General features: G+C 41.8%; 7 protein-coding genes and 7 long non-coding RNA genes across 30 annotated transcripts; 4 read left to right on the forward strand and 10 right to left on the reverse strand.

Moving 5' to 3' along the window:
• Positions 1–1,724: 1,724 nt before the first annotated feature.
• On the reverse strand, positions 1,725–3,274 carry LOC124273464. Its single transcript, XR_006897660.1, has 3 exons — positions 3,099–3,274; positions 2,523–2,609; positions 1,725–2,267 (listed from the first exon to the last, which is right to left on the reverse strand). It is a non-coding gene; the product is annotated as an uncharacterized LOC124273464 (long non-coding RNA).
• Positions 3,275–20,707: 17,433 nt separating this feature from the next.
• On the reverse strand, positions 20,708–25,033 carry LOC124273415. The gene is made up of 2 exons (XR_006897647.1): positions 23,909–25,033; positions 20,708–20,990 (listed from the first exon to the last, which is right to left on the reverse strand). It is a non-coding gene; the product is annotated as an uncharacterized LOC124273415 (long non-coding RNA).
• Positions 25,034–32,090: 7,057 nt separating this feature from the next.
• On the reverse strand, positions 32,091–40,804 carry LOC124273354. Of its 4 annotated transcripts, none has more exons than XM_046708601.1 (4): positions 38,666–40,804; positions 36,306–36,419; positions 33,817–33,894; positions 32,091–32,341 (listed from the first exon to the last, which is right to left on the reverse strand). In XM_046708601.1, the coding sequence occupies exons 1-4, from the start codon at positions 38,703–38,705 to the stop codon at positions 32,277–32,279; spliced, it is 297 nt and encodes a 98-aa protein (XP_046564557.1). In that variant the 5' UTR covers positions 38,706–40,804; the 3' UTR covers positions 32,091–32,276. The 4 variants fall into 4 exon arrangements, 2 of the variants coding, with proteins under 2 accessions (XP_046564557.1, XP_046564549.1); XM_046708593.1 differs by having other exon boundaries at positions 38,633–38,741; XR_006897627.1 differs by lacking the exon at positions 36,306–36,419 and having other exon boundaries at positions 38,666–40,800.
• On the reverse strand, positions 34,888–36,299 carry LOC124273375. 2 transcript variants are annotated; one of them, XR_006897629.1, is made up of 5 exons: positions 36,069–36,299; positions 35,826–35,871; positions 35,587–35,757; positions 35,451–35,552; positions 34,888–35,348 (listed from the first exon to the last, which is right to left on the reverse strand). It is a non-coding gene; the product is annotated as an uncharacterized LOC124273375 (long non-coding RNA). The 2 variants fall into 2 exon arrangements; XR_006897628.1 differs by having other exon boundaries at positions 35,792–35,859; positions 36,030–36,299.
• On the forward strand, positions 36,418–38,696 carry LOC124273379. 4 transcript variants are annotated; one of them, XR_006897632.1, is made up of 6 exons: positions 36,418–36,873; positions 37,089–37,131; positions 38,035–38,077; positions 38,207–38,421; positions 38,508–38,550; positions 38,594–38,676. It is a non-coding gene; the product is annotated as an uncharacterized LOC124273379 (long non-coding RNA). The 4 variants fall into 4 exon arrangements; XR_006897633.1 differs by lacking the exon at positions 38,508–38,550 and having other exon boundaries at positions 38,637–38,676; XR_006897630.1 differs by lacking the exons at positions 36,418–36,873; positions 37,089–37,131 and having other exon boundaries at positions 37,965–38,077; positions 38,637–38,696.
• LOC124273402 lies at positions 36,976–38,342 on the reverse strand. Of its 3 annotated transcripts, none has more exons than XR_006897645.1 (3): positions 37,759–37,820; positions 37,286–37,672; positions 36,976–37,070 (listed from the first exon to the last, which is right to left on the reverse strand). It is a non-coding gene; the product is annotated as an uncharacterized LOC124273402 (long non-coding RNA). The 3 variants fall into 3 exon arrangements; XR_006897646.1 differs by lacking the exon at positions 37,759–37,820 and adding an exon at positions 38,318–38,342 and having other exon boundaries at positions 37,056–37,070; XR_006897644.1 differs by lacking the exon at positions 37,759–37,820 and adding an exon at positions 37,888–37,946 and having other exon boundaries at positions 37,056–37,070.
• A 614-nt stretch (positions 40,805–41,418) lies between the features above and the next one.
• On the reverse strand, positions 41,419–67,572 carry LOC124273273 (A disintegrin and metalloproteinase with thrombospondin motifs adt-1-like). 5 transcript variants are annotated; one of them, XM_046708505.1, is made up of 19 exons: positions 67,481–67,571; positions 65,091–65,189; positions 64,213–64,785; positions 63,631–63,892; positions 62,181–62,447; positions 61,218–61,424; positions 60,299–60,499; positions 56,837–57,034; positions 55,155–55,346; positions 54,489–54,695; positions 53,827–54,018; positions 53,377–53,571; positions 51,977–52,174; positions 46,926–47,123; positions 46,081–46,278; positions 45,565–45,762; positions 44,098–44,289; positions 43,663–43,854; positions 41,419–41,732 (listed from the first exon to the last, which is right to left on the reverse strand). In XM_046708505.1, exons 4-19 carry the CDS (start codon positions 63,782–63,784, stop codon positions 41,428–41,430), a joined length of 3,294 nt encoding a protein of 1,097 aa, XP_046564461.1. In that variant the 5' UTR covers positions 63,785–63,892; positions 64,213–64,785; positions 65,091–65,189; positions 67,481–67,571; the 3' UTR covers positions 41,419–41,427. The 5 variants fall into 5 exon arrangements, with proteins under 5 accessions (XP_046564461.1, XP_046564468.1, XP_046564477.1 ...); XM_046708512.1 differs by lacking the exon at positions 53,377–53,571; XM_046708521.1 differs by lacking the exon at positions 45,565–45,762.
• On the reverse strand, positions 64,199–68,015 carry LOC124273422 (von Willebrand factor A domain-containing protein 2-like). Its single transcript, XM_046708688.1, has 3 exons — positions 67,910–68,015; positions 67,481–67,495; positions 64,199–64,785 (listed from the first exon to the last, which is right to left on the reverse strand). The coding sequence occupies exons 1-3, from the start codon at positions 68,013–68,015 to the stop codon at positions 64,199–64,201; spliced, it is 708 nt and encodes a 235-aa protein (XP_046564644.1).
• On the forward strand, positions 65,927–87,975 carry LOC124273312 (60 kDa lysophospholipase-like). Of its 4 annotated transcripts, none has more exons than XM_046708554.1 (9): positions 65,927–66,261; positions 72,726–72,879; positions 81,562–81,687; positions 82,766–82,846; positions 83,246–83,393; positions 84,035–84,150; positions 85,293–85,466; positions 86,412–86,522; positions 87,852–87,975. In XM_046708554.1, exons 3-9 carry the CDS (start codon positions 81,598–81,600, stop codon positions 87,918–87,920), a joined length of 789 nt encoding a protein of 262 aa, XP_046564510.1. In that variant the 5' UTR covers positions 65,927–66,261; positions 72,726–72,879; positions 81,562–81,597; the 3' UTR covers positions 87,921–87,975. The 4 variants fall into 4 exon arrangements, with proteins under 4 accessions (XP_046564510.1, XP_046564522.1, XP_046564527.1 ...); XM_046708566.1 differs by having other exon boundaries at positions 72,766–72,879; XM_046708559.1 differs by lacking the exon at positions 65,927–66,261 and adding an exon at positions 68,037–68,271.
• A 9,070-nt stretch (positions 87,976–97,045) lies between these two features.
• On the forward strand, positions 97,046–103,824 carry LOC124273301 (tyrosine kinase receptor Cad96Ca-like). Its single transcript, XM_046708545.1, has 9 exons — positions 97,046–97,067; positions 98,462–98,586; positions 98,717–98,873; positions 99,533–99,643; positions 99,880–100,079; positions 100,699–100,827; positions 101,281–101,392; positions 101,835–101,931; positions 103,439–103,824. Exons 2-9 carry the CDS (start codon positions 98,539–98,541, stop codon positions 103,617–103,619), a joined length of 1,035 nt encoding a protein of 344 aa, XP_046564501.1. The 5' UTR covers positions 97,046–97,067; positions 98,462–98,538; the 3' UTR covers positions 103,620–103,824.
• Positions 103,825–109,614: 5,790 nt separating this feature from the next.
• LOC124273428 (galactoside 2-alpha-L-fucosyltransferase SEC1-like) lies at positions 109,615–113,844 on the reverse strand. The gene is made up of 3 exons (XM_046708700.1): positions 113,775–113,844; positions 110,327–110,511; positions 109,615–110,058 (listed from the first exon to the last, which is right to left on the reverse strand). The coding sequence occupies exons 1-3, from the start codon at positions 113,842–113,844 to the stop codon at positions 109,615–109,617; spliced, it is 699 nt and encodes a 232-aa protein (XP_046564656.1).
• Positions 113,845–113,937: 93 nt separating this feature from the next.
• On the forward strand, positions 113,938–116,005 carry LOC124273386. The gene is made up of 3 exons (XR_006897639.1): positions 113,938–113,984; positions 114,915–115,021; positions 115,847–116,005. It is a non-coding gene; the product is annotated as an uncharacterized LOC124273386 (long non-coding RNA).
• Positions 116,006–122,231: 6,226 nt separating this feature from the next.
• LOC124273395 lies at positions 122,232–124,539 on the reverse strand. Its single transcript, XR_006897640.1, has 3 exons — positions 124,465–124,539; positions 123,452–123,626; positions 122,232–122,247 (listed from the first exon to the last, which is right to left on the reverse strand). It is a non-coding gene; the product is annotated as an uncharacterized LOC124273395 (long non-coding RNA).
• A 1,788-nt stretch (positions 124,540–126,327) lies between these two features.
• LOC124273438 lies at positions 126,328–127,172 on the reverse strand. The gene is made up of 2 exons (XM_046708709.1): positions 126,920–127,172; positions 126,328–126,482 (listed from the first exon to the last, which is right to left on the reverse strand). Exons 1-2 carry the CDS (start codon positions 127,170–127,172, stop codon positions 126,328–126,330), a joined length of 408 nt encoding a protein of 135 aa, XP_046564665.1.
• Between the last annotated feature and the right edge of the window lie 1,746 nt (positions 127,173–128,918).

Raw genomic sequence — 128,918 nt, forward strand, 5'->3', positions numbered from 1 at the left:
GATACGGTTTGTTTAAATATCAAGGAATAATTTGAATTTACAGGAAAGCAGCCATAAGGAAAGTGTTGTCAGCGTCATGTCGAACACTGAGTGACAATCGAAAATATTTGCATGAAAATAATAAATCTGTTGAATCTGTCGTAGGTGTCTGATTAAGTGAGTGGCCGAGTTAAGGGTATTGTCTTTCCCATTTACAGGCAACACTGCTTGTACCACTGAAAGCCGGCACACGACATAAACCTAACTTTGTCACTGAAACCTTTCATCCCCGACGCACCGTCAGCTCATTTTCAGACATGGCACTTACAAAGTCCTATTGATTCCCGACTTGGTCTTTAGCTTCCACGTTAATAATATCATTTATGTCAGTCTACCCTGGTCTGGTTTGATAAGTAGTCTGTTAGACTCTGATAAATTGTAGACATCATTTGTGGCTGTGTCAACCTGATGTAGGAAGAAAGTTCTGAATGAAGCATTCCATTACAGAAGCCAATGTAAGGCAAACCAACGAAATGCAGACTTGTACAAAATGTAAACCCTCTGGCATCATATAAGACTGATGGGTATGTTATAAATACGATCCCAATGGAGAGCCGTAAAGGAAAAAGTCTCAGTCCTCTTTCCTTGTTACAAACAGCAAATATAGAGGGGGCGGGAATTTCGTTTTACATCGTTTCAAAAACATCAATAATTTCTTCAGGTAGAAACAGGTTTCGGCTTAATAGTTTCCCAACACAAACATCAGCGCTGGAATATTTATTCCACATAAAGTGAAGCCATAACCGTCAGTACAACTATTAAACGGGAGAAGATCATTATTTAAAAACGTCCAACAGTACCGAAGAACACAGAGTGACACCACTGCTTATCCCTCTCAGTGATTAAAAACCTGTCGTTAGATGTTACATCAGGGATCTAATCCAAAAGAAGTGAGACACCCGTAAATATAATACATCCAATGAAAGCATCTATAATAAACACATATAGCTAGATCTGTCGTCTGTCTAGATTTGAAAAGGTCATTTTAAGACGATGTCACGTTGGCCCTTTAAGATATGCACATGGATATTTGTTGCAATATAAGTTGTATGCTCCTCTCGAGGGTAATACAGTCTGATGTATTCCTCTTTGTAGCAGTGTTACCCAAGACGGTAGGCTAGGGATAACACTGCTACAAAGAGGCATATATCAGACCGTATTACCCGAGGGAGAGGCATACAACATACTTATCTTACCGCCATGTTAAATGTACAAAATATCATTTTATTTCATCTTGAAGATCGCTACCGACTATATGACATTTAAACAAAATGGCGTCTGCCTCTCGACTTCATTTTAAAAATCAGTGAAACATATTCTGACAACTTTTAAACTGCTATAAAAATGGTCAGTTGTGTTTAAGTTGGGTGTGCAAATGAGTTAAGGTATAAAATAGTTGAAATAAAGCTGTGAAAGTAGGTAAAATAAATGTGTACATGGTGAACTCCAAAACAGCTAATCGAACGGTTTTCGAACTCCGTGCACTGCATGCGTCATATTATGACGTCATACAATTGTTAGCTATACAGCTTCTCGGCGGAGAGTTTGGCGGTTACCGCGGAAGCGGGTAATATTTTTTCTCCAGTTGTCATCCTCCGGGGAGGGGTGACACGGAAACTTGTTAACGCGTCATTCACCAATGAAATTAAAGTATTTTACATGAAGGTGAGATAAGGTTCTGTATCCCTTATAATGAAAGAACCACAGCATGCATGAAGGATCCTTTTAAACTCAGTACACATTTACTTACTGAGGTTTAAAAATATATTGAATCAATTGATAATTTTTGCTAAGTATATATATTGTAAAAAGTAAGTAAAATGTATTAATTTAGATGACTGAATACATAATTGAGATGGTTAGTGGCTATAACAAAAGAATGTCTGTCCTGAGAAGGTACGTAGGTCCCGTTACATTCAAAGTATTTATAATTCCAACTGGTTTTAATCGTAGCAGTCCTTTTATTTTTAACTGTTAATTTTCCAACTGGACGGGTTGTATGGTCTACACATGTATTATCAATGTATAACTTGCTTTATTCACAATTAGCTAAAAAACAGCCAATGTGACACGAAATAACTATCCCACTGAATAACGAAAGGTTCAAAGTCAAGTATTAGTCGGTTCAACTATATTGCCGTAGTGTTTCCACCCAGTCGACATCCACCACTTGATTCCGGTTTAAACTGGATCACAATGAAAACGTAGGTGAGGTGGGTACCGATGATCTGTACAAACAAAGGGGCAAAAGTTATGAGTTAACCTAACCAACGACCCTGCATACTGATCATGTTCAATATGGTTTGTTGAAGTGAATTCTAACTGGTTCTTCACGAAGCAACGTAATTGTAGGACAGATACGTTCATAAGAGAAGCTTTGTATGGATATTATGTGATATATTTAGTCGAGAATATAACTGTGTTAGTTAACAACCTGGCAAATACCATTGTGGTTGAGGAATATGTATATGTATTCAACATACCGTTAGGATAGTGTCCTTCGTGATGGTCATAAGGCCAGAACTGATTCCGATCTGACGTTGAGACAACTTGTGGGTGAACAGAGTGACCTAGTTACAGATCGTAAGATAAATCTTCAGTTGACAACAATTGTGTACGCATTTCATCACTATGATGGGTAGCTTCTTCGACAGGATAAAAGCAACGGATACAAACGGTTTCATATAGAGATAGAGATCCAAATTTGAAACATATCTACTACTTTCAATTTTAACACACAATAAAATGAATTGTAAAACGAATTACAAAAAAACACCTTATGGCAATATTCTAAAGCAGTCAGTAAATGACATCAGAGTAGATTACAGCAAAGTGAGAAATTGTGTCGCAGACATATTTAGCGTGGAAACCTAATGTATGGAAGTCTGTGTAGGTGAGCGTGGTATATTTTCTACATTCCTTTAGACATAATTGCAAAAAATATGGCTTTATTCAGATATTCGGGTTATAAGAATTATGCTGAACAAACATGCACATATAATTAAAAGAACATTTCCAATTAACTCATGAAGAGATGAAGTGTTTGATTTGTTTCTTACCAGTCCAATTACTCTATCTGGCATATTTCTCCCAGCCAAATCATGCAGAACATTCAGAGGTTGATGTGCCTGTATACAAAAATTGTAGTTATTTACTTCAAAATAAATGATGAAAAGTAAGTTTATAATAATATAATAAGGGAACATCACTTCATGGCACTGTTCCTTTTTTTATTCTCAGATTTCCTCCCACAACCCAATTTTTGCGAACATCTGGCATTATCACTACTTAAAAGTGATTCGTGGACGCACGTTCACGAACTGCTTTCGGCAGCGATTTGTTGGTTTTAGATAAATATTTTGCATTTATTACATCAAGCAATAGATGAAATATTGTGAAATATTGTGGAATCGTGACAAAAGTGCGGAGTAGTGTGAAGTTTAATGAATCAGAAATGTCCAATCATAGAACCCTTCTTTGTAATCATATGGACATTAAGTGCATTCATTAATTAGAAAGTGTCATTTTCAGTATTATGAATGTCATTGTACACCTTTCACAACCGTATTCTGCTCCTTACCGCTTCATGCAGTCTGACACCAGTATAGGTGAGAGCGATGAGATGCATAATGGACGAGCACACAGCAAATGAGGTGAGTGACAGGTTCATAAAAGATGTGCTCAATATCCTCTTCTTTAACGGACCCTTCAGAAGCCCTAGACAGTCTCAGTGTGCAATTATCATACTCATAAGTAAGAAGGAGGGAAAAGGACAAGAACAGAAGCAATAACGAATGGTTTAGCAGAGTGATAAAGCCACCCGATATCGAGGACAAGACGAGTGAAGGCCAAAAGAAGTGAGTGGATGTATCACTCATTACGGGTATAAGTAATCCTGTACCGACACAAACCCAAAGCCGCGAAGAACGAAATGCATAAACATGATATCAATGCAAGTGAATATAGAATACATGCTGCTTAAAGTGACCGACGAGACATATATGTAAGGCTTCTCTGTTATTTTAAACAACATGTGCTCCCATATCTACGATATGATTGAGCATTTCAGGAATATGTTTATTTAGATTTCTAGTATAAAACAACCTTGACCAGCTATCAAGTGCTTGGTTTCATTCAAGAGAGACAACTCCGTTATTCCTTTTTCATTAGTTTGTGAAGAGTTATCTCCCTTTGTTTACTTGCTAGCAGACGACATGTTCATTGATCCTCATTATGGATGATTTAGAGAAGAGGAAGTTGATTTTAGAGTATTATAACAAGGACATCAGATCAGCTAAAGTGATTTCAAGTAGAACAGGCATCCCTTTGTCCACTGTTTATCGTGTTTTGAAAAATATTGCAAATGGATCTGGCATTGAGCACCGGGGAGGCGCAGGTAGGCCCAGATAATTGACTGTCGATGACATTCTTGTTTCTAAATACAAACGAAGGAGTTAAGAAAACTTAAGACTGGATATGATTGATAGAGGAACTGTGGCTGTCTGCAAGGAGACAATTAGAACTGAGCTGCATGCAATAGGTTGGCAGAAAAGTTGAGGAATTCCATCACCGATCATGAAACCTGAACAAAAGGAGCGAAGGTTGAACCGGTGCTTACAGCACAGAAATTTTAACTGGGACAATGTGATTTTCTCAGATGAAAGTTCCGTGTGGCTGTTTCCTTATACATTGAGATTCTGGACCTAACAAACAAACCTTTATATCAGCACCCCAAAAACAGTCCGAAACGGAACGTGTGGGGTGTCATATCTGTGTGTCAGGGGCAACGCCCCTCTGTGTATTTGAAGGGAATAAGAACAGTGAGCGGTACACATATATTCTCGAGGGACATTTACTTCCATCTGCTCACGTGTTCAATGGAAATTTTTGGATTTTCCAGCAGGACAACGACCCAAAACATCGTTCAAAGCATTCACAGGCTTGGTTTCAGACCCAAAATATGACATTATTAGATTGGCCAAGCTATAGCCCTGACCTAAATCCAATAGAAAATGTTTGGGGACTTATGAAGGAAAGCGTCAAAAAGAAAAATCTGACAAATATTGCTGACATGAAAGAAGAGGTGGTCCGATAGTGGGACAGCATGGACCACGACTTTCTAACTTCTTTGATCAGTAGCACAGCAAAAATAACTTAGTTTCCGTTTTTGCGGAAACCTAACGGATACTGGGTAATGTAGGTTTCCGCTAGGTTTCAGTATCCGGAAACAGACAATGCGAGTTTCCGCATAGTTTACAAAACTGAAACTAACAAATCTAGGTTTCCGTCAAGTTTCTACAACTGAAACTATCATTATGCGTTTCCATTTAGTTTCAGTTCGCTGAAACATTCAAAGAGAAATGACTTTGTTTCCGCTATTGAGGAAACCTATTGGATACTGGGTAATGTAGGTTTCCGCTAGGTTTCTGTTGGTTTCAGCTTAGATGAAATGGCAAACTTATAATTAGCTTTGTGCTGTTCCATTGGGGGACTATATTTACTTATTGTTACATTTGCAAGATAATTTCTGTTTACAGAATCCAGTTAGGGTCAATGCAGGAAGCAAAAGTACTGTTCGTGCCGTAGTCCCTAGTATGTTGATCAACCTTCAGGTGTTGGCAATCTATAGCTCATTTTTATACTGTACCGGTAAAGTGTTTATGGTTACATGCCAGTTTTAGTGTACATTTGTGATAGATTGGTTATTTTACTGTCCTTCGAAGACAGGTAAGTATATAAGTTTGTTTTTATTTCATGTACACATTTACAAATTTAGAGTTACGACTTTCATAGTCACGATATGGCTACCGATGTGACTATGCAACTCACTCACTACCATTCTGCATAACTTGTGAATGTACAATTTATTACATTGTACCCGAAAAACAACAAACACAGTGACACATGCACTGTTATGATTCATCTGTTTCATTATTGTGAATAGCTCACATTTCAACAGTACTCAACAATGTGTGTGTGTGTGTGTGTCTGTGGGTGTGTCTGTGTGTGTGTCTGTGTGTGTGTCTGTGTGTGTGTGTGTGTGTCTGTCTGTCTGTCTGTCTGTCTGTCTGTCTGCATGCATGCATGCATGCCCATATCAAAAGGGAATTTTCAGCATTGGAGAAAACAAATTCTGTATGAATATGCAAATACAAATATGTCAAAGCCCTACAACATTTTATGCATATGATGAAATGAGGTCTACTAGTGCAGGCATAACATATTCGCTGTGGTATTTATAAAACAGATTTCAAATCAAATTCAAATGTTTATTGTATGAAAGGTCATGGGCCCATATACATATACATGAAGTGTACATTTGAAGCTGTCTCAATGTATCTTAACATATACACACTAACAATCTCACATAGTAAAGACTTGGCAACTTGCTTACAACCATGAAGCTTCTGTTGCACTCACACTGAGCAGCCAACAATCCTCTGATGTGGTACATATGACGCAGAGCCTTGAGTTGAGCCTGAGTTTTGCCACACAGAAAGGGGAAATATAACCAAGTTGATTACAACAAGGCTTGAACCAGTCCACAACCGCAAACAGATGGTGTATGCTCTACTTAAGATCTGTGGGTGAATATGAAGAGTCCTGGTTGATGTCTGGCACAACATCGTTGCCATCCTTATCATCCCACACAGACTCTTCATCATCCTGCAAATACAATACATACAATGCTTAGTAAAACTGCAAAACAGCCAAAGTAACACATTTATACATATTCATAAACATGCAGTGGTACATCTGATCACAATGAAATTATATAATTAGAACGACTAATTTGTATATGTAACCAAATTTTTTCACAATCACAAAGGAAAGATATGTAGTATACATGTATATTGTATCTTCCATTTGACATGTCACTTATTTTATTGATTGGTACCAGAAAATAGCAGCCAACCTAGTATTCTGAAGCAAATTGTTGTAATATTTATTACTGTTACTGTACTCATATTCAAGGTAACATCTACTACCAAATCGCCAATTGAAATCGAAGCATATGTAAAACGGCACATACATATTTTAAATAGATACGAATTATGTTTAAACACTGAATGTAACACATAATTATATATGTGATCTTATTCAAATTGAAATGACCAACTCAACTGAGAAAAGCATACAAAACCTAACATTTCCCATGAATGAAAAATCGTGGGTATTTCTTAGTTTTATCAACTCTCTAAGGAAACTTTCCCAGCAATATAGTAACATAAAATATCATTTTTTTATGTGACCTTTAATTTAATTTAAAAACTGTAAAATGTGTAACACAACTTATTCACTTTCAGTTACAGTTACATATCTGGTATACAATAATTACACTCTTGCTCGACAACGGTATAAGAATCCATACCGAAACGTCGCATCATATATAATAAAGAAGTTGTTATCCATAAACTCTCTTACTTTCTTATTTGTCACCAACTTCTAAATGCCAATCAAACAAATTACAATAATTAAATATATTCATTATTGATATATGATGGATAGCAATGGATAGATCAAACTGAAGTCGTTAAATGAAACCTATGAAGTGAAGTATTTTGGACTAACCTGATGAGAAACTGCCGTCCATTCCAGACGATTCCTTGTTTCCTTGAAACAAACGACTGGCAGTGCGGACAGAAAACTGGGTCTTTTTCTTGGAACTGAAAAACATATCAACATATCTTAACTTATGAAAGTGTAATCCCATATATAACATATGTTAAACTTATGGTTACACTGGAATCCACGCACTGTTACATTTTGAGTGATTATATTTTTCACAAAGATAAAGAAATTTATTCTATGTATCTATTTAGTGTTTACTTGTTTTGACTAAATGCTGATGAATAAAAAAATATTGTTTTAAGATTTCCTTTAATGAAATTGGGAGCATGGTATGGTGTAACTATAAATGATTACCAAGCCAAGCCTCTTGTCAATCTCCAACAAGTCAGTGGATCCACAATACGTATCTGTAAATCAAATAATTGAAACAATGATTCTTTTAGAAATGTTATACGTGACTTGTGTCGATGCATTGTAAGGCTAAGAGGTTCAATAATTGATTACCTAAATTATTACACAAAGCTATGAGTGTAAAGTATATGTTATAATTGTTTTAATGGTAATAAAATGATAAAAAAGATGTACTGGTATAATTGGATAAATACCGCCATATAGCTGGAATATTGCCGAGTGCGGCGTAATACTAAACTCGCTCACGTAGATATATTGAGCTGACATCACATATAATTAGATAAGTAAAGTTATAATACAGGGAATGTACGTAGATCTACGTGTAGAACTGAAAAGAATGAACATGATATAAGCATGTCTAATACATGTGCATGTTTTGAGCTCAATAGGTAAATTACTTACCTGGTGAAGTTTTAACTCCAGCAGAACGTATATTGCCTACTCCTGACAGGGTTTTGAAAAATCACCTATTTGCCACTAACACAATCTCTCATGAGTAGGACTCATGGAGCTCGATGAGGACTTTAAAGTAACGTGAGTATGTTTTCAGATTTATTCACTTCTCTAGGCCTACATGTTGATGCTTGACACTGAGGAGGAGCAATTAGTGCCCATAATGCGATGAGAAGACCCTTAAGCCCATACAAGCCCACTGTTGGGTACTCACATTCAATCTGCTCATTTCCACCTTCACGGTCCCCTTTGATGTCGGCAATGTAAACAAATAAAACAATGGCGACCGGATCACGTCCACGCGAGACTACCTAAATCATTATAAAAACACACAGCTGACATTTTATGTGTATAGTGTATGTTTATTTTGTTGTATAACGCGGAAAGATATTGTCAAACTGTAATGTTAGATTTAGATTGAAAAACAACAACAAAGTGTTTTTCCCGTGAGCCTTTGCGAGTCGCGATTTTCAAAGCCGCCTCAGTTTTCCTCAAAGCACTGAAAGAGAGAATTCGCTACCTGGAAAAGAAAGATGGAAATGGCTGCGAAAAACTCGCAGTACCACGACCCTGTCAGGTAAGACCAATTTGTTTTGTTGTCAAATAACGTTTTATGAATTATTTACTTTACGTACAGATAATCCGGATTGGTAAACAAGCTAATCTATCGAATTACAGCCAGTGGCCATAGGTATTCGCCACTATGCATTATTCGACTTACATGTTAATTTGGTGCAGCTAGAAATATGTCTTGAATTTATTTGATATCCGTTTGATATTGTTCATATTTTGCACATGGGTTCTGAATCATCTCAGCTTCAAAGACATAATTTCCGTTTTATTTTCAATTCAATGCGTGTCATGGTTAACATGGCGGTCTATGGGGAAAGAATACGCAATGTTGTATATATGTTGCTCATGTAACTACAATGCGGAAAATTATGTATCTGTGACCAAGATTATTTCCTAACAGCCTGCATAATTTGACAACCAAATATGGAAAACTGAATTAATGAAAATTACATAGCTACACTAAAATAGCATGCAAGTCTATGAGAATTTTGCCGACTGACGTATATTTAAGTCCCCTGACTGTATAAACAGTTTTGCACGAACTATTTTCAAAGGTTGGTGAAGTAAAATAAGTGTCTATCGAAAAATATACTACAATTTTTGAAAAATATAGCAAATAGATTGTATATTAATTGATTTGTTTTATCCATTTAGGCTGTTGAGAGGAAACGTGTCACGACCACTCCTGGAAGAAAAGATCACCCTCTCTAACTGAAGGTATGTGTTTATGGTACTATGAAACATAGACGTAATTTCACTTTGAATATTTTATTATTATGCTTCCTAGATACATTTTCACAAAATGAACCATACTCAAGTTACATTTGCAAATGGATTTGAATAACCGGTAACTTAATCATGATTTCAAATTGGACCAAATAAACTTCACACCTGTGTGAAATGGCAGTAAAACTGACCCCTTGATTTTACAATACCGTAATTACTCCAAGGTTATGTCACATGAGATAACTGAACTTCATTCATCAGGATGTTTATGTCAGGCCGTTCACTTACTCATTGCATAACCTTAAAGTGATAAATCTGTAGTTTGCTTGTTGGTATAAATGTCGCTGCAATTGTTTGGGGGTTTGTTAAACCTCAAATGAATGAATGGAGAAATGCAAAGAAAAGTAACGTGTTATTGTTTATTTTTTTCAGCTGATGATGAGTCTGCAGACTGTATAACGAATGACCCAGGATGGTCAGCTGAAACATGTGTGAAGGTAATTTTGACCTATCTGTAGTGACTTTCATTATAAGTAGTAAATTATTTCCAATTCATAGTGTAGAGACAAGGTTTATGGATGTCAACTCCTTTATTATGTGAAAACATGTTTCAGAGTGAATGCTTACCCCTTCGTCAGGTGTAAGCATTCACTCCGAAACATTGTGTTTTCACATAATAAAGACCTTGACATCCGGAAACATTCGCGTCTTGTATTATTCACTTCTAAATACACCTCAAAGACGTAATGGTGTAAACATACAGTCACTACTGGGTGAATATACTTGTGCCTTCAACAATACAACTGCCTGACTGAGTTTGGTTTTACGCCGCTTTTAGCAATATTCCAGCAACATCACGGAGGTGGACACCACAACGTTGATGAAAATCTATTACTAGTACCATTATTACTACATAGAAAATGCAATAAATGTTCAGATATTATATATAACATATTACTACCTCTGGTCTGGGAAGCATGTAACTCCAGAGCAAAGTTTGTATAGATTCTGTGTCCTCTTTAGAAAATAAGATATTACATTCGGTCAATGAAGTGTGATGAATTGCATAATTTGAGTTTTGAGAAAACTAGTGCAAAGTGTGATTGTTCAATTTAGTTCTCTTTTATTCAAACTTACTTGTGGATTACTCATTTTAAATCATCCTTGGCATTGTCAGTTTCTTGTTGATTGATGTTTGTGTAATTCATCAAAATAACCTAGTAATTCGTTATAACCTGCCATTTTCAGAAACTTGCACAACGCCCAAACAGACTTGCATCTATTGATTGGCCAGATAGACGATAGAAAAAGGTAGCGACAACACTCACCATAGACATGACATCACCAGTCGTGAGTGACGAAGATGACGTCAATTAGTTGCATTCCGTCCCCTTTGTCTGTGAGTCCAGCAAGCTTATGGCATACACGACGACACTGGACTTGGAAAGAATCTACACCTCCACTGCTCTCGCCAAGGCCAACAGGAGGACGAGGATGAGGCATCCAACCAAAGTAACAGAGGGATCTCCGCCCAGGATGCCCCTTACAGGGCCCACTGACCAGCTCTTACAATTTAATTGAATTTATTTTCAATTTCATAATGTAATTTTTATTTTATTTTTGTATTGTAAGCTGTATGTTGTTATTGTATATCATAGTGGATGTTTGGCGATAGTTGTGACATAGAGTGTGTGGCTGAATGCCAAGGCGTGCAAATAAATGTCCGATGCAACTATGTTTTATCACTGTGTTAAGTTGTATGTTATTGTTATTTTTCATCATTAGCCTGATTTTAGAAATAAATTTCGTATCTAACATGCTATTTCAAGATAATAAGTGAATGAAAGTTTAACTGATGAAAAATTACAACTTTGTTATAAATGATATATGATTTCTAAAACTGGATTGAGTTATGCCAACATGTTTTGCCCTGTTCTTTAGTGCTATATTACTAGTTATATGTATGATCTTTATTTGCCTTAAATGCTAATCCATACCATGTTGAGAAAATAAAACAATGAATCTTATTATATATTCTGTTTTTCTTTAGTAAATGTCATGATAATAACAAATTGCTTATATTGTTTTGAACAAGAGTTTATGATATAAATAAAGAAGAATGTTTACATTTAGCTCTTTGAAACGCATATGAAAACCCGTGAACCTGAAATTGAAACCGGTAACTGAAACTATGCGGAAACCTTGTCGGATTGTTGGTAACTGAAACTATGCGGAAACTATGTCGGATTGCTGGGAACTGAAACTATGCGGAAACTATGTCGGATTGTTGGTAACTGAAACTATGCGGAAACCTGTTGGAGTCTTAATAACTGAAACCTTGCGGAAACCTGATGGATTCAAAGTTAACTGAAACTCAACGGAAACTTCTTGGAGTGTGGGTAACGGATACCTTGCGGAAACCTGTTGGAGTGTGGGTAACGGAAACCTTGCGGAAACCCTTGGAAAGTGGGTAATTGTAAGTTTCCGTTATTGCGGAAACTCAATGTAAAAGAACGGAAACTCACTGGATTCTAGGTGGAAACTTAAGTTTCAGTCCACTTTCTACCAGGTTTCCGCATTGCGGAAACCGAGTTATTTTTGCTGTGTAGCATTGAAGCCTGCATTGCTGCCCATGGTGTCTTGACAAAATACTAACTGTTCACCTGTCTTTGAATCTGGAGTTATGTTCTGCTAATATTCACATTTAATACCTGAGTAATGAGTGAAAAATATTTAAAAAATTACAATCTTAAATTCATAATAATTTCTGGTTGTACTGTAACACTCTAACAATGTTGTTTACAATGGTAAGACTTGCGTCGATGAAAGATTCAGCTCCGATATACGACGGAAACATCTTGATACAGTGGAGAATGTAAATATGCACAGCATAACTGAATATATACGGGAAGCTACCGTCGAGCCGTTGGAGCTTTTTTCGGACTTCGGCTGCTGATAGTCCCATGATAATCCGGACAGTGCTATCAGTCTCTGGATACATGTCAGTGTGTTCTGTGCATCATCTGCTTCACTGGATGAACCAATAGCATTGTTGACAACCTAAAACATCTTCCACAGACTGGGTAATAAATGTGTGATGAATACTCAGACTGCACCTTCAGCTCGCACTGTTCTCAACTCAATGTGACCAGTATTTGAAGATATAGTTTCAGTGAGGATGTCAATGGAAGTGCTGATTTGCATTCAGCGTGAATGAAATCATTTATTGATCTAATTGTCATAACATCCCCTTTACAGACCTAAACAGCTAAAAGCTTTTAATGGACAGTCTGCATGTTAAGAAATCTATACCGATTTATCAATCAGGCTATGTACATAAATTGAAAACTGCAGTTAGTCATCTCCCTGGAAAACGATGTTTTCAAGATGATATTAAACAGGTATGTATAAATGAAAAAAATTTCAAAGCATCAACACAACCTTGGAATTTGACGCTGTGGAACTGTATAGAGTGAATCATAGGCTCAATTGTTTCGCGGGGGTGTGAAGGATATGTCGTTTTCCTTTAATCACAACACTAGACATTGTCAGAATTCGTTGCAACGCGGCATTAAAACACAAGATATCAATGCAAGTGAATATAGAATACATGCTGCTTAAAGTGACCGACGAGACATATATGTAAGGCTTCTCTGTTATTTTAAACAACATGTGTTCCCATATCTACAAAGAAGAAGCGTTTACGAGGACGGACGGTATAGTAGAGAGGTATGTCTGAGGAACACTTCATTACCTTAAATAGATTAGCCTGGGCCCTCATCATTGCTAAGAAATGGAGAGTTCCGAGGATATGAATCTACTTGAAATAAAACCACTGAAAATAACCATAGAGTGAAGATATCGATAGACACAAAAGACCAATAATATTGATACCTTATAAATGCCACATTCAAGAAGATATTAATACATATGTGAAAAAAATACAGAGTGGTTTACACGTTCATAGCCACACAGTTGATGAACAATAAAGTCTTGCAACACCTCATTACCAAAACGCCACGAGGTGTTCACTTGCAGAGTAGACGGCGGGAATGTAAAATGTCCTCTTGTTGAGAAAAACTGCTATTCACAAAAATGCTTTCAATGAAAACAGTTATCAAGAATCAAGAGTTTTTTCTCCATCGCTCAGATGAAGAATCTAAATGCAGCAAGGCTACAACTTTCATCAAAACTATTGATAACCCAAGTCAATGCTACTACCATTGCGTCTGCAAGCTATAGTGATAGTTGAAGGTTTCGTTATGTTGATCATGCCAGAAGAAACGCCGCCCTGCAATATTAGTCCTCGTTTCCACGCCCCATTGACAGATGAAAAAAGTTGAAAGAATTGTAAAGGAAAAGAAACTATTATTTTCATACATAAATTTAGTTACATAGTGATAAATCTATAACGATTGTTGTGCTCAGTGTTACAAAAGGCATCGTCTGTGAAATAATCAGATGTTTTCACTCTTACAACAGAGGTATATGTCAGTTATTGTCAGTCACAATTATGATACCTTCAGAAATTTCAAACAAACCTTGATGGCGGGCGATCCGGATTCGATTCCTGGAAATCTCACCGTTACGTTGATCGTTAGACAAAATAATTCGTTCTATTTTACAGTTCATCCAGATGCACAAGTGGGTAATCATCCAGCGCTGCCAAAGCCCCACAATTTGACAATGTTGTCTTGATATATTTTGCAAATTAGCATTTACCAGCAAACATTTCAATTTTGATATTTCCAATTTTTGAAGGCCTGTGAATCGAAGATTCGGTTGGGAAAACGTCGAGTATTCCAACAATTGCTAACTAACGGAAATGTTCTGATCCTGGGAAGCAAGATACGTACGTCAGTAAATGTGACGTAAATATGGTTGGAGCCATCATGACTATTGATGAGCTCAACTATACCACATCCAGGTGGGTATGAGGTGAAAAGAGCATACTGATTACCCCTCTGATGCCCTACACGCATGAGTTAAAAGCCGTCACATGTATGGATGGAATAGGAAAACGATACAAGTTTCTGCTCTACGATTGTTTTGTACCAATAAAAACATCATGAAAACACCTGCGCGAGCACACTTCTTCCAAGAAAGCAAGCAGAAAAATGGAAGAAATAATGTGTAACAACTTGTTAACACTGTGTATCTGTTTACCACATTGGTCTTAAATTCGCATTTAGAGGGGCCCAAGATCTAAGACGGGGACCAACGTCACAGTGCAGGCTTGGAGTGAATTCACATGGACGCTACTTGTGTTATACGTATGATATTTCAAAAGCAAGACGGGTTGAAAAGCGTGAAGGTCGAATCCAAATCTGTTCTAGAAAACAGAACAAGTCCAGAGTGATGTGTCGTAAATCTCTGAGAAATATCTTCAGCATTGCCCCAACAATACAACTGTTCCTTCATTTTATTAGCGCCCTTTGAAAGATCCTCGGGGGAAATATGTGTCTTTTGTGAAACTAAATATCGAGAAACATAAGTTGTCAGAAACTGTGTAAAGATTCAGGACTGCAGGAATTGGGAACAAAACTCTTTGTAAGGGCGCCAACATCATCGTCTTACTGACGTTGGAATAAACGAAAAGCTGAAAACGGAAGTTACCGGTCATCGTTCCTAAGATGTTCTCAATGACAAAATAATGAGTATTGGCCAAAAGGAAAAAGCGAGTTTAATTCTACTTGGAAACTCATTCATTGTACCTCATGCAACTGCGGCCGCATCAACAGAAGAATATAGTTTGGTGACATTTAACGTTAACATTGGAACCTGTAAACAATGAACATTGGTATACAGTTATATGATATATAAACACTTGTTTTGTAGTTCACCGTTGAAGTAATAAGAACAAAGAGGTGTGTCTTCTTGTCATTATGTTGAGAAAACATATTGTGGGAATGGACAATATGGAATGGAATGTTTTATGCCACAAAGTTCATATTCAGAAAATGTAAAGTTTCATGAAGTGAAATCATTGTCATGACGTCATATTACTATGTATCATTCTTAATACAAACATTGTATTGTATTGGATAGCTTTACACATTTTAATGATTTGCAAGCTCAGTTGTATTTTACCGTCTCGTCTATTCTCTTCTGGGTGATGTTTCTGTTAGGCAGCAGTAATGAGTGAGTGTTTGCTGTTTACGAGCAGGTATTGGTTTATTGGAAACGTGAACAATGTTTGAACTATCAACTTGTTATTGTCGTTACTTGACGATTTCCAAATTGATATAATAAGTTAACCCGAAAATCTATTTGCAAGCGAATTTAGCGTTTATCAAGAAATAACGAAAAATCATTTTACAATTAACAATGTAATTAACAAGGTGTATGTATTCTTACACATTGCCTCAAAGTGGATATAATGACAGAATAGAGAGTCAGTGTAAAATTCAATGGCAGTATAAAATAAAGAAGATACTCTACAAGTCAGGGATGATCATATTTACCGAGCGCAACAGTGGTCAATCTTCAAATATAGACCCAGGGTGGATATTCAGTTTGATTTGATCATCACACAAAATAGCTTGATGATGCGAGATGATACTGACATACGCTTGCCTACTTGTATGGTCTTCAAGAATATGAAACGCTGTGCTGGGTTACTCTGCGCTGTTCAAACTGAATTTAGCTTGAGTCAATTGCAAACGATATTTTTGGGCCGGAAAACAGTTACTGTATGAACGCATTTCATAAACGCGTTTTGGTCCATGCAGCTGTCGGAAACTGGAGAACAGCTATGACACGCAACAAACATTCACGTTTGTCTCAAAAGGTATTTCTGTAATGTTTTCTTAACCAATTCCAGTTACTCTATCTGGCATATTTCTACCAGTCATGCAGGGTTTTCAGTGTGCGATGTGCCTGCATACAAACATTGTGATGTCCTATAAAATTGATCAGAAGAACGGTTTATCATAAAATATTTAAACAGACAAATATCAGATTTTATTATACAAATTCTGTAACGGTGAGATTGGTGATCTTTGGGAAGTTCAAGAGTTCTGTTGTACGCTCGTCACGAATACATTCTCAGAAGCGATATGTCATTGGAACACTGCTTTCTGTGGACATGGAACAATACTCTCCCCAGTTGTAAACCTATACGAATTATAATCCTTGCATTCCTCTGCATTGAGACATTGTATACTGTGATAAAAGTTCTTTTCGTGGGATTTATGTGAACGGATAACTCAAGAATGCTAGTGTAGACCTTCCCAGAGAAATGACTCATAGATTACTTTTTATAATCATATATTAATCAGAATGTAGGATATTCTGTGTAACTGGGTTTTCCTCTAAAAACGGCAAACACTTTATAACACTTACCGCTTCGTTTAGTCTGACTCCAGTATAGGTGAGAGTGATGAGATGTAGAATGGAGATGTACACTGAAGTTGCGGCTATACTCATGTTCAGTAAAGACTTCTCGTCGTTGATGCTGCTGTATAGGCAAAAACACACAACGAGGAAGGAGCTGACGTAGCCAGCAGCGATGTATCTGGACATGAGGGAACGCACATGTTCCACCAGATCTGTTAAGGATGCATGGTAACCTCGAATGTCCTCAATATCCTCTTCTTTGACGGACCCTTCAGAAGCCCTTGTCAGTCTCAGCGTGCAATTATCATACTCATAAGTACGAAGGAGGGAGATGGACAAGAACAGAAGCAATAACGAATGGCTTAGCAGAGTGGAATAGCCACCAACTATCGACGTCAAAACGAGTCAAGGCCAAATGAAAATACTGGTCGGTTTATTGATTGATTGATTGGTCGTATCATACATCATGTTCATGGTTAAGCCATTGGCGACAAAGACAAATGCCGCGAGAAACCCGATACATACACATGCCCTCTTCATGCTGTCAAACCTCAACCGCAACTGTCGAAGACGTTCATAGAATATGCGAAGCTTGTTGTAGATGTTGGTACTCAGACCCCAATACGTCACACATAACAAAGCTAAAATATTATCAGCTACGGCAAGACTGATGTCCATGAACTATTCAGCTCTTGTATAGAATGGTATCATCTGGATAAAATACAGAATGTAAAATATGCAAACCAAACTTGCATATATCCGGGAAGCTACCAAATAGACGTTACACCAGGTGGCGGACTTTGGCTGCTGATAGTCCCATGATAACCCGGACAATGCTATCAGTTTCTGGATACTTGTCAGTGTGTCCTGTACATTATCTGTTTCACTGGATGTACCAACGGTATTTCTAAATATCTTCAACATCTTCGACAGTTTATGAAATAAGCAATATTTGTCTTTGCTTTGTAGGCTAGGTTTCCAGTTCGGTCTGTTCTCCACTACGTCTCACCAGTATTTGAAGGAATAGTTTTAATTAAGATCAGTTTATATTTGTGTTGAGAGCGATTGCTTACCTTGGCTGTAAAAAGCTGTTAATGAGCCGATTAATCAATCAGCCAAGCTGCTTGGCATAAATTGTTTGTTGTCAAACGTTTCCTTACTTCTTCTAATTACCCTCAAATGTGTTTGCTTTAATATACCATCCCCATTGAAACTGTTCTGACAGGATGACAACAAACATGAAGATCAATAGATATTCTCAAAACGACGGTGAAAACAAACAAACCAAATTGTAAGAGATACTGTTACTGGTTATAGTTGTTTTACAATAATGAAAGAGTTGGGAAGTTGTAGTATAACGCAGTAAATGTTATGGCCGTCAACGATCTTGGAGTACGAAAGGGGTAGAGATAGGAAATTTCAGAGTTGACGTTATTGAGTATGCAGCTTCGATCTGTCAAACATTCATTCACTCGGCGAGGCATGCTGTTTACGACTATCTCTGTGTGTACGACTACCTCAGCGAATCAGCCCTGTATCTCTTGCAACCCATGGCCACGTTCAGCCGACATTGTCGTTAGACTCTATGGTTGACTGTGGTTTTGTATGGATGCTGTGCTGCTGGAGGTAAGAATTCACAATTCGTGCACGAAGAGCAAGCCCGCTGTCTTGAAGATTTCATGGAGCGGCATTTTAGAAGGTTTTTGTTGTTGTTGTTGTTGTTTTTTTCATTCAATATCAGACCTTATCTGAAAATAGTTTGTTTTGTTTTTTGTTTTTTCATGAAAAAATAAAGTCTTCCATCATAACATTCGTTACATAATGACACATACAAATAATATAATCATCCAACATATCAGGCTGTGAGGCAGTTAGACCTCCGATATATAATGGTGTATAGGGTGTTGTGTATAGCGCCACATCCAACATATCAGGCTGTGACACAGTTAAACCTCCGATATATAATGGTGTATAGGGTGTTGTGTGTAGCGCCACATCCAACATATCAGGCTGTGACACAGTTAAACCTCCGATATATAATGGTGTATAGGGTGTTGTGTGTAGCGCCACATCCAACATATCAGGCTGTGACACAGTTAAACCTCCGATATATAATGGTGTATAGAGGTTGGTGTGTGTAGCGCCACATCCAACATATCAGGCTGTGAGGCAGTTAGACTTCCAATATATAATGGTGTATAGGGTGGTGTGTGTAGTGCCACATCCAACATATCAGGCTGTGACACAGTTAAACCTCCGATATATAATGGTGTATAGGGTGGTGTGTGTAGTGCCACATCCAACATATCAGGCTGTGACACAGTTAAACCTCCGATATATAATGGTGTATAGGGTGTTGTGTGTAGTGCCACATCCAACATATCAGGCTGTGACACAGTTAAACCTCCGATATATAATGGTGTATAGGGTGTTGTGTGTAGCGCCACATCCAACATATCAGGCTGTGACACAGTTAAACCTCCGATATATAATGGTGTATAGGGTGTTGTGTGTAGCGCCACATCCAACATATCAGGCTGTGACACAGTTAAACCTCCGATATATAATGGTGTATAGGGTGGTGTGTGTAGCGCCACATCCAACATATCAGGCTGTGAGGCAGTTAGACTTCCAATATATAATGGTGTATAGGGTGGTGTGTGTAGTGCCACATCCAACATATCAGGCTGTGACACAGTTAAACCTCCGATATATAATGGTGTATAGGGTGGTGTGTGTAGTGCCACATCCAACATATCAGGCTGTGACACAGTTAAACCTCCGATATATAATGGTGTATAGGGTGGTGTGTGTAGTGCCACATCCAACATATCAGGCTGTGACACAGTTAAACCTCCGATATATAATGGTGTATAGGGTGGTGGTGTGTAGTGCCACATCCAACATATCAGGCTGTGACACAGTTAAACCTCCGATATAAATGGTGTATAGGGTGGTGTGTGTAGTGCCACATCCAACATATCAGGCTGTGACACAGTTAAACCTCCGATATATAATGGTGTATAGGGTGGTGTGTGTGTAGTGCCACATCCAACATATCAGGCTGTGACACAGTTAAACCTCCGATATATAATGGTGTATAGGGTGGTGTGTGTAGTGCCACATCCAACATATCAGGCTGTGACACAGTTAAACCTCCGATATATAATGGTGTATAGGGTGGTGTGTGTAGTGCCACATCCAACATATCAGGCTGTGACACAGTTAAACCTCCGATATATATAATGTATAGGGTGGTGTGTGTAGTGCCACATCCAACATATCAGGCTGTGACACAGTTAAACCTCCGATATATAATGGTGTATAGGGTGGTGTGTGTAGTGCCACATCCAACATATCAGGCTGTGACACAGTTAAACCTCCGATATATAATGGTGTATAGGGTGGTGTGTGTAGTGCCACATCCAACATATCAGGCTGTGAGGCAGTTAGACCTCCAATATATAATGGTGTATAGGGTGTTGTGTGTAGTGCCACATCCAACTATTGTGTCTTATATCCAACCTATAATATGTGTTCCCAAAGTTACACCAGTGCCATTAACTAACTAGTCAATATATAACTAAAACAAAGATAATTTTTCAAAAGGGGAAACAGGCATTTTAGAAGTTGGTAAGTACAATATTGACAAACGTTATGGATAACAACTCCTTTCGTAAGTTATTTCGTAAGTGCAACTTTTCGATACAGACTCTTGTACGATACATCTTCTTCGCAAACACATACTAAATGAATAGTAAGGGTGGTTATAACGTCATCACTTGCGGGGTAGATTTGCAGGTGCGCTGTTATCAGTCTCTATATCTCCATATCTGCGGATCCATATTATCGTTTCAAGATATACGTCATTTGTATCACTGGATAGAGAAACGATAATAGGAAACATCGTTAATGGGAATCATTATCGATATGAAAAGTGTATAATCGATAATATCGTAAATGAACTATTGTGATGAAGTAGTTGAAAATGTTGCTCTAAAATCACAAATGTTGGTCTTTATTCATGGGCTGTTCCTAAAGTACGATCAGGACGGCGTTTTGACGTTGATCCAAGCCTTGATATGTCAGCACTGATATGACATATGTTGATTTCATTCATATTTGCAGTCATTTTTGCTCAAAGTTACCTCTCCGATATTTATCGATAATCGATCTATATTCATGTAACAATGATCGATCTCAGTGATCTGTATTGATTGCCAGACCTACCGAATATAATACAAGCAGGACGCAGTGTATAGCATTTTCCTACACTTTGTATTGCAAATACATGTTGTACTCGAGTTTTAGCAAGAGCTTCGTCTAGTTGCAATCGTGTTCTCAAATCAGTGTCTATAGTTATAGTACTGAGACATAATTCCCATGACAATGCATCAGCAATCACAACACTCCGAACTTTCAACTGCTTAAAATGATTTCAAAAGTAAATTCATGCGACATGCAATTAAAACATTCAACGTGAAAAGACATTATCTTAAATGTACAAATAGTTTCACAATGTAACGACTGAAGTATGTTGTGATATATATCCGTGTTGAATTGTTTACATTTATCGTAAATATGTTGTTCTCATAAAAGACTATCGAGGGCAGAATAAAGGAAAATGACTGATTTAACCTTAAGCAATGATTAATACTGACTGGGGACAACAGGAATGGGTTGTGCAGATTATTCCTCGCCAGGCAAGCTGATGTAAAATACAATCATTACCTCCCTTTGATCACGAATGTTCTCACGTTGAGAAGAGATATAAATCTACATATCGCCGTTGTTTCCTAAGTAACAGATTTAATTTTGATATGAGTGAGTGAGTGAGTCCATGAGTTGGTTAGTGCGTGTGTGCGTGCGAGAGTGGGCGAGTGCGTGCGAGGGAGAGAGCAGTGGCGGAGGTACATCTGTACACACAACGTGTACAGGTCAATACAAACAATGGCTGTGTCAAGGCTGGCTAATATTACAGTTACCATGACTAGTCATCTTTGGTGTGGGGGAAAAGACGTCTCACACGTCCCTCCACGAACTCCTGTATGTTGCTGAAACATGCGACAGGCCAACCCGTGATAAGGTTCGCAGGCTAAAGGGACACAACTCAGCTCACATAAAACGTAAATGGTACTGTGACTTGAAGCAAACATCTACCAGTCTCACTGAATTTTACTGCGTAGGATAGGTGTATTTCCGTGTTAACAAGATACCCAAGTGACTGAAAGTGAAACATACACGACAAATTAGACAAGTACTACTTGTAAACATTCACCACTTGACCATTTCCTGGTATTAGTGCATCCCGTTCGTTAGAGCTCGTTTGTAACGTTGCTTGTTTGTAAAGATATTATTTTGTGATACAGTTTATCTGTGACGTTGTTAGTTTTTGACATTGTCTAGTTATTGAGGCGGTTAGATTCCGAGTCTGTTATTATATATCGTGTACATTATGTTAATTTATACTGTTAGTTTGTGATGCTGTTAGTTTGTGACGCTGTTTAATTGTGACGTGGTGCGGTGAGGTAGCCTAGTGGTTAAAGCGTTGGCTCGTCACGCCGAAGACCCGGGTTCGAATCCCCACATAGGTACAATGTGTGAAGCCCCTTTCTGGTGTTTCCCCGCCGTGATGTTGCTGGAATATTGCTAAAAGCGGCGTAAAACCAAACTCAGTCAGTCAATCAGTGATTGTGACGTTGTTACTTTGTGACACTATCAGCTTGCGATGCTGTAAGTTTGTGACGATGTTTGATTGTGACGTTTTTAGTTTGTAGCATTATCAGCTTGTGATACTGTTCGATTGTGACGCTGTTTGATTGTGACGTTGTTAATTTGTGACACTATCAGTTTGCGATGCTGTTAGTTTTTGACGATGTTTGTGACGTTGTTAGTTTGTGACACTTTCAGTTTGCGATGCTGTTAGTTTGTGACTGTTTGATTGTGACGTTGTTAATTTGTGACACTATCAGTTTGCGATGCTGTTAGTTTGTGACGATGTTTGTGACGTTGTTAGTTTGTGACACTATCAGTTTGCGATGCTGTTAGTTTGTGACGATGTTTGATTGTTGTTAATTTGTGACACTATAAGTTTGCGATGCTGTTAGTTTGTGACGATGTTTGTGACGTTGTTAGTTTGTGACACTATCAGTTTGCGATGCTGTCAGTTTGTGACGATGTTTGATTGTTGTTAATTTGTGACACTAGCAGTTTGCTATGCTGTTATTTTGTGACGCTGTTTGATTGTGACGTTGTTAGTTTGTGACGCTATAAGTTGGCGATGCTGTTTGATTGTGACGTTGTTAATTTGTGACACTATCAGTTTGCGATGCTGTTAGTTTGTGACGCTGTTTGATTGTGACTATCACTTTGCGATGCTGTTTGATTGTGACGTTGTTCATTTGTGACACTATCAGTTTGCGATGCTGTTAGTTTGTGACGATGTTTGATTGTGACGTTGTTAGTTTGTGACACTATCAGCTTGCGATGCTGTTGGTTTGTGACGATGTTTGTGACGTTGTAAGTTTGTGACACTATCACTTTGCGATGCTGTTATAAAATTAGTTTGTGACTGTTTGATTGTGACGTTGTTAATTTGTGACACTATCAGTTTGCGATGCTGTTAGTTTGTGACGATGTTTGATTGTGACGTTGTTAGTTTGTGACACTATCAGTTTCCGATGCTGTTAGTTTGTGACTGTTGATTGTGACGTTGTTAGTCGGTGACACAATATGAAGGCCAGAATTTGTGAGGCTGTTAGATTTTGAGGCTGATAGTAAAATCTGCCCATCTTACCATGTGAAGATGAGTTTGGAACACTGGTGTGTTTTGAAGCTGCAATGAAATGATGGTGGTCCCTTAATCATCGGGTCTGGACTTGAAAATCCAGTGACTTACATGTACAACGCAGTTTGGATGGGACGACATATTACGTCCAAAACAGAGATGGGATCTACAAAACCGTTGATATTGTACCATATAGGACGAATTCCCCGCATTCCCTACAAATCAAGTTCATTGTGTACAAAACAGAACCTTGCAGTGAGTCGGTGACAGTGACAATCATTCCCAACAAAATACATCGTGAAACAACACACTGTTGCATCTTCGAAACAAGACAAATTTATAAAAATAAACATTATTGAGAACTGCGGTTATTTCATGCCGCTTGTTAATAAATCAAGAGATATAGAACTCGAGTAACGGACTGCAAAAGGCCCTTAAAGTATTAGTTAACCGTGACTCACCGATAAGTAGCTTACAGTAATTCTCCGATCACGAGGTAAAACATGAGATCATGGAATGATATTACTTTGAAAGAATCAGAAGTTAATGTTGTATCGGGACATGTGACAAGGGCGGAGCAGGCTCGAACACCTTAAAAGGACACCGTCAACACTAGCAAAGTGGTGCGGGTTTCAAAGTCAGAAGAACGTTCGCATCGCGATCGTTGCAGTTCCACATTTGGTAAAGAGCCTGCCCTGTCCTGTCCAGTCCGAGTCACCGTGTGATGTAGAGAGGGGTTCAGTAAACCCATGTGGGTATGGAGCCTGGTGTACGTTAATCATTGCAGGAATGTGCTCCAGTGCATGAATGTGGTGTGGGCAACTAGCAGTCACGGTCGTCCGATCCCTCATTCATTTACTTAGCATCCCTCAACGGACTATGTGAATATAGAGTCCGAGCTTACATCCCCCAGGACACCATATGGAACGGCATATACGATTAGGCAGCTGTTGTAGGATCCACTGACGCCTGAATATATCTATTCCGGTTGAGACACTATCAGCGCATTTGCATGATTTCGTAATGACAACGTGTGAAATGATCTGTTTGATTAGCATTTTAGAAGTTGATGGATAATAGAAAAGTATAATACTTTATGCATTCATTCCCTCATATTGTCTTATTTAATCCCTGTTACATGTATATAAGTCGGTTCTGTGCTGTATTACATTACTTTTGTTTGACAACGGTATAAGAACCTATACCGAAACGTCGCATCATAACAAATGAGGTGAGGTGAAATTGGGTTTAACATCGTGCTTGAGAATATTTCGCTCATATGACGACGTGCATGCGTGTGTATGTGTATGTGCGGCTGATTGTACTAGCCCAGACTGAAGCTGGTTTTATAGTGCTAGCCCACTGAGATACCATGCCGCAGTGAAGCATGAATACCCCACTCAGACACTTTATACTGACTCCGAGCCGACCAGTCCTTGTTGTACCTATTAATGCCGAGCGCCAGACAGGGACCAACAAGTACCATATTTGAACGTCTTTTGGTATAACGCGGCCGGGGATCGAACCCGCGACCTTCCGCTCTCCGGGCGGACACTCTAACCACTACACCACGGAGGCGGTCTTCATAACAAATAAAGAAGTTGTTATCCATAAAGTATTATACTTTTGTAACGTGTGAAATATATATAATATGCTCTAGTGGAGCACGTCTTGGATTATGTATAGATGGATGCAATGTGGTTTGAAAATCTTTTAGTCCTTTAACCCATCAATAAATATTCCACTACAAACGGTAAGGGACAAGACTTAGTTCATGGTCTGTGTTAAGTATTTGAGTCTCACGAACACCTTCGATTTTTCTCTTAGGTGGAGTTGCATTAATGACATATATTGGAAATGTTTCAGTTCAATAATTATTACAGTTAGCGGCACCTCTACACTTACATCTTATACAGATATACTAGTGTTCTGATGACAGCTAGTGTGTACACACTTGTCGATATCAGATGCTAAACAGCCCACCTGTGTGGACACCCAATTTCACCAAAATGTCGCGTTGTAAAGGATTTTAAGGCATTTTTAAATGAGGCGACAAGGGGTTATATATTGACCTTGAAAATTTGTCTCGCAAATTGTTGCTGTGGCAATACCGGTTGCTATGTATTGTCTCTCATTTCACTTTTCATCTCAAGCTGCCAGCACGTGATTTCCCGAAACAAACTTAATTTTTTACTCAAGTTTTGAACTGAGTTTGACAATTTGAAACAGCTGAATTTCTCACTCAACTACATTTCTAAAATCAAAATGTCAAAACAACTAAAGAAACCAATCTACTAAACTATGTTTGAGTTGAATATCGATTTCAGTTTGTTTGGGAAATGCATTTTCCTACATAGATGTATCATCAGAGAAAAATTATTCATTATTTTTCAAATTACATTTTGTGAAGTTTCTTTTTTGACTCAGTATATAATATGCACAGGATGGGGCTGTACCCAGTCGTAGAGGAAGTAGCGAAGACACTGGAAACCGTAGACGGGTTTCGGTTGAAACAGTTATGTGACGTAAAACGCAGCATTGTACAAGAAGTAGCATAGGGCTTTCAATGCCCTGGATGGGGGTTGATACCGCCCTTATGACAACCAGCATGGGACTAGGGGCGGTAGGTGTCGGGTTGTTGGCCACCATCGTAGCCGCACCCATAGTGCTAGGCATCGAAATAACAGCTGGGGTGTCAGGGTTGGCGGGGTTGGTGTTTAGGTTTGCATCATGCAGACTGCATCGTAAAGCGTTGAAGCACGACGAGATCAGGGTTCTGGCAGAAGCAAAGCTGAACATGGTAAGCGACCACATCTCCACCGCACTCACTGACAGTAAAGTTTCCGAGGAGGAGTTTCGTTTTGTCCTCTCTGAACTCGCAAAATATCACGAAATGAAACGAGAGATTCGAAACAATTCTCGTAAAAGCACTCTCATCAGCGAAGACGAGAAAAAAAGTACATAGAACAGGGGATACAACAAGCCCAGCAAGCCTTCATTACGAAAACCAAAGAAATCACAGTAGATTCACGTTAAACTGTTTTGCTGAGATCAACATCATGTAGGGCAGCCACGGGCCGCCGTCAGATAGGAATCACGGCACAATATTGCCCCCAAGCAAAATATTTGACACTTACTGTTGAGTGATCCGAATAGTGTCCTATCACATTAAACTGTTTCCTGTCAACACGACATAGTGTCATGTGATCAGGAAAGTGTTGGTTCGCGGTCATATTGACCAGAAAGTTAACTGGGGGTTCAACCCTGGTATATACAATAGCAGGAAGAGATAAGGGCCTGACAAAAGCTTTATTTCATAATTGAAGCTTTACAGAGGGTTTTGTTGGAATTTATCTCGTACCCCCAGTGTATGTACTACTCCATAGTGTTTCCACTGACTTGTGAACTGAATTAATTTCGGAATACAACAACCATGTCTTTGTTGTGTGTGAATCTCACACCTAGTACTCTTATCGATTGATTCCAGGTTAACTATTTAGTTTCAACTTGGAATCAACATATAATAATATGAACGTAGATGCGATTTTTGCTTTTATAAGAGTATGGTTAAATGAGTCACTAAATAACATTTCCGGCAGACAGATCAACTCGTCGTGATTGCTTCCTGGTGGGGGGTATCCCCCCCCCCTCCCCTCAGCGACGCTACCTGTAATCAACATTCTTTCCTTCTTTCCTGTAATCAACGTCCTTCGTTTGAATGACTGGGTAACTAGGTTATATTATCCTGGGTGAAAATAATGCCCGGATATTCACGTGTGGTAGGAAGGAAAATGATATGCTAATCAATAACATAGCTGATTAAACATTGTAATCAATGCATCGGATGTTCCTGGTCAGAGACAGGCCAATTGTTATCTTCTTAGTTAGTTCACATAATATCCCGAATATATCTCTTCCGGTTGAGACACTATCAGCGTATTTGCATGGTTTCGGAAAGACAACGTGTAAAAAGATCGGTTTGACTGGCATTTTTGAAGTTGATGGATAACAGAAAAGTATAATACTTATGGATAACAACTTCTTTATTTGTTATGATGCGAGGTTTTGGTACAGCTTTTTATACCGTTGTCAAGCAAGAGTAAAGTAATACAGCACAGAACCGACTTATATACATGTAACAGGGATTAAGTAAGACAACACGAGGGCATGAAGTGCTGTATTACTTTACTCTTGCTTGAGAACAGTATAGAAGCAATACCGAAACGTCTCATCATATCAAATAAAGAAGTTGTTATCCATAAAGTTATATACTGTTCTAACGTGTGAAATATATATAATATGCTCTAGTGGAGCACGTCTTGGATTATGTATAGATGGATGCAATGTGGTTTGAAAATGTTTCAGTCCTTTTAATCCATCAATTAATATTCCACTACAAACGGTAAGGGAAAACGATTCAAGACTTAGTTCATGGTCTGTGTTAAGTATTTGAGTCTCACGAACGCCTTCGATTTTTCTCTTAGGTAGAGTTGCATTAATGACATATATTTGAAATGTTTCAGTTCAATAATTATTACAGTTAGCGGCACCTCTACACTTACATCTTATACAGATATACTAGTGTTCTGATGACAGCTAGTGTGTACACACTTGTCGATATCAGATGCTAAACAGCCCACCTGTGCGGACACCAAATTTCACAAAAATGTCGCGTTGTCACGCATTTTAAGTTTTTTTTAAATGGGGCGACAAGGAGTTATATTTTGACCTTGAAAATTTGTCTCGCAAATTGCTTTTGTGGAAAATACCGGTAGCTATCTATTGTCTCTCATTTCACTTTTCATCTCAAGCTGCCAGCACGTGATTTCCCGAAACAAACTCAATTTTTTACTCAAATTTAAAACTGAGTTTAACAATTTGAATCAGCTGAAATTCTCACTCAACTCCATTTCTAAAATCAAAATGTCAAAACAACTAAAAAACCAATCTACTAAACTATGTTTGAGTTGAATATCGATTTCAGTTTATTTGAGGAAATGCATTTTCCTGCGTTTTCTGAAATTTGAGTTATTTAAAACGTTAACTTTACTCAAAAACTCAGACTTTGGGTTGTTTCGAGAAATCGGGGCCAGAAGACCAATACTGTGTGTGATGATCACATACTCTGCCTGTCTATAGTTGCTAGCTTGTTTGAGTGGCATTTTAGAAGTTGAGACGTACAATATAGAACAAGTTTTATGGATAACAACTTCTTTATTTCGTGAGTGCGACGTTTCGATACAGATTCTTGTACCGTTGTCAAGCAAGAGTGATACATGAAGTGTAGGCGCTGCATATATATACTGTATATAACAATGAAACAACATAATAGACAAAGGAAACAACATAATTGCCATGATTGGCTAAGCAGTAAGCTGAAGAAGCCAGTGAGTACACAAAGGATAGTGAATGGAAGCCAGAGATGTAGTTACAATGAGATGTTTAAACAATAGATGCGATGTTTATACAATAGATTGGGCTTGGTGGAGGAGTGGATCATAAGCTGATGGAATGAAGTATCCTTGGTCACGGCTGATGGTGGGCTTGTGGCGTTTGATGTGAATGGCTTCTGTGAGCTTGCGTTTAGTGAAGTCCGTTTGGTTGTTGGCGAGAATGGTGATGTCGGACCACTCTATTTGATGATTGGGGTTAGCTTTGATGTGGTCAGAGATAGCTCACTTGGTGTCGGAATTAGCAACAGAGGTGCGATGTTCTTTGACTCGGGTGTTGATGGGTCGGGATGTTTCACCTATGTAGCATTGTCCACAATCACAGTTTATTTTGTAAATAACATCAAACGCCACAAGCCCACCATCAACCGTGACCAAGGATACTTCATTCCATCAGCTTATGATCCACTCCTCCACCAAGCCCAATCTATTGTATAAACATCGCATCTATTGTTTAAACATCTCATTGTAACTACATCTCTGGCTTCCATTCACTATCCTTTGTGTACTCACTGGCTTCTTCAGCTTACTGCTTAGCCAATCATGGCAATTATGTTGTTTCCTTTGTCTATTATGTTGTTTCATTGTTATATACAGTATATATATGCAGCGCCTACACTTCATGTATCACTCTTGCTTGACAACGGTACAAGAATCTGTATCGAAACGTCGCACTCACGAAATAAAGAAGTTGTTATCCATAAAACTTGTTCTATATTATAGTTGCTAGTTTGATTACTGTTGCTGAGAGTGAATATTACCATCAGTTTGTTTCTTAGTATAACAACTGTTGGGTTTTTTTAATTCATCTCAGAATGTGGACTGCAACGTTGTGTTGACATAGTGTTTCCACTGATTTGTGAACTGAATTAATTTCGGAATGCAATAACCATGTCTTTGTTGTGTGTGAGTCTCACACCTAGTACTCTCTTATCGATTGATTCCAGGTTAACTTTTCAGTTTCAACTTCGGAATCAACATGTAATAATATGAACGTAGATGCGATTTTCGCTTTTATAAGAGTGTGGTTAAATGAGCCACTAAATAATATTTCCGGCAGGCAGATCAACTCGTCGTGATTGCTTCCTGGTGGGGGTTATCCTGACCCGGGTATTCACGTGAGGTAGGAAGGAACATGATATGCTAATCAATAACATAGCTGATTAAACATTGTAATCAATGCATCAGATGTTCCTGGTCAGAGACAGGCTCATTGTTATCTTCTTAGTTATTTCACATAATATTGACCAATCAGAGAGCAGCTTTGGGGTCAGAAGTCAGCCATTTGTGCCCGGTTTGTTTGTCAGAGCGACTCGACGTTCCATATGCAATACAGAACTGGGAAGTTGCATGCATTCAGATTGATAGTTTATTTATTCTAGCTAACGTGGATACCATGAGGAGATGCAGGGCGAGCGGTGCTGTGGGGGTGTCTGCCTGTGTCTGGATATATCTGACACTCGTGGTATTAATGGACTAGCAATTATAGAGCTATGAAACAAGGACCTACGGGTCAGCACGTTCATATTAAAACGCTGAGCATTCGCCAGGAAATATCAGGGTTTCTCAGTTGATCATAAAGAGACGATACAGAGGATGGGTGTGTCAACATGACATGGATAGTTGTGCTTGACTCTAAAACAACAGACATTACTGTGTAGTGGGACAGCATCCCCCCCCCCCCCCATTCCCTACACCTCATGTACTTCAGACAACATAGTTTTTAAATAAACACGTGTAGGGCAGTTGTATACTTGATACAGTTCCTGCACGGTGTAAACGATTCCTCATCCACTCATCATTCACTCAGCAACTTATATTTGAAAGAGCACATGGAGAACAGGTTAGTTTGAAATAATGCTGTGACCACTGGCATCCTTATCCTGGGTAGATCCGTGAACCATACTGTGGCCACTGGCATCCTTATCCTGGGTAGCACCGTGAACCATACTGTGGCCACCGGTATCCTTATCCTGGGTAGCACCGTGAACCATACTGTGGCCACTGGTATCCTTATCTTGGATATCAACATGAACCATACTGTGGCCACTGGCATCCTTATCCTGGGTAGCAGCGTGAACCATACTGTGGCCACTGGTATCCTTATCTTGGATAGCACCGTGAACCATACTGTGGCCACTGGTAGCCTTATCTTGGATAGCACCGTGAACCAAACTGTGGCCACTGGTAGCCTTATCTTGGATAGCACCGTGAACCAAACTGTGGCCACTGGTATCCTTATCTCGGATAGCACCGTGAACCATACTGTGGCCACTGGTATCCTTATCTTGGATATCAACATGAACCATACTGTGGCCACTGGCATCCTTATCCTGGGTAGCAGCGTGAACCATACTGTGGCCACTGGTATCCTTATCTTGGATAGCACCGTGAACCATACTGTGGCCACTGGTAGCCTTATCTTGGAGAGCACCGTGAACCATACTGTGGCCACTGGTAGCCTTATCTTGGATAGCACCGTGAACCAAACTGTGGCCACTGGTATCCTTATCTTGGATAGCACCGTGAGCCATACTGTGGCCTCTGGTATCCTTGTCTTCTATAGACGCCATGAACCATACTGTGGCCACTGGTATCCTTCTCATGTTTATCTGACCTCCTACCTCACCACCGTCTCCCCCATAACATCAACGTCTCTCCCGTCTAAATCAACCTCTCCCACTTTCTCTTTCCCCAACTCATGATATAACTGAAACAAGCATAAAAACAATCAATTTTCTATAAAAGAAACGTTTAATTGTTTGAAAGAAAAACGACAACGATACTATCAGTGTTTCAGAGCAGATGGCTTTCCCACGTCATGAAAGCACCGATGCCGTCCAAGGGCTGGTACAAACATCCGGAGACGTCAGTGACCAGAGTCAGAAAGACGTCAGAGTGAGACGTCACGGTACGTCACGCAGCAGTCACTGGATGAGCAGCAACAAGGAAGTGGCGACCAGGAGGCACAGTGACACAGCCATCTCACTTCCTGAAACAGTTAAAAATAACAACCTTCGAGAACTCGGAAATATTGTATGTCTTCACCAGAAAAAAAGTATCTGATATCTGTGTAAGAGGCAAAAGAGTGAGTGACTGTTGTTTTAGGCCGCTTTTACCAATATTCCAGCAATATCATGGCGGGGGACACCAGAAATGGGCTTCACACATGGTACCCATGTGGGGAATCGAACCCGGATCTTCGGCGTGACGAGCGATCGCTTTAACCACTAACTATCCCACTCATGTCTCAGAAAGGTATACAAAATATAATGCACGTACATCTGTGTTTGCAGTGTCTTAATATAGAATTCAGCACATCATTGTTGCATTGAACATATCCTGGATGTAGATAACGTTTGTATTTTTGTCTGTATTGAAAGTGAGTGACTGAGTTCAACTTTATGCAGCTTTTAGCAATATTCGAGCAATATCAGGGCGGGGGCACCAGAAACTCGCTTCACCCGTTTTACTCATGAGGAATCGAACCTGGGTGTTCGGCGTTAACCACTAACTATCACACCTCCCCTTACTGAAGAGTAACAATACGAGGAAGTAACAGTAAGACCGCATGAAAGAATACCCGGAAGCAAATGGCTCACTGCCCCAGTCAGCATGACATCACATTATCTTGTACATTTCATTTCAAGGACAAAACAACAATGCCAACTTTATAGCTTGTACCACGCATGCTTTACAGAACCGCACTTGTAAATACAGAGGGATAAAACTGAGTTGATACCCGTAAAGCAGCTTTACCAATATACAAACCAAGGCTCTTAATATTCATGCATTGCACCCATATATTGTCACACTGTGGCTTGACGGGTGGGTCATTCTAGTGTCTTGTCTTGCGATCGTGCATTATCTTGTACATTTCATTACAACAAAGGAAAAACCAAAAAATGCCGACTTAATAACTTGTACCACGCATGCTTTATAGAACCATCCTTGTAATTACGGGGGAATATAATTCAGTTGATAGAGTAAGTGAAGTTTCACTTTCACTCTAATTCTAGTGTCTTGTCGTGCGTTCATGCAGTGAGATGGCCGTGCATTAATGACTGTGTTTATATCTTAAAACTTTAACCTGTAGCTTGCAAGAGTGCATAAAATGTGTCTCGGCACATTAGTTTAAAAAAAAAGAGGGATGGAGAAAGGATCATTGTAAAAGGTATTGATAGCTTTAAAGGTATTTTCCTTTAAATGCACGGATATAGGCGCGGTTACAAATACCCACTATTATTATTATTATTATTATTATTATTACTAAGAATATCAGCGGCATAGAATGGCACATTGCGCCCTTGTCAGTCTCGTCTGTGTTCATTTCATTTATAACATTCAATGTTTTATAAGAAGCGGGAAACTGACAAATATGTTATATTAGGCAATGAAATAATTTCCGTAAATGATATCATGTGGAGCTGTGGTATAAGAGAAGCATTTATCTTCAGCCTAACTTACCATCAGAGGGGGTAGTCGCTGATGTTGGCGTGGTGGTGTTGTTTGCTGTAGTTAGTACCATCGTCTGGCATAAAATGGCTGCAAGAACAAACCCTGACGGTTAGCATGTGCGGCTGCATGGTCCCTGTATCCAACGGCTATGAAGTAACAGTAAGTTGGGCTCAACGCTCACTGCATTTCAGTTACATTACAGCATGTGAGCTAAATGTGAGAAGGTGCTTGAAACAATTTCCCAATGAGTTTATTATAACTTACGATAATAAATACAGAAGAAAATAAATAATAGTCTGAGCCTGTAAAAATGATTTGAAACAGATTTCTGTTTACATAAACACTGCTTTGAAAAGTGTCTCAGACAAATCCTGAGAGTTGGTTTGACGTGACAGAGAAAAGACGAAAGCTGATGCAGGTTTCAGACAGATGCACCAGTGGTGAAAACAAATAATATTTGTGATACAGACAAACCCAAATACAAAAACCCGAATGTCAGACTCCTCAAACTCAGGTTTCTATCGCGTCAAACGTAATTCTACTCAAATACCTCCGTTATGATCCCCACCCTTTCCCGTCTTTCCTGATACTTGACGTGCTGTGAAATATAACCTTGACGACAAGTGAACTACAATACAAACCCAGTAGAAGGCAGGCGCAGATCATGACCTTCATGTTGATAGTAAGGGCAATAGAGGAGGAAGTGGAACATCACCCCGTCACACACACATTTATACCACTCGCCAGGTCACATGACCACAGCTGTCTCTCGGTTGCCAAGACAACAACAAGGAAAAAGCGGCAGGAAGTGTCCATTATCAGTATTCATTCCTGAATCGTGTCTGGGTGTTGATAGTAACAAAAGTAAACTAACCCTTGTGTTTATTGCATGGATCAATAGTAATTCTCTTGGGATATTTGGTTCGGTTGTTTTTTTACCGCCGCACTCCGCGATATTCCAGCATTATGGCGGCGGCCTGTAAATAATCGAGTCTGGACAAAACACTCCAGTGATCAACGGCATCAGCATCGACCTGAGCCATTGGGATACGATGACATGTGTCGACCCAGTCAGCGAGTCTGACCACGCGGTCCCGTTTGTCTCCTGTTACGACAAGCATGGGTTGCTGGAGAACAATTCTAACCCGGATCTGCACGTTCCCAGTCAAACACGTTCTCTGGTTATGGTTCAAGGCGCCCACCTTGTATGATATATTTGCCTGAACCTTAATTTCTCAAAACTACTAACAGGAAAAAGTGAGTGAATGAGGGTACAAAATGAAAGTAGTTTCAATTAGTATCATATGCAGCACTTCACCTTCTCAGTGAAACTGAAAGTTGAACACTTTTGGAGGATTGAGTCCAGTCAAGGATTTCAACCCACACTCTCTGAGTAAGATACGCAATACCTGTACGTGTCACAGTGACTGTTTGCACACCAATACATGTCCTTTCACCAGTCTGTTTGCACACCTATACATGTCTTTTTACATGTCTGTTTGCACACCTATACATGTTCTTTCACATGTCTGTTTGCACACCTATACATGTCCTTTCAGCAGTCTGTTTGCACACATATACATGTCCTTTTACATGTCTGTTTGCACACCTATACATGTGCTCTTACCTGTTTGTTTGCACACCTATACATGTCTTTTTACCTGTCTGTTTGCACATCTATACATGTCTATTTTCCTGTCTGTTTGCACACCTATACATGTGCTTATACCTGTCTGTTTGCACACCTATACATGTGCTCTTACCTTTTTGTTTGCACACCTATACATGTCTTTTTTACCTGTCTGTTTGCACACCTATACATGTGCTTTTACCTGTCTGTTTGCACACCTATACATGTCCTTTTACCTGTCTGCTTGCACACCTATACATGTCTATTTTCCTGTCTGTTTGCACACCTATACATGTGCTTATACCTGTCTGTTTGCACACCTATACATGTGCCTTTACTTGTCTGTTTGCCCACCTATACATGTGCCTTTACCTGTCTGTTTGCACACCTATACATGTCTTTTTACATGTCTGTTTGCACACCTATACATGTACCTTTACCTGTCTGTTTGCACACCTATACATGTGCCTTTACCTGTCTGTTTGCCCACCTATACTTGTACCTTTACCTGTCTGTTTGCACACCTATACATGTGCCTTTACCTGTCTGTTTGCACACCTATACATGTGCCTTTACCTGTCTGTTTGCACACCTACACATGTCAATATTCCTGTCCGTTTCACACCTATACATGTCTTTTTACATGTCTGTTTGCACACCTATACATGTCTTTTTACCTGTCTGTTTGCACACCTATACATGTCTTTTTACATGTCTGTTTGCACACCTATACATGTCTTTTTACCTGTCTGTTTGCACACCTATACAATGTACATGTCCTCTTACCTGTCTATTTTCGCACGTATATGTCCTTTTACCTGTATATTTTGGCACCTACATGTCCTTCTTTTCGGTTCTATTGAGTTACCTGCCCATTCGGCGCTTACACACGTTCGACCTCGTCTCGGAAGAGTTCTAGTGTCCGTCTGTGTGTCCTGATCACCCCGAGCACGATCCACAGACCCAGCTGCTCCCCCATTCACTGAAATATACAATCAACTCAATGTTAGATTCAACCGTCATACTCCAGACATTATCTGGTGTTGAACACAAGGCCCAGTGGACCAATAGTGGTGATGGTGTATGAATGGATCATGGTAAATCAATAATGACACCAGGTGTTCGTAGAAAGGATAAGCACATCCTGCTATCAGTATGGTCACAATTTACATATCAAGGTGCACCGTGTTGAGATATTTTAGCCAACATTCACATATCAAGGCGCACTGTGTTGTAATACTTTAGCCCACATTCACATATCAAAGTGCACTGTGCTATGATAATTTAGCGTACATTCACATATCAAGGTGCACTGTGTTGTGATACTTTAGCTTACATTCACATATCAAGGTGCACCGTATTGTGATAATTTAGCCCACATTCACATATCAAGATGCACCGTACTGTGATAATTTAGCCCACATTCACATATCAAGGTGCACTGTGCTGTGATACTTTAACCTACATTCACATATCAAGGTGCACTGTGCTGTGATAATTTAGCCTACATTCACATATCAAAGAGCACTGTGTTGTAATAATTTAGCCTACATTCACATATCAAGGTGCACTGTGTTGTGATACTTTAGCTTACATTCACATATCAAGGTGCACCGTATTGTGATAATTTAGCCTACATTCACACATCAAGTTGCACCGTATTGTGATAATTTAGCCTACATTCACATATCAAGGTGCACTGTGTTGTGATACTTTAACCTACATTCACATATCAAGGTGCACTGTGCTGTGATAATTTAGCACACATTCACATATCAAGATGTACCGTACTGTGAAAATTTAGCCCACATTCACATATCAAGGTGCACTGTGTTATGATTCTTTAACCTACATTCACATATCAAGGTGCACTGTGCTGTGATAATTTAGCCTACATTCACATATCAAAGAGCACTGTGTTGTAATAATTTAGCCTACATTCACATATCAAGGTGCACTGTGTTGTGATACTTTAGCTTACATTCACATATCAAGGTGCACTGTGTTGTGATTCTTTAGCCCACATTCACATATCAAGATGCACCGTACTGTGATAATTTAGCCCACATTCACATATCAAGGTGCACTGTGCTGTGATAATTTAACCTACATTCACATATCAAAGAGCACTGTGTTGTAATAATTTAGCCTACATTCACATATCAAGGTGCACTGTGTTGTGATACTTTAGCTTACATTCACATATCAAGGTGCACCGTATTGTGATAATTTAGCCTACATTCACACATCAAGTTGCACCGTATTGAGATAATTTAGCCTATATTCACATATCAAGGTGCACTGTGTTGTGATACTTTAACCTACATTCACATATCAAGGTGCACTGTGCTGTGATAATTTAGCACACATTCACATATCAAGATGTACCGTACTGTGATAATTTAGCCCACATTCACATATCAAGGTGCACTGTGTTGTGATTCTTTAACCTACATTCACATATCAAGGTGCACTGTGTTGTGATACTTTAGCCTACATTCACACATCAAGGTGCACCGTGTTGTGATACTTTAGCCCACATTCACATATCAAGGTGCAATGTGTTGTGATAATTCAGCCTACATTCACATATCAAGGTGCACCGTATTGTGATAATTTAGCCCACATTCACATATCAAGGTGCACTGTGCTATGATAATTTAACCTACATTCACATATCAAAGAGCACTGTGTTGTAATAATTTAGCCTACATTCACATATCAAGGTGCACTGTGTTGTGATACTTTAGCTTACATTCACATATCAAGGTGCACCGTATTGTGATAATTTAGCCTACATTCACACATCAAGTTGCACCGCATTGTGATAATTTAGCCTATATTCACATATCAAGGTGCACTGTGTTGTGATACTTTAACCTACATTCACATATCAAGGTGCACTGTGCTGTGATAATTTAGCACACATTCACATATCAAGATGTACCGTACTGTGATAATTTAGCCCACATTCACATATCAAGGTGCACTGTGTTGTGATTCTTTAACCTACATTCACATATCAAGGTGCACTGTGTTGTGATACTTTAGCCTACATTCACACATCAAGGTGCACCGTGTTGTGATAATTTAGCCCACATTCACATATCAAGGTGAAATGTGTTGTGATAATTCAGCCTACATTCACATATCAAGGTGCACCGTATTGTGATACTTTAGCCTACATTCACATATCAAGGTGCACTGTGTTATCATACTTTAGTCTACCTGAACACGTCTTGTTACACGGTGATGTTCTAAATGCCATTTAAAGACTTTGGTGATGTTTCCGTCTGTGACGTCGGCCCTAAACACAGCTGACTACCGTCCTGAGGCACAGGACTATTGCACGTGCGTATTGTGTCCATCGTCATCCTGTCCGTGCACTGACCACTCGTCCACTTGTCCAGTTGTTCTCGTAGGACAGGATATTGTTCTCACGGGACAGGAAGTTGTTCTCACAGGACAGGATATTGTTCTCACAGGACAGGATATTGTTCTCACGGGACAGGATATTGTTCTCACAGGACAGGACGTTGTTCTCACAGGATAGGAAGTTGTTCTCACAGGACATGATATTGTTCTCACAGGACAGGAAGTTGTTCTCACAGGACATGATATTGTTCTCACAGGACAGGAAGATGTTCTCACAGGACAGGATATTGTTCTCACAGGACAGGAAGTGCCACCATTGCTGGGAAGGCGGTTGTTACAGGACCTGGATCTGGTAACGCTGCGTCTGGCTGAAGGCAGGAGGGACCACTCCACACTGACCACTGTAGGTATCGCATTGTGTGACCTCACATGCTATACTTACATACCGAATCCTGAAAACCGTGTCACATCCGCATAATTCTGAAACACGCCAGTCTGTGAAATCAATTTCGATGAGCATGTTAAACGATTGATATATGAATTGCATTTAAGCCTTGGAAAACAAGCATAAAATCATACTTACTTTCTACAACAAAAGTCATTCAGAATTACAGATAATGTGAAACTTTTTTGACAGATGGTACTGCTAAACATATTTCGGTGATAAAACTTGCTATCAAATGTTCTCCGAGAATAAATTAGTTGTACAGATAATACGGTATATGTGCATTTGCTGTTCTATTCACATTTGCTATAAACAATTTTTCACTCTTTAGAGTGAGTTAGTGAGTAAGTGAGTGAGTTAATATTTAACGTCACATCGGCAATATCTCAGCCATATCGTGACGAAGACAATTTATACAATGAAAATGAAATCTTTGGAGTGAATATGGAGAGGACGAAAGTGTATACATAGCAAAACACGGAAGTGACAAAGTGATATATATAATGTACATATTGTGGTAAAGCAAAGCAGTGGGAAAGCAATATAGAGGGAAAGCGATACTTCCTTAATGCCCGAGGTATGCTGACTTTCAGTGATCAATTTCTGTAATATTCACTGCTTTTTGCTTTTTACTGAGAAATGTTCACATTTTGTAGTTAACAGATTTGTCAGATATTTATAAAGAATTCTATATCACGATCACTTAATGTGTTTGCTTTTGTCGTCGTTTATTTGATTAAGACGATCCGCATGCACCTCAACGCAGTTCGACCGTGTGCGAAATAGGCTTCCCAGAGGAATGCACACGTAAAATCTCCAAATCATCATCACTCCATGGAAACTCCGGTGATTATGAAAGAATATATCAGAGACTTAATAGCAATTTCTTTAAACTTCGAGTCTTGTGTTCCCGGGCGTTAATAAGAAACATCTCTTCACTTGTAGACATGATCTGTGAGACGGAAGATTACGTTTCCAGTTATATTCATAATACTATCCTATTGTTCTTAATAAACAATTAATTAAGCATTTATTATACAATTCAATTTTCTGTATTAGTAACCAGTGTAAGTATTCGTTGCATTGGTCATCTTGCAGATTTGGACTTGACGCCGAATATGTGCTGGTCAGTTTGTTATGACAATCATATGAATTATGATGAATGTATAATATACAGATACATATTACACGTGTATACTGATATGTTTCCGTAAAACTACAGACATATTGGATAAATATCAAGTTAAAGTCACGTACAAGGTATTTGAGATCTTCATGGTAAGAAAATAGGAACGGAATACTTTGTAGTTTTAAATAAACTGATTTCTTATCATTCCTTTCCATCGAAAAGCATATTCAAAGCTAACATAATTGTAATACCGATTATTTGTGTCGGGTGAGACTAGATATAAGCTGGACCAGTTATATTATTAGCTTTTTGTTCAAGCAGGAATATACTGTTATGCATCCATGTATCCACCCATCCATGCACCCATCCATCCAAACATCCACCCATCCACGCACCCAGACACGCGCGCACGCACAGACACAGACACACACAGAGACACACACAGAGACACACACATACACACATACATACATACATACATACATACATACATACATACATACATACATACATACATACATACATACATACATACATACATACATACATACATACATACATACATACATACATACATACATACATACATACATATCGACTGCCATGGTACCATTGTCACATATATGTTTATAAAGCGACAGGTACTATATCCATTAAATAAACAAATACATCTGTACAAGCTGAGAGACGCCATGCTGATCGTGCCTGAAACGTGAACAATAATAATTACTAAAACCATCCCTGACAAGGGACATACCTCCGCATGGCTGACTGCGGCGACTAGATCATGGACAGCTGTAAAGTAAAATGCCGAAATGCAATTTGTGCAAAGTTTGTAATTAAGAATAACAATTGTTAGATGTATTTATCCATTCATTCACTCTTTCCACTATTATGACTAAATAAAATGTTGTCATATATAAGGTTGGATGGTTGGTTGGTTGGTGGTGTAAATAATCGAGTCAGGACCAGACAATCCAGTGATCAACAGCATGAGCATCGATCTACGCAATTGGGATACGATGTCATGTGTCAACCAAGTCAGCGAGTCTGACCACCCGATCCCGTTAGTGGCCTCTTACAGGCATGGGTTACTGAAGACCAACTCCAACCTGGAAGGTTACACAGTCTAGAAGGACACTTCGTGTACATACTGGGACATGGGCTGAAGCCACAGTTTCGGGTTTCAGTCTGGGAGAAACTCTCAGAACAATTTCTACCCCCAAACGCAGGGAACGGATTGTTGCAAAATCTTTGTCTTGTGGCTGTCCTGAAAATGCTGACACCGCATGTGGCGCCGCAACCTGACTCTATCCATGTTGTCCATTGACTCACTCCACCATTAACTGTAACATAAAGCCTACTGATTAAAAGAATGCAAGTGAAAAGAGGGAATTGTGGTCATTCAAATGTCCCAAAGAATGTGTGGCAAGGAAACTCACTGGCTTGATTTGCTTGACAATCCTATTGTACTGAGTAAAAGCAGTGGTAGGGACACACTTTCACAAACAATATTTCTTACATTTCTGAATTTACATATAAACATATCATATGTGTGTATGAGGTATGCATATATATACATGTTTATATGTTGTTTTCAGGACTGTTAACACATTCAACACCGCAGGCCGAATAATCGGCCACAACGTTATGAGTCCCCAGACACCGGAGGCCGATTAATCGGCCAGGCAGTAGTCACGTCAAAATGAGACATAATTTTAGGAACCTACCTGACTTTTGATTCATATATCAAATCTATCACATTTCACAATGTCTGAAAACACTTATTAAATTTCAATTTATCATATATTATCAGCAGAATTAAAATTATAAACTATTTTTCGCAATGTTATTGAAAACAACGGTTCTCGGACACATGCTTCGGCAGCGGGTCCACAATAACATTGTCAAAGAGCAAAGTAACGATGTTTCGAGGAAATTATTAAATAAATTGAATAAACTAATGAATAAAATCAACAACAGCATTCATAAAAGTTGTCAAACGTACATATAAAATTACTATTTCCATCTTTTTGTGCGATCATGTAATGCAAGTCAAGTCACTGACAAGTGACATCTCGGCTCTCGCCGCCTCAATCTTCACGCTCGGACACGATGTTTAATGCGAAAATACATACATGAAGCATTTTTGTCACAGGTCATAACCTAGCACGATACGCCCAATAAGTTCCATAATTTACGTATAGGTAGCGATTTCTTGATTAAAATGTTCAGAATAGCATTATTTTACCCAAAACTTTTGTCAAAATCTAAAGGTTTTCGTTTACGAGGACGGTATCCATTGCCGTAATATGATTGGCTGCCTTAGCTCACGTGTCTGATTTTGACCAATCACGACCCTTATAGCAGACTGTGGCGAAAAAGCGTCATTAGAAACCACATCTTTATCCAATAAAATCGCTTCTTACAAGTGTGAAAATACTCTTGGCAAGGGTACAGTGATTTGTTGATGTTCAGAGCTTTCGAACGATGCCCGACATCAAACGATTTGCCGCGCATGTTATTAATACGAAGCTTCGAAAACGGAGGTATTTTAAGTTGTTATGTCATTTTACCGAGCGTAAGGCCACAGATATCGGGAAATAGGAGACCATACATATTGTTTAAGAAATCTTTTTATAATAATTTTCTGATAACGTAAAAAATGAAAATATAAAAGAAAAAGGCACGGCCATGTTATGACATGTCACAAATGGACAAAATCGCCATAGTTTTTGCTCCTTTCGTGGTTTATCTGGACGTTATAAATGTAAGCTTGCATTTTCATTCAAATATAAATTTATTTAAGTTGTAGTTGTATTATTTGAATAATATTATAAAAATAAACTTCATATTTATCAACAGTAGGATTAGATCTTTTTAAATGGTGTATGGGATGTAGTAGCAATAACGTTTTACAAGCTTATAATTTCCTTCATAAACATAGGCTTCATCTATGACCTCAGAGTCTCTGGGAACTCGGTGTCATGGCAGTAAATGCCTCTGGTTGACTGGTGTTGAAAGAGTTAAATACGTTCGGTCATCCTTCATATATTCTGATTGTTTGTTTGTTATGTAAAACCGATTTCCAGATATTCTGGTAAGGGTCCAACTGGGTCCATAAGATCCTGTTACTGACATCGAGAACGTAGGACGTCGATATGAATCAGCTAAATCAGTGTGTCTGACCACCCTATCGTGGTAGCCGCCTCGTACGACAAGTGTGAATCGCTAAAGACCAGTTTAACCTTTACAGGGATAATTCATGACTTATACCTGGACAAGACGAAAGACCGCAGCTTCGTACTTGGGTGTCGACACGGGACTCCGTGCAGTTCAAGCCGCCATTACTTGGAGGGGGGCTGTTGCAGAATCGTTGTCTGGTAGCAGTTTCAGTCAAGCTAGTTCCACACGTCAAAAGGCACTGTGGAACCACCCACTCAGTCCACAGAGATATACCACCGTTCACTGCAGAAGAAGACTCCATATTTGTAGTTTCTAATTAACAAGTATATGTTTCTCTTTTTACTATGTCACGATATTTTACTGTCAAATATGAGTGAGTTTCAGAGAAATATGTATTGACAAAATAGTGTACATCTTTGGTGTTCACCTGGGCATTGTTTCCCAAAACAATCCCCAAATTCCATCCTGCAACTCCGGTTGCAAGAACACGCACGCACTGGCACACTTTCGTAACAAGACCCTTACCTGCGCATGCTGCAAGATTACAATTTCGAACGGTGTTTTCAAAAAGAGTCTCTGTACAGACTCTTCCTCCAAACTGTGGAGTAGGACTTGTACAACTTCGCGTGCGCGTCACTGTTTTAGATGCAAAGGCTCCACAAGTGACGGAACAGGCGGGGTCGTTCCACTGCGTCCATTGTGTCACTCCACCATCAACTGAAACAATGAGAGATGATTGTTGTGACCTATGTGTTCTTGTTGCTGCCGTCTCTAACAAACGGGATCTGAGCTCCCAAATCTCCCCCAGTTTGGTTCACCATAAATTACCTGCATTACACCAGTGTCAAATCAGCCTGAAGTGACCAACAAGCGAAACAAGCTCATCAAGGTTTGCCATTATCTGGAGATGCCATGTTTATTACCACTGTTGATTCATGTTGGTAAAAATGACTCTTCGCTTCATCTTAGTTCCTAAAAACATTACATAACGGGAATTTTTGTTCTGTTTTCTGGGGTGGTTACATCGATCTACGCAAATGAGTGGCATTTGCTTATTATTTGTCTTGATGTTTTCGTGAACGGAATCGACGGAAAATATCCCCAATTATTAAGTAAATATTCCCTTGATAAATTACCAATTGCAATTTTTTCTTTAGCTATCTATTAATATTTCTATGGCTAAGCCTAAGGCTACATGCCATGCTAGTATACTCTACAAGCAATGAAGAGCAGATTATGCTTTAGTTTCGATGAAGCAGTGACAGAGCTAACTGTAATGCCACTACCTGAAAACATTCTACTCATGTAAAACATTAACGCATGCTCAAAAATTGCAATGTACAATAATTAAACAAAATTGGTTACATAAGTATCAAATGCAAACAGCATATGAACGCATCGCTGAAACGAACTAAAGAAGAATTAGTTCCATGCACAGCAGATTTCCATTATGGCGGCATCTGTCGGTTTAAACAGAGTTGATTGAGCATGCAATTCAACGTCTACGCACATCTAAGTAAAGAAGGTGTTTGAACTACGTCTACACGTCCAGTAGTCATGCTTTATTTGTTACTTCGACATGGATAAAACGTCCAAGTCCTACAGTTTGTTTCTGACAAGCCTTCTGTACAGTCACTTGCACGAGCTTAAGGGCAGGTGTGGGCACGTGCCAGGCACCAGCTCCTCAGACATGTGACAATGTGTACAAGGACCGTGGCTTGAGACCACTACCGACCGTGTGCAAAGGGTGTAAGAACATTGCAACAAAACAGTGAAAGACAATGTGTTAATCAAAGCAAGCCATTAGAGTGTTATTCCATCAGCTAATTTATTCTGCATTTGGAATGATCATCCACTTCTCTTTTCTTCTTCGTATTCATAGAATTCATATGATGTCACCAAATACAAAATAATTAGTCCATGTAAAAGTTCAAAGATTCAGCAAACAAAGAGTTAAACGGTTGATTAAGCTAGCTATATGGCAGCCATTACTTGGACATGGGTTAAGACCACAGCTTCTTTGCTCAGTTTCAAATGTATCTCCGAGACCGGTACAGTCTCTACCCCCGTCACTAGGGACAGGGTTGGTGCAGCTCCTGGTTCGAGTAACAGTACGGGTAGCACTCTGTCCACAGGTGACAGAACATTGTGGGACGCTCCATTGTGTCCAGGTAGATAATCCGCCATCGGCTGTTTAAGAAGATCCGTGGTTCATGTTACTGGATTCGTCTCGTTTCCATATTAAATGTATGTGTACACGTATACAAACAATAAATTGGGTTCACTTGTGAAAGCCATTTGAAGGTCACTAAATACACACGAAAAAATCATTACAAAAATGAAAAAAGAAATGTGTCTTAAAATATGTATGTAATTACTTGACATGAAACATGATTTACCGACAAATCTTCTGAAACATATAAATAGCAAAGCATTCCTGTCTAAAAACACGGTAATGGTTATAATTTTGGGTTTGGGAGTTTTTAGGAAACAGCAAAGAATATTTACTTGGACACGGCGTCAATCCACAGCTCCTGACTTCGCTATCGAACGTGTTCCCTTGACCTGTACAATCACTACCACCAAGCTGAGGGACAGGATTTGAACACGATCGTGTCCTAGTTACAGTGCGGGACGCAGCTGAACCGCACGTCACTGAACAAGCTGGAATGCTCCATTGAGTCCACTGGGTCAATCCTCCGTTAACTGTTTGAAGTTAAAAATGGTTTGTGCAAATGTTAGAAATATAGAGTGACAACAGTTAAATGACTGTGCATAATTACTGCATATTTGTGTTATCGAACATATGTCCATTGATTGATAGGTTTTTAGTGCAAATGCAACACTGAGAAACAAGTTACAAAAATGTTGTTAACAGATCCAAGGCCCTATGCCACCTGCTTTTTCGCCCCGTTAGCAATCTGACAGCTGACAGGGTGCGTTGGCAACGCATGCTAGGACCACTGCGTAGCGAGCTCACTCGCTCCCCTCATCCCCACATCCCCACTCCGACTGTAAGCACAAGATGTGAAGACATTGCAACAAGTAAAGACAGTGAAGCACAATGCGTGAGTAAGTCTAAGCAAATCACAAGTGTGTTATAATAATTATATACTTCTTTGTGCTATATTTGGAACGACCATCATGTTCTCAGTGAACCTTGGTTCTATGTTTGTTTTCTTGCGAAAGCCCAACTTTCCTTTTGGGATTACCGCCAGCACCTATTGACTATGCATGTTTCTATTTTAGAGTCAATATCAAGACTTATTGCTAACATACATGGAATTATCATCAAACGGCCCTCCTATTATCAGAAATTTGCGGGCCGCTGCAAATGATATTGTGATTATTACTTGGACATTGTGAGAATCCACAGCTCCTGACTTCGCTATCGAACGTGTTCCCTTGACCTGTACAATCACTACCACCAAACTGAGGGACAGGATTTGTACACGATCGTGTCCTAGTTACAGTGCGGGACGCAGCTGAACCGCACGTCACTGAACAAGCTGGAACGCTCCATTGAGTCCACTGGGTCAGTCCTCCGTCAACTGTTTGAAGTTAAAACTGGTTTGTGAAAATGGTACAAATACAGTGTGACAGTAGTTAAAGGACTGTGCATAGAAAGATTAATGCACTGGGGAACAAGTTATATAGAAAGAAGGTATATGTTTTGTATGATATCTATCTTATTTCACTTGAAAGGGTGGTCATATGCGACGCTGAGGGAATAGAATATTCTAAATTAACAATTACTGTTCTACGTTGACGTCAGCAAACAAAGGAGTTATGTTATATGTTGCATCAGTTTTTTGTTAGCGCAAGAGATAATTCATAATAGCACAAAATACACACACACAAGTACAAAGTCCGCGTGCCATTATGCTGTGAGGTCTTGATGCATAGTACTATACATTCGTCCGATATACTTAAGATATCTACGTTTCACGTTACGTTCAAATATTCTCATGTATTTATCGTATCTAACAAACGCTGGGATTATTTCTGCTTGCATTGTTGACTCAAAAAATGAAGATTTATAGAACCACTCAAACCATACTACACTGCTATACTGTCGACCCTTCGAGTGAGTGAGTGAGTGAATAAGGTTAGTTTTACGCTGTTTATAGCAATATTCCAGCAAAATCACACCAGAAATGGGATTCACAGATTGTACCCATGTGGGGAATCGAACCCGGATCTTCGGTGTGACGAAAGAAAGCCTTAACCACGAGGCTACCCCAATCCGTCGAGGAAATAATCAGTTGTAGATATTGTTCTCGTATACAAATAATAAAAGCTGGATGGTGACACACAATCTGTCGCAACTGATGGTTTATTGTTAGAAGTCGGTCATTACAACATACAGTCTCCATCCTACACTTGTTTCGCTAAATGTTTTGTATATCCTGTGGGTGGAATGACTGGAACCATCCGATACTTTCGCGTTCCTATAACATTTAACTGCGTTTTGATAATCCTACTGCATACCACTGTGAGCAACATTGTCATCCATGAATATATTTCTGAAGTAGTAACATCAGTAACACCTTCTTTGACATTGATATATCCTTTTCATTTTTTTAAAAATATTTTACAGTCAAGAAGCGGTGCAGCTTCATCGTACCTGAAGCACTATTTCTGTGCACCGTAAAGCAAGCAAATGAATGTATTTTGCGTGAAGAACATCCGACATTAAACTAACCTGGGCAAGTCGGCAGTCCACAAGACCTAGTTCCTGTTTGGAACGTTGGTCCTGTGCAATCAGCTCCGCCATTGCTTGGAACGGGATTGTTACATTGCCTAACCCGGGTAGCCAGTGTGTTGAAGGAACCGCATGTTCGGGTACAAGGCACCACACTCCACTGTGTCCACTGAGAGAGTCCTCCATCCACCACCACTAAAAAAACAGAGAACCAGCTTGTGATGAAAACGAATATCTACTATCCCCGTTGTTGAGCGGTTGGGTCGAAGTTGAAAAGATCTACTCAAATACTTATAAGTGGTTCGACACAAAGTAAATGAAAGAGAACCAAGAGAAACAATCAATTTACCACATAGCTGTGTTTGACTGAACATGAACATTGGGTGAGCCAGACAACCAACTCGACATGCAAAAAGATAAAAATGTGATAAAGCAGAAATGTTATCTCACCAGCACAAGCTCCATGGCCACAGCTTTGGAAAGCCGTATTGGTAAGGGATTCTGTACAGAAGGCTCCTCCATTGCTCGGCGGTGGGTTGGTGCAACTCCTGGTTCTAGTGATAGTCCTGACGGCTGACACTCCACAGGTGACGGTACAGGCAGGGATCGACCATTGCCCCCACTGTGACACACCACCAGCCACTGAAACGGACAGCAGAGGTATCACAAATACCATACCCCTATCGGTAATAGCTAGGAGGTCAGTGTGAACAGGAAGGACTACCACTTTCCAACATTCAACTGTTTCCGTTATGTAAAGCAATATTCCAACAGCTACAGCCTTTAGCGTTTTCATTGTTTCTTATGGATATATACTCATGGAAACAAATAAGGGAACATATGAAAGTACAAGTGTTCCTCTTTTTATTTCCAAAGTTTCACGACCCGTGAAGATCCGGGGTAGAATAGGTCTTCAGCAACCCATGTGCTTGCCATAAAAAGCGACTATCTTGTCGTAAGAGGCGACTAACGGGATCGGGTGGTCAGTTTCGCTGACTTGGTTGCCACATGTCATCGGTTCCCAATTGCGCAGATCGATGCTCATGCTGTTGATCACTGGATTGTCTGGTCCAGACTCGATTATTTACAGACCGCCGCCATATAGCTGGAATATTGCCGAGTGCGGCGTAAAACTAAACTCACTCACTCACTCCAAAGTTTCACCCACAGTGCAATACATACCTTGTGAAGTAACCTGGAAAAGAATACAGGAACACCTGTACTTTCATATGTTCCCTTATTTGTTTCCATGAGTATATTTATGTCTTTTTCATGAGTTTTGTTGGCCTTATTGATGGTTGTGTTCATCAGACATCTAGAAACAGGGAAGAGGTGGCGGTTATCAATGCAAGAATGATTGAGAGATTGGTTTTATGCGTGCCTGTGTTTTTTACCTGGACAGTCCACGAGTCCGCAGTTAACTTGATTAGTTTGAACAAGTGGTAGACCTATTGTTTTGCAGTCTCTGCCTCCGTTGCTGGGCGGGGGGTTATTACACAGTCTAGTTCTGGTTATGAACTTGGTAGCAGTGGATCCACAGGTCACAGAACAGCCTGGGTCATTAAACGCGGTCCACTGTGACACACCTCCGTCGACAGCAACTTAAACATACAATTTCATAGTTCATTCATCTCTTCGTTGCCTGACACATCACCAAAACAAAGGATGTTGAAACTGCTATACAGACGGGTACCGCTCAGTACTGCATACCACTACACAAAATAGTTAAGTTAATCGTTTCTAGCAGTTGACATTACATGACATATATTCATGTTTGTCGTAATCTTCAAAATCACAAGTCAGCAAAGGAAAAAATATACTGGTGTACAAAAGAAAGTACACACCTGGTATTTTGAGACTATTGAAAAAACGTAAATATTTTGCTAGCAATGTTCCAATTGGGTACGATGTCTATGGTGTTATTGTAAAACGTAAACAATGTTTGTGACTTGTGACTTTTCTAAATATTACGCAGTTTTTAGGAAAATATTTTACCAAAGCATCAGGTGTGTACTTTCTTGTGTACGTCAGTCTATTATAAATGAACGTTTAATGCAAAGTGGAGTAGACTTTCATCGCTCCTACCTGGACAGGCAGGAAGACCACAAGATAAGAATGTTGTTTCAGAAAGAGGCCGTGTACAGAAACTTCCTCCATTGGCTGGTATGGGGTTGTTGCATTGCCTTGTCCTCGTAGCCTGATAGGTGGCCGTAGACCCACAGGTCACGGTACAGGTCGCAGAGCTCCACAGACCCCACTGATTGACTCCACCATTCACTGGAATCAGATTTGAATCATCTTATCATTCTTGTCTCAAAACAACACATCATCACAAATCTAGACACGTTTGTGTTCATATGTAAAAACCAAGAGTTTCCTGTTGGAAGAATGAAGACTAATCCCAGCTAAGCTTACAATCACTATTTCAGATACATTAAATCTGTCCCTACACACTAGCTAACATTTGACATCATCACAATCTAGAACATTTGGTATTCACATGTAAAACCAGGGGTACTCTTTGTGATGAATAAAAAATAACACCAGTTATGATTAAAATCACTATTTACAATACATTTATTTTAAATATATCTATTATTACGAAAGCACATGTGAACTGGTTTCCGTATTAGCAGCCAGCATGACACTACATGACACTACATTCTGATGTTGCCCGTGAAGATCCGAGTTAGAAATGATCTTCAGCAACCCAAACTGGTCGTAAGAGGCGACTGACGAGATCAGGTGGTCAGGGGTCTATTGCTTAGATCGATGCTCATGCTGTTGATCACTGCACTATCTCGACAGACTCGATTATTTAAAGACCGCCGCCATATAGCAGTAATATTGCTGATTGCGGCGTTAACCAAACAACCAACCAACTACATACAGATGCTATAAAGCACCAAGGCGTGGATATATTCCGGAACATATTTACGGCAAAACAATAATATGATTACCTTTGACCCAACATTATCAGAAATTAAATGGCACATGGTCAAACCGAATTCTAATTACCTGGACATCCAACTAAACTACAGGAAACTCTTGCTGTTTGACTGAGATTTTCCACACAAAACTGTCCACCGTTGGATGGAGGGGGATTGGTGCAGGTTCGTGATCTTGTGATGACCTTAGTTGCCTCTCCACAGGTGACGGCACAGCTTACAGCGTCAGACCAGGCTCCCCACTGACTCACGCCACCGTTTACAGCAACTACAAGTAACATATACAGGATTAGTACACATTTCACTTAATTATTTAGGTACGCCAAAGTAGGGGATACGGAACTCCTACATTGTAGTCGTAATTCAAAATATTAACAACTGGATTTCCTGCCCCATCGATCAATGATCAATGATTGATTTCAATGCAGGAGTACTTCTATGTCAAATCGGGCATTTACTTATGTGGCAAACTGTGTGAATGGTTGGTGCTGCCGGAATTTCCTTCATAATTATTTTATGTCACACTCCAAAAGTGTTGTCCTATGTGACACCAAGGGATATGAAATATGTTTAAACGACACATAGCTGTTTCATATTGAAGTACGCAAATGAATGAGATTTGAAATAGAAATGCGCTTTGCTTGCAAATGCTTTGCACACAAATATATCAGAATCACAAAAATTCTTCTAAAAATAAGATAATGCTTATAATTTGTTATTTTCTTTTGAGGAATCAGCAAAGGTTATTTACTTGGACATTCTGACAATCCACAACTCCTGACTTCGCTGTCGAATGTGTTCCCTTGACCTGTACAATCACTACCACCAAAGTGAGGGACAGGATTTGTACACGATCGTGTCCTAGTTAAAGTGCGGGTCGCAGCTGAACCGCACGTCACTGAACAAGCTGGACCGCTCCATTGAGTCCACTGGGTCAGTCCTCCGTTAACTGTTTGAAGTTAGAAATGGTTTATGAAAATGTTACAAATACAATGTGACAGTAGTTAAAGGACTGTGCATAGAAAGAGTAAAACACACTGGGGAACATGTTATATAGAAACAAGGTATATGTTTTGTATGATATCTATCTTATTTCACTTGAAAGGATGGTCATATGTGACGCTGAGGGAATAAAATATTTTAAATTAATAATTACTGTTCTACGTTGACGTAAGCCAACAAAGGAGTATGGTTATATGTTGCATCATTTATTGTTAGCGCAAGAGATAATTCATAATAGCATAAAATACACACACACAAGTACAAAAGTCCGCATGCCATTATGCTGTGAGGTCTTGATGCATAGTACTATACATTCGTCCGATATTCTTAAGATATCTATATTACTATACATTCGTCCGATCTACTTCAGATATCTACGTTTTACGTTACGTTCTAATATTCTCAAGTATTTACCGTATCTAACATACGCTGGGATTATTTCTGCTTGCATTGTTGACTCAAAGAATGAAGATTTATAGAACCACTCAACCATACTACGCTGCTATCTTGTCCACCCTTCGAGTGAGTGAGTGAGTGAATGAGTTTAGTTTTACGCTGCCTATAGCAATATTCCAGCATAATCACACCAGAAATGGGATTCACAGATTGTACCCATGTGGGGAATCGAAACCGGATCTTCGGTGTGACGAGAGAAAGCCTTAACCACGAGGCTACCCCAATCCGTCGAGGAAATAATCAGTTGTAGATATTGTTCTTGTATACAAATAATAAAAGCTGGATGGTGACACACAATCTGTCGCAACTGATGGTTTATTGTTGGCAGTCGGTCATTACAACATACAGTCTCCATCCTACTCTTGTTTCGGTACTTCTTAAATGTTTTATATATCCTGTGGGTGGAAATGACTGGAACCATCCGATACTTTCGCGTTCCTATAAAATTTAACTGCGTTTTGATAATCCTACTGCATACCACTGTGAGCAACATTGTCATCCAAGAATATATTTCTGAAGTAGTAACATCAGTAACACCTTTCTTGGACATTGATATATCCTTTTCATTTTTTTAAAAATATTTTACAGTCAAGAAGAGGTACAGCTTCATCGTACTTGAAGCACTATATCTGTGCACCGTAAAGCAAGCAAATGTATGTATTTTGCGTGAAGAACATCCGACATTAAACTAACCTGGGCAAGTCGGTAGTCCACAAGACCTAGTTCCTGTTTGGAACGTTGCCCCTGTGCAGACAGCTCCGCCATTGCTTGGAACGGGATTGTTACATTGCCTAACCCGGGTAGCCAGTGTGTTGAAGGAACCGCATGTTCGGGTACAAGGCACCACACTCCACTGTGTCCACTGCGAGAGTCCTCCATCCACCGCCACTAAAGAAACAGAGAACCAGCTTTTGACGAAAACGAATATCTACTATCCCCGTTGTTGAGTGGTTGGGTCGAAGTTGAAAAGATCTACTCAAATACTTATAAGTGGTTCGACACAAAGTAAATGAAAGAGAACCAAGAGAAACAATCAATTTACCACATAGCTGTGTTTGACTGAACATGAACATTGGGTGAGCCAGACAACCAACTCGACATGCAAAAAGATAAAAATGTGATAAAGCAGAAATGTTATCTCACCGGCACAAGCTCCAAGGCCACAGCTTTGGAAAGCCGTGTTGGTAAGGGATTCTGTACAGAAGGCTCCTCCATTGCTCGGCGGTGGGTTGGTGCAACTCCTGGTCCTGGTGATAGTCCTGACGGCTGACACTCCACAGGTGACGGTACAGGCAGGGATCGACCATTGTCCCCACTGTGACACACCACCAGCCACTGAAACGGACAGCAGAGGTATCACAAATACCATACCCCTATCGGTAATAGCTAGGAGGTCATTGAGAAGAGGAAGGACTACCTCTTTCCAACATTCAACTGTTTCCGTTATGTAAAGCAATATTCCAACAGCTACAGCCTTTAGCGTTTTCATTGTTTCTCATGGATATATACTCATGGAAACAAATAAGGGAACATATGAAAGTACAAGTGTTCCTCTATTTATTTCAAAAGTTTCACCCACAGTGCAATACATACCTTGTGAAGTAACCTGGAAAAGAATAAAGGAACACCTGTACTTTCATATGTTCCCTTATTTGTTTCCATGAGTATATTTATGTCTTTTTCATGAGTTTTGTTGGCCTTATTGATGGTTGTGTTCATCAGACATCTAGAAACAGGGAAGAGGTGGCGGCTATCAATGCAAGAATGATTCAGAGATTGGTTTTATGCGTGCCTGTGTTTTTTACCTGGACAGTCCACGAGTCCGCAGTTCACTTGATTAGTTTGAACAAGTGGTAGACCTATTGTTTCGCAGTCTCTGCCTCCGTTGCTGGGCGGGGGGTTATTACACAGTCTAGTTCTGGTTATGAACTTGGTAGCACTGGATCCACAGGTCACAGAACAGCCTGGGTCATTAAACGCGGTCCACTGTGACACACCTCCGTCGACAGCAACTTAAACATACAATTTCATAGTTCATTCATCTCTTCGTTACCTGACACATCATCAAAAAACAAAGGATGTTGAAACTGCTATGCAGGCCGATACCGCTCAGTACTGCATACCACTACACAAAAAATATATTCATGTTTGTCGTAATCTTCAAATTCACAAGTCAGCAAAGGAAAATATATACTGGTGTACAAAAGAAAGTACACCTGGTATTTTGAGACTATTGAAAAAACGTAAATATTTTGCTAGCAGTGTTCCAATCGGGTACGATGTCTGTGGTGTTATTGCAAAACGTACACAATGTTTGTGACTTGTGACTTTTCTAAATATTACGCAGTTTTTAGGAAAATATTTTACCAAAGCATCAGGTGTGTACTTTCTTCTGTACGTCAGTTTAGAAACATGTTTCTATTATAAATGAACGTTTAATGCAAAGTGGAGTAGACTTTCATCGCTCCTACCTGGACAGGCAGGAAGACCACAAGATAAGAATGTTGTTTCAGAAAGAGGCTGTGTACAGAAGCTTCCTCCATTGGCTGGTATGGGGTTGTTGCATTGCCTTGTCCTCGTAGCCTGATAGGTGGACGTAGACCCACAGGTCGCGGTACAGGTCGCAGAGCTCCACTGACCCCACTGATTAACTCCACCATTCACTATATACAACAAGATAACATAACCTATTGTCTTGCGTTACAAGGTGATATGGATTCTATATTGTTCAGCACATATGTATATGTCATCGCCTAGTTCCAATACGGATGTTATCAGTCCCTGAATCACGCTGAGGCGACTTTTCAATATAAACGAAATTAATTGTTAATATCAAAACCATATATATTCAGGGACTAAGCGCGAGTCAAGCTTTAGTCTACAATTTTTTGGCAAAATGGTGTGAATGAAATATTTCTCAAGGCAGCATTAAGCCCACTCACTCACTCCACCCTTACGTATTCACTCACCCTCTCACTCCCACCCTCTCACTCGCGTAGATTTTTGTTTGTATTCCCAAACCGAATTTCGATCAGGTATCTTCCCAAAATCAGTCTATTCTAATCGGCATATCACGGTATTTAATAATAATATACATACATGGCAGATATGTCTTAACTCTCTCAAGGAACTTCTCACAAGTACCATTAACTTACCTGGGCAGCCAATTAGACCACAGTTTACTTGAGTCGTGTCAGTTAAACTCTCCAGGCAGTCTCTTCCACCATTGCGAGGAGGGGGATTGTTACACAGTCTAGTTCTGGTGATTGTCTTTACGGCAAATAAACCACATGTCACGGGGCAGCCAACCGTAGCTGTATTCCATGCTGTCCATTGTCCTACTCCACCATTCACGGCAGCTGCAACGCACCAAGACATAGTTATATAAATGTCCTAAAATACGCGTCATCTTAATTAACATTTTTGAGGCTTTGAAACATATTTTCTATTAAAGTGTAAGTACAAAGCGGAGAAGAGCACCAAGTTACATTCTAACGAAACATATTTATGTTCATCAGTTTTATATCTCATTACTTTTCTATATTTATACGTTGTCTCTCGGGTCTTATAGTTTTCCAAATGATGTCGTAAGAGAAGACTGGTGGGATTGGGTGGTCAGGCCTGCTGTCTTGGTATTCAAATTGCGTTGATCGATGCCTATGATATCAATCACTGGATTGTCTGGTCCAGACTCTATTACAGATCGCCGTCATATAGCTGGAAAATTGCTGGATGCGGCGTTAAACAACAAACAAACGAAAAAACATAGACCGTCTCCTTACTGGGGCAGGCGACGGCTAATCCACAGGTGTCGGTCCTGCTATCAATGAGGGTCTCTGTACAGGACGCGCCTCCATTTGTAGGGGGAGGATTATTACACTGTCGGAATCTGTTGACTATCTTGGTGGCGCTGAAGCCACAAGTAAACGGACAACTGGCTGTGGCGGTGTTCCATTCTCCCCACTGGGAAAGTCCTCCGTTAACTGGTAAAAACGATGTTAAACATGATGCGGTTGTGCATATGTCATGCTATACGCAGTACTGAGTCATGTGGGAAACAATGAAGAGGTGCGATACCATTAACCATTAGATGTTCTAAGGGAGTATTAGAACATTATCATTAAAACATGGAGGTTATATGACAATGAATCACCTGGACATCCAGTCAAACCACAGTTGACCATCGTGTTGTCAGAGAGATTCTCAACACAGTCAGCACCTCCTGCTGAAGGAGGAGGGTTGGTGCAGCTCCTGAACCTCTGGATCAGTTTGGTGGCAGAGGTGCCACATGACACACTACAACCTGGGTTGGTCCAACTGCTCCACTCTGTAACGCCGCCATTTACAACAGCTGCAAAAGAGCAATAACAGACTCGTCACTCACTTCAACTGTTCGTTTCCACAATAACAGTAATCAGAATCACCAGAGATTAATCAGTGTCTTATACAGTGACCGCAATCAGGATCAACAGAGACTAATCAGAGTCTTCTGCCATGACAGTAATCAGGAGAAACAGAGACTAATCAGTATCTTCTCCCTTGACGGTAATCAGAATCAACAGAAACTAATCAGAGCATTCTACCATGACAGTAATCAGGATCAACATAGACTAATCAAAGTCGTCTACCATGACAGTAATCAGAATCAACAGAGACTAATCGGTCTCTTCTACCGTGACAGTAATCAGGATCAACGGAGACTAATCAGAGTCATCTACCATGACAGTAATCAGGATCAACACATATTAATCGGTGTCTTCTACCGTGACAGTAATCAGAATCAACATACCCTGATCAGTGTATTCTACCATGACAGTTATCAAGATCAACGGAGACTTATCAGAGTCTTCTACAATGACAGTAATCAGAATCAACAGAGACTAATCGGTGTTTTCTACCATCACAGTAATCAGAATCAACAGAGACTAATCGGAATCTTCTAACTTGACAGTAATCAGGATCAACAGAGACTAATCAGAGTCTTCTACCATGACAGTAATCAGTGTCAACAGAGACTAATCAAAGTCTTCTACCATGACAGTAATCAGGATCAACAGAGACTAATCAGAGTCTTCTACCGTGACAGTAATCAGTATCAACAGAGACTAATCAAAGTCTTCTACCATGACAGTAATCAGTGTCAACAGAGACTAATCAAAGTCTTCTACCATGACAGTAATCAGGATCAACAGAGACTAATCAGAGGCATCTACCATGACAGTAATCAGAATCAACAGAGACTAATCAGAGGCATCTACCATGACAGTAATCAGAATCAACAGAGACTAATCAGAGTCTTCTGCCATGACAGTAATCAGGAGAAACAGACACTAATCAGTATCTTCTACCTTGACGGTAATCAGGATCAACAGCTACTAATCAGAGCATTCTACAATGACAGTAATCAGGATCAACAGAGACTAATCAAAAGTCTTCTACAATGACAGTAATCAGAATCAACAGAGACTAATCAGTGTCTTCTACCATGACAGTAATCAGAATCAACAGAGACTAATCAGGGTCTTCTACAATGACAGTAATCAGAATCAACAGAGACTAATCAGAGTCTTCTACCATGACAGTAGTCAGGATCAACGGAGACTAATCGGTGTCTTCTACCATGACAATAATCAGGATCAACAGAGACTAATCTGTGTCTTCTACCATGCCAGTAATCAGGATCAACAGAGACTAATGAGTGTTGTCTACCATGCCAGTAATCAGGATCAACAGAGACTAATGAGTGTCTTCTACCATGACAGTTATCAGGATCAACAGAGACTAATCAGAGTCTTCTATCATGACAGTAATCAGTATCAAAAGAGACTAATCAGAGACTTCTACCATGACAGTTATCAGGATCAACAGAGACTAATCAGTGTCTTCTACCATGACAGTTATCAGGATCAACAGAGACTAATCAGTGTCTTCTACCACGACAGTTATCAGGATCAACAGAGACTAATCAGAGTCTTCTACCATGACAGTAATCAGTATCAACAGAGACTAATCAGAGTCTTCTACCATGACAGTTATCAGGATCAACAGAGACTAATCAGTGTCTTCTACCATGACAGTTATCAGGATCAACAGAGACTAATCAGTGTCTTCTACCATGACAGTAATCAGGATCAACAGAGACTAATCAGTGTCTTCTACCATGACAGTAATCAGGATCAACAGAGACTAATCAGTGTCTTCTACCATGACAGTAATCAGGATCAACAGAGACTAATCAGTGTCTTCTACCATGACAGTAATCAGTATCAAAAGAGACTAATCAGAGTCTTCTACCATGACAGTTATCAGGATCAACAGAGACTAATCAGTGTCTTCTACCATGACAGTTATCAGGATCAACAGAGACTAATCAGTGTCTTCTACCATGACAGTTATCAGGATCAACAGAGACTAATCAGAGTCTTCTACCATCACAGTAATCAGTATCAACAGAGACTAATCAGAGTCTTCTACCATGACAGTTATCAGGATCAACAGAGACTAATCAGTGTCTTTTACCATGACAGTTATCAGGATCAACAGAGACTAATGAGTGTCTTCTACCATGACAGTAATCAGGATCATCAACAGAGACTAATCAGTGTCTTCTACCATGACAGTTATCAGGATCAACAGAGACTAATGAGTGTCTTCTACCATGACAGTAATCAGGATCAACAGAGACTAATCGGTGTCTTGTACCATGACAGTAATCAGTATCAACAGAGACTAATCAGAGTCTTCTACCATCACAGTAATCAGGTTCAACAGAGACTAATCAGTGTCTTCTACCATGACAGTAATCAGTATCAACAGAGACTAATCGGTGTCTTCTACCATGATAGTAATCAGAATCAACAGAGACTAATCGGTGTCTTCTACCATGACAGTAATCAGGATCAACAGAGACTAATCAGTGTCTTCTACCATGACAGTAATCAGGATCAACAGAGACTAATCGGTGTCTTCTACCATGACAGTAATCAGGTTCAACAGAGACTAATCAGTGTCTTCTACCATGACAGTAATCAGGATCAACAGAGACTAATCGGTGTCTTCTACCATGATAGTAATCAGAATCAACAGAGACTAATCAGTGTCTTCTACCATGACAGTAATCAGGTTCAACAGAGAGTAATCAGTGTCTTCTACCATGACAGTAATCAGGATCAACAGAGACTAATCGGTGTCTTCTACCATGATAGTAATCAGAATCAACAGAGACTAATCAGTGTCTTCTACCATGACAGTAATCAGGATCAACAGAGACTAATCACTGTCTTCTACCTTGACAGTAATCAGGATCAACAGAGACTAATCACTGTCTTCTCCCAAACAATAAATGAGGGACCACAGGATATTTAGTGACGCCAGTGAATGGGCCATTTCGGTTACAGATGTTTACAAAAAAAAGCGATAAATCTCTTTCTATATGCACCGGGGACCTCTACCAAGAGTCGATTGTTTGACTCGGACTACACATTGACCATGTGTTCAAGGAAACACTGTGAAACAGTAATGATACCAGAATTTCCCAATTTTTTCATTTTGTATATTTTATCACTATTATTAGCCGTTCATTGAGTACCACTGACTGCACTTGTTACTTCCTTACATGGACAGGCGTTAGTTAATCCACAAGACTCGGTACGTATCTCCAGCAGCGTCTCGCCACAAAACGTTCCTCCATTTAGGGGCGTGGGGCTAGTGCAGGTACGTCGTCTCTCGGTGATTTTCTGTGCCGATGTTCCACAAGTCTGAGGGCAGGTCACTGACCCGGAGTTCCAGGTTGACCACTGCGTCACGCCGCCATTCACTGCAGTCGAAGAACATTGTGTATACGTTACTATAAAAGATTCCTATACCCCTAAACAATGCACGCATTAAATGAAAAATCATATATTGCAGAAAACGACTGAAGTGCTAGTAAAATATCAAACGCTGTCAGGGCAAGAAAACAAAACACGTCCAACGTCGGAGGGACTTATGGGACTTTATCATTCTGTTTGACTCATTGCATGTTGCGGTTTTGCATTTCTATGTACAACTCATTGACTTTTCCTGATTGTGTATTGGCCTTAAATGAGCTGCACAATTTCTGATGCGGCATAATGCAATACTCATACACTTGGTCATTGACCTTATTTGATTTACTGTTTCTACATCTGGACCTTTTGATGCCTGGGTTTTGTTTCCCCTTCAACCTGCAAATCGCCTCATAACAATAGAGTGAGTGAGTGAGTGAGTGAGTGAGTATGCTTTTACGATGCTTTTAGCAATAATCTAGCATGATCACGGCTGGGGGACACCAGAAATGGGCTTCATACATTGTACTCATCCGAGGAATCGAACAAATGAGTGAACGCAGTAACCACTAGGCTTCCCCTCCGTCCTTTTGTAACAATAGAGGAACTCCAAACTGCACATTAGTGTTAGCACTCCTAATGCTACAAAAGCAGTCTCCACTGTTCCAGCATGGGGTAAAGAGTGTCTTCTTTCAGTTTGAAGCTCTGTCATTATGCCAGTTGACCTACCTGGACAGCCAACCAATCCGCAGTTTGTCACAACATTCTCTACGAACTGACCGGTACAGTTAGCACCACCATTCAAGGGCGCGGGGTTGTCACATGTCCTGGACCTGAAGACAGTTTTTGCAGCTCCAGTGCCACATGTTACACTGCACGGAGGCTGACTCCATGGCGTCCACGCGCTGAATCCACCACTGACAGGAGCAGCACTCGCTGGAACAGACGTTTATTCGTCTGAGAGAAAGGCGCATTTGGTGTCATCAACTCAGTTATCAAAGACTTGGTTCGTTGTCATGGGCAACCAAGTGGAATTACCAGCCAGTACTTATTTGCCACAATGGGAGTTAAATATTATTATATTATAGGATATCCACGCAACTGGGCGCTGGTATTTTTTCCCTCGATCATTGGATGTAAGTCTCAACGGCACATCGTATTATCAATCTCAACTCCCTGGGGATCATACAACTCCTGCGGCCACAAGGCGCACCGAGTTATTGCGGCTTTCTCATCCTTACGAGGTACCCATTCACAGCTGTGCTGTACCTGCAACTAGGTGTTTGCACCTATGCATGTGGCCACAGATTCGTGGGTTCTTTTAAGTGCACCGGGTTGTGTACTGTACACTAGGGGTTGTGACAACACTGAAAGAGTCTGCACACTAAGTTGACTTCAAGGTTTTTGCACTCGGTCACAGGTCGGTTCTGTCCCGACACCTCAAACTCGCTTGATCACTTAGCCTAGCGCATTAGCCAACTCGCCCATCGTGCCCCAAATATGCACTCACTACTCGAGTTTTACCGTCGAATAAATCAATAATGCTTTTGCTTCAACATTATGTATGTGTCGAGTCCATTTTGAGTCGACCTCTTTTTTTCATTGTTAATTTGACTAATATGTATATGAATGCCAATACCGATGCCAGGTTTCTAGTTAATCAAATAATGTTGACTATCTGACACCACTTACTTGAAACCGTGAGCACAGACGAAACCTGTTGGCCATTGTACGTGAATTGGTATGTTCCCTGGTCAGACAACTGGACGTTGGTAATGGTCAGTGTGTGAGATACGCAGCTACCGCTTCTGGTGTAGGATATCCTCCCCCCGGTGGAAACGACTCCGCCGTTCCGTGTCCAGGTACCAAGATTACAATTGCCGTTTACCAGGTTTACCGTTATTGTTGCAGTACCGCCAATAGTCCTGGTTTGACTCCCTGTCCAGGTGAGTACTCCAGCTGAAATAGCAGAATAAGAATTGTCTGAACCGTCTAGTAAATTTGAAACATTATAAATTTTTGAAAAATAAACTAGGGGGTATGAACAAGGGATTAAATGACTTCAACCAACAAATTCTTTTTTTATATAAATGCTGTTACACACAACCGAGCAAAGAACAGTTGAATATCGCGACTTAGAGATGTGTTGTGACAGCCGACATTTTGTTTTGATCACGTTTTTTGGTCATGTGACCGAGAGCAAATAGTTCCGGCAGCACGCGATGTTATTACACAATGTCTAATAACATTGTAGATTTATTAGACGGTAATATCTTCAACGGGTGAATGATAAAGACAGTTATGCCATTCCTCGGAGGTAGATGGATTACTGTTATACGGATATGCATGCTTTTTCATTTGGACAACATTGGTAAAGTGACGTGGGCATCTTATGTAAGAAATCTTCTGTTTTCACATGGTTATGGTTTTGTATGGTTAAGTCAGTCAGTTGGTGATGCAAGTTTGTTTTTAACTCAGTTTCGAGAAAGAAGTCTTAATATGTTTAATCAAGAATGGCATTCAGTAATACATAATAGTTCACGGTACGACTCTTATAGAATATACAAATCACTACTCCAGCCGGAGAAATATCTGTCGTTTTTAACATCAAAAAATTAAGATATCCATTTATACGTTTTGGGTTAGGTTTGATCAACATAATGGTAAACGAAGGAAGACGTTTTTATATTGAACGATGCAAGAGAATGTGCCCATTGTGTAATATAGATGTGGAAAATGAAATCCATTTTTTTGCTTGTATGTCCTTTGTATAAAGATTTGCGTACGAAATATATAGCTGAATATTATCTACGTAAGCCACATACATTAGCATTTAAACTACTTCTTTCATCAACTGACCAGCATGTAATAATAAAGCTGTCGTACTATATCAATTATGCTCTTATTACACGTAACAATCTGATAAAAAGTGTTGTATGTCCATCGTATTTCACTACTTGTACATAATTTACTGCCTGTATCATGATTTGCTGTCTGGATCACTAATTACTACTTATTGCACCATATGTATAATGTATATGTATAACTCCAATGTATATGGGCCGGAGGCCTTTTGTACAATAAACATCTTTGACTTTGACTTGATAAGGTCACGAGTAGTGTTGTGTGTCAGGATTCTAACCTATCACAGTGATGGTTGCAGACCGAGACTGTCCAGCAATGGTGAAGCTGTATGTAGCGGCGTCGCTCAGTTGGGCATTGATTATTGTCAGACGTTGAACCTGGTTATCCACGGTAACGGAAAGGCGACCGTCATTTGGAAGACTCCCCGCCATTCTTCCTCCAAACTCCACCGGTGATGCCGTTTTGATTCAGCGACACAGACAGGATGATAGTTTGACTCGTGAACACTGTTTGGCTTACCATGTTGTTGATGATTACAACTGAAACAAAAAATAACAAGTCTACAGTGTGTAGAATGTTTCTATTGTAGCAGGGCGTGGAGTCATCCCATTGATGGCATTCTTACCTTGTCAGCTTGCTGACGGGGGTTAACGTCTTTGGTCATGTGGACAAGGCGTCCGATTTGGGATCAGAAGGTCTGTGGTTCGAATCCCAGCACGGGACTCAGAAATATTATGGAAGCTACACGAAAATCTAACAGATAGTAACAAAATTGACAATTGAATTAGCTGAAACCAGTGATTTGCTTTCACCAAATGTGTCATGATGCTAACATCTTGTTTCTTCTACACATACTTACCTCTGCAAATGGTGTTTGGTAAGTTTCCCAGGGAATTGGATACACCGCTGTAGGTAGCAAGCCCAGTTACAAGGCTTGGAGATGAGGCAGTCTGCTGAAGCTCCTGTCTGAAAGTATCAAGCAAACTAGCGCTGCCTATTACAGCGGCTTCCACTCCAATAACATACACGGTGGTTCCAGCATTCCTGGCATTGGAGGCAGCAGTGATAGTGGCTGTCTGGTCATCGGAGACACTGTCTGTTATGACAACCATGACCTTTGGCGACCCAGATCGACCTTGGCTGTTCAGGAAGTTCGCGGCCGTGTTGATGCCAATGTGCGTGTTCTCTAGGCCATTTGCCAGGTATGGTGCCCCGCGAAGGGAGTTGAGCAGACTCGTCTGGCTACTCTGGTCAGTGAGACTTGCAGATGAGGTAACAGATGTGCCATACACGAGATAGCCTACTCTTGCATTCGGATAGTTCGCGAAGGTGTTGTTGATGAAGAGTTCCACGTCGCTCTTCATATTATTAAAGTTTGTAACTCCAACACTGGCTGACGCGTCCAAGACAAACATGATGTCGCTTACACACCCTGAAACAGAAATAAGGGACATATTGGGGAACGTTTGCCATTACATATATGTCATGAACAACAGAGGGACTTGGGATAGACTCTTAACATATGTTTAAGATGGCCAGTATTCTGGTAATGGTGAGCGTGACATTCTGTTCAAGGTCGTTTTCAAATGACTTCAGTTACATCATCCGTGTCGGTTAAATGAAGGAAAAGACGTAGAGTAGGCCATTTATGTGTGTGGGTTTAATAACACGCAAGAACAGGGATAAAGCGTTGTGTCATATCCTTTGACAACTATGTTTCACGTGTTGCCTACGAACCTGTCAGCTGACCGCTTGTGGTGGTCATTAGACACATGATAGCAAGCGCCACTGTCCACAGAGTGACGGGGCTCCTCATCATTGCTGGCTATTCGAAACCTAAAAGAAGGAAGTCCGTTTTTAAAGATATGACGTTGTTTGTTGTGCTCTGATCACCAGGAAGTATCTCCAAGGGAATATACGACATCGGCAAAAATAGTAAATACAAGCAACATAAGCTAGTTTCATAATCATAATAATAAAATTGTACATTGTACGATTCCAGCTATAGACATCTTAGGCATGTGATTTTTAATCTCTAAGAATGCACATGCATCGTAAGTGTCTGTTTGTTTGGGGTTCTTGATGGGTGGATCGTTGCCAACAGGTATGGGCTTCACACATTGTACCATGTGGAGACTCGAACCTGGATCTTCAGCTGTAACAACCAGCTCGCTCCACCTCCATTTTCTATGAATAATAGTAGCATAAAATTGTATTTATAGTGAATTTGTCGTTAGGCATTCGGTGTATACATCTAACGCACTACATTTGTTGACCTACATATCGAGCTGGCCTAATCTCGAGATTCGTGCTGTAAACATCCTTCTTTTTTACTGGATAATCAAGAAATTATTACACACGCATGTGTGCCATACGAAACTCGTGCAAAACTCGCTCTCGCTTGGGCAACACAAAATTTCACACTCGTTTTGTATGGTCGCATGGTACACTTGCTTGCGTGATAATCTCTATCTGTTGCATGAATGGAGGTGGTTGGCTATTCAGAGTTAGGCACTTGTGGGACCTGTTTGTGCGGCGTCAGTAGAAGATAGACCGCTTGAGTACATAGAGTGCACAATTCGGTTGTCATGGGCCAGTAACTGCTTGAATTACACCCCGCTGCTTCAATCTGTGTTTTGACTGTTTCGTACTGGAAAGAAGTCTATTAATAGATCCAGGGCCGCTGTTTAAACTTTTGTGTATATTATTTCAGGTAAGAGAGCTGACTATTAACTGTGTACCTGACATCGTGGGTCTCACAAAGCAGCCGCTTGGGCTCTGTGGGATATTATGTCGCTACATTCCAGCATCTGTACATAGAGTTAATAGCTCACCGCTATTCATATGCTTTCCCTGCAGTATCATATTACACGTTTATGGGGTGAACTAACACTGTTCGACAGTATATGTAAGTACATTTCTAATGTCTAAATGTCATGTCAGTTGTGTGAGTGGCGGTCCCTACAAGAAGAGCAGGATACATTTTCCTTTCTCTGAACACCTGGTGTCTCCACTGCCTAATCAAATCATGCAATTTTCATCGCTTGTCTTTGATATCCAGTGAGATCTGTATCGACTGATGGTCAACACTAACTATTCTATGGACGAAATGTGTACATTAAACCACGCACATGCATGTGGGGCAGTCAGTAGTGAGTTTTAACCTGAGAATCAAAGTGCGTGTGCGTGCGTGGGTGCACGCGTGCATGAGTGCGTGCGTGCGTTTGCGTGTATTCATGGATGTGATGTGTGTTGATAGGTAGGTGCATTTATCAACCACTGACAAATCCGGTAACAGTTCCTCCCGTTCCCCCATCCCAAATAATATTTATAAATATACTAAAATTATTAACAAAACTTTACACAACAATTACTAGAGAACTCACAAAATGACTAAAAGTCCAAAATTTAAGTTAGGGTTAGGTTTAGGGTTAGGTTTAGGATTGGGGGAACGGAAGGAACTCTTTCCACAAATCCACTTACCCCGTTGTTTGTATGAGTATCTTATGTTGATCAATATTAGTAATGCGATGTGTAGAGAAGCACAATAAAACACGCATATAAACCTGTATGACATGTGTTTCCGGCACGTGGAAAAGGTCCTCGAATATGATATACCGTATATAGACATTAAGTCATGCTACAAATGGTAAAAGATATTCCGTTTATCAGTAACACTTGTGCACGAAAACGAACAACCCGTGAAGATCCCGGGTAGAATAAAAGGCGACTATGCTTGTCGTAAGAGGCAACTAACGGAATCGGGTGGTCAGGCTCGCTGACTTGGTTGACACATGTCATCGGTTCCCAATTGCGTAGATCGATGCTCATGCTGTTGATCACTGCATTGTCTGGTCCAGACTCGATTATTTACAGACCGCCGCCATATAGCTGGAATATTGCTGAGTGTGGCGTAAAACTAAACTCACTCACTCTCTCACTCACTCACGAAAACGAACAATTTCAGTCCCGACAAGAAAACGTCTAAAGCAACAATAATAAACTTGCGTCGTCAGTGTAGAAGCTATAGACAGTACTTCCTTCAAATTCTGTACAGTCATAAACAGTTTGAAGTTATCTAAGTGTCAACATTGTGCATGAGAACGAGTAATAGAGTGAGTACTTACCTTGTGTGGTTTCATCTGAAATAGATCACAGGACTGAAATGTTTGCTGCAGAGCTTAAATAGGACTGCCTAGTTGGGCCTTGACTGGTCCCAATAACAGTACGTTGTGCACACGGGATTGTGCACACCGGCAAGCAGGTAAACCTGTGAGGGAGCACTAATGCAAGAAGGTGACACGGATTATAAGGACGTATGATAGTGCACGAATACACGCACATCGGAAATGATGAATCTCGCAAAAACTTTGGCTGCTCTATTGTTGAGGGGTCGGTGGGGTAGCCTAGTGGTTAAAGCGTTCACTCGTAACGTTGAAGACCCGGGTTCGATTCCCCACATGTGTACAATGTGTGAAGCCCATTCCTGGTGTTCCCCGCTAGGATATTGCTGGAATATTGCTAAAAGCAGCGTAAAACTAAACTCACTCACTCACCCACTATTGATGAGTTACATGAAAGTAGGCAGTTGAGCATGACCTGGTAGCCGGTGACAGCAACCGGATTCACATTCCCATTCTGTCCGTAACGCTTCAGACCCATCGGATCGATTTTCGTCAAACATGGAGGACAGATGTTCGAATCAACCCCAAAACATTGAAACATTCGTGCGATCGCAGCATTTGTGTAACGTGTTCGACAGCTGCGCGTGGTTTACGTGCAACATGGGCAAAAGTTCACAGCAGTGAACTCTGTGACTCAACCTATCACTTGCTGGTCATGCTTTTATAGGAAGCAGTCATGCCGTTGGTGGCTGTTACGATTGGTGACACATGTCGACGAGTGTCGGAGATATTTTGTAACATTCAAAAGCATGTTTTTCCAAATTTTATGGGTAGTATAAAGTTTGAGATTTTTGCTACACCTATGCATTTCGCTATTTTAAGATTGTCCTTTACCCTAATCGTGTTACTGCGGTTGGCATCGAATATATACATTACGGAACTACTGTTCAACGGGAAAATGTCAGCCAGGTTTTTCGATAATTGGCGCAGATTTACAAATGCTGCACATAGTTTATGTATAGGTGTGAGTAGGTAGTATAAAGGCGAAGAAGCAAATATGTCGGTTGCAGATGAAGCAGGACGACAGCCACCACAACTGGTGTCCACACGTCTATAGCACCTGTCACCAACTCCTTGTATGGTCACCGAAGCAGGATAGAAATACAGTACCTATCAGTAACTGTCATCTGGCAGGGTAGGTCTATAGCGCCCCTCGCGTGACTTCCCTTTGTGTCATCTGGGCAGGGTAGGTCTATAGCACCCCTCGCGTGTCTTCCCTTTGTGTAATCTGGGCAGGGTAGGTCTATAGCACCTGTCGCCAACTCCTTGTGTGGTCACCGAAGCATGATAGAAACACAGTACCTATCAGTAACTGTCACCTGGGCAGGGTAGGTCTATAGCGCCCCTCGCTTGTCTCCCCTTGGGGTCATCTGGGCAGGGTAGGTCTATAGCATCCCTCGCTATAGCGCCCCTCGCGTGTCTTCCCTTCGTGTCATCTGGGCAGGGTAGGTCTATAGCACCCCTCGCTATAGCATCCCTCGCGTGTCTTCCCTTTGTGTAATCTGGGCAGGGTAGGTCTATAGCACCCCTCGCTACAGCGCCCCTCGCGTGTCTTCCCTTTGTGTAATCTGGGCAGGGTAGGTCTATAGCACCCCTCGCGTGTCTTCCCTTTGTGTAATCTGGGCAGGGTAGGTCTATAGCACCTGTCGCCAACTCCTTGTGTGGTCACCGAAGCATGATAGAAACACAGTACCTATCAGTAACTGTCACCTGGGCAGGGTAGGTCTATAGCGCCCCTCGCTTGTCTCCCCTTGGGGTCATCTGGGCAGGGTAGGTCTATAGCATCCCTCGCTATAGCGCCCCTCGCGTGTCTTCCCTTCGTGTCATCTGGGCAGGGTAGGTCTATAGCACCCCTCGCTATAGCATCCCTCGCGTGTCTTCCCTTCGTGTCATCTGGGCAGCGTAGGTCTATAGCATCCCTCGCGTGACTTCCCTTCGTGTCATCTGGGCAGGGTAGGTCTATAGCGCCCCTCGCGTGACTTCCCTTTGCGTCATCTGGGCAGGGTAGGTCTATAGCACCCCTCGCTATACCACCCCTCGCGTGTCTTCCCTTCGTGTCATCTGGGCAGGGTAGGTCTATAACACCCCTCGCTATAGCATCCCTCGCGTGTCTTCCCTTCGTGTCATCTGGGCAGCGTAGGTCTATAGCACCCCTCGCTATAGCGCCCATCGCGTGTCTTCCCTTTGTGTCATCTGGGCAGCGTAGGTCTATAGCACCCCTCGCTATACCACCCCTCGCGTGTCTTCCCTTCGTGTCATCTGGGCAGGGTAGGTCTATAGCACCCCTCGCTATAGCATCCCTCGCGTGTCTTCCCTTCGTGTCATCTGGGCAGGGTAGGTCTATAACACCCCTCGCTATAGCATCCCTCGCGTGTCTTCCCTTCGTGTCATCTGGGCAGCGTAGGTCTATAGCACCCTCGCTATAGCGCCCCCATCGCGTGTCTTCCCTTTGTGTCATCTGGGCAGCGTAGGTCTATAGCACCCCTCGCTATACCACCCCTCGCGTGTCTTCCCTTCGTGTCATCTGGGCAGGGTAGGTCTATAGCACCCCTCGCTATAGCATCCCTCGCGTGTCTTCCCTTCGTGTCATCTGGGCAGGGTAGGTCTATAGCATCCCTCGCGTGTCTTCCCTTCGTGTCATCTGGGCAGGGTAGGTCTATAGCATCCCTCGCGTGTCTTCCCTTCGTGTCATCTGGGCAGGGTAGGTCTATAGCATCCCTCGCGTGTCTTCCCCTCGTGTCATCTGGGCAGGGTAGGTCTATAGCATCCCTCGCGTGTCTTCCCTTCGTGTCATCTGGGCAGGGTAGGTCTATACCACCCCGCGCTATAGCATCCCTCGCGTGTCTTCCCTTCGTGTCGCCCCTGGGCAGGGTAGGTCTATAGCATCCCTCGCGTGTCTTCCCTTCATGTCATCTGGGCAGGGTAGGTCTATAGCATCCTTCGCGTGTCTTCCCTTCGTGTCATCTGGGCAGGGTAGGTCTATAGCATCCCTTGCGTGTCTTCCCTTCGTGTCATCTTGGCAGGGTAGGTCTATACCACCCCTCGCTATAGCATCCCTCGCGTGTCTTACCTTTGTGTCGCCCCTGGGCAGGGTAGGTCTGTCTATAGCACCCCTCGCGTGTCTTCCCTTCGTGTCACCTGGGCAGGGTAGGTCTATAGCATCCCTCGCTATAGCGCCCCTCGCGTGTCTTCCCTTCGTGTCATCTGGGACCCGTGAAGATCCGGGGTAGAATAGGTCTTCAGCAACCCATGTGCTTGCCATAAAAAGGCGACTATCTTGTCGTAAGAGGCGACTAACGGGATCGGGTGGTCAGTTTCGATGACTTGGTTGACAAATGTCATCGGTTCCAAATTGCGCAGATCGATGCTCATGCTGTTGATCACTGGATTGTCTGGTCCAGACTCGATTATTTACAGCCCGCCGCCATATAGCTGGAATATTGCTGAGTGCGGCGTAAAACTAAACTCACTCACTCACTCACTCGTGTCATCTGGGCAGGGTAGGTCTATAGCACCCCTCGCTATACCACCCCTCGCGTGTCTTCCCTTCGTGTCACCTGGGCAGGGTAGGTCTATAGCACCCCTCGCTATACCACCCCTCGCGTGGTTTCCCTTCGTGTCATCTGGGCAGCGTAGGTCTATACCACCCCTCGCTATAGCATCCCTCGCGTGTCTTCCCTTCGTGTCACCTGGGCAGGGTAGGTCTATAGCATCCCTCGCTATAGCACCCCTCGCGTGTCTTCCCTTCGTGTCACCTGGGCAGAGTAGGTCTATAGCACCCGTCGCTATACCACCCCTCGCGCGGCTTCCCTTCGTGTCATCTGGGCAGGGTAGGTCTATAGCATCCCTCGCTATAGCGCCCCTCGCGTGTCTTCCCTTCGTGTCACCTGGGCAGGGTAGGTCTATAGCACCCCTCGCGTGTCCCCTCCTTCCTTTTGTCATCTGGGCAGGGTAGGTCTATAGCATCCCTCGCTATAGCACCCCCCTCGTGTGTCTTCCCTTCGTGTCACCTGGGCAGGGTAGGTCTATAGCACCCCTCGCTATACCACCCCTCGCGCGGCTTCCCTTCGTGTCATCTGGGCAGGGTAGGTCTATAGCATCCCTCGCTATAGCGCCCCTCGCGTGTCTTCCCTTCGTGTCACCTGGGCAGGGTAGGTCTATAGCATCCCTCGCTATACCACCCCTCGCGTGTCTTCCCTTCGTGTCACCTGGGCAGGGTAGGTCTATAGCACCCCTCACTTGTCTCTCCTTGGGGTCACCTGGGCAGGGTAGGTCTATACCACCCCTCGCTTGTCTCCCCGTGGTCACACCTGGGCAGTATGGGTCTATAGGATCTCTCGCTTGTTTCCCCTCACCTAGGCAGTGAAGGTCTATACCACCCCTCGCTTGTCTCCCCTTGGGCTCACATGGGCAGGGTAGGTCTATACCACCCCTCGCTTGTCTCCCCTTGGGCTCACATGGGCAGGGTAGGTCTATATCACCCCTCGCTTGTTTCCCCCTGATCACACCTGGGCAGTATGGGTCTATAGGATCCCTTGCTTGTTTCCCCTCACCTGGGCAGGGTAGGTCTATACCACCCCTCACTTGTCTCCCCTTGGGGTCACCTGGGAAGGGTAGGTCTATAGCACCCCTCGCTTGTCTCCCCGTGGTCACCCCTGGGTCGGGTAGGTCTATAGCACCCCTCGCTTGTCTCCCCGTGGTCACACCTGGACAGTGTGGGTCTATAGCACTCCTCGCTTGTCTCCCCTTGGGTTCACATCGACAGGGTAGGTCTATACCACCCCTCGCTTGTCTCACCTTGGGCTCACCTGGGCAGGGTAGGTCTATAGCACACCTTGCTTGTCTCTTTGTGGATGTGAACATCTTAGTCTAAAGTTTAGAGTATCTGACTCTGTTCAATATATCCCATACCACTGACTTGTATTGGGATCAATTCCAAGCCTCAACAGCATGAACATGCTTGACTTAATTATCAGTCGAAACGTCAATATTTCAAAGTTGTGATTAAATTTATGTAATAACACAATTTTAATATCGATAATCACTAATATTGTTTCCTATCGACAATATTTCCGGTTATCGATCATTTTAGCCATCCTACCACATTCGCAGTGCTTACATGGATTTTAATGCTGAGATCTTGCGTAACTGTTTCTTGTGACATTTTATCTGCTGTCTACTTGTTCAGGAGAGCTACAGTACCCTTGACACTGAAATACAGACTCAAGAACCGCAGTGTCCGATCGCCTGGCGAACCTGTCTTCCTGGCGAGATGACGGCTACATCACGAGTGCTTGTCCTCTACACAGGGGGAACTTTTGGCAAGGTTGAGACAAACGAAGGTTGGATATTTTCATATTTTTCTCGAGCATGATTATTATGTGTGAAGAAGGCTTCTCAACTTCATGAGCACAAGAAAATCTTGGCTTGAAATACATGTAATAGTTAGTCTCTTCAAATATATCATTGTTTTCATTATTTCATACCGCAGAAGCCCAGATTTGGAATTTTAGTGCGTTTTCCCATCCAGGCATCTTTGGGTTTTGTGATGTTCATCTATGATCTTCAGTATATTTTAGGTATGGTGGGGTACTCGTCACGCAGAATAAATAAAACACTCGTGTACTACCCATGTAAAGGTTCCGTGGCAGAATCGTCCCCTGTCTACCATGCTATCACTTCGAGCCCTCTCAGGTTAATAGAGGATCGGTTGGTCAGGCTCGCTGACTTGCTTGACACATTTCATCGGTTCCCTATTGCGCAGATCGATGCTCATGCTGTTGATCACTGGATTGTTTGGTCCAAACTTGATTATTTAGACCGCCGCCATATAGCTGGAATATTGCCGAGTGCGGCGTAAAACTAAACTCACTCGCCCTAAGGTCAATTAAGAGGATCTGGTGGTTTGATTGTGTGACATTGTGTGTACGATGTACTTGGTGTTAACCACTGGTTTGGGCCAATACTCGTCTATGTGCAGGGACCGCGATGTTCTGCAGACTACGGAGTTACGCATTAACTTACGAACTCGTCGACGTGTACGCTTCATGGTCTTAAAAAAATTATCGACAGCTCTTAATAAATGTAATATACCAGCCAACAGACAAAGTTTTCACGACGTTAATATCACGTCACTGTGCAACGTCAGGTCACAACGTTAGGTCACAACGTTGTAACAACGTAAATGGGAGTCATCAGAATAACGTTGAACGGACGAAAGCATAACGTTATGACAACGTGAAATTGCTAGCTGGGATTCCCTTTGAAACCAACAAAAGGGCCCTGATAAGACATGCAGAGACACGGACACTGCTGTGTGATTCTCAGTCCCTGTTGTAGTTCCCGTGACTTGTCCTGGAAGACGAACATGTGACAGACATGTCACGCGTGACAATACATACCTGGATACACATGTGCTAGCACCACCGATAAAAGGGCAGGGAACCATATTGTAAGCGAGGGAACGAACGAGTTTTCTTAACTCCGTTTTCAACATTATTCCTTTTTATTGTAGATTTCTATTTCCTACATTCCTCTTACAGAGACAGGTCCCTGTCTATGGTGAGTGAGTTTAGTTTTACGCCGCACTCAGCAGTATTCCAGCTATATGGCGGCGGCATGTCTATGGTAGCAAGATTGCTTCTATAAATAAATTAATAAGTAAATCTTTTGCTTAAAACATTTCAGTCATCCCGGATGTATGGTGTACAGGTGCAGCATGCACTTTTTATTGCCAATGGATCGGATATGAATCTGTTTTAATGCAACCCCAGTCTCTCCAACATGCAACTTTGATCATTGCTGTTGAGCGAAAGAATTTTTAGCATTAACCCACGTGGTCAAATCTCAAATAACTGTGCGTTCTAACATGAGATGGACCGTATCCCACAAAAGATTGTGGTCATTTGTTTTGTACAAAAGACTGACCCAGACTGACAATAACAAATTTGGGTTTGAAACCTTTTTCACTTATATCATAACCTGTATGTGGAGGAGAGCCCCAAATGATGTACATTTCAGTGAAATCATAAGCATGATTGTAGTAATTTCAAACTGATAATTAGAAATCCGACATTCTTTTTCATAGAGATCGTCCTTGGGGTACATATTATGCATTTTCCGGCTGAAAATGTCCTGTGACAGTTGTATCAATGTTTTTTAATAAAAATATTGTACAATAAATAAAAAACTTTTGATTTATTATATGGCCCCCACCTCGTGGAGTTACCTCCCGTTGCGCATGCGCACCAACTGGGTAAGCTCCTAGGCCCGTATAATCATTCCTTCTGCTGTCACTGCTTGTATGTATGGTCTTTATATTGTCCTTCAAAGGAACAGTAAAGCTTTGTGGTCGGTTGTCTCCTAATTGTGACTTTGTATTCAAATTATTTTACGCTAACTTTCCCGTGGTTTACGCACATGTTGCTCTTCCATGGCGGGAAGTTTAGCGTGCCACGTGGTTGTAATATTGCGTTTTAACCAACTATTTCTTCCCGTGGTCGCCTTCACGTAATTTTCAATGTTTTATACGTGTATCTTATGCTGCTGGTCCACCGTTAGCTACATGCTTGCGTGTTTGCTTTCAGGCGTTTTCCGGTTGTACTGTCTGCAGGCAGAGTATTCCCCGTGCCGACAGGCATGATAAGTGTCTGGTGTGCCTTGAGAAAGGCGGACACAACCCTGACACCTGTGATATCTGTATGGGCTTTTCCCCCCGAGCCCAGAAGAGGCGGGTGGATGACTTCCTCTTCTATCGGGAGATGCGAGAGGCGGGAGGGGAACTGACCCAGGTCCCCCCGTCTAAAGCAAAAAAGCCGAAATCTAAGGGCCAAAAAGCTAAATCTCGCGGCCAAGCGCCGACTGCCGCTCCCAGCGGTTTTGACATGAATATCATAACCCAATTATTCCAGCAGCACATGGCCTCGGTGAAGTCCCTTGTTCACGAGTCCGCCAGGAGTTCCTCGCCCACTCAGAGCAGGGGGCGGAGAGTCTGAGGGTGGGATCGCCGAGCCCGGCTCGATCCCTCGGCCTGGAGGCGTCTGTTGATCCGTTGCCTCTGGCTTCGGGTCCGGACGCCTCGGCTGCCCCGGAGGGGGAGGCTTCTCTCCCAGTCCCCCTCTCGGAGTTGGCGCAGGGTCCGTTGAGGATTCCTGGGGTTCCGGTCCCTGCGCCGTCCCGCCCCATGAGAGCAGAGGAGCCAGTTTTGCGTCTCGGGACCGGAGTCCAAGCGTGGTGTTGGCCACTGAAGCAGGGCGCTGCTTCGGTTCTTCCCTTCCCTCTGTGTCTGGTGCTAGGCCGCCCACCGGGTCGGAGTTCGGGTCCTCTTCGCGAGGAGACCCAGCCTCGGACTCGGGCTCGGGCGACGAGTCCATGGACATTGGGGAGGTCGAGGAGCCGGAGGGTGCCTTCCGTTTCTCGACGGCTCTGAGGGAAGTCCGGCAACGCATTGCCGAGTACATTCCCCAGGCCGCGGTGCCTACCAGCTGCTCGGACTCGACTGAGTTCCGCTTGCCAGGCGAGGCGTTTGCCCCTAGGCAACCCACGCAGACGCTGCTCCGCATTCTGCCGTCCTTGGTGCAGGACGTGGTGGATCCCCTCTTGGCTGGGTCACGCCTCCGTTTTGACTTGACAGAGCTTGTCAAGAGGTACCAGCTGGGGGAAGATTCCCTGTTCTTCGTACCAGTGGTCGACGAATGTGTGTTCACTTCGGTCGCCCTGGGGGGAGGCTCGGCTTCCTCCGGAGCAGCTAAGGCTGCCAGGCAAGGGCGTTTGACGCCACCTTTTGCCCTCGCGGGCGCCCCCCTGCAGCATGCTTACCGGACCTACGAGGAGGTGTACCGGAACGCTATGCAGCAGGTGCGGGTGGTGGTCCACGAGGCCTACCTCTCCTCGATTCAGAGGTCGGCCCTGGAGTCGGAGGGGCACGCTGGAGACGTTTCTCAGCATGTTGTTCTCCTCCGTCAACTTTCCGAAGTACAGGCACACCTCGCGCGCGACTCCTTGCGGTCAGCCGCATCGACGGTGATGTGCGCAGTCATGGGGATGCGCAAGCTGTGGCTGTCGACGTCTCGGTACTCGGCAGCTACACAGCAGACCTTGCTGGCCCTCCCCTACAGTCTGGGAGCGACGCTGTTTCCTGGGGCACAGCAGGTCATCCGGGAGGCTGCAGCTGCAGCTACCTCCTTCAAGGACTCTAAGGCCTTGTTGGAGCACCCGCGGGCTTCTCCCGAGTCTGCTGGCTGGCTTCGGCCGCTAGGCAGGGGTAGGCGGAGGAGCCGTCCCGCCAAGGGTAAGGGCAAGGAGCAGTCCTCTTCGACTGGCTCCCAGCCTTTTCGCGGGCGCGGGAGGTCTGCCCCGACCTCCCGTTAACCCATCAGGCTGTAGAACAAGACGTGTGTCACTCCCAGTCAGCTCCGCTACTCGGGACCACTCACGCGCTCTTACCCACCGTCCCAGTGGGAGGCTGCCTCTCTCTATTCCTGCCGGAGTGGGAGAAGGCTACAAACAACACTTGGGTGCTGTCCACCGTCAGTGTCGGCCATCTACCACTGTGGAAGCGAGGTCCGCCAGACTTCACCGGCATACGCCGCACTCCGGTGCCGTCATGTCAGGTACGGGCGGACATACTGCGCGACGAAGTCCAGGCTTTGCTGGACAAGTCCGCTATCGAGCGCATACCACCGGCGAGGAACAGGCGGGATTTTACTCCACGTACTTCCTCGTTCCAAAGAAAGATGGCGGGTTCCGTCCCATTCTCAACCTCAAGGGGTTGAATCGCCTGCTAGAGGTTCCAACCTTCAAGATGGAGACACTGCGCTCGGTGATCTCCTCTGTCAGCCCGGCGATTGGCTCACGTCAATCGACCTAAAGGATGCGTATCTACATGTGCCTATACATCCATCGTTCAAGCAGTACCTTCGGTTCTCTTACGACGGGATGAATTACCAATTCAGGGTGCTCCCCTTCGGCATATCCACTGCCCCCAGGGTGTTCACCAAGCTCATGTTAGTCCCGGCTACCCTCGCTCGCTCGCAAGGAAGGCGTTGTTACCCTTACCTCGACGACTGGTTGCTCGGTGCACTAACACAGCCAGCGAGCCTAGATTCTACTCACAAGGTGATAGACATTCTAGTTCGACTGGGGTGGATCATCAACCTCAAGAAATCCGACCTGGTACCCACCCAGGACTTGGTTTTTCTCGGGGCGAGGTTCCAAACTCACAAGGATCTTGTTTCCTTGTCGCCCGACCGGGTCACCAGAGTACGGGAGATGGTGTCTTCGTTCCTCTCCCAGCCCCAGGCACCAGCACGGACTTGGCTCCGTCTACTGGGCCATATGGCGGCGACTATCTCTGTCGTGTGGCGGGCGCGGTTGAGGATGCGCCCTATACAGCAAGCTTTGGCGAGTCTGTGGGCTCACTCGGAGGACCTAGAGCAGGGTTTCACAGTCCCCGGGTGGTTGTCTCCTCACCTTCAGTGGTGGACCAATGTCGGGAACCTCACCAAGGGGGTCCCCTTGGAAATCCCGACGCCAGCTCTTACAGTTCAGACCGATGCTTCCCTCACGGGCTGGGGGGTGTGTTCTGGGCAGTCTGTCGGTGTCCGGACTCTGGTCCGAAGCCGAAGCCCGCCTTCACATCAACGTGTTGGAACTGAGAGCTGTGCGGTTGGTTTTCGAGCGCTTCCGAGAGCATGTCCAGGGCCAGGTGGTTCGTCTTCAGTTGGACAACCAGACGGCCATGTCGTACATCCTGAAGCAAGGCGGCACGGTGTCCTGAGCGCTCCTCTGGGAGACATGGGACTTTCTCCTCTGGTGCGACCAGTGCGATTGTCAGGTACTCCCTGTTTATCTCCCGGGGCTGGAGAACATGCGAGCAGACGCTCTCTCTCGCCGGATCCTGGCCCTGCACAAGTGGATGCTCGACCGGCAGATATTCGGAGTTATCTCCCAGTTGTACGGGTCGTTCCAGGTGGATCTGTTTGCGTCCGGCGGGACGAATCAGACACCCGTGTTCTGCTCTCGAATACCGGACCCGAGGGCGTTGGCTGCCGACGCCTTCCTGTTGCATTGGACGGGCAAAATGCTCTGGGCGTTCCCGCGTTACCACTCATTCCCGTGTCCTCTCAGCTGTCCTCCCAGCCAGCTTGGCTGTATGTGCCTGGCAGCTTTGTCGTGGTTTCCGTATCCTCAAAGGGGGTTGAAGTATTGTAAAATTATTGTCCTCCTGAGAGGTACACGTAAGTCCCAAAGCATTTAGTCAATCTAAGTGTACCTGCTTTATAATCGTAGAATAAGTGGGTTTTTAATTTATGGCTAGATTTCTCTTCTGTCGCCAATGGCTGAAGGGATGGTGTAAATCCAACTAGGGTCCATGCAGGTAGCAAAAGTAATGTAAGTCCCCATGGTTCCTAGTATGGTGATCTCCCTTCAGTTGTTGGCGATCTATAGCCCATTTTTACATTGTATTGTCTTCTTTAATTGGAATATTTTAGCTTTGTTCGCTAGTTTTATATTGATAGCTGTGATTGTCTAGTATTTCTACTGTCCTTCGTCGGCAGGTTTTTATAATAACTATATATATTCTATTACAATGTCAAATGTTCTCGTCACGATATGGCTGAAATATTGCCGATGTGACGTTAAATAATAACTCACTCACTCACTCTCCCAGCTGTCCACCCAGCCAGCTCGGCTGCTTGTGCTACTGGCACCGCTTTGGCCGTCACAGAGCTGGTTTCCGGTAATTCTCAGGTGTCTGGCTCAGCCTCCTGTTCTATTACCTTTGCGACCGGACATTCTCACTCAGAACGGCGCGCCACACCCCAATCCAAGGATTCAGTGGGTGGCTTGGCCTCTGTCAGGTCTAGCCTTGAAGCACGCGGAATTCCTGCAGCAGTTGCAGACACAATTCTGGCTTCGAGGCGGAATTCGACAAACGTTCAGTATGAGGATAGGTGGTTCCGCTATGCGCGCTGGTGTTCAGATAGGGGGATTGCAGATCCCTTTTCTGCGGATTTAGTCCGAGTATTGGAGTTTTTGCAAGCTCATTTGGAAGAAGGCCTGGCGGCTTCGACCATCCGTGGCTACTCCACCGCTATTTCCACTTTTCACACCCCTGTCGATGGTGCTCTTCTGGGGCAGCACCCTCTCGTACAGCGCTTTTTAGCTGGCGCGGATCGGGTTCGACCTGCTGTCAGGCGAACCAGCCCACCTCGGGATTTGTCAATTGTGCTTGATTGGCAGTCCGGTCCTACGTTCTCACGTCTATCGGCTATTTCCATTCAGTTGTTAACATGGAAGGCTGTTTTTCTGGTGGTGGTAACATCTGGGCGTAGGGTAGGCGACTTACATGCTATGTCATCCGACCAGGCGCTGACTGTGTTTCACACTGATCGTGTCAGCATTCGCCTCCCGGATACGTACCGCCCGAAGGTCGATCACGCTTTCCATGTGACAGCTCCTATCGAACTTCCTACTCTTACCCAGCCTTCCACATCGGGGACCTCTCCTACGAGCACTCACCCGTTGGATGTCCGTAAGACTCTCGAGGTCTATCTCAAACGAACACAGGGAATCCGTACGGGTACCCATCTGTTCTGCTGTTACGGTGGCGGGAAGGCTGGGGAGCCGGCGAGCAAGCAGACTTTGTCTTGCTGGCTCGTCTCGGTCATTTGTGCTGCATATCAGGCTAAGGGCAAGCCTCCCCCTGAGGGGTTGAAGGCTCACTCGGTCAGGGCAGTAGCCACGTCAAAAGCTTTTGCATCGGCACTCCCCATTGAAGAGATCTGCTCTGCCGCTATTTGGAGCCAGCCTAGCACGTTTATCAGCTCGATACACATTCCCGTAATCGTGCGAGCTTTGGCCGTTCTGTTCTCTCCAGTGGACAGTGTCCTGCCACCCTGACCGAGTGAGTCTTGGTTCATTGGTTTTGTTGACGCTGCTGTTCAATATTGTGTTTATTGACATGTCCGCAGGTGGTGTTTTAACCTCCTTTCGATCCTCTACGGAGAATATAGGTCGGTAGTGAGCGTTTTTAAATTCCCCCCTCCGGTGCTCTCTAATCGACACAAGGTGGGTGGGGTTTTGTTTACATTCGCATCATGTGCGAATTCTTATGCTAACCTGCGAGGTCGTCTCTGAGTACATTTCCTCCCTGTCAGTTACCCTCCCATAATGCCTCTCGCGGAAGCACAAACCGGGACATGTGACAGGTGAGTGATTATGGCATCTGTTACATTATTCAATTAACGATAGCTATTTGTATGTGCTTTGACAGAATTCCCTCCTCCCTGGCCTCCGGTCTTTGGGAGTCTGTGTTTATGCATAATATGTACCCCAAGGACGATCTCTATGAAAAAGAATTAAACAAACCTGAAGAGGTTTTCAATTCTTTGAAGAGAGTCGTCCTTGGGGTAGGGCCTCCCGCCTCCCCGCAATTCTGTTCACTGATTTATTCAGCAGAAGGAATGATGATATGGGCCTAGGTTCTTACCCAGTTGGTGCGCATGCACAACGGGAGGTAACTCCACGAGGTGGGGGCCGTATAATAAATAAAAAGATTTATATTCATTGTACAATATTTTTATTAAAAAACATTGATACAACTGTCACAGGACATTTTCAGCCGGAAAATGCATAATATGTACCCCAAGGACGACTCTCTTCAAAGAATTGAAAACCTCTTCAGGTTTGTTTAAGTTTTGACTTCCCTCTGTATGTACTTGTTGTGTCAGGTGAACGTGTGACTTCCCTCTGTATGTACTTATGCCGCTGACTGGAAACGAATGGTATGCTCACCGTTTCGAGAACATCACTGAGGTATCATCACTATTTGATAGCGACCCATAAACAAATATCATTATTTATTATACATTCGGAACCGAACAACAGATTAAAGACCATTTTATCGTTTCCATTTACGTTACATGTATGAGTCGAATGAAATTGTCAGTAATAATGGTAGTCGTTTGCTAAAGGTGCATAAACGTTCACGTTGGGTGGAATATAGCTGATGATTGTTTCAGGACCACTACGCTGTATACACCGGCTTTGTTATAATCATGGGGACAGACGCTATGGCGTATGTAGGCTCCGCGTTGTCGTTCATGCTGCAGCACCTCAACAAGCCTGTCATCTTCACGGGGGCCATGGTATGTTTGCAGGCGGAAACATCCAACCGCCAGAGTGAGATACAAGAGGATCAGTTTATACCTCTAACATATTTCAGGATCCGCTGGTGATGGGTTCGAATCCCAGAATAGCCACGATTAATATCTAGATTTATCAGCACCAGTGCCCATGGGGCTAGTAAATACTGTAAAACACGATGCGGTGATTAATTTTCCTCTCATATATATTGCTTGAGTTATTAGCGAAAATGTGTGCTTTTCAAAGCAATGTCATATTCCTTTGAGAGGTTATTTCATCTCGTCAGCCTATCACCACCTAATCAAAGACCACCACCAGTAATCCTTCCCCTACCTCCTTTGTCCATCTGGCTTCCATGCTCCCTCCTTTGTGCTTGTAATCACAACTATTGTACGTCAACTCATCAATTGTATAAACTCAACTCTAATCACAATCACTCACTCTGAACATCAACCTCCTCTGCTGTAATCACTTATCAAATATCCAATGTACATCAACCTTGTTAATTGTATATACTCACTATACAGCTATGTATATATTCTCCTTGCTTCAGTTGTTGTATCACTTGCTTGATAACGGTGTTAGTACCTACACCGAAACGTCGCACTCATTGCAATAAAGAAGTTGACTATCCATACAAATCAGTTTTCCTTCAATGTCATATTCGTTCAAATCCAAAGTAGGTCTTATAGAGCGTGACTTAAACGTCTTCCACCAACTGGTCCTACAATTGCAACAATCCCATGCTTCTGATTGACAATCGCCTGAAACGAATTACATCATCGACGTACAATTGTTTTCTTACATACCAGAGTTGACAGTCTTGAAGTGATTTTTAGCATTTAAACAGTCTACATGACGTCTGGAGTCTGCATAGTATCTAAATAGTGTCTGTATGGTATCTGAATAGTGTCTGTATGGTATCTGAATAGTGTCTGTATGACATGTTAATGGTTTCACCACACAATTTGAACGGCTTCTGTATGTCATCTCAACAGCCTCCATAAGATACCCGAACAGCTGATTCATGTTGATAACCATCCTTCATACAATACTATGAATTTCTCCATGTCTCTACAGATCCCAATCTCCTACTCGTCAACAGACGGCTTGAACAATCTGTTGTGTTCCCTCATCATGGCGACTCGCAAGGTCCCCGAGGTACGACAATGGTTGCCCCTAGCTGCTACACCGTGGTGAAACTCTCGCCGGGTTGTGTTTTGGAATTTAATTCATCAAGTCGTCTGTAGCACGTGGCAAAGAGTAAAATAATCATACATAAATATGGACATGTAAATGTTAATTTATGAATTGATCACTATTTATGACGTCACGCTGAAATACATGGCTGTGATAAATATTATTTACCTAGGTCTTGTGTGAAATTGTCCAAACAATACCGGCATATTTGTAGGATCTGCGATTCTAATCCCAAAGTCACCAAAAGTAGTAGTTTTGTACACATTCAAGGACTCTGTCCTGAGATTACATGCAGTATTGAGGTTTGGTATTGCAAGTATCAGTGGACGATGACATGTGGTCGATGTTTTTGACTTCCAGGTAATGCTGTGCTTCAATAAGACGGTCTTCCGAGCCAACAGGACCACCAAGTTGGACTCCGTCAACTTCGACGCCTTCATTTCCCCCAACATGTCCCCCCTAGCGACAGTCGACGTGGTTGAAGGCACACTGGACGTGAACATCTCGGGTAGGTTTCTTCAAAACTGGAAACGGTTTCTTCAGAAGAGAGCCATCGTTAAGAGTTAACATTTAAGTAATATCCACAATATCTCAGTGGGGTAGCATAGTGGTTAAAACGTTCGCTCGTCACACCGAAGACCCGGGTTCGATTCCCCACACGGGTACAATGTGTGAACCTCATTTCTGGTGTCCTCGCCGTGATATTGCTGGAATATTGCTAGAAGCTGCGTAAAACAACTCACTCGCTCACTCAGGATTCGCAATCTTAATTTCACTTTATTCGATTTACCTTTTTGTTTAAAGTGAAATTCACCGGTACGTTTTCACTACAGACTATAGACAATGTATCAGTTTCCCACTAGGGTCTACCCCCATTGGCGAAACCCAGAAAGGAAACAAACCCTCTTTTAATCTGTAACCCTCCCCTCTAACCTCTTACCGATAAGGTGAACAGCTTTTGACACCTTGATTTCCTATTTCAAGAGTTTCGTTATGATACATCGTACAGTCAACTTGCTAAATCTGTGTTGAGTGCTGGTGTTACTGATCTGTGCCCTACTGGAAGAAGTCATTATTATATTCCCACCACCACTCACTTGCTTCCCACCGCGACGAGCCAGCAACTGCCATCTTCCTACTCCCTTGCAGTGAAGGAGAACCTGGTGAGACGGAACCCAGTCACCGAAGACCTGGATGTTCTACCGGTGTGCGACAAGGCTGACGTCGGTATGCTGTTGTTGTATCCGGGGATGTCTGCAGATATGGTCAGTGTGTCAGAATATGCGAAAGTATAACAGCCCAGTTTCACCAAGGGGTTCGAACCCAATCTTCAAAATGGCCGACACAGAAACTGTTTCCAACATTCTTTTTTTTGTCGACCATTACTCATTTATTTTGTGTTCAAAATCTGCTGTTGTGATCTCAGTTTTTGACCAGTCAACCTGTTTTTAACTGTCAACGTCCTCCTTGGAGGTAGGTTAAATTAGCAACTGCTAAAAAGAGCCAAAAGCAATTTACAAATACTATAGGTGGGGAAAGGGAGAATTCTTTATTTATTTTTTTTTGTATTTGTCTTTTCATCCCTGCTAAACATTTCAGTATCTCTACTGGCTACTGGTACCTTAAGATCTTATGGCGGTAACCTCGAGTGATGTTGAAGTACCGTAAAATTGTCCTCAGAGGATATGTACATCCAAAACATTCGAAGTAAATGTTGATCTACTACATTATAAATCGTAGCATTACTGTCATTTTATTTGTTGCTAAATTTGCCTACAAACGCCACGGCTGAAGGGATGGTATAAATCGAGCTAAGGTCCATGCAGGTAGCAAAGGTACTGTAAGTCCCCATGGCCCCTCGTATGGTGATCTACCCTCAGTTGTTCGCGATCTATAGCCTGTGTTTTTATATTGTGCATGTCCAAATACTGCTATTAGTTTTAACTTTACATGCTAGTTTAATTCTAACTGTGATAATTTAGTAACTTTACTGTTCTTTGACAGGTGTTATATTATGCACATATTCTTTACCAACGCCGGGTTCGATTCCCCACATGGGCACAATGTGTTAAGCCCATTTCTGGTGTCCCCCGCCGTGATATTGCTGGAATATTGCTAAAAGCGGCGTAAAACTAAACTCAGTCAGTCAGTCAGTCTTTACCAACGTCAAACTTTGTTCTCGTTACAATTTCTAAAAACTTGCCGATGTGATGTTAAAGATTGACTTACTCACTCTTTCTTGACAGACTGAAAGCTAAACTTTGACATGTAATTTTCAGTTACGTTCAGATCTTCAGGAGCTAAGTAGACGCGAGTACATAAATGTCAATGCTGGCAGTAGGTTTTGTTACGTGGGTGTCGTCTGCGTATCAAGAGTGAACAACAGTTCCGGGGAAATGTTTTGTAGGTGATGTGTTTTGCTCGAGATTTCAAAGGCGTGGTCCTACTTTCCCATGGGGCAGGGAACATGAGCGATGAAGTGATGGGTGCCCTCGAGAAACTCGTGAAAGGTGGAGATCGTATATTCGTTAACATTACAAGCTGTCTGAGAGGAGGTGTGGCGACAAATACATCACTGAAGGTAAAGTTTCCCTTTCCCTGACAACTGATTTAAGTAAACTATATAATGTACAGGCTGTCCAACAAGGATGTTATCTTTCTGGTGATATTAGCTAAATGTTTTTCATAATCGATTGTATAGAAATTAATCATCACGAACATAATGATATCATGGTGGGAACGTGGTTATTAACTCTTCCCGATGTCGCTCATCAACACGACGCCCTCTACATCCGCTACATCAAGAAACGCCTAAATACGACATCCTCTACATCAAGAAACGCCTAAATACGACATCCTCTACATCAAGACACGCCTAAATACGACATCCTCTACATCAAGACACGCCTAAATACGACATCCTCTACATCAAGATACACCTAAATACGACATCCTCTACATCAAGACACGCCTAAATACGACATCCTCTACATCAAGACACGCCTAAATACGACATCCTCTACATCAAGACGACATCCTCTACATCAAGCCATAAATACGACATCCTCTACATCAAGACACGCCTAAATACGACATCCTCTACATCAAGATACACCTAAATACGACATCCTCTACATCAAGATACGTCTAAATACGACATCCTCTACATCAAGATACGTCTAAATACGACATCCTCTACATCAAGATACGCCTAAATACGACATCCTACTACACGATACCTAAATACGAGACCTCTACATCAAGATACTAAATACGACATCCTCTACATCAAGACACGCCTAAATACGACATCCTCTACATCAACTACATCAAGACAAATCCATCCTCTAAATCAAGATACGAAATACGACATCCTCTACATCAAGATACGTCTAAATACGACATCCTCTACATCAAGATACGTCTAAATACGACATCCTCTACATCAAGACACGCCTAAATACGACATCCTCTACATCAAGATACGTCTAAATACGACATCCTCTACATCAAAGTAACTTTGCAGGATCTGGTCCAGAGTGGACTTGTTCTCGGCATGGACATGACGCCCCAAGCTGCTTTCACCAAACTCAGCTACGTACTGGCGACAAACCTGAGTATCGAGAAAAAGAAAAAGGTTTGAGAGGAATACTGCTTTTATTAGGTTTTCAGTCTTATTTCAACGTGTATCCCTTAAACCAAACTGACTTTCTACAAGTCCAATGTAGGAAACCAGCAGGTGTATAAATATTGTTCGAGTGAGTTAAGTTTTGTCACTCAGCAATATCCCAGCTATATGGCGGCGGTCTGTAAATATTCGTGTCTTGACCAGACAATCCAATGATTAACAGCATGAACATCGATCTACACATTTGGGAACGGATGACATGTGTCAACCAAGTCAGCCTGATCCCAAGTCAGTCTGACCACTCGATCCCGTTAGTCGCCTCTTACGACAAGCATGGGTTACTGAAGATCAATCATTCTAGCCCGGATCTGAACGGGTCAAATATTGTTTGACATGAAGGGTATGTCACCACTGAAAAGTTTACGTCATTCCTTTCAGCTAGTTCAGAACGTTTCCAGTTCAGACATTTTCTAGTTTCTAGTTCAGATCAGTAGAAGGTAATTGGCTTTTTGGTGATACAGATCAAAATCAGATCACTTATCAACAAAAAATAAACCAAGCTAAAGGAAAAAGATTAGTATATGCGGGGCTATATTTGGAGTGCCTACTACCGGCCTAAATGTCTTAGCCCCACTTTTGCATAGATGCTGTCAATTAGAAAATTTCTCCATGAAGTTCGGATTGTATATGCCATTTTTGGATAAATTGTCTGAAATTTGGAGAAAAGAATTGAAACCTATATTTATTAACGAATGAAGGGGCAGGGGATGGGGCAAGGGCTGGGCAAGGGCGCAGGGGCAAGGGCAGGGGCAAGGATGGGGCAAGGGGGCGGGTCGGGGCCAGAGAGGGGCAGGGGCAGGGGATGGGGCAAGGGCGGGTCGAGGCCAGGGGGGCAGGGGCAGGGGGGGCAGGGTCAATGGCAGGGTCAGGGGCAGGGGATGGGGCAAGGGCGGGTCGAGGCCAGGGACAGGTGCAGGGGCAATGGCAGGGGCAGGGGCAGGGGCAGGGGCAGGGGGGGCAGGGCAAGGACGGGACAGGGGGGGCAAGGACGGGACAGGGGGCAAGGACGGGGCAGGGGGGCAAGGACGGGTCGAGGCCAGGGGCAAGGGCAGGGTCAATGGCAGGGTCAGGGGTAAGGGCGGGGTAGGGGTCAAAGACGGGGCAGGCTAGGGGCAATGGCAGGGTCCAGGACAGGGGCAGGACATGCTGACCATTAGCGTCAATGCTTCTCAAAAAATCTATTTCTGTGACCGCCACCACATTTGAGACCAATCTATTTTGGCGATAATCAAGACTGACTTTGACGCTGCCGTTTTCCATTCCTTTCTGCCTTTACAGTTGCTGCTGCAGAATCTTAGAGGCGAAATCACGGTGAAGACATCTGATTCTGAAGAGAAAAAACGATAAACAAGAGTTTGAAGTGGGTGTAAGATTAGAATGGAGTAAACATATGCTCAACCAACAGTACTTGACTACTTTTGTAAACCTTAACTTAAAGGCATCTGTATATACTTATGGCTCATGATCTATTTGCGTCTCATGATCCCCTACTTCCGTCTCATGATCCCTACTTCCGTCTCATCATCCCCTACTTCCGTCTCATCATCCCCTACTTGCGTCTCATCATCCCCTACTTGCGTCTCATCATCCCCTACTTGCGTTTTATGATCCCCTACTTCCGTCTCGTGATCCCTACTTCTGTCTCATGATCCCCTACTTCCGTCTCATGATCCCCTACTTCGTCTCATGATCCCCTACTTCGTCTCATGATCCCGTACTTCCTTGTCACGATCCCCTACTTGATACCTCATGATACCCTACTTCTGTCTCATGATCCCTACTTCCGTTTCATGATCCCCTACTTCCGTTTCATGATCCCCTACTTCCGTCTCATGATCCCCTACTTCCGTCTCATGATCCCCTACTTCCGTCTCATGATCCCCTACTTGCGTCTCATGATTCCCTACTTCCGTCTCATGATCCCCTACTTGCGTCTCATGATCCCCTACTTGCGTCTCATGATCCCCTACTTGCGTCTCATGATCCCTACTTGCGTCTCATGATCCCCTACTTCCGTCTCGTGATCCCTACTTGCGTCTCGATATCCCTACTTCTGTCTCGTGATCCCTACTTCCGTCTCATGATCCCCTACTTCCGTCTCATGATCCCCTACTGCCGTCTCATGTTCCCCTACTTCCGTCTCATGATCCCTACTTGCGTCTCATGATCCCCTACTTCCGGCTCGTGATCCCTTACTTATGGCTCGGGATCCCCTACTTATGGCTCGTGATCCCCTACTTGCGTCTCGTGATCCCCTACTTGCGTCTCGTGATCACCTACTTGCGTCTCGTGATCCCGTGCTTGTGTCTCGTGATCCCCTACTTACGTCTCAGACTTTAACGTTTCAGGTGGTGTGTCAGATTAGTTATAACCATGAGGAAAGCTCGGGTGTGCCTTATCTTGTGAAGAATATCTGCATCTACAACCTGTCTGGTTTTCTTTCATGAAGGTTGACTTGTGCTATCATACTCACTTATGATTAATGAAATGGGTTTGACGCTTCAATTATGTTCTGCTACATCGTGATGTAACCGACATACTGTCATGGTCGGGGTCACCCATTAACATCCGGGTTTCAGCAACCAATGCTTGTAATAGAAGGCGTCATACAGTTTCCAGGCTCCTTGGCTGATGCGTGTTATCATATCCGAGTTCCGTTGATCCGGACTCGAATATTTACAGCTGATTTGAAGCTAGACTGTTGCCGAGTGGTGTAATTCAATAACAAGGTAATTGAATGAAGAACACATAAAATGACTGTCTTTTGTTATCCTAGACACGGAATGAAACAAGAAAATAAACGCAACGTCTGTTATCTGTTTACCTGGATATCAAGGTAAATACGTCTAATGACTGAAAGACACACACCGATCCATTTACTGGAGCCTCGCTGGTTCGTGCTCCCGTCGTGTTCACAATGAGGTCAGAACGCCAGTCACTGTGACTATGATTAATATATACACTCAATCCTGTTGCAAAAAGTAGGCTGCACATAATTCAGAAATCGCCTCCATGGTGTAAAACCTGTCAAGCAGGATGTGAGACTGCAGGACAAGCAGTGTTACTGTGGTATGGAGATGTGAAGTAACCAACACAGTATAAATCGCATTAAATGTAACAGTTTAAGTTATATTATGCTATGCCAAAACCGGGACATTAAGGTTTATAGATTTTTAGCATAATACAGACGATGTTGCCGTAATTTCTCATGTGTTTTTTAAACCACCAAGAACGATCATTCGATGCCAGTGAGATCCTGAACCTTCCGCCAAGCTGTCAGAAACACCTGGACCTATGAAGTGGTTATGTTGAGAAATCAGCAAAGTCAGTCAGTCTTACATAGAATTCTTCAATCACCCTTCAAAATGCGTATTAACTCAACATTATCTCCTACTATACAGGGGCGGTGGGGTAGCCTAATGGTTAAAGCGTTGGCTCGTCACGCCGAAGGCCCGGGTTCGAATCCCCACATGGGTACAATGTATGAAGCCCATTTCTGGTGTCCCCCGCCGTGATGTTGCTGGAATATTGCTAAAAGCGGCGTAAAACCAAACTCAGTCAGTCCTACTATACCCTACATTCTCGTCACCCTTGATTCGATTGACACATGTCAACCAATCCCAAATGCGTAGATCAATGCTCATTGCCGATCACTAGATTGTCTGGTCGATTATTTAGACTGCCGCCCTCTAGCTGGAATATTGGTGAGTGCGGCGTGAAACAACAACCAAAACAATGTACGTTACCATGGAAATATTACTCCAGCCACTATCATTGCACATGACGTCAATAAGGAGTATCGAATATAGGTTGTAATAACACGCTGAAGAATCAGGTTTACTATCATTGCACATGATGTCAATAAGGAGTATCGAATATAGGTTGTAATAACACGCTGAAGAATAAGGTTTACTATCTTTGCACATGACGTCAATAAGGAGTATCGAATATAGGTTGTAATAACACGCTGAAGAATAAGGTTTATTATCATTGCACATGACGTCAATAAGGAGTATCGAATATAGGTTATAATAACACGCTGAAGAATAAGGTTTACTATCATTGCACATGACGTCAATAAGGAGTATCGAATATAGGTTGTAATAACACGCTGAAGAATAAGGTTTACTATCATTGCACATGACGTCAATAAGGAGTATCGAATATAGGTTGTAATAACACGCTGAAGAATAAGGTTTACTATCTTTGCACATGACGTCAATAAGGAGTATTGAATATAGGTTGTAATAACACGTTGTAATAACACGCTGAAGAATAAGGTTTACTATCATTGCACATGACGTCAATAAGGATTGTATCGAATATAGGTTGTAATAACACGCTGAAGAATAAGGTTTACTATCATTGCACATGACGTCAATAAGGAGTATCGAATATAGGTTGTAATAACACGCTGAAGAATAAGGTTTATATCATTGCACATGACGTCAATAAGGAGTATCGAATATAGGTTGTAATAACACGCTGAAGAATCAGGTTTACTATCATTGCACATGACGTCAATAAGGAATATAGGTTGTATCGAATCATAAGGAGGTTAGTTTACTAATAACACGCTGAAGAATAAGATTTTACTATCATTGCACATGACGTCAATAAGGAGTATCGAATATAGGTTGTAATAACACGCTGAAGAATAAGGTTTACTATCATTGCACATGACGTCAATAAGGAGTATCGAATATAGGTTGTAATAACACGCTGAAGAATAAGGTTTACTATCATTGCACATGACGTCAATAAGGAGTATCGAATATAGGTTGTAATAACACGCTGAAGAATAAGGTTTACTATCATTGCACATGACGTCAATAAGGAGTATCGAATATAGGTTGTAATAACACGCTGAAGAATGAAGTTTACATGTGCTCTTTGATATCCCGGTTTTCAAGTAACTTCCTCCTTTGCCTGATATCCTTGTCTACCCGTGAAGATCCGGGTTAGAATGAACCTTCAGCAACCCATGCTTGTAAGAGGTGAGTAACGGGATCGGGTGGTCTGGCTTGGTTGACACGTCATCGGTTCCCCAGATCGATGCTCATGATGCTGATCACTGGATTGTCTGGTCCAGACTCGATTATTTACAGACCGCCGCCATATATAGCTGGAATATTGCTGAGTGCGGGGTAAAACTAAACTCACTCACTCACCGATATCCTTGTTTGTGAACACTCCATACAAATCTGACCCAGATTTACGCATTTCATCGACGGAATAATTTCTTTCAAAGCGTATTGAGGCTCCTGTACGCCCCGTTGAGCTATGGTCCGCTTTGAATGAATATACCTCGTAACACTGAGGTGTTTTAGTCTGCTTTGGAACACGTTGTTAGTTTTTAGCTCTAAACCCGTGGTTTCTTATGTAGAAAATTAAACATGACATTTTATATGCGTGTATCTTGAAGAATGTGACCTATTGATAAAGTAAACGAAAGCGATTCGGTCGGATGAATATTCGTATTTACTGATGTCAAGAGTGAGTGAGTTTAGTTCAGTCAATTATTTACCGCCCGCCGCCATATAGCTGGAATCTTTCTGAGTGCGGCATTAAACAACAAAGCAACCAACCAACCAACCAACCAACCAAACAACCAACCAACCAACCAACCAACCTGTTTTTCTCTTACTGTCCTGAACCGCCTCCGTGGTGTAGTGGTTAGAGCGTCCGCCTGGAGAGCGGAAGGTCGCGTGTTCGTTCCCCGACCGCGTCATACCAAAAGACGTTAAAATATGGTACTTGTTGGTCCCTGCCTGGCGCTCGGCATTAAATGGATACAACAAGGACTGGTCGGCTCGGAGTCATTATAATGTGTCTGAGTGGGGTATTCATGCTTCACTGCGGCATGGTATCTCAGTGGGCTAGCACTATAAAACCAGCTTCAGTCTGGGCTAGTTCAAGCAGCCGCGCATACACATACACACACATGCACGTCGTCATATGAGCGAAATATTCTCAAGCACGACGTTAAACCCAATTTCACCTCACCTCACCTGCCTTACTGTCCTGTTTTGTAACTTCGGATGAGGTTCATTTCTCAGCGACAATCTTTCCAGTTTGACAGACGTTCATAGACGTTCAGTGACGTCGGTATGCTGCCTGTTGCTTTTCTATCACTTTGGCAATCACTTGTCGCATGATGGCTGGTTTTTCATGATAAAATAAATAAAACTTACTGTTAATCTTCTGTCACATTCCTGAAAATATTTCGAAAAAATTGGATTTGGTTAGGGGGTTAATGGCACAGTAACAGGAAGCTACAAAGTTACTACCAAATCCACATTAGAAAATCTGCCTCAGAATTACTTTAAACGTCCAAAGCATGTGTGATTTGAAATGAGACGATATGAAATTTCTTTTGAATTGTCAGTGTGGTCAAATTATTTCTCTGTGGCCCACACATCCTGGTTCCACATGAACTCAAAGTATGAAACGACCTTATTTATCAGTGTATTGTGTTTCAATATGTCCTGGTTTGAGACATCAGCATGGGTAAGTGAAGGTGTGCTACGCATGAATCAGAGGAATACCTTCCTGGTTCTTCTTTCACACGTTCCCGTTGACCGTCTACTGAAATCCGGGAACACTAGTGCCGTTGTGACTACATATACGCGGTCTTTGTGTGCTCGGGTGTAATGATCCAAGCAAACTAGGTGAAGCGAGAGTTACCGAATATTCTGGGCATATTGATTGAACTCACAAAAGAGATTAGTTTTGTATTGCGAAAACTATTCAGTTCTTGTCGAAACCGGTTCAATGACAAGCTTGGCGCATCTCATTTCACGGATTCAACTGGTTTGGAGTGTCGGTGGTATATATGATGGTTGATTCTTGGTGGACGTGTATTCTGACTCTACTGGCTACTGTCAGTCCGGTGGCCCTGCAAAGTAAGTGACACTTGTATACAGTATTTTGTGTATAATCTATCCTTGTTATACCGCCAACATTTGTACAGAAAAGTGATTCTGCTCGTTCACAACCAACCCGTACATGAATGCATGTACATTCAATAGAACTATGTACAGTGTAGAGAGATACATGTGGAATAGAAAAGAATATACCCTTCATAATATTGATACATTGAATCGGAATAGCAATATATGTTAATACAGATATAATTTGTACAATAATCTTTTAATACTCCAATGACTTTATGTCAGAAACAATAATGTGAAACAAAGTAAAACAGTGTACAGCGGCGCCATGTCTGGTTCCCTCTCTCCGAAGCTCAGAACTTTGTGAATGGCTGTTCTTGGCTCGGATTAACACTGACAGAAACGTACTAAATTGTTAGTTAAAAACGAAAGCTTCATATATGGAACATAGTTTTCACGCGTAAGACAAATATACCGCGGTGTGTGTTTCATTGCTAGCATATAGATGTCGACATACTCACTCAATACACTGTCCTATATGTCCGCCATGTTGTGTTTTCGTAGACGAAAGGTTCAACAGAAACTATTGAGCTACTGCTTATTCGCCTTATGAATTTGCTTCAGACTACAACACAAAACAGGCATTTCATCATTTGGAAACCCTTTCACATATCGTGTTTCCCTTTCACATATCGTGTTTCCCTTTCACGTCTTATGACATTGCAAGAGGTTATACATTCAAAAGGAATCCTGAATATCATTGATGAGGTCACTATGCTGCATAAGTGAAATATCCACCACACTGTGATTCAGCAGCTTTTTACCCCAAACCTTCAGCGAACAATGATGAACTGTTATGCTTTCTATGTATATTTCTATGCTATGTAGTGTAAACAAGCCTGTATATGTCGACAGAAGCAAATGTGGCGAGCAATCTATCAACGTTGATGTGATGAAGCTGTAAGACGTTGTGGGTGTTATTGAATATTCAGGTGTTAGGAAACATGAATAACCGTGTGATCGTGGTCTTAGACACAGGGGACATTTGCCCAGTGCATATTTTATTGAGTAATCTCTGTCTAGTAGACTGTTCCATAAGAATAGACACACATCTTGCTAGAAAACTTGTAGTCTCAAATGTGATAAAATACTATGTGCACTATTCTTGAACGTATCACATTACTTCCTGAAATAAACATGACGCGTGGCATTAACAGCCATTTCTTATTGATGTTTTCTGAAACCGATATTGTGGGAGTGGTATTTCACTTTGTGAAAATATATGTAGTAGTGAATTGGTTCACACACAAAACGGCTTTTAAATAATATCAGAATTGCGTTAGAAAGTGAATCACAACTGTGACTATGTTTTCTACCCACCAGCTGATGGGGGCTTTTCCCAGTGGTCGACGTGGACTCTTCCGTCATGCGCAGTAACGTGCGGCGCATTAGCCACGGCCAAGGTGCAGAGAACTCGTGCCTGCAACAACCCTCCTCCCAGCAATGGCGGATCGAATTGCATAGGACCTTTTGCTGAGACAGCAGTTGTAAATTGCAACCTTTTAGACTGTCCAGGTGAGACGAAAATTTGTATTGAATAAATAGTCCTGTCAAAGTAATAAAACGATAATCACGTGACTGGCAGTACGTATTTTTGTGTAATTCCTTTTTTTGTTCCTATTCATGTGTTCACCCATCCTCCACGCGTAGTATCATCAGTTGTCTGTATCAGGTTTGATATAGGTCGCCGTGGTAAGACAGGAGTATTTGTGACAGAAAAATACAATATATTATTGTTGACGTGTACATTGTGTGAATGGCAAATACTACTGAAATATCAAAGCATGAGCACTGTTCTCGGGAACACCAGGTGTTCATTCATTCATATTAATTCCATCACTACATGGCTTTCACTCTAAATGGAATCTGGATAAAAATACAATCTATCGTTTACGGTAACAATTTCTGCCTTAGTTTGCGTTCCTGTCAACGGAGGCTTCTCCCAGTGGACGCGTTGGACGAATCCGTCATGTCCAGTAACTTGTGGGTCATCAGCCACGAGGAGAGTACAGAAAACCAGACGATGTGACAGCCCGCTTCCCAACAAATGTGGACTTTATTGCATTGGGGTTGCATATAGATATGAGGACAGAAATTGTCAGCTTCCAGATTGTCAAGGTGATTATATACTCATGCCAATAATGGTTGTCACCCCCTTCAATTTTTTTAATTGGAGAGGGGTGTGTGAGGTGTGTGGGGGTTGGGGTGGGGAGAGGGGTGACAACCATTATTGGCATGAGTATATATATATGCATGTATATGTTGTATGGATATGCGTGTGTGTGTGAGAGAGAGAATGAAATAAAAGACTAAGTCTTACATAATCATAAAATATACCTTCTGAAAGCAGAAACCACACAAACTACAAAGCTAACTACAAAAACATCACAAAAGGGGGTAAGTAATGATAACATTTACAGATGACGTTGGGTTCAGTGAGTGGGGAGAATGGACCAGTCCAACCTGTGATGTCACATGTGGAGCATCGGCCACCAAGTCCATCACTAGAGAAAGGACTTGCATGTATCCCAGTCCACAGAACGACAGTGGAAACTGCACTGGGCCGTTTGAACAGACTGCAACTTTGAACTGCAACTTAATTGACTGCGCAGGTAGGTTGGGGCGTCATCACAAATACCAACTTGTTAAACAATCAAGCATGTATTCTTTGACAAACCAGATGCACACAAATGTTGTAGATATTAATCATCAAGGTTGCATAAAATTTCGATTCATGTATGGTCGGACAGGGGTTCTAGGTGAACACACACATTAAGGCAGAAATACATGCTCCACATCCCTTCTGTAAAAAGTACAATCGTAGCTATACACAAACACATGTGAAACATTAACAACACGTGTTCTCGAAAACCAGTTCATATCCTTCACAGAGACTCGGTATAACACTTCATGTTATCTCTTCATGCAGAGCGCCAGGTTAACGACTAGTACCATCTTTTATTGCCCTATTGGTATATCGCCGCCGGAATCGAACCTCTACAGGCAGTCCAGAATAACAAAATGGACACTTGAAAGTCTATTGAAAGTTTAATATCTGTTCCGTTCTGTTAATATTATTTGTGCAAACTCATGTTTCTATGTCAGTGTGCGTGCGCGCGCGAGTGTGTGTGTACATATGATACATACACCACGTGTCTCCTTCTACCAGTGAACGGCGGTATATCAAAATGGGGGCAAAGCTTGTTGTCCAGGTGAGACTGAAGAGAAAGACTGTTGCCAAGGTGAAGACAGAAACAAAAGATTGTTGTCTCGGTCAGAATGAAACAAAAGCTTGTTGTCCAGGTGAGACTGAACAGAAGATTGTTGTCCAGGTGAGACTGAACAAAAGATTGCTGTCCAGGTGTGACTGAAGCGATAACTTGTTGTCCAGGTGAGACTGAAACAAAAGATTGTTGTCAAGGTGAGACTGAAGCGATAGCTTGTTGTCCAGGTGAGACTGAAACAAAAGATTGTTGTCCAGGTGAGACTGAAGCGATAGCTTGTTGTCCAGGTGAGACTGAAACAAAAGACTGTTGTCCAGGTGAGACTGAAACAATAAACAAAAGATTGCTTGTTGTCCAGGTGAGACTGAAACAAAAGATTGTTGTCCAGGTGAGACTGAAGCGATAGCTTGTTGTCCAGGTGAGACTGAAACAAAAGACTGTTGTCCAGGTGAGACTGAAACAAAAGATTGTTGTCCAGGTGAGACTGAAGCGACAGCTTGTTGTCCAGGTGAGACTGAAACAAAAGATTGTTGTCCAGGTGAGACTGAAGCGATAGCTTGTTGTCCAGGTGAGACTGAAACAAAAGACTGTTGTCCAGGTGAGACTGAAACAAAAGATTGTTGTCCAGGTGAGACTGAAGCGATAGCTTGTTGTCCAGGTGAGACTGAAACAAAAGATTGTTGTCCAGGTGAGACTGAAGCGATAGCTTGTTGTCCAGGTGAGACACAGGTTGTTTTCTAGGTCAGACTGTAACAAAGGTTTGTTGTCCAGGTGAGACTGAAGCAAAAGACTGTTGTCTAGTGTACATGTAGCCACTTACTTCAGGCAACTGTTCTAAACTTTGTTTTGCAAAATATTCCATACTGTTTAAAGGTGCTGTTTATACATGAACTGATGTACTGTAAAACAAATTCATAACGTTGAAAAGGTTATTGTCATGCGTTCAATAAATGATGAAACTCGGATAAAAATGGAGAATTCTAATAACTCTTTACACCAGAACGCAGCTGTTCACATGCACGATATTTGCATATATTTTTGAGCAGTTTGATGCATGATCCTCGTGCAATTAACCTGCATAAGGTTTGCAGATGTTTCCCCCAAGTTAGTGGAGAAATTCATCTTCGTTGTAATCATATATACATACATAGCATATAGTGAATGTATTAAGTGAGTCTAAACTTTTGATGGGTAGGATAGTACTGGAGAAGTAAATGTGAGACAGGCACAAAATCTAACACAGCAGAGTGCTCCCAAAGTAGGTCTGACATAATGGAGTGTTGACAAGGAAAGTCCGAGATGGGAAAATACGGATTGTCCCGGGTTCTGACAGACGCTGATTTCATTTTAATGACATACCAGTTGCTTGTATTCCACAGACATAGGAAACATTTGTGAATGCACATTGGAATTTTAAATATAGATGTTCACGTCTCAGAGAAACAGCACTTTTCACACATATCACCAGTTATAATAAGAAATAGTGGTCATAAAAAGAGATTGGATACTAAAGCCGGTCAGCTATGCTTTGATGCATGAAGACTACTGAGTTTCAAATCACAATAGTGTAGACTGACTCTTACAGGTGAATTTCAATTTCTGTTGAATGATTACACTTCAGTAAAATACAATATTCAGTATTAAAATATGTTCAAACTTAATTGTTCAGCAATGGCTTAACTTCATGACACTATATCTGATGTTGGGACAGATTCATCGTCGTCCACGTGGAAGCTGGTTGTTGGTATTTCTGTCGGAATAGCTGCTCTCCTGGGTCTTATAGTCATCATGGTATGTGTCGGCAGGCGACGAAACTGGCCACAGAAGGTACAAAAGGTGGGTTGAAGAATCGCTATATGATTGAAAACTGGGTAATTGTGTTTGGGGTATGACCTACACACATCGTCCAAAACTATTTTCGCAGGGTTTGGTTGATTTAATCATACATTTATGTGTCAATTTACAGGGTGTATATTCTTTCAAGAAAAAGCCTTTCGTCCCTGACAGACTCGAGTTGATTGCTTTACTTGGCGAGGGGAAGTTTGGTGAGGTGTGGAAGGCTCGAGCTCTCAATGTCCTCTCAAGTGGACAGTGGGACTTCGTGGCTGTGAAGAAGTGCAAAGGTATGGCCGCTCTCAAATGGAGATATATGGCATGATATAGTGTGAGTGTTTGTGTTGTGATCGGTTTCTGCTCTTGATGGTTGTGTACAGGGTACTCTTTTTGGAGGGAATGGAACTGTGCATATTCTGTCATTTGAGACATGAAATCACTCCATGACAACCTCACAATAGAACAAGAGTTTAACAAGGAAGCAATTGCATTGTTCTTTTGGGAATGGTTATACATGGAAGTATTATAACGGTTTTAGTTAATTTGTGAAGCCGTCAAGACACTCAGACAGGTTAGAGGTTTAGGGTAACTGACGGGATCGGGTGGTCGATGACTTGGTTGATCTGCCCAGATTGATGCTCACGATAGGGGGTGTGGGTGGTGTTAAAGAACAACAAAAAAAAAATATTATGTGTGTATTCAAACCTCCGAAGACGTTCCATTTTGTAAGAGTATTCAACACGGGGGTTGGCTGTTGTCCCAGGCGATGCTACCCAGTTCATATAGTTGAGATACACACCGTTTTGATCCTGATGATATGTGAAATGTATGGTTTTCTGTTAAATTTGCTCAGCGCAAAGTTCGTCTTAAATTATCTGTGTTCGGAAATAGAAAGGACAAAATCCCTTCCACATCTGGTGTTTTGATGTTTGGTTTCCATTGGTTACAGGCAATGCCACAGAGGCAGTACGACAAGACTTCAAACATGAAATTGAACTCATGAAGTCGTTACCGAAGCATCCACATGTTGTGAACTATCTCAGTTCTTCTACCAAAGCAGGTTCGAAACTTTACGTAACGCCATATCTGACATTTACAAAACAACTACATGTATAATGGAAAAAGATTTTCTAAAATTCATAATGTCTAAATTTGTTCACTGCGGCAAACTTTGATGTCAAAATGTTTATAATTTGTCTTTAACATATTGTGAAATAAGGTTCTAACTGGGCGTTTTTCGACAAAGGATATATGTCCTGAAAATCAGCTTGATCATTCACTTAACGTGTTTCACAGGTTCTGATATGCTGTTACTGGAGCTTGCTCCACTGGGCAATCTGCTCAACCTTTTACGCTCAAGACGCCCGAAACCGGGTGCTGGAAGTCTGCCAAGGTCACCAAGTCCAAGTGCCGAGACACAGGAACTGACATCTGAACAACTAACAATGTTCGCGCACCAGGTCGCTAGAGGAATGAAACACCTGCAGTATAACAGAGTGAGATCTTATACTTGAAGTAAAAAAATATAAATAAATAAATTAATGATCAATATTATGGATCAATGCAATTGATACATCAAAGAAGCTATCGCTGTCGCCATGTCCTTTGTTTGCTTATCGTGACTTCAACATTAGTACAAGATGTGAGAACTGTGATATGTTTGGGTTATCGGACTTCAACATTAGTACAAGAAGAACTGTCATATGTATTTTTTCAACGTGGTTTCATTAAAAACTAATTAGGGAAACTGTACAGGAGATGTGCCTTCAATGAGATGGGCGGTTTTAGGTTTCCGGATCTGTGCAGGCTAACAGTTGACCAGGCTTTGCATGTATTTAGGACGGCACCTGTGGGGCAGGAAACGCTCACCTTTTCGGCAAAACCTGGTATTGTCACTATTTTGATAGTGATTCATAAACGCATGTTCATGGTAAATTCGAAATCGTACAATCGGCTCTTTAATCAAAGACTTCTTATGGACCAGGTTCGGTCGCGTACCAGGTTTGGTTGCGTTTTTTTAAGTAAGAAACGTATGCCAAATATGACCAATTATGACTCGAAGATTGGGGAGGGTTGCTCAAGGTAGGAGATTCATGTATGGCATATATCTTACAGATCATTCACCGTGACCTGGCAGCCAGAAACGTGCTTCTTGGTGAGAATTTGGTCTGTAAAGTATCCGACTTTGGCTTGGCCAGACAACTCTCAGACACAAACGAAGATGCATACGAAACAAAATCTGAAGTAAGGAATGTCTCATTGTGTTTTTCACAACAGTCACCGTGGTTGAGATGCTAGTACTCAATAAGTACTTTTCATTGCTCACTGGTTCGCCTGCATTACGTCTTTCAAAGAGGGCTCGAAAGATCAGATATCGCCATTCCTAAATTAATGTTCTTATATTCAGATGATGTGAAACACTTGTTCAAAGACGCCAGGTGCCATCACCGATGATCAAATAATTTTCTTCACTATTTTCGTTTCAACGCCTTATGGAAACTTGGACAGATAATCAAGACTGGTATTAAGGCGTTTCGACTGTGTTCTTAGCAGAGATTTCTTATGGATGTGGAAAGTTTTTTGTCGTTTCTACTGACATTTGGAACTCAATGTAGGTCAATTGTAAGGGGTGAACTGACCAGGGTGAGATGGTCACAGTGGAATCTAATTCCTGCCATGTTCTGTCTTGTACCACAGGGTCCGCTTCCTATCCGGTGGATGGCTCCAGAATCTCTCAAAGACAGATTGTTTTCTACCAAGTCTGATGTGTGGTCCTTTGGCATCTTACTATGGGAGATCGTTACGCTAGGTAGGGTGAGAATTACACTTATCAGTGAAGAAGAGCAATGGTAACACAGATTGTTGCTTCGCTGTCATGCATAACACATTTCATAATGTGGTCCATTATCGCTGTACATGTATAATTTTCTATCGTCAAACTACCACTGTGCCATTTGTGAAGACTTGGCATCATTAGTGTTCGATGTGATTCATAAATGCATGGCGAAATATGGTTGGATTCGTACACTACAAGCATATCATAGATTACATGCCTCAAGAACATTATCAAATCATGTGTGCTTTTCGGTTTCAGAATTCTGATATCTTTGTCTAATCCTATACTTCTACAACTAAATGTATGTGTTAATTTGATGTTAAAAAAATTAAGGGATGTTGTGGATGTTAGTTTAAAACTCACATTCATCAAAGAAGTAATATGTAAGCTTCAACTGGACTATGTCATCTTTCAGGAGCAAGTCCCTACCCGGGGCAGTCTGCCAGGGACGTCATGAATTTCGTGACGACAGGAGGAAGGATGCCCAGGCCAGACCACTGTGCTCCGGAGTTGTAAGTAAATCCTATCTATAAACAGGCACTAGAGGTAATACCTTGCAGGTAACACTGGTGATGACACGCGACAATCTGGAGTAGAAGTGGTCTTAAGCAACCTTTGTTTGTCGTAAAAGGCGACTAACTGGATTGATGGGAGGGTTGTGTGTGTCAGGATCACTGACTTGGCTGATGCATCTCATTGTATCCTTATGTTCATGATGTCAATAACTGGATTGAGGGGAGGGGTGTTTTCAGGATCACTGACTTGGCTGATGCATCTCATTGTATCCTTATGTTCATGATGTCAATAACTGGATTGAGGGAGGGGGTGTTGTCAGGATCACTGACTTGGCTGATGCATCTCATTGTATCCTTATGTTCATGATGTCAATAACTGGATTGAGGGAGGGTTGTCAGGATCACTGACTTGGCTGATGCATCTCATTGTATCCTTATGTTCTTGATGTCAATAACTGGATTGAGGGAGGGGTTGTCAGGATCACTGACTTGGCTGATGCATCTCATTGTATCCTTATGTTCATGATGTCAATAACTGGATTGAGCGGAGGGGGTTGTCAGGATCACTGACTTGGTTGATGCATCTCAGTGTATCCTTATGTTCATGCTGTCAATAACTGGATTGAGGGGAGGGGGTTGTCAGGATCACTGACTTGGTTGATGCATCTCATTGTATCCTTATGTTCATGATGTCAATAACTGGATTGAGGGAGGGGTGTGTGTCAGGATCACTGACTTGGTTGATGCATCTCATTGTATCCTTATGTTCATGATGTCAATAACTGGATTGAGGGACGGGGGAGGGGGATGTCAATAACTTGATTGAGGAGGGTGTCAGGATCACTGACTTGGTTGATGCATCTCATTGTATCCTTATGTTCATGATGTCAATAACTGGATTGAGGGGAGGGGTGTGTGTGTCAGGATCACTGACTTGGTTGATGCATCTCATTGTATCCTTATGTTCATGATGTCAATAACTGGATTGTCTTGTCCAGGCTCAATATTCAACAAACCGTCGCCATGTACCTGCTGAGTGTGGCCGTAAAAACACACAAACAGACGGGCAACATGTTCTTACTAATCATAATTATAGTCAACAAATTGTCAACTCAGGTGGGATGCGAGTTTGTTCTTTACCCGTATCCAGCGATATTTAGCCTGTTTGACTATAACCTCAAAAAAATAATGATGTTATGGTCAGTGCGTCCCATGCCTGACTACCTGATCCGTCCAGTAGCCTGCTTCTAACCCGGAGTCTATTCTCTATGGCTACCCAATGTTGTAAGTACATGACGTTCTAGTCACAACTACAATGTAATACAGATCATGACACAGGAGATGTCGAGCGATACGACGCCTCCACCCTTCTTAGAACTATATAGTAATAAAATTGAAGTCAAATCTTAAACGTGAACGGATTTGAAAACCCCTTTAGATTCCACTCTCTACACAAATTCGATTAAATGTAGGATATGAGGTTGGTCTTGTTCTCGTTCTGCAGGTTCTCTCTGATGCCGAAGTGTTGGTGCCAGGATCCGGAGTCTAGACCGGACTTTGAGGTTCTGAGCAGTGAGCTGGACACCCTGTTGGAGGAGTCTGGCGACTACATCAAGCTGTCGGACTACCATAACCTGTATTTGATCTTACAGGGACAGTCTGGTAACCTAGAGGAGAAGGTCTGAGAATCAGCTGAGAACAATCTGGACGCTACTGTCAGACCTCTGGGGAGGAATATCTCGCTCCTGTACAAATAGCTCCTAACGTCTTCTCGCAATACATTATTCTCATGTTATTGTTTTGTTGGAATATCTAACACCCGTGATGTTGTTTGTTTGTTTTATTCATGAAAGTATCACAGCGTGTCATTTTTATAAACAGTCTGCAGTCTTCATTCCAGTACAATCTCAATATGTAGACTTGGTGGAGTGGGGTGAAAGTTAATTTTGCCCTTGAAAAAAACTATATTTGGACTTGTCATTTGGTTACACCCCATGCAGAACGTCTTTGAAACACTTCGCTTGTTCCATACTGACAATACCTAAGGAGAACATGTGTAACACCCCCAGGGGGATGGACTTGACACAACACAAGGCGCAACATCAAAGGATGTTAGCTTTATTTCTTGAGTATACTTGTGAGATAGGGCGAATACTTAGTACACAAGTTGCAGAGTCCGGCAGAGGCTACCAGGGGAAGGCGACGAGGTGAAGTTGACACTTGGGCAGCAGATGGCTGGATTGGCTGGTCAGTTCGTCCCTTCAAGTGCCTGGTTTGCCTCTTCTGCTGGTCTGTCCACGCCCTTTCCGCTGTCTGCCGTCTCTGCTTTACTTGCCTATCCCAATATCAAAATATTTACCATCTGTATATTGTCAAAACCTGATTATCATGAGTTGAAATTCCCATTATATACTAATAACGAAACACTTCTGAGCAAATTAGGTACATGTTTATACCATCCATACAAACTTAGACAATCAAAAGACTTGCCATTTCATTAGGATATATATCTTTGTACATATTCACCACGTACTATCCAGCGTATCTATTTATTGTTAACTCAAACTTTGTGATTGTATACATGTGTGAAATGTAAAATTTGTATATATGTTGTGAACGGGCCTGTGGCCTATAGACATTAAAAGACTTGACTTGGCCAATTACTCTTGAAAGTCTGCTCAGAAATTACACCCATGAACAGACCAAAATGTGGTACCATTTGAGATGTTTCTACTTCATCTCTAGGAATCACAATTAAGTCATTCGACTGTCATCTTCGAGAACAATTATGGTTCTTTTTCAGACAAAGTAAGCTGTTTCTTATAGTATTATATTTGCAAGTGGATATCTCAACAATGCACTTGCATTATAATGTTTAGCGGATCATTTTGAAGTCTTCTGGCGTCAAAACCAGATGGCATCACTAGTCGCTCTGCCTCTGAAGTCGATGAGCTGTACTGTGTGCACAAAGGACACTGGTTACAGTGTTTACAAACTTGAAAGCTTGAATCTCACTCACATGTTTTTTTTCAACATCAGTCGATACAAATTTAAATTCCTCTCGAGTGTCGAGTTTGTTTCATTGGATATCAAAGAAAACTCAAAAGCTTTCCCTTACTTGGAAGGTAATAGGAAGTTTGATCTTTGTTCAGATGGGTAATTCCGCTAGACTAGGTTATGTTCATCCGACTGATCCAGAATGCTACCCAGTTTTTTCTATCCCCAGAAACAAATTCCTTTTTGTGTGTGGGGGGTGATAGCTGTTAGAATTACATGAATGGATCACTGTAAATCAGAGATGACACCAGGTGTTCGCGAAGTGGATAAACATGCTTGACACCATCAATGATAGCATGGTGTGAGTGACGCCGCTTTTATCATTATTCCAGCAATATGGCGGGGACACCAGAAATGGGCTTCACACATTGTACCTAAGTGGGGAATCGAACCCGGGTCTTCGGAGTCACGAGCGAATGCTTTACCCACACCACCCATCACGATATGAAACATCAACATCAATAATATCACGATATGAAACAATACCACCAATGATATCACGGTATGAAACAATACCATCAATGATGTCAAGGTATGAAACAATACCATCAATGGTGTTAAGGTATAAGACAATACCATCAATGATATCACGGTATGAAACATCAACATCAACAAAATCACGATATGAAACATCAATAAAATCACGATATGACACAATACCACCAATGATATCACGGTATGAAACAATACCATCAATGATATCAAGGTATGAAACAATACAATCAATGATATCAAGGTATGAAACAATACAATCAATGATATCAAGGTATGAAACAATACAATCAATGATATCAAGGTATGAAACAATACAAGCAATGATATCACCGTATGAAACAATACCATCATTAAAATCACGATATGAAACAGTACCATTAGTGATATCACGATATGAAACAGTACCATCAATGACATTACGGTACAAAACAATCCAAGGGAAGGATGTCGGCAGGGCAAGGCATGTCACCACACACACACACACGCTGTGAAAGAATAATTCAAAGGTGTCCCTTGAAGGATAACACTCAGCATGGGTGTAATTCATCTGGGCCTTTGTACAGCCACATATACTGTTTGATAGCAATGAACAGCCAGCCCAGTTGTACTACTGTACAGAAGTTTTACCTCCGCGTCCATTACCCGCTCAGAATACAACAACGTTCGGTTGCGAGCCAGTGAGCTGTCCCTGCCGCCCTCTGTCAGACATGGTGGATCTCTTCATACATCTGTATAGGTAAATATATTATGCGTTTGAAGTCACATTTGCTACGTTGGGCTCCATACATCAAGACGTTATTCTATTATCTATACTGTGTGTAAGACATAGTGTTTCATGGGGCTATATGCTGCCGCGTAAAGGACATTACGTGGGTGTATTCAAAATGTCACGTTGACATTGTATGTATATTTGTCAACATGACATTAGGCTATGATACTCCTCTGATACAATGCATGTCTAAAGTGTGGTTGCACATCCTGTTTGGTTTCCGTGGATTTTGAATGCATATCTGCAACATACATACAGATTCAGTGATATCACGTTAACAAAATGTGAGAATGAGAGTTTTCATGCCATTAACTCTATATCTGGTAGATATAGATAAAAGAGTACATAAACCGAGGCAAATGTAAGTTCAAGAAGCAGATACCACGATGATTTGTGCACAAAATGACCACATCATGTTGCAGTCCGTATCTTCTTACACGGAAGTTCTGCAGTTATTTCTTGCTGGTACGCCTTCAAGAATGACACAGGACCAGGTGAATCAGTCCTATATTTATTAAAATATCACACACGTTTTTCCTTTGAATCCCCACCCTAGCTACCCAATAGAGATCATTGAGAGCAACACTTGGTCAGGTATACAAGGAGATCAATGGTGAGTGTTCAGGCGAAGGAGATTCTTGTGTCTGTAAAGTGTGTCAGTCCGCGTCTGGCGGTGCATGTTTACTCTGTACAACCTTCGCAGAACAATATATGTGTATTGGGGCATGATTTAACAACGTTATACGTAAGTGGATGTTTCATCCCTGATACCCTGAAACCAATACAATACTGTCATTGTCTAGAGAGAAACATGCTATTCTGTATTCAGATTCACTTGACACAATGACGGTGCTCGTGCTGGTATTTGCTGTGGCGTACTTGTGTTCGGGGGCTACCTCATTGACGACATCACGAACTACAGGTAAGGGAAAAAGGGTATTTATTCTACACACTATATGTAACGGGGATGGCGCTGACTCAACAACACAACTCCGTTGAGGCTCTAGTTCCGGTTTGTTACTGTAGTTTGTATTAATACAAGTCTGAAACAACGTCTATGAATATATAATTCTCCATCAAAATATCTATTCCATCACATTCATTTCATTACACAGTGTTCAGATAATTGCAATTGTACTACCACTGAACATATAAAAAGAAATCAAAACAAATTGACATCTCAAAATTAATGGTTCAGTTACATATTGAGATCCTTAGAAGTTCAATTATGGAACACATATGGCATCTTCAAAACAATGAAACATCAACGTTTCTTACCATGTATGGGACAACTTGTTTCAAACTGGCCACATGTTGTGAGGCACCAACAAAACACCAACCAAGGACCTAAAATATGTATGTTTTAATTAGCACGGAAATGCTAATTCTCACCATTAAAGTAAACGTACAATCTGTTTGGACACAAACATTAATCTGAATCAATTGTAAGTGAAATTATTGACACCAACAACTTCTAACCATAGGTCAAAATATACTTCCACCAAATGCATGAATTCAGCTATAATTAATACTGAATTAAACATATTTTTGTAGTTTATTCATTTCATATAAAACCAAGAGTAACTAACCTGTAATTCACCAAAGTCACAATCCTTCATCCATGAAGAGACAGCCAGTGAACAAACTTCACACTTTCCATATGCAACTAAATTCAACATCCAATCAAGATGCTGCACATCTTCAGCCAATGAAAACCAAGGACAAGACAGCAGACCTGACCTCATTAAGACTTGGCAACTTTGCATAGGAACTACTTTCGATCTATGACTCAGTGGTGACTATGAGTAAATCATGGACTAGTGAAAATGTAAACCTTTTCACTGACAATTGTATTATTGTTTTAGATGTTGTGAATTGATTCCAAACAGGAACATAAGACAAGATATGTTGAAATAGATTGCTTTTTCAGAACATTTTACAATTTGTATATTTTGTACTTGATACAAATACACTACAGGTGAGGAACTAGGATATTTACTCTACACACTACACACTACTCTCTACACAATACACACTACATACTACATACTACACACTACACACTAAATACCACATACAACACACTACATACTACAGTTAAGGCAACAGGTATTGTGTGCTCGGTAGCTATTTGACAGACACCACCGGCTGTCAGGTTTAGGTTTGGCTGTTGTGTAACGCCGCACTCCGCAATATCCCAGCTTTATAACGGTTGTCTGTAAATTATCGCGTCTGCACCAGACATTCCAGTGAACAACATCATGAGCATAATTCTACACAACTGGGATATGATGACATGTGTCATCCAAGTCCGCGAGCCTGACCACCCGATACCGTTAGTCGCCTCTTACGACAAGCATGGGTTGCTGAAGACGGATGTTCACGGGTTACAAAACATGTAGCTTGTGTAACCTTGCTATATCATTGACAGCATGTCATTCCACAGGTATTTGGGAACTACTGTTGGCGGTAACAGGATTCGGGATCTTGTTTCCATATGACTCATAGCATCCTCGAAATCACTAATATGAAGCTTCCTCGTTGTCAAAATTACCATTAATATCTCCGACAAAATTAAACTAAATTACACATGTTATGTCGATGGCAATTCCAGAGAGTATTGTTATTATGCTCGGATCTGTACAAAGACACAATATTAATGATATTTGTAGGAGATAAATGTATTTATAGAGTTTCCAGAATATATTCTGACACGTGAGGTCGATTATGTGCTAACGTTTCATGTACACAGACTGTGACCTCTCCTTTAAATATAGTTCCATCTTTTCTAAAGAGATCATCGTAATGTTGCCATCACAAAAGATCATTATTGGTTGCAATATCTAATGGAGCTCCAGTAAAAATATAACAAGGAAGAAGGAGTGAGTGAGTGAGTTTAATTTTACGCCGCACTCACCAATAGTCCAGCTATATGGCGGCGGTCTGTAAATAATCGAGTCCGGACCAGACAATCCAGTGACCAACAGCATGAACATCGATCTACGCAGTTGGGATACGATGACATGTGTCAACCGAGTCAGCGAGTCTAACCAGCCGATCCGTTAGTCGCATCTTACGACAAGAGTGGGTTACTGAAGATCAATTCTAACCTGGACCTTCACGGGTCATGGAAGTAGAAGCAACACCTACTAACAATATACAAATGATCACATACACTTCGTGTGTTTTAGGTGAAATATGGAGACATATTTCCCGTGTTATTCGTTTTCACGTTTTCGGGTTGAGCACCACGACCAGAACAAGCTGCAGACACAACAACTATAGAGTGCGGCGTAAAACAACACCCACCCAAACAACACAACCAGTCAGGCAATTCGAGTGGCAGCAAATGAGTATGATCAAGCACCAAGAGGAACCCAGTGTGGCAGAAAGTAGTCTTCCTTTATGAGGCCTCTAGCTAACTCTGATCCTTGTCTGGGAAAATCTCTGTAATATACAGTGTACCCGTCTGCAAGCCAGGCAGCCCACCATCCAAATGTCCCCGCAGTCATTATCATGTGGTCACACAAGGTCAAGGTCGCAAAGTCTACAAGGGCATCTGAATTTTCCATGAGTATTATATCCGTGGAAACAACATATTTTCTGCACCAAGTTTTGTCATCAGTAGCTATAAGAAACAGTGGGTTGTGAAACTTTGTCTTCATATGAGCAATGGCCTTTTTAATATACGACAAGGGCGCAGCCAGATAGCCTATCTTACTCCCAGATCTCATGTATTTGCGTCGAACGTGAATCCCGATTTTAGTTCGGTTTTCATGTGTATTTGTGTAATTGTGAAAACACTGCGCACTGAGGTCGATTTATTTTTTTCTGAAGACGAACTGCTTTCTTATTGAGGCTCTGATGGAGTTGAAATACTTCCATGATTGAAGAAACCCCAGACTTTGACATTTCCATCGGGCAGTGTAAGGAGCCTGTGTTCATAAGCGCCATATTGTCTCTCAAAACCAGAGTCCAAGTCTGATTGCGGATGTCCCCGATGAAAGATATGTTAAAGAGTCTACTGAGTTCGTTTGATTTTGGAATAAGAGGCTGTTTTCCTGTACTGACAGCAATTCCGAGCAATGAGGCATATTCAAACATATTGTTTCCTAGGCGACCACGCAGTGACACTGTTAGAGTGTTGTCACGTGGCGCGGTTGTTCGCCATCTTGAAAACACGGTCCTGGCGACTTCATCAGGAAGCGTCTTATTGTTGCAGCGTGGTCCAGTTGTGTTAAGATGTCCAGATGAAACTTTGAGTTTCCAGTCCAATTATGCATTTCAGAATGATTGAAAATATATTTTTCTGGATTTAGACTACCTTGATGAAGAATTAAAACCAAAATCACTGTCAACATAAACATGATTACAAGCATGAAGTAAAGTTTCAGAGCCATTGTGTGTTTTTTGTTTTATATGATTAGAACCCAGACGGCATTAATATAACAATGTAATGTAATGTAGTATGACACCGTCATATATTACAAATGTAATCTTATAATTGTCTGTCATGTAAACAAAATTAAATATCTGTTTTCATTTAGAAATTTCTGTGATTTCTTTCTGGTAAATGTACATGTACGAGATTGGTATGACAGGCCAATCTCCGATGTGTGGTTAACTGGAGTCCTTCGTGTGAATCGTCTTCATTTAGGTGTCATTTGATGATTATACGTCTTCGGCATTGTTGTAGACGGTTTCCTCTAGAAAATAAATGAAAAGGAGTACATTTTATATGTACGAGGAATATGCAAAATGAATAAGAATAAAAACACTGTCAGTCAATAAATCTGTCTGTCTGCCTCGCTGCACACATGCTATAAACGTAGCCAACTGCCAAGGCCCATAGTTTCTACAATAGGGGGTTATACCGCTTAGTTATGTCACAATTTTGAACATTCCTTGAACAAGGCATTTGTCTGGTACTATTGATATTATGTAAGTTTAGTCGATTTGTATTTTTATATTTGTATTTTGTTTGTATTCATGCAACAGAATCATTCCACTTTATTCTGTGTGTCGAAGCGAGACAGACAAAATACACTGGGTCGCACTAAGAGAGTGTGTATATAAAATATGATGCACTTTACCACTAACAGATGAAGTTAATCCACATAATGTTTTGATATGTTATCAAAATAATCAGAATGAAAATACTAATGGGTAGAAAAGACTCACAAAGGGAATTCACAGAAACCTTTCAATGACAAGACTCACAAAGGGAATTCACACATACCTTTCAATGACAAGACTCACAAAGGGAATTCACACAAACCTTTCAATGACAAGACTCACAAAGGAATTCACACAAACCTTTCAATGACAAGACTCACAAAGGGAATTCACAGAAACCTTTCAATGACAAGACTCAGAAGGGAATTCACACAAACCTTTCAATGACAAGACTCACAAAGGGAATTCACACATACCTTTCAATGACAAGACTCACAAAGGGAATTCACACAAACCTTTCAATGACAAGACTCACAAAGGGAATTCACACATACCTTTCAATGACAAGACTCACAAAGGGAATTCACACAAACCTTTCAATGACAAGACTCAGAAAGGGAATTCACACAAACCTTTCAATGACAAGACTCACAAAGGGAATTCACACATACCTTTCAATGACAAGACTCACAAAGGCCATTCACAGAAACCTTTCAATGACAAGACTCACAAAGGAATTCACACAAACCTTTCAATGACAAGACTCACAAGGGAATTCACACAAACCTTTCAATGACAAGACTCACAAAGGGAATTCACACAAACCTTTCAATGACAAGACTCACAAAGGGAATTCACACATACCTTTCAATGAAAAGACTCACAAAGGGAATTCACACAAACCTTTCAATGACAAGACTCACAAAGGGAATTCACACAAACCTTTCAATGACAAGACTCACAAAGGGAATTCACACATACCTTTCAATGACAAGACTCACAAAGGCCATTCACACAAACCTTTCAATGACAAGACTCACAAAGGCAATTCACACATACCTTTCAATGAAAAGACTCACAAAGGCCATTCACACAAACCTTTCAATGACAAGACTCACAAAGGGAATTCACACAAACCTTTCAATGACAAGACTCACAAAGGGAATTCACACAAACCTTTCAATGACAAGACTCACAAAGGGAATTCACACAAACCTTTCAATGACAAGACTCACAAAGGCCATTCACAGAAACCTTTCAATGACAAGACTCAGAAAGGGAATTCACACAAACCTTTCAATGACAAGACTCACAAAGGGAATTCACACATACCTTTCAATGACAAGACTCACAAAAGTGTGCAAGGTGTTGCACACGTGTCTCGAGCGCGTAACAGTAGTGGCAGTAGTGCACCTGCACCACCTACTAGATCATGTCTCACATCCTGTCGTCACTCAAACACTTCCATGCTCATATTAAGACTCAACTTATCTAGTTATAGGCTTGACATTGTATTGTACATACGTGGATGTATTGGTGTGATTTTACTTCCAGCGTCTCCTGTATCTGCCCGAGGATTCACAGTGTATTTTGTCGTGGATGGTTCAGAGAGTATCAGCGACAGCAACTTCCGAAAAATTAAGGACGCCCTTAATCACTTTGTTTTAACCAGTCAGTCTATCGGCAGTGCGGTTAGAACCGGTGTTGTGATCTACGGCAATAATGTCACAACTACAATCCCTGCGTCTTCAAACATCACGGCACTTTCCACGGAAATAAACAAGATATCACAACCAAGTTCAGGAACTTTCACTCACTTAGGTATTCAGCGAGCTAGCGTGTTCTTGTCCAAGGAGCCTGGTGATACTTCAAGAGTGATGATTGTCATGACAGATGGACTGTCAAACTACCCTCTTAATACAGAGGCTGCTGCTGCTGAAGCGAGGAACTCTGGAATTACCATTTTTCCGTGGGTGTAAATCGGTTACTCAACTTCCCAAGCTCGCCCTATAGAAGACTGTATGAAACGGAGCTTCGATCTATTGCCTCGTCCAATGAGACTGTGTTTCAAGTTGAAAACTTCTCCACTTTGTCAGACACAATGGACAGGATCCTTGAAATTTTGTCTTCTTCAAAAGGTAAGATCGCTTCCAATCAATCTGTAAATATAGGAGTGTAGGGTAAAGGAACTAGGTCCCGATCTACAAAACGCTCATAGAGCTTCGTAAGCCTATGATAAACTATAGAGTTTCGACAGGTCGTAACTTTACGAACGCTTTGTGGATCGGGACCCTGGGCCAAGATTTTTGAAGCTCTCTTAGAGCTACGATAGTCGTAACTGCCATACATTAACATCAATTTACGACTATCTTAGCACTAAGAGAGCTTCGAAAATCTAGGCATTAAATTAATGTTTTGACAAATGAGAAGAAAATCAGTTGATATATTTGCGAGTGCAAGTTGTTGTTTTTCGTTATTGTTGTTGTTTGTTTGCTTGAGCAATAAGATCTTCTTCTGGTCGTGTGTTCTGGATGTGTCTACGACTGAACTCTTGACTGTGCACCCTGTTGTTGTAGACGGTGGAATGTCCGAATGGGGGTCATGGAATGTTCCTGCGTGTCCACCACTGACATGTGAGAACCCGACCAGCCTCCGGAATGCGACCAGGACCCGATCCTGCAACAACCCTCCCCACCGTTGCCGGTAGACCCTGCAGCGGGGACACGGACTGAGGCGGAGAGGAGAGACTGTCGTCTTTTAGACTGTGGTTACGGTAAGATGTCATCCGTTTGCAAAATGTCATTTGCCGCCCAGCAGGGTTCCAGGAACAATGTCGCGCCAGTCAGTGAGTAAAGGAGTGAGCAAACAAACAAAGTGCATGACAATATGATCAAACTCCTGCTCTATCCACCAAGCTCCAATATCCAATATCCTCCAATATGACTTCTGGAAGGAGTATCGATGCTCATGCTGTTGATCACTGGATTGTCTGGCCCAGACTCGAATATTTACAGACTGCCGCCATATAGCTGGAATATTGCTGAGTGCGGCGTAAAACTAAACTCACTCACTCACTCTGGAAGGAAGAGTACACGATGCATACCAGTGAATCTGACAAACTCCCAAATCAGTAGATGTGTAATGAACTAAAAGATCCGGTGGCAGTTCATTGCCCAGACACCCGATCCGCTAAGATGATCGTAACTCCCATTCTTTAACACAGACTTACGACAGTCGTAGTGCTAAGATGATCGTAACTCCCATACTTTAACATAGACTTACGACAGTCGTAGCGCTAAGATGATCGTAACTCCCATACTTTAACACAGACTTACGACAGTCGTAGTGCTAAGATGATCGTAACGCCCATACTTTAACATAGACTTACGACTGTCGTAGCACTAAGACGATCGTAACTCCCATCCTTTAACACAGACTTACAACAATCGTAGCGCTAAGATGATGGTAACTCCCATACTTTAACACAGACTTACGACTTACGATCGTAACTCCCATACTTTAACATAGACTTACGACAGTCGTAGCGCTACTGTCGCTTTGAGGAACGGATTTTTGTCATAAAGAGATCACGCGAAGATCTCACTTGTAACATCATCAGCATCTTCAATAGCAAAATGTTCTGCGCCCACTCAACTGCTACATCGATACTCATGTGACATCAGACAATCTTTTACTTTTGCAGGCACAATATCTCCGGTTGTAATTGGTGTTGCTGTAGGGGCTGCTGTTGCTCTTGTGATACTGATTGCAGTCATCGCAGTATGCATCAAGCGGAGACAGAGACAGAAGGTACGTGCATGTATCAACATTACGTATCTTGCTGTTCACATTGAACACCGTAAGCTACCAAAGTAAGTATGATTTTGATTTCAGTGTATTTAGTGACAGTAAACGTTTCACGTATATATATGTTCATAATGGCCCCAGCCATTATGTCAGTCAGTTCCATCACCATCACTTCCACTCTGCTTTACATTCAAGTCCATCGCTGTGCGTCTATTGGGACGAGAAAGGGAGCGACTAAATCTTTTATTGTTTTCCTGTATGATTACTCTTCACCTTTTTCTGCTTAAAATATCAGATAAAATGTTAACATGGATGCACTAAAGCTAAGATATTTCAATTGTCAATGTAGTAAGTCATTCAATTACTAGAGGAAAAACTATTTAAGCCAAATATATCCTTAATTTTATCATAAATATTATATAAACATTGGTGCAAATATGTAATATAATGTTACACATTGTGTCATAGCGGAAAAATACCCTCAGCGACCCATGTTTTTATACTTATTTTTATAGCAAAACATTGTTGTCATTAACATATTGGAATTCAGAAAAAGTTTAATACTAGAAATTATGAAAATGAAGGATCATGTAAAAAGTTTGCTCCCCATAGACTCCTATGTTAAAAGTCTTGGCTAACCAAGGAATCTTTAAGACTACATATCTCAAGAAAACCCACAGTACCCCCTGCTTTTCTGGGCTGTTTTGCAAAGACAAACGTCATACTTTAAAAATATACCAATTAGAAAAATGTACTATTTATATTACCAGCTAACATCCTTAAAACTAATAACAAAGCAAACACAACAATGTTGCTCCCTCGCGTCAGGAATACAACCGACATAACAACGCTGCACAACCATCAGAACTCCAGTTACTTCACTACAACCTTGAACTTCTGGCCGTGTTGGGTGAAGGTCACTTCTGGAAGGTCTGGAAGGCCAAGGCCAATGGGATTCTACACACAGGTCAATGTGACATCGTTGCTGTTAAAAGTATGTAAAGGTGAGAAGACATTCTGAATTTTGGAGTCAGTGAGTTAGTATGGTTTTACCCCGGTTATGGAAATATTCCAGCAATATCACGGCGGGGGACACCAGAAATTGGACTCCACATTGTACCCATGCGGGAATCGAGCCCGGGCATTCGGCGTGACAAGCCAACGCTTTAACCATTAGGCTACCCCACCGCCCCTGAGTTTTGGAATATCGAGGACGACCTAACCTGGCCGAATAATCTAGCCGTAAAAATGACCCCCACGTCCATGTATTTATGTTAAATAGTTGTGGTACAAGCACATATGCACAACATGGAACGCTGTAGACATAGGCTCTTGCATAATGGTGTATCTATAGAAAGTAATACATGTTATATTGATTCCCCTTTCCTAGTTTAGTAGTTTCCTTCATGTTGATGTTTAATACAAACTCAAAGGAGACTACAGGAATGGTGACGTGTACTTCGAGGGGACGTAACTTTATGCCTAACTGTTTAAAGAACGTGTTACTCCCTGTGTGTAACAGTATGATGTGTACATACTCTCTTGTATATGGGCCAGAGGCCGTCTGTACAATAAACCTTTTGACTGACTTTGAGTCCACTTTCCCAGTGAAGTAGAGATTCTAGTACTTTTTGTGTTTGCTTGAGTCTCATCCGGGATTCGAACCCAGATTCTCAGAGTCAGGGCAACTTACCGCCAGCTCACTCACATCACTGCATTCTTGTGCTGGCGATTAGACGCCTGAGTCACAGTGCGGGTTCGAACTCCCAGATGGACTCAACCAAACAAAAGTACTAGAACCTGTACTTCACTGAGAAAGGGTAATAGTAAATTTTGACCACTTTCTAAATGACATAGTGTATTCTATAGAACGTCGAAGATTGAAACCTTGTAAAGGTTAAAGACAAAATTCCACTGATGCTGGGTTTAAAACAGTTCAAGCACAACCAAATTCGTTGGTTACTTTTCTAGTTCCCAACTCAAGTCAGAGACGATCTAGCATCCTGGGATAACTGTTCCAGTGAGTAATAAGTAATAAGCAGTTGTATAATTGGATCTGACATGGTAACACTTCATGTACCATTCTACATTGAAACAAATTATGTTCAATTTGTTTCAATGTAGAATAACTTATTATCGGTAAAATATGTGTGATTGTGCAATGTTCATGTTCGCGATCTAAACTCCAAACCATCTGTTTCAGATAATGCATCTGAGGAGCGGTGGACCAACTTCTACCGTGAAATTAAACTGATGAAGTCTATACCGAAATACTTCCATGTGGTGAATTACCTTGGCACCAACCACACACAAGGTATGATGGCGTTGGTCTCTTTGGTAGTACACATATATATGTTGTATGAACTGAATGTCAACATACGCCATTAACCAAGACTGGTAGAATTGCGCGAATGATTTAGGCAACAATCTACCCGATTGAAACACCGACGATGTTCGCTCAGTCGCAAGCTTATTGAGGGGAACAAAGTGCGATTCACGATATGGTGGAAGCGTTCAGTACTCTTCCCTACACGAATCGCGTCATCGATGCTCATGGCGGTTGCCAAGACGTTATGCCATGGTGACGGTTTGAACAATGCCGATACCTAACATCGAACATTGTAGCGGTCATCTGTTTCGCTGTGAGAGGTAGAAATTGTTTAACGTGCTTGAGAATATATCTGACGCGTGCGTAGCGTGATGTGTCGTTGTACCAGACCGAAAGATTGTTTATGCCAGCCCGACATTCCGCAGTGGTTATTTAGTCACCATCAAGAAATATTATAGCCGACTCGAGCCCCAGTCTTCAGCCGTAATAATACGAGATGTCATAGAACAGCGTCAATAACGTTCATACGACGCACAACAATTGTTACCTCTGAAGTCCGAATAGCCGATGTTCTGCCAGGAGGAATTTGCGAACGGTTGACACTTTTAAAACAGAAGCCTAGATTTTCGAAGCCTTCAGCACCAGATAGTCGTAGTTAACACGAGCGGCACTATCTTAGCGCTAAGAGTTTCGAAAGCCCAGCCAGAATGCTTAGTCGGTTCCACAGCGCACAAATTTATAGATTTAATTTTTTTTTGTCAGATACCGACGATGGTGAAATGCGTTATTGTTTCGATTGATCTGGCGTGATTCATCCGATTCCCCTACGGCGATGATTACCGAGGTACGTACCAATGACATTCAAGATTATCCCGACAGCGTTTCAGCTACCGGAAAGAGTTGATTGCGCATTGGTTGATTCATTTGAACTTCATCTTCAACAGTCATCCAGTTCGCCAGTATTAGAAGTTGTAAAGAGGAAAACCAGTTTGCGGATAGCTCAACTTATCGTAATGAGGCGACGTTTTGCGCAGTGGTATTATTATCGCTATCGTTGCGTCAGCACTCACACCGAAACGTCGCATCATTGCCATGAAGAAAAGCTTTTGATCCGTCCGCCGATAACGATTCAGCATTAGGGCTGTAGACTGAAGTGTCCACACAGCTGGTTTTGATTGAAAATATTTTTTCGAAATAAGATAATCTGTTCTTTTACGGTCATTATAGCCAGCCAGGCAATGTATCAGGATACTGATTGTGTCGTGAAACTAATACGTTGTCGATAAAGAACAGTAATGGTGGACTGTTATTATTATTGTTGTGTGATGGGCTCGACCAGTAAACAGGTCAGTTAATAAGTTATCGTCGTTCCAAAACATGGCATACAGAAATGTCGTCACGCGAATAAAAAATGCGAAATTTCTGACCAATATTGTCTATGGTCGATGAGTACTACTCACTGGCCAAACACCCTCCATTCTCGACGTCCATATCGTAGAGGCCAATATTGACGCCGTTTCATCAACATAACGCGTCTGCTGTAAATTCAACGTCACTTCCCGATGGACCCAGAGAGACTGGAATCAGGTCGTCTTCGGGGATGAATCCAAGGTTTGCCCCTCAGATTCGCGGACCCAGCTTGAATGGGAGTCTGGAGACGATACGTCGTGAACTGGTATGCCCAATGTTGTGTACAGGAAGTCGACAGATTCGGGGCGGAAGTTGCATGGAGCGCGGGTCCTTTCTGTGGGAACAAACTGCTCCCGACTTCTTAATCATCCGTGGAAACCTTACCGGCTGCTGCTTACCGCGACCGAGCTGCTCACCCCTCGAACTCTGTTTCGCACCTAGCGGCGGCTCAAGGCCCCAGATCTACGAGATCCCAGCATGATAATGCTCCGGCTGCATACCGCGATGCTGATTAATGAAATTTCCTTCAAAATGCTGGAATCAACGTCATGGACTTGTATTCTGAGGTCCACAGGCCTTAATCCAATAGAGCACGTTTGGGATGCGCTGGGAAAAGGCACCGTGGTCTTAGGAACCAACCTCTCCAGATTTGCAGGAATTTGGCGCTGCCTTGCGAGAGCAAATGGCGCAGAATCCCTAACCACGTGTTCTGAAGCATCAGGCACTAGGCGGGGAGAGTCGGTTTGGCAGTGGTGAATTCGCATGAAAACGCCGGGCTGTCTGTAGCCGTTGAGAAATTTCGCATTTTGGCATTCGCGACTTTGACATTCTGTATACCCGTGTTTTGGAACGGCGTTGGCAGCCTAATTGAACTGATTTATTTGACACTGTCTGTGTATCGAAATTGCATCACACAGATCTCAAGCAATGAAATAATAACACTTTAACCATCTTACCATCTCTTGTTCTTTTATAGTGCCCTGAAGAAAGGTGAAGTTTCGCTTGAAGTTTCTTTTTTTGAAAAGAGTTCTATGTGAGCCGACAAAAGGGGTATATAGGTTATCTTATATTTGCGAAACAAATATTTTCAATCAAAAGTATTAATAACTAGCGTAAGAACTTCAAGTGTTCTAATTTCTGTACAGGATCATTTTGGGTTTTTTATCGGCAGTTGGATGTAGAAAACTTCGTTATGCATGAGTACAACGTTTCAGTGTAGGTACTGACACAACTTGATAACGGTGTTAATTCCTGCACACAGAAACGTCGCACTCATTGCAATAAAGCTAGTTGACTATCCATAGAAAACTGGTTTTCCTTCATCTTTAAGCAACTTCTAAAAAATGTCTCTGAAAAAATCTTGCATGTGGTTTGCCCGGATAACCGCCGGAAGTTCCCGGAAAAATAGAATGGAATATGCATAATGCACGAATGGATTATCTCCGGTAGTTTGGACGTTAGCTGTCCACCAGAGTCGTCTCGAGATAGTGTGTAGTTGAATTGGTGTACCTCCGATTTAGTCTCGCAAACGTCGCCATCAGAGTCGGACGGATGCCGCGCCAGACCAAAGTCGGCGACCTTGCATTGCAAGTTGTCAAACAGTAGCACATTCCTGGCAGTTACTTCACGTCAATGATGAATTATCTGACCAAAAAATTCATCTATAAAATTTATTGCACTGTGAGTGTAAGACCGACAAAGAATTCTGGGCCTAGATTTTCGAAACTCTAAGCGCTAAGATAGTCGTAAATGCCATAAATTGACATTAACTTTACGACTATCTGAGTAATACCAAGAGAGCTTCGGAAAATCTGAAACTCTGAACTAATAAGCTATCCAAACGGCGTTCACACGCGTCAGCAATCCTCGTTGGCAGAACATCGAACTATTATTGACAGAATTGTGCCAGCATTGGTGACAGGGCCCGACCGCGTCATACCAAAAGACGTTAAAAGATGGTAATTTGTTGGTCCCTCGCCCGGCGCTCGGCATTAATTGGTGCAACAAGGACTGGTCGGCTCGGAGTCAAAATGATGCCCGGAGTGGGGGTATCCATGCTTCACTGCGGAATTTGCATTCCCAGTGGGCTAGCACTATGTTCCAGCCTCCAGCCCGGGCTAGTACAAGCAACGCACCGCATACAGCATTATTATTAATGCATGCACGTCGTCATATGAGCGAAATATTCTCAAGAACGACGTTAAACTCACCCCCACCTCGCCACCTCGGCTACGAAACAGATGTACACTACGAGCTCACAATATTCGGTGTTAGACTTTTGTGTGATGTAAATATCAACATTGTTCAAAACGGTCGAACGCCGTGTTGACATTCAATGAGAGAACCGTGCCAGCTGCTTCTGGCGTGGAAAAGTAATCGTCATGTAGCAACCGCTATGTAATATCAGCGATATTAATGCACGTGACGCAGGTGTGTAGGAGGGTACTGTAAAAATATGCTGTCTTATCCTTTCAAGAAAACCATTGCCTTCAGAAAAAACTTCCATTTATCGGTAAATGCCATTTTGTCTCTTTGGCGAAGATGTCTAAGCCCCCTTTGCTATCTTGATAGGCGAACATCGTCAGTTGTTTCGAAGTCAGACCAAGGCTGGCACTTTCATCATCATTGCTTTGATTCTCTGGAGTCGTTGGATGCTAACGCAGCGTATGCGGATCTGGCGACTTTGAGGGCTAGTTTTTCTTGCGTAAAATCCGAACGAGATTCTAAAGGCGAGTATTCCATTATCAGCATACGGGAATCTGTCGTAGGAAGGAGGAATGATTATGAGGTAACTGCAATTTGAAGAAAACCCAGCTTTGCAAACCCATGCGTTAATTATGACGTCGTTGTTGGTGCGGATGTCAGCTGCTTAACTCCTGCGTGAATGTTTTGAGTAAAGAATCTATAAATCGACTACACAAAGTCACAAAACCCTGTAGCCTCGAAACAGATCTAGATTTCATTAGGTTTACAGGAAAGTAGCTGTAAAATGCAAATGAATGATCATTGAAAATATGTGATGACACCAGGTGTTCGCGAAGCAAGGGTTAACATGTCCTCCTGTACTTTCTTTTGTGTAGTGACGTCAATAAAATAACGTCAACGACGCCATCACCGAGGCTATAAAGAGTACCCTTGAAATGTTGTTACCTTGATACAAAACTGCTGTAGGTAAGCAGCTGCACCTGACACCTTCACACCTCCCCGAACGTCTGGTTCCATTTCTGGTTCCCTCGAGATTACCTCTGCGGTTCATTGAGACAATCCACTCACCTGCCTCGCTCACTCATTTAAGGAGGAGAGTATTTCATTTTTGTGTTGATTCCAGTTCATACAACATATATATATGTGTACTACCAAACAGACCAACGCCATCATACCTTGTGTGTGGTTGGTGCCAAGGTAATTCACCACATGGAAGTATTTCGGTATAGACTTCATCAGTTTAATTTCACGGTAGAAGTTGGTCCACCGCCCTCAGATGCATTATCTGAAACAGATGGTTTGGAGTTTAGATCGCGAACATGAACATTGCACAATCACACATATTTTACCGATAATAATTAGATTCTACATTGAAACAAATTGAACATAATTTGTTTCAATGTAGAATGGTACATGAAGTGTTACCATGTTAGATCCAATTATACAACTGCTTATTACTTATTACTCACTGGAACAGTTATCCCAGGATGCTAGATCGTCTCTGACTTGAGTCGGGAACTAGAAAAGTAACCAACGAATTTGGTTGTGCTTGAACTGTTTTAAACCCAGCATCAGTGGAATTTTGTCTTTAACCTTTACAAGGTTTCAATCTTCGACGTTCTATAGAATACACTATGTCATTTAGAAAGTGGTCAAAATTTACTATTACTTTCCTTTCTCAGTGAAGTACAGATTCTAGTACTTTGTTTGGTTGAGTCAATCCGGGATTCGAACCCGCACTGTGACTCAGGCGTCTAATCGCCAGCACAAGAAGTCAGTGATGTGAGTGAGCTGGCGGTAAGTTGCCTGACTCTGAGAATCCGGGTTCGAATCCCGGATGAGACTCAAGCATACACAAAAAGTACTAAGAATCTCTACTTCACTGGGAAAGTGGACTCAAAGTCAGTCAAAAGGTTTATTGTACAGAAGGCCTCTGGCCCATATACAAGAGAGTATGTACACATCATACTGTTACACACAGGAAGTAACACGTTCTTTAAACAGTTAGACATGAAGTTACGTCCCTCGAAGTACACGTCACCATTCCTGTAGGCTCCGTGAATTTGTATTAAACATCAACATGAAAGGAAACTACTAAACTAGGAAAGTGGAATCCAATATAACATGTGCTACTTTCTATAGCTACACCCATTATGCAAGAGCCTGTGTCTACAGCGTTCCATGTTGTGCATATGTGCTTGTACCACAACCATTTAACATAAATACATGGACGTGGGGGTCATTTTACGGCTAGATTATTCGGCCAGGTTAGGTCGTCCTCGATATTCCAAAAACTCAGGGGCGGTGGGGGTAGCCTAATGTTTAAAGCGTTGGCTTGTCACGCCGAATGCCCGGCCTCGATTCCCCGCATGGGTACAATGTGTGGAGCCAGTTTCTGGTGTCCCCCGCCGTGATATTGCTGGAATATTTCCATAACCGATGTAAAACCATAGTAACTCACTAACTCCAAAATCAGAATGTCTTCTCACCTTTACATACTTTAACAGCAACGATGTCACATTGACCTGTGTGTAGAATCCCATTGGCCTTGGCCTTCCAGACCTTCCAGAAGTGACCTTCACCCAACACGGCCAGAAGTTCAAGGTTGTAGTGTGTTAACTGGAGTTCTGATGGTTGTGCAACGTTGTTATGTCGGTTGTATTCCTGACGCGGGGAGCAACATTGTTGTGTTTGCTTTGTTATTAGTTTTAAGGATGTTAGCTGGTAATATAAATAGCACATTTTTTCTAATTGGTATATTTTTAAAGTATGACGTTTGTCTTTGCAAAACAGCCCAGAAAAGCAGGGAGGTACTGTGGGTTTTCTTGAGATATGTAGTCTTAAAGATTCCTTGGTTAGCCAAGACTTTAAACATAGGAGTCTATGGGAAAATCAGCAAACCCTTTTACATGATCCTTCATTTTCATAATTTCTAGTATTAAACTTTTTTCTAAATTCCAATATGTTAATGACAACATGTTTTGCTATAAAATAAGTATAAAACCATGGGTCGCTGAGGGTATTTTTCCGCTATGACACAATGTGTCACATTATATTACATATTTGCACAAATGTTTATATAATATTTATGATAAATTTAAGGATATATGTGGCTCAAATAGTTTTTCCTCTCTAGTAATTGAATGACTTACTGCATTGACAATTGAAATATCTTAGCTTAAGTTCATCCATGTTAACATTTATCTGATATTTTAAGCAGAAAAGGCGAAGAGTAATCATACAGGAAAACAATAAAAGATTTAGTCGCCCTTTCTCGTCCCAATAGACGCACATAGATGGACTTGAATGTAAAGCAGAGTGGAAGTGATGGTGGTGGAACATTGCCAAGTGACTGACATAATGGCTGGGGACATTATGAACATATATATACGTGAAACGTTTACTGTCACTAAATACACTGAAATCAAAATCATACTTACTTTGGTAGCTTACGGTGTTCAATGTGAACAGCAAGATACGTAATGTTGATACATGCACGTACCTTCTGTCTCTGTCTCCGCTTGATGCATACTGCGATGACTGCAATCAGTATCACAAGAGCAACAACAGCCCCTACAGCAACAATTCAATTACAACCGGAGATATTTTGCCTGCAAAAGTAAAAGATTGTCTGATGTTACATGAGTATCGATGTAGCAGTTGAGTGGGTGCAGAACATGTTGCTCCGTTAAAGTATGGGAGCTACCATCATCTTAGCGCTACGACTGTCGCAAGTCTATGTTAAAGTATGGGAGTTACGATCATCTTAGCTCTACGACTGTCGCAAGTCTATGTTAAAGCATGGGAGTTACGATCATCTTAGCACTGCGACTGTCGCAAGTCTATGTTAAAGTGTTGGAGTTACGATCATCTTAGCATTACGATTGTCGTAAGTATGTGTTAAAGTATGGGGTTACGATCATAATAGCACTACGACGGTCGTAAATCTCCGTTAAAGTATGGGAGTTACGATCATCTTAGCGCTACGGCTGTCGTAAGTCTGTGTTAATGAATTGGAGTTACCATCATCTTAGCGCTACGACTGTCGCAAGTCCATGTTAAAGTAATGGGAGTTACGGTCATCTTAGCACTACGACTGTCGCAAGTCAATGTTAAAGTGTTGGAGTTACGATCATCTTAGCACTACGACTGTCGTAAGTCTGTGTTAATGAATTGGAGTTGCCATCATCTTAGCGCTACGATTGTCGTAAGTATGTGTTAAAGTATGGGAGTTACGATCAAAATAGCGCTACGACGGTCGTAAATCTCCGTTAAAGCATGGGAGTTACGATCATCTTAGCGCTACGGCAGTCGTAAGTCTGTGTTAAAGACTCAATTACGATCACCTGAGCTGAACAGGTCCCTGCGCAATGAACTGCCACAGGATCTTTAGTTCACTACATGTACCGATTTGGGAGTTTGTCAGAGTCAGTGGTATGCATTGTGTACTCCTTCCAGAGTGAGTGAGTGAGTTTAGTTTTCCGCCGCACTCAGCAGCATTCCAGCTATATGGCGGCTGTCTGTAAATAATCGAGACCATACAATCCAGTGATTAACAGCATGAGCATCGATACTCCTTCCAGAAGTCATTTGAATCGCTACGATGTAAAAAGAGAAACTATTTATATCTAGTCAAAACATTTATCTTAAGTGAAAAACATTGTCAATGCTGACCAAATATTTCTAAGTGGAACCGGAGATAATATTGTTTTCAATATGAAACACCAAAGAGTGTCATCAGGTGAATGAAGGGGCAAGTATAAGCCCAGAAACGTCGTGTGTAAATAATACAGAGGTTCCCATATGAAGTGTGTTTGTATTTGGCGGGTATTGTAGCTTGGTGTGTGGTGGAGCTTGGTGTGTGGTGGAGCATGGTGGTTACAGATTGGTGGGTATTGAGCTTGGTGGATATTGGAGCTTGGTGGATATTGAAGCTTGGTGGATATTGGAGCTTGGTGGGTGTGGAGCTTGGTGGGTATTGAAGCTTGGTGGATTTGGAGCTTGGTGGGTATTGGAGCTTGGTGGGTATTGGAGCTTGGTGGATATTGGAGCTTGGTGGATATTGGAGCTTGGTGGGTATTGGAGCTTGGTGGATATTGGAGCTTGGTGGATATTGAAGCTTGGTGGGTATTGAGCTTGGTGGATATTGAAGCTTGGTGGATATTGGAGCTTGGTTGATATTGTTGGTGGATAGCGCAGGACTTTGATCATATTGTCATGCACTTTGTTTGTTTGCTCACTCATTTACTCACTGACTGGCGCGATATTGTTCCTGGAACCCTGCTGGGCGGCGAACGACATTTTGCAAACGGATGACATCTTACCGTAACCACAGTCTAAAAGACGACAGTCTCTCCTCTCCGCCTCAGTCGTGTCCCGCTGCAGGGTCTACCGGCAACAGTGGGGGAGGGTTGTTGCAGGATCGGGTCCTGGTCGCATTCCGGAGGCTGGTCGGGTTCTCACATGTCAGTGGTGGACACGCAGGAACACTCCATGAGCCCCATTCGGACATTCCACCGTCTACAACAACAGGGTGCACAGTCAAGAGTTCAGTCGTAGATACTTCCAGAACACACGACCAGAAAGATCTTATTGCTCAAGCAAACAAACAACAACAAGAACAAAAACAACAACTTGCACTCGCAAATATATATCAACGGACTTTCTTCTTATTTGTCAAAACATTAATCTAATGCCTACATTTTCGAAGCTGTCTTAGTGCTAAAATAGTCATAAGTTGATGTTAATGTATGGCAGTTACGACTATCGTAGCTCTAAGAGAGCTTCAAAAATCTTGGCCCAGGGTCCCGATCCACAAAGCGTTCGTAAAGTTAGGCCCTCTCGTAACTCTATAGTCTATCATGGGCTTACGAAGCTCTACGAGCGTTTTGTAGATCGGGACCTAGTTCCTTTACTCCTACACTCCTATAATTACGATTGATTGGAAGCGATCTTACCTTTTGAAGAAGACAAAATTTCAAGGATCCTGTCCATTGTGTCTGACAAAGTGGAGAAGTTTTCAACTTGAAACACAGTCTCATTGGACGAGGCAATAGATCGAAGCTCCGTTTCATACCGTCTTTGATAGGGCGAGCTTGGGAAGTTGAGTAACGGATTTACACCCACGGAAAAATGGTAATTCCAGAGTTCCTCGCTTCCAGCAGCAGCAGCCTCTGTATTAATAGGGTAGTTTGACAGTCCATCTGTCATGACAATCATCACTCTTGAAGTATCACCAGGCTCCTGGACAAGAACACGCTAGCTCGCTGAATACCTAAGTTAGTGAAAGTTCCTGAACTTGGTTGTGATATCTTGTTTATTTCCGTGGAAAGTGTCGTGATGTTTGAAGACGCAGGGATTGTAGTTGTGACATTATTGCTGTAGATCACAACACCAATTCTAACCGCACTGCCGATAGACTGACTGGTTAAAACAAAGTGATTAAGGACGTCCTTAATTATTCGGAAGTTGCTGTTGCTGATACTCTCTGAACCATCCACGACAAAATACACTGTGAATCCTCGGGTAGATACAGGAGACGCTGGAAGTAAAATCACACCAATACATTCACGTATGCACAATACAATGTCGCCTATAACTAGATAAGTTGAGTCTTAATATGAGCATGGAAGTGTTTGAGTGACGACAGGATGTGAGACATGATCTTGTTGGTCGTGCAGGTGCACTACTGCCACTACTGTTACGCGCTCGAGACAGGTGTGCAACACCTTGCACACTTTGTGAGTCTTGTCATTGAAAGGTTTGTGTGATTCCCTCTTGTCATTGAAAGGTCTGTGTGTGAATTGCCTTTGTGAGTCTTGTCATTGAAAGGTATGTGTGAATTCCCTTGTGAGTCTTGTCATTGAAAGGTCTCCAGTGGAATTGGCCTTTGTGAGTCTTGTCATTGAAAGACAGTGGAATTGCCTTTGGTGAGTCTTGTCATTGAGCGGTTTGTGTGAATTCCCTTTGTGAGCCTTGTCATTGAAATGGAATTGCCTTTGTGAGTCTTGTCATTGAAAGGTATGTGTGAATTCCCTTTGTGAGTCTTGGTCACGGAAAGGTATGTGTGAATTCGCCTTTGTGAGTCTTGGTTGAAAGGAATGTGAATTGCCTTGTGAGTCCTTGTCACGAAAGGTATGTGTGTGAATTCCCTTTGTGAGTCTTGTCATTGAAAAGCATGTGAATTGCCTTTGTGAGTCTTGTCATTGAAAGGTATCTGTGAATTGCCTTTGCAGTCTTGTCATTGAAAGGTCGGTGCGTGAATCTTCGTCTCTTTTGTGAGTCTTGGTCACTGAAAGGTTTGTGTGAATTGCCTTGTGAGTCCTTGGTCACTGAAAGGTTTGTGTGGAATTGCCTTTGTGAGTCTTGTCATTGAAAGGTATGTGTGGAATTGCCTTGGTGAGTTCATGAAAGGGTTTGTGTGTGAATTGCCTGAGAGTCTCTTGTCATTGAAAGGTATGTGTGAATTGCCTTTGTGAGTCTTGTCATTGAAAGTGCTTCCAGTGTGAATTCCCTTAGTGAGTCTTGTCATTGAAAGGTATGTGTGAATTGCCTTTGTGAGTCTTGTCATTGAAAGGTTTGTGTGAATTCCTTTGTGAGTCTTGGTCATTGAAAGGTTTGTGCGGAATTGCCTCAGGAGTCTTGTCATTGAAAGGTTTGTGTGGAATTGGCCTCTTTGTGAGTCTTGTCATTGAAAAGTATGTGAATTGCCTTTGTGAGTCTTATCATTGAAAAGTATGTGTGAATTGCCTTTGTGAGTCTTGTCATTGAAAAAGGTATGTGTGAATTGCCTTGTGAGTCTTTTACCCATTAGTATTTTCACTTGATTATTTTGATATATCAAACATTATGTATGATTAATCCCCATCTGTTAGTGGCAAAGTGCATCATATTTTATACACACACTCTCTTAGTGCGACCCAGTGTATTCTTGTTCTGTCTCGCTTTCACATGGAA

The sequence above is a fragment of the Haliotis rubra genome, unplaced genomic scaffold (genome assembly GCF_003918875.1).
Source record: "Haliotis rubra isolate DU_JTF1 unplaced genomic scaffold, ASM391887v1 Scf1033, whole genome shotgun sequence".
In the NCBI taxonomy this organism is placed as follows: Eukaryota; Metazoa; Mollusca; class Gastropoda; order Lepetellida; family Haliotidae; genus Haliotis; species Haliotis rubra.

Coding starts and splice junctions, on each gene's coding strand:
- LOC124273354 (XM_046708593.1), bottom strand. CDS start 38,705: ATGGCATTTAGAACATCACCGTGTAACAAGACGTGTTCAGGTAGACTA. Junction 33,895..36,305: donor TGTAAGCGCCGAATGGGCAG/GTAACTCAATAG, acceptor TTGTTCTTGCAG/CCATTTTATGCCAGACGATG. Junction 32,342..33,816: donor AGCGACTACCCCCTCTGATG/GTAAGTTAGGCT, acceptor TAACTGTTTCAG/GAAGTGAGATGGCTGTGTCA.
- LOC124273273 (XM_046708505.1), bottom strand. CDS start 63,784: ATGGCGGGGAGTCTTCCAAATGACGGTCGCCTTTCCGTTACCGTGGAT. Junction 62,448..63,630: donor TGCAACCATCACTGTGATAG/GTTAGAATCCTG, acceptor CTGCTATTTCAG/CTGGAGTACTCACCTGGACA. Junction 60,500..61,217: donor CGGATTGGTTGGCTGTCCAG/GTAGGTCAACTG, acceptor CTTCGACTGCAG/TGAATGGCGGCGTGACGCAG.
- LOC124273422 (XM_046708688.1), bottom strand. CDS start 68,015: ATGGGTCTGAAGCGTTACGGACAGAATGGGAATGTGAATCCGGTTGCT.
- LOC124273312 (XM_046708554.1), top strand. CDS start 81,598: ATGGGGACAGACGCTATGGCGTATGTAGGCTCCGCGTTGTCGTTCATG. Junction 81,688..82,765: donor TCATCTTCACGGGGGCCATG/GTATGTTTGCAG, acceptor ATGTCTCTACAG/ATCCCAATCTCCTACTCGTC. Junction 84,151..85,292: donor CGGGGATGTCTGCAGATATG/GTCAGTGTGTCA, acceptor AATGTTTTGTAG/GTGATGTGTTTTGCTCGAGA.
- LOC124273301 (XM_046708545.1), top strand. CDS start 98,539: ATGGTATGTGTCGGCAGGCGACGAAACTGGCCACAGAAGGTACAAAAG. Junction 99,644..99,879: donor CAGTTCTTCTACCAAAGCAG/GTTCGAAACTTT, acceptor CGTGTTTCACAG/GTTCTGATATGCTGTTACTG. Junction 100,080..100,698: donor AACACCTGCAGTATAACAGA/GTGAGATCTTAT, acceptor TATATCTTACAG/ATCATTCACCGTGACCTGGC.
- LOC124273428 (XM_046708700.1), bottom strand. CDS start 113,844: ATGTCAGTGGTGGACACGCAGGAACATTCCATGACCCCCATTCGGACA. Junction 110,512..113,774: donor CCACCGTCTACAACAACAGG/GTGCACAGTCAA, acceptor GGAAACTCAAAG/TTTCATCTGGACATCTTAAC. Junction 110,059..110,326: donor CCTCATTGCTCGGAATTGCT/GTCAGTACAGGA, acceptor CTCAGTGCGCAG/TGTTTTCACAATTACACAAA.
- LOC124273438 (XM_046708709.1), bottom strand. CDS start 127,172: ATGACAGATGGACTGTCAAACTACCCTATTAATACAGAGGCTGCTGCT. Junction 126,483..126,919: donor AATTTTGTCTTCTTCAAAAG/GTAAGATCGCTT, acceptor CTGTTGTTGTAG/ACGGTGGAATGTCCGAATGG.